The sequence below is a fragment of the Salmo trutta genome, chromosome 16, assembly GCF_901001165.1.
Source record: "Salmo trutta chromosome 16, fSalTru1.1, whole genome shotgun sequence".
Lineage (NCBI taxonomy): Eukaryota > Metazoa > Chordata > Actinopteri > Salmoniformes > Salmonidae > Salmo > Salmo trutta.
In genome coordinates this window covers 56725195-56869373 of record NC_042972.1, presented here as the reverse complement: position 1 = coordinate 56869373, position 144179 = coordinate 56725195, and the positions used below count along the sequence as shown (strand labels likewise).

The following is a 144179-nucleotide window of genomic DNA, read 5'->3' as shown; positions in this document are numbered from 1 at the left end:
AAAAGCAGAACAATTATTTTAAGAATTATACATACAGAACTCCTCTATGCACTCGATATGTCTGATTTTAAAATAGCTTTTCGGTGAAAGCACATTTTGCAATATTCTGAGTAGATAGCCCGGCATCACAGGGCTAGCTATTTAGACACCCAGCAAGTTTAGCACTCACCAAAGTCAGATTTACTATAAGAAAAATGTTATTACCTTTGGTGTTCTTCGTCAGAATGCACTCCCAGGACTTCTACTTCAATAACAAATGTTGGTTTGGTCCCAAATAATCCATAGTTATATCCAAATATCCTCTGTTTTGTTTGTGCGTTCAAGACACTATCCGAATGGTAAAGAAGGGTGACGAGCACGATGCATTTCGTGACAAAAAAATTCTAAATATTCCATTACCGTACTTCAAAGCATGTCAACCGCTGTTTAAAATCAATTTTTATGACATTTTTCTCGTAAAAAAGCGATAATATTCCGACCGGGAATCTGTGTTTAGGTTAAAAGACGAAAGAAAATAAAAGCATGGGTCGACTCGTGCACGCGCCTCAGCCCATTGTCCTCTGATAGAGCACTTGCCAAAAGCGCTAATGTGTTTCAGCCTGGGGCTGGAATTACATCATTCAGCTTTTTCCCGCCTTCTGAGATCCTATGGGAGCCGTAGGAAGTGTCACGTTACAGCAAAGATCCTCAGTCTTCAATAAACAGAGTCAAGAAGCTCAAGGAATGGTCAGACAGGCCACTTCCTGTAAGGAATCTTCTCAGGTTTTTGCCTGCCATATGAGTTCTGTTATACTCACAGACACCATTCAAACAGTTTTAGAAACTTTAGGGTGTTTTCTATCCAAAGCCAATAATTATATGCATATTCTAGTTACTGGGCAGGAGTAGTAACCAGATTAAATCGGGTACGTTTTTTATCCGGCCGTGCAAATACTGCCCCTTATCCCCAACATGTTAAAACCATTTGTCAATGCAGAAAGTAAACCAAATGCTCATTCCCAGAATCTTTTCACGTGTCTATTTTTAAAGGAAAAAGCTAAGAAAGTTAACAAATTCATAGTAACGTACATTATAATGATATGTAAGAAAAATTTTACGTATTTTACAAGAACCAATATCACTCTAGAAACACAAACTTATGGAACAATCCTTCGATAGCTTTTCAGAATTCATAGATAAATTGGCCCACACGGGAAACTAAAGGCATAGAATCAGGAAATCACTTGATAATAGGAAATACATTTTAACGGTCGTCGTATGAAGTGGACCAAGGCGCAGCGGGTTGAGTGCTCATTTGAACTTTTATTAGAACACTGAAAAAACAAAACAAGAAGACGAACGAACAGTAATGCAGTCTACACACAGCTATGCAAAAACAACTTCCCACAATTCCCATTACAAACACTCCCCTATACATAGGACCTTCAATCAGAGGCAACGAGGAACAGCTGCCTCCAATTGAAGGCCCATCCCAATTAACTAAAGATAGAACTAAACACCCTTGATCTAACATAGAAATACACTAACCTAGAACATAACCCAAAAACCCCGGAACACTCTAAACAAACACCCCTCTACATAACCCAACAAACCCCGAACCACATAAAACAAACACCCCCTGCCACATCCTGACCAAACTACAATAACAAATAACCCCTTTTCTGGTCAGGACGTGACATACATTTATTTCCTTGACAGCTTTAAAAAATGTTTTTTGTTGTTGACCAATGTAGATATTTTCAAATATATATACCCAACTTAAAAATGTTATATCACAAAATGTCGATTAGAAATATTTTGGGCATCAAAGCAAACTCGAGGGAATCCTATTTGAGTCAGAAAAGGATATTCATATGATAGATAATATATACAAAACTTTGCAGAGAGCCTATACAACTGACAATCTCTTAGAAAAAAATACAACTATTGGAACCAAGATTTTAAAAGAACTGATATTGGCACAAAATGGAGGGAATGTTGGAACATAACTAACGATGTTAGAGTTAACTAAAATGTATAAAGTAATGTACTGAGTTTAATGTACAAAAGACAAAAAATGGTGGAGTCATGTCTTAAGTGTAAAATGAATAATGACTCAATAATCCATGCTTTCTGGGAATGCTATAAAGTCCAGAATTTGTGGGCAGAGCTAGAAAGTAAGCTGTCAGAAGTATTACAATGTAAACCTACTTATAATCCGTCTGTCTGCATATTTCAAGACATGGGGGTGAGGTGAGAGAACCAATGGGCTGGACGATTATTTTCTCATCACTCATCTTAAAAAAACATATATTAAAAACTTGGAAATCAATTAATCCGCCATCATTAACACAATGGAAAAATTGAATGATGTATTATTTAAATAGCATGGGCGACACTGAAAAGCAAATTTGTACAATTTGCCATGTGGCAAACAATAATGCAGGCACTAGGGGTGGAGGTATGAGCATGCAGGTCTGGGCAGAGGAAATGTAGTTGTTTGTTTGCATCTGTAAGATGTGGTTCTTATGTGTATGTTTGGATTTGGTGTGGGGGGGAAATGAAAAAGAAAACATTATAAAAAAGATAAGTAAACCAAATTCCAATTCCACATTTCCCTCATTGAAAACCATAGAAGATCATTGGAATTGGAATTGCTGTGTACTTCCTGAATTGACAAAAATTGAAATGGAATTGACCCCAACCATGGGTAGAACAGCACATTCACAACTGCCCTAATGGCCCTAGTTAAAAGTAGGGCCCTATATAGGGAATAGGGTTCCATTTCAGACACAGCAACTGTGTAAGCCTCAGTGAACTATCAGCTCAGCATTAGGCTACCATCTAGTGGACCAGCAGTTCCAACCAAGCTAAAATTGGATATTAAAGATGACATTGGTGGTTCTTCCCCTCTGAGTCATGGAAGTTAGGAGTCATATAAATAAAGCATTTTGGGCTGTATGAGAAAGAAAGAGGGAGAGAAAGAGAGAATTATGGGCATCTATTGTTCCTGATTATTATTAAAGGATTATTAATCATGATTTTGGCATATTCTTGTCATCTTTTGACAGATGTAAAGAAGTGAAAGGTTCCCACCTAGTGGAGTGTGCATGTCATCGCGTCACTTCAATTAAATACATGCATTCTGTTATTCTACACACATTTTAGTCATTTAGCAGACATTATTATCCAGAGCGAATTAACATTGTTGCATTCATCTTAAAACCTGTTAGGGACAGACGTTCCGCTAGCGGAACGCCTCACCAATATCCAATGGTAGAGTGTGGCGCGAAATACAAATATCTCAAAAATGCTATAACTTCAATTTCTCAAACATATGATTATTTTACACCATTTTAAAGACAAGACTCTCCCTTATCTAACCACATTGTCCGATTTCAAAAAGGCTTTACAGCGAAAGCAAAACATTAGATTATGTCAGGAGAGTACCCTCCCAAAAATAATCACACAGCCATTTTCAAAGCAAGCAAATATGTCACAAAAACCAAAACCACAGCTAAATGCAGCACTAACCTTTGATGATCTTCATCAGATGACACTCCTAGGACATTGTGTTATACAATACATGCATGTTTTGTTCAATCAAGTTCATATTTAAATCAAAAACTAGCTTTTTACATTAGCATGTGATGTTCAGAACTAGCATACCCACCGCAAACTTCCGGTGAATTTACTAAATTACTCACGATAAACGTTGACAAAAAACATAACAATTATTTTAAGAATTATAGATACAGAACTCCTTTATGCAAACGCGGTGTCAGATTTTAAAACAGCTTTTTGGTGAAAGCACATTTTGCAATATTCTGAGTACATAGCCCGGCCATCATGGCTAGCTAATTTGACACCCACCAAGTTTGGCCCTCACCAAACTCAGATTTACTATAAGAAAAATTGGATTACCTTTGCTGTTCTTCGTCAGAATGCACTCCCAGGACTTCTACTTCAACAACAAATGTTGTTTTGGTTCGAAATAATCTATAGTTATATCCAAATAGCTCCGTTTTGTTCGTGCGTTCAGGTCAGTATCCGAAGGGTGACGCGCAGGCGCATTTTGTGACAAAAAATTTCAAAATATTCCATTACCGTACTTCGAAGCATGTCAAACGCTGTTTAAAATTAATTTTTGTGCTATTTTTCTCGTAAAATAGCGATAATATTCCAACCGGGCGACGTTATATTTATTCATAGACTGAAAGAAAAACATGGAGTCGTCTCGTGCACGCGCACTCCATTGTCATTGTTCCCTGCCTGACCACTCACAAAAACTCCTGCTTTTTTTCGCCCAGAGACTGCAGAGACGTCATTCCGCTTTCTGGTGCCTTCTGAGAGCCAATGGAAGCCTTAGAAAATGTCACGTTACAGCAGAGATGCTGTATTTTTGATAGAGATGCCCTAGAAGGAGAACAAATTGTCAGACAGGGCACTTCCTGTATGGAATTTTCTCAGGTTTTGGCCTGCCATATGAGTTTTGTTATACTCACAGACTCCAGTCAAACAGTATTAGAAACTTTAGAGTGTTTTCTATCCAAATTGACTAATTATATGCATATTCTAGTTTCTGGGCAGGAGTAGTAACCAGCTTAAATCGGGTACGTTTTTTATCCGGCCGTGAAAATACTGCCCCCTATCCCAAACAGGTTAAAACCTCTTGCATCTAGACGTTCCGCTTGCGGAACCCCTAGCCAACAGCCAATGGCATCACATGGCGCGAAATACAAAACCATCTGAAATACCATAATTCAATTTTCTCAAACAATCAAGTATTTTACACCATTTTAAAGATAAGACTCTTTTTAATCTAACCACATTGCCCGATTTCAAAAAGGCTTTACAGAGAAAGCAAAACATTAGATTATGTTAGGATACCACCACAGCAAAAAACAACAACACTGCCATTTTCAAAGCAAGGACAGCCATTTTCAAAGGAAGGCTAGCCGTCCAAAAGCACAAAACCCAGCTAAAATTATGCACTAACCTTTGACGATCTTCATCAGATGACACTCCTAGGACATTATGTTAGACAATACATGCATTTTTTTTCCATCAAGTTCATATTTATATCCAAAAAAACCTTTTTACATTGGCGCGTGATGTTCAGAAAATGTATTCACCCCAAAATGTCCGGTGAATTTACAAAAATACTCAACATAAACGTTGACAAAATACATAACAATTATTTTAAGAATTATAGATACAGTACTCTTTTATGGACTCACTATGTCAGATTTCAAAACAACTTTACGTAGAAAGCACATTGTTCAATATTCTGAGTACTATGCACCATGCTATTCAGTTAGCCGTCCAGCCACGGCATCCACAAATGCTGAAATATGTTAAAAATATTATCTTACCTTTGCTGATCTTCGGCTGAATACACTCGGAAGGTCTCCCACTTCCACAAGACATGTTCATTTGTTCGATTAAGTCCATAATTTATGTCAAAATAAATCCGTTTTGACGCGCATCCAGGTCCCCATTCCAAAATGTATCTATCCACCGTCGACGAAAAGTTATAAAGTTCCCTCAGCGTTTGTAGGACCATGTCAAACCATGTTCACAATCAATATTTAGGGTGTTATAATCGTAAAAGTGAGATAATATTCCAACCGGACAATAGCAGATTCATTACAGAAGAAAATTAAAGATGGCTAAATCCTTCGTGAGTGCGTGCGAGGAAAGCCAGTGAGACCACTTACTGTTCCGGGTATTATTCAATCAAATTGCATTCTAGAAGCCTCAAACAAGGTTCTAATTACTGTTGACATCTAGTGGAAGCCTTAGGAAGTGCAATATGACATCACAGACACTGTATTTTAGCTACAACTTCATTTGAAAGGACTGAAGCCATCTGAGGTCAAACTTCCTGGTTGGAATTTTCTCAGGTTTTTGCCTGCCATATGAGTTCTGTTATACTCACAGACACCATTCAAACAGTTTTAGAAACGTGTTTTCTATCCAAATATACTAATGATATGCATATTGTCGTCTCTGGGCAAGAGTAGTAACCAGTTTAAATTGGGTACGTTTTTTCGTCCGGCCGTGAAAATACTGCCCCTATCCCAAAGAAGTTTTAAGATAGCTAGGTGAGACAATGACATATCACAATCTTAGCAAGTACATTTTCCCTCAGCAAAGTAGCTATCAGCAAAGTCAGCCTAGGAGAAGGTACAGCTCCTCCCCAACTCTCTCATTCAGGTCCTCCTTGTTTATAGTGATAACATGGCTATTTCAGCCACACCCGTTGACAGGTGTATAACAATGAGCACACAGGCATGCGATCTCCATAGACAAATATTGGCAGTAGAATGGCCCATACTGAAGAGCTCAGTGACTTTTTTTGACAACAAGTCAGTTTGTCAAATTTCTGCCCGGTGTTATTGTGAAGTGGAAACGTCTAGGAACAACAACAGATTTTTTTCAACGGCAGGGACTCGGATCAAGGGAAAGATATAATAGGGATGTATAAATTGCTCTGTTCATCTTTCCCTTGATCCGAGTCCCTGCCGTTGAAAAAAATCTGTTGTTGTTCCTAGACGTTTCCACTTCACAATAACACCGGGCAGAAATTTGACAAACTGACTTGTTGTCAAAAAAAGTCACTGAGCTCTTCAGTATGGGCCATTCTACTGCCAATATTTGTCTTGTTTTCATCAAGAGAGAACCTTGATGAAAACCTGCTCCAGAGTGCTCAGGACCTCAGACTGGGACTGGGTTCACCTTCCAACAGGATAACAAACCCAAACCACACATCCAAGACAACACAGGAGTGACTTCTGGACAAGTCTCTGGATGTCCTTGAGTGGCTCAGCCAGAGCCCGGACTTGAACCCAATCAAACATCTCTGGAGAGACCTGAAAATAGCTGTGCAGCGAAGCTCCCCATCCAACCTGACAGAGCTTGAAAGGATCTGTAGAGAAGAATGGGAGAAACTCCCCAAAAACAGGTGAGCCAAGCTTGTAGCGTCATACCCATGAAGACTCGAGGCTGTAATCGCTACCAAAGGTGCTTCAACAAAGTACTGAGTAAAGGGTCTGAATACTGATATTTCAGTTCTATTTTGTAATACAAATGTCTAAAAACCTGTTGTTGCTTTGTCATTATAGGGGTATTTTATTTGAAGATTGATGACGTAACAAAATGTGGAAAAAGTTAAGGTGTCTGAATACTTTTTGAATGCACTGTATTTATAAACAGTGTGTGTAGAGTATGTATAAATGCATGTGCATATGGTGTGAGTGTTTGTGTGTGTGTGTGTTGGAGTGACAGTGTGTGTGGTTGTGAAGGGTCCTGTGAGTGTGCGTAGAGATTGAAATAAAAGGTCAATAAAGATACAAGGTAAACGGTTCATGTAGCTATTTTGTTAACTATTAAGTATCAGTCATATAGCCTGGGGATAAAAGCTGTTCAAGAGCCTGTCGGTGTCAGACTTGATGCACCGGTACCTCTTGCCGTGCGGCAGCAGAGAAAATAATCTTTGGCTTGGGTGGTTGGGGTCTTTGCCGATTTTCTGGGCCTTCTTTTCTCACCGCCTGATATAGAGTGATGTATAGTGTACTTTTCTCATAATGTTTTAATCTCTATGAAATGCTATGAAGCAGTTTTGACAAAATTTGTATTTAGACCTCAACTGGTGGTTAAAATGACAGTCAGTCAGTCAGTCACAGCAGCAAAAAAGTAGCCTAGCCTAGTTGCTTTGTGCTTATGTAGACCTACAGACGGATTGTTGAAATTCAATACTCTCGGTCTGCCACTGACATTTATTTTGTTGCATGATTGATTCATTAATAATTTGGTACTCAAATATAAATAACCAAAAATGTAATATTCCAATTTATTACTTGCATTTATTGCACCGGTTACTGAAGTGGTTGTTCCAGTTTAGATGTTTAAGGTAGTCACATCTTTTCTTCCCAACCCTGGCAGTTATTCTGAATACAAGTTGCGGGTGAATAAAAATTCTAAACATTGGAATTCTCCGCTCTGGCTGCATTGCAATACGGATTACACATCACTTTACAAGTGTCACGACTTCTACCGAAGTCGATGCCTCTCCTTGTTCGGGCGGTGTTCGGCGGTCAACGTCGCCGGTCTTCTAGCCATCGCTGATCCATTTTCCATTTGTGTTGTCTTGTTTTCCCACACACCTGGTTCTCATTTCCCTCATTATGTGTTGTGTATTTAACCCTCTGTTTCCCCCATGTCTTTGTGTGTGATTGTTTATTGTTAGGTATGTTTCCGGCTGGTTTTTCCCCGGGTGTTGTTTTACCTGTGTTTTGTGGCAACCGTTAGTTGTTCACACATTGGGATTGTTACTTTGTGCTATTGCCATTTTTAAAGTGCGTTGTTCACTCATCTTTGCTCTCCTGCGCCTGACTTCATGCACCAGCTACACCCACCGCCTGACAACAAGCCAGCATTATGTGACTTGCAGGCCAGATGTAACCTGCAGCTATGAGTTTCAGGCCATTGTACAACACTCAAACTAAGCCCTCAAAAAATGCATTGTACTGTCTTACAGAATTTAATTTTAATGACAACATATTCACACAAAATCTCACTTGGTGAAAATGAATGAATGCAACAACCATGTCTCTGTCACTAGCAAACACAGTCATGGGTGGTACTGGTAACTTCACTTGAAAGGCACCCTGGGAAATATGCTAATAAGTCTTAAACCCTACAGCAGGACTATTAAATTCCGGTCCTGGAGGGCCGAAACATTTCTGGTTTTGTTTTTTTGCATGTTTTCTTAATAGAACCATCCCATTTATGGTTCTTCAAAGACCCAAAATTGGTTCCCTTATGGCATCGCTATCAATAACCTTATTTGGTTTCAACTTGCATCTTTATTAAAAAAAAAAAATGTTCTCACGATATCCCCTTTCAAGCCCCATTGCATCGGCCGTCTATCATGGTCCTGGTTAAAAGTAGTGAACTATGTAGGAAATAGGGTGCATTTGGGACGTAGCCGTTATATTGGCAAGCAAAGACAAGACTAGGCCCTCCCCCTCTCAGCGTAATAAAATCAATATTTATTGATTGGGAGTTCCATTTTCTTGAGTGCTATGTGCTATAGGGTTTCACTCATTAGCCCTTTAAATACTTGAAACGCATCACCTGGCTTCCATCAGCCTGCCTTATCATATTCAATTTGACATCTTGGCTTTTGATAATGCCTTTTTTATGCACATAGCTAGAATATTGAATCACTTTGCCCTATACTTTACAACAAGTGACCGGTGTTGTTGTACTGAAGCACAGCGTTATTGTAAACAATGATCCATTTAGTTATTTATTTAGTTGTCCGACTCGACTTACATGGGAAACACTTTAGAAAACTTTAATGTTGTAGCTACATTTCAGGACCATGGATTGCACATGTTGTGTGTCCCAGCAGTAGACTGGACACTACAATAGGCCTACTTACTGCAGTGCATTTTATGATTACATTTACATTTAAGTCATTTAGCAGACGCTCTTATCCAGAGCGACTTACAAATTGGTGCATTCACCTTATGATATCCAGTGGAACAACCACTTTACAATAGTGCATCTAAATCTTTTAAGGGGGGGGGGGTTTAGAAGGATTACTTTATCCTATCCCAGGTATTCCTTAAAGAGGTGGGGTTTCAGGTGTCTCCGGAAGGTGGTGATTGACTCCGCTGTCCTGGCGTCGTGAGGGAGCTTGTTCCACCATTGGGGTGCCAGAGCAGCGAACAGTTTGGACTGGGCTGAGAGGGAACCGTGCTTCCTCAGAGGTAGGGGGGCCAGCAGGCCAGAGGTGGATGAACGCAGTGCCCTTGTTTGGGTGTAGGGCCTGATCAGAGCCTGAAGGTATGGAGGTGCCGTTCCCCTCACAGCTCCGTAGGCAAGCACCATGGTCTTGTAGCGGATGCAAGCTTCAACTGGAAGCCAGCGGAGAGAGCGGAGGAGCGGGGTGACGTGAGAGAACTTGGGAAGGTTGAACACCAGACGGGCTGCGGCGTTCTGGATGAGTTGTAGGGGTTTAATGGCACAGGCAGGGAGCCCAGCCAACAGCGAGTTGCAGTAATCCAGACGGGAGATGACAAGTGCCTGGATTAGGACCTGCGTCGCTTCCTGTGTGAGGCAGGGTCGTACTCTGCGAATGTTGTAGAGCATGAACCTACAGGATCGGGTCACCGCCTTGATGTTAGTGGAGAACGACAGGGTGTTGTCCAGGATCACGCCAAGGTTCTTAGCACTCTGGGAGGAGGACACAAGGGAGTTGTCAACCGTGATGGCGAGATCATGGAACGGGCAGTCCCTCCCCGGGAGGAAGAGCAGCTCCGTCTTGCCGAGGTTCAGCTTGAGGTGGTGATCCGTCATCCACACTGATATGATGTTCAACAATTGCAACAGGAATCATGTTGAAATGTCAGACGGAAAGTGTTGTGCTGCAGTGAGACTGTTCTATCACAGACCATATAAAAAATGAATTATCACATAAACCAACAACAAAACTAAACATTTGATAACATTATCAGAGTGAGCATGTAGATTGGTTATGAGTAATATTTTGATTTCAATAACGTGTTTTTTTTTTATGAATATTGACAAATATACATCTGAGCATTTTTAGATTTAGCAAATGTTCAAATATATTGTTAAACATAACATACTCTACGGGCATATCAAAGTTACAGAGTGGGATCTCTGCTAGTTTTAAAGTTATGGCCCATTTTATACAGAGAAATTGGTATAGTAGGCAATGCACCAATCACAATCGTCCTTTTACTTGTATCATCTAGAAGTAGCAGAGATACCGATCTGGAACTTTGATATGCCCGTAGAGAATTATGTTTGTTATATATGCAATAGTTATTGCTAAACTGGATTACTATGCCAGTACGCCGTGAAAATACTGCCCCCTATCCCAAACAGGTTAAAACCTCTTGCATCTAGACGTTCCGCTTGCGGAACCCCTAGCCAACAGCCAATGGCATCACATGGCGCGAAATACAAAACCATCTGAAATACCATAATTCAATTTTCTCAAACAATCAAGTATTTTACACCATTTTAAAGATAAGACTCTTTTTAATCTAACCACATTGCCCGATTTCAAAAAGGCTTTACAGAGAAAGCAAAACATTAGATTATGTTAGGATACCACCACAGCAAAAAACAACAACACAGCCATTTTCAAAGCAAGGACAGCCATTTTCAAAGGAAGGCTAGCCGTCCAAAAGCACAAAACCCAGCTAAAATTATGCACTAACCTTTGACGATCTTCATCAGATGACACTCCTAGGACATTATGTTAGACAATACATGCATTTTTTGTTCCATCAAGTTCATATTTATATCCAAAAAAACCTTTTTACATTGGCGCGTGATGTTCAGAAAATGTATTCACCCCAAAATGTCCGGTGAATTTACAAAAATATTCAACATAAACGTTGACAAAATACATAACAATTATTTTAAGAATTCTAGATACAGTACTCTTTTATGGACTCACTATGTCAGATTTCAAAACAACTTTACGTAGAAAGCACATTGTTCAATATTCTGAGTACTATGCACCATGCTATTCAGTTAGCCGTCCAGCCACGGCATCCACAAATGCCGTGGCTGAATACACTCGGAAGGTCTCCCACTTCCACAAGACATGTTCATTTGTTCGATAAAGTCCATAATTGATGTCAAAATAAATCCGTTTTGACGCGCATCCAGGTCCCCATTCCAAAATGTATCTATCCACCGTCGACGAAAAGTTATAAAGTTCCCTCAGCGTTTGTAGGACCATGTCAAACCATGTTCACAATCAATATTTAGGGTGTTATAATCGTAAAAGTGAGATAATATTCCAACCGGACAATAGCAGATTCATTACAGAAGAAAATTAAAGATGTTCCAATATATTGTTAAACATAACATACTCTACGGGCATATCAAAGTTACAGAGTGGGATCTCTGCTAGTTTTAAAGTTATGGCCCATTTTATACAGAGAAATTGGTATAGTAGGCAATGTACCAATCACAATCGTCCTTTTACTTGTAACATCTAAAAGTAGCAGAGATCCCGATCTGGAACTTTGATATGCCCGTAGAGAATTATGTTTGTTATGTATGCAATAGTTATTGCTAAACTGGATTACTATGCCAGTACGCCTGGTGGCTCTGAAATCCTTTTATTGTGTTACCCCAGATTCCCCACAGTAAAGATGGTGTCTACGTGTGGCAATGGCTCACATCTTACTACAATATAACTATGTTATTGAGACAAACATACCAATGTTCAACATTACATAGAACGTGTTCATGTTTATATTTTTCAATATCATTTTTTTATTATAATTTTTAAGTTATTGAAGTTGAAATACTGCTTATACAGTTGAAGTCGGAAGTTTACATACACTTAGGTTGGAGTCATTAAAACTTGTTTTTCAACCACTCCACAAATTTCTTGTTAACAAACTATAGTTTTGGCAAGTCAGTTAAAGAGCCGTTGTGTTGAACACTGTGCGATGTTTAACAGTGAGAATGGCAGAATGGTGAACTTACTAAATGACTGAGAGTTTGACTGTGTGATATTAGGTTGCTTCTTGTGTAAATATTTTCCGTCTGGATTTTAATGATTTGTATGTATACAAATCATTAAAATACACAGAGAGAGAGAGAGAGAGCGAGAGAGAGAGAGATATGACATCATGACATGGCACGAAACCCAGCCACAAAAAAATACCATGATTTGTCTCTGTCTCTACAGATAGACATAAATATCTTGAGAGAGATTCTGCTCTTACAGCCTTTAACCTCCAAGTACAATTATTCCCCAAAGCACTCCTATTTCTTTCCAAAACTCACGCCTCATAGTCATTGAATGCAGTAGGCAACAAAGTCAAGTGATGACGTAGTGCACACAAAATGTACTTTTTCGCTTAAGTATGCATGTACCAAATCTAAAGTTCAGTGAGTTTTCATAGCATGTTCAACTCTACCGATAGTTTTGTCACAGAAACGATTGTGGTAAATAGCAAATGTGCCTACTCTGGTCTTGGCATGTGCGTTCTAGGCAACAGCTCACAGAGACAGGGCGGGTAGGCTAGTCTACATGATGAGATTATTATGGATAAGAGCGAGAGTATTTGTCAAAAGGCAGTCAAGCATTATGTCACCAGAATAAGACACTCTATATTTATTGGAAAGGAGCATCAAACTCATCTCCATACACTTTCAACACCCTGTGAACGTCATCATAACTTATTTCATCTGTAGCCTAATAAACTGCATGGTTTCCCGAGTCATAGGGGAAGGACCACACACCATATCATAACGTGACTCCAAGTTTACTTTGATATGATGGTTACTACATCAACATTTGCGCATAAAGGCGTTTCAACCACCATTTTTCGCATAATGAATTTTACAAACACAAAAATATCCATCCATGTCCAACTTACAAATGTTTTTATTGGTATGACTTTACTTGCATAGAAACTGTAGATAATGGGTGTATTTTGCCAGTAAGTAGGGTGCTTGCACCACGACAGCTAACTTTACCATTACAAGCTTACATGCGCACATCTTTCTAAGCATCCAAGAGAATTGTACATCCTCTCTAAACCTTGTGCTGTTGCTCATTGTCCTCATTATAAGATGATAATAGTTAAGAAAAGTATCATTGATCATTCATAAAGGTTATTAATAGATCATTCACAAAGGAAATATGTTTTTCATATTGAGGCTTGAGATGCTGAAGCTTTTAAAGTGTAGCCTAGTTCTCAGCTTGTGGGGATGTCCCTTTTATAGTGTGAATTAACCATTAACAACTAAACAGACTATAGCTCACAGCACTCATTATTCAAACGACATGAGGGCCCTTCACACAACCCCCCCCTCCCCAATAGCCTTTCAAATCATTAACCCTTTACTCCACACCAGCTGTTGACAGAATGGGCTCAAGGGCGTTTGGGAGGAGGTGCAACCGAGGGCTTTAATCCATTATATAGAATATATTTTTAATGATCTCTACACCTGACTGTGTGTGTGTGTGTGTGTGTCACAGGCGGCTGGTGGTACCTTAACTGGGAAGGACTGGCTCATAGTAATGGCTGTGTGTGATGATTGTCCTTATGTCTTCCGTCACATAATCTAAAGCCTTTTATAAATGACCAGACATGGTTTATGAGAAGCACATTTATTTATTGATAATAAAGTGGGTTAGGAATGTGCTCTTGATCACCTATAAAAAAAGATGAGAAATGTGTAGCTTATTAGAATTTGAGTTTGGAGCGTCGACAAATGGTTTGGTGCCAAATCCTATTGTTGCTGAGCCGGTGATGGTTCCAGTGTTTCCGTCCTCTGAAGGAGGGGAGTGTTCAGAGATTTCTGTCTCTGTATCAGCCGTGCTGCAGGCTGGGGTGCCTGAGGCCCCAAAGGAGTAACCTCTACTGTGCAGTGTCAGTTCTGTCTGTTGCCACAAAGTTGGAAGCACAGAATAGTCTAGAATGTCACTGTTTGCTGTAGCGGTAAGATTTTCCTTCACTGGAACTAAGGGGCCTAGTCTGAACCATGAAAAACAGCCCCAAACTTTACAGTTGGCACTATACATTAGGGCAGGTAGCGTTCTCCTGGAATCCGCCAAACCCAGATTCGGACTTCGGACTTCCAGATGGTGAAGCATGATTCATCACTCCAGAGAATGCTTTCCACTGCTCCAGAGTCCAATGGTGGTGAGCTTTACACCACTCCAGCCAACGCTTGGCATTGTGCATGGTAATGTTAGGCTTGTGTGTGGCTGCTCAGCCATGGAAACCCATTTCATGAAGCTCCCGATGAACAGTTATTGTTCTGACGTTGATTCCAGAGACAGTTTGGAACTCAGTAGTGAGTGTTGCAACTTAGGACAGACAATTATTATGACCTGTCTGCTTCTCATTGGCTGTTGTATGATGGGTAAAGTATTTTAACCCCTCATGTTTTATTGTGGCCAGACAGGGAAGGTTGGACTATACTTGCTGCTGCCCATGTAAATTATATCAGACATATATGATGCCTCGGGAAGTAGGCACCTGTTATCCTCACATTTGCCAAAAAGGATCTTCATTTTCAGCCTCCTCACTGTGAAATCTACCGCTGGGTCAACTTCACAGGCTGGAATGGAATAAATGGAATTGTATCAAACATGTGGTTTACATGTGCTTGATACCATTCCATTTACTCCATTCCAGCCATTATTATGAGCCAACCTCCCCTCAGCAGCCTTGTGTGTGTGTGTGTGTGTGTGTGTGTGTACACGTGTGTGTGCACGTGTGTGTGTTTTGGTAAGCAATGTCAGCCTTTTCATGACTGGCAGGTTGAAAAACAGTCTAAAACAGTCACTCCGGTCCATCCATTTAACTGTATGGGAAATACACCACACAGCTACTATCTTCATAGGGATATGATATTATCTTCATCCATACTCACAGGACGATAGGCTACAGCCAGGCATGGGCCATTACTACACCACACACAAAGCCAGAGGCAGGGGCCCCTCTCCTCTGCAGCTCTCCTCTCCGTCATTAGACTGCAGGGGTCAAAGTATCACTGTGACTCACTCTCCTGCTCCTCCACAACCACAGCAGCAGCTAGCTCTACAGTCAGCATCTAATATTACGCTCTGACGTCACACAGCACAGCACTGGATTGCCAACTCACCCAGGATTATGTTGCCACAGCAACACGGTCCAAGACCACACCCCCTCTCCTCCCCATTACCCTCCTTTTTCCCCTCCCATCCTCCCCATTACACTCCCCTTCCCGCCAATGTGCCATGTGACTTTCAGAACGACGCATCGTATCTCTCCAGGCTCTTTTATAGTCATTAACCCTATCCTGCCAGAGCTCCTGTCTCACTGCCTGCCTGAGCTGGCTGTTTGATCATTGAGTTCACTGAGCTGTACATCCTACAACCCAGAGTCTGAAGTCTCTAGTTTCTAAGCACAATCACAGAGATTGTCAATCTCTACAACATCAAAGACCTGCGTGATCAAAATGTTGGATTAACATAATGAACATTAACGGTTAATGAGATTCATAAATGGAAATTGTCCTAAAAGAAATTACTAAACTAATGTAATCACAATGCAGTAGGCAATATTCCTTTTCCTGTAGCCTACTGGTGCTATATTACTACTCAACACTACACCAAAGTCAAAGCACAATGAGGAAGTACTAAGTTAGACCATTTATGAATGTCAATGAGCAGTGTAAATTGTTACCGGTTTGCATCCAAAATGGGACCCTATTCCCTACATAGTGAACTACTTTTGACCAGCACCCACTCAAAATTAGTGCACTGTATAGGGAATAGGGTGCATTTCGGGATGCACACATAAAATGGAAATATGAAATGTTCGGTAGTGAATATGTAGTCTGTCAGGTAATGATCTCACTTGGACTTTACACTCCTCTTTCTCCCAGGGGAAGCCATGTGTGTGTGTGTGTGGCATCAAGCCATCCTGAAGTGTAGACAGTGGGTGAGGTAATTTAGATGTGTGTGTGTGAGTGTACACCTGTGCATTTGTGTAGTGGGTGGGTATGTTTGTGTGTGTCATCAAGCGTGTGCATGTACCTGTGCGTCATGTAACTTTATGAATGAAACCTCTTCCTGAGTTCCTGACTTGTAGACAGTTGGTGAGGTCATGCATGAAAATGGAGAATCCCCTTCATTGGTTGGAGATTTCATTCATTCTAATGATCACCCCCACCACACACACCAGACAAACTGGATGAAATGGACAATGGACATCACATCAGCTTCCTCTCCAAGAGATCTCTAGGGTTTAAATGATTCCCTTTCATAAATTACATTAAATAATTACTTTTTATTGCCTCTGCTTTTTGAAAGGTCTCCTTTAACTTTTTAAAAGGGAAGCAGAATTGAAGTACAAATAAATTATGTAAATAATATTCTGTATTTTTTTCCATTGTACAATGGATTTCACTAACTAGAATACAGAATAAATGCACTTCATTCAAAGGTGTAAATAGATATGAACAATGGCATTAAGATCTCTTCTCTTCATTATCCAAGAGACATTTTCAATGTTTAACTCTCCAGGGGGGCTGTGGTACAGCCAGCCAGAATGAGCCCCTACCCTATACCCCTACCCCAATCACCCATCCAAACTAAGGGCAACCAATCACCCAATTTGGTGCTCTTTCACACCAACTCCGCCTTCCTCCCTCCTCCCCTTCCCTAAGCATCTGACGGCATGTCACTACCATCCACCATCCCTAAAATCACAAACATAAACATACTGTAATTCCCTTGTGCTGAATGTAATGTGAGGCATGTTGGTGTAACTGTTGGGATTTGAACCAAGGACCTCTCACACACCAAAGCCACTGTCTTACAAGTCTCAGACAGGGCTACCTCATCACAAAAGTGTGATTTCAAATCAACTCCGCTACATTGGCAAACAATACAAGTTATTTAGTGTACATCAGCCATTTGTTGGATGTCCTGCAGAAAAACGGGGACATAATCTACTGTACTGGAATCTCCTAGCTGTTAGAGAGGAGAAGAGCAGAGTCAGTTATGTAGAGAAGTAAGTGAATTTATGGACACCAAAAGCACTGCAGAGGCTGTGGATTGGGATTTCCTTGTACTCGATCTACCCTAGCTGGAACCAAGCAAGGTGCAATAAATAAATGATGCTGAAAGTCAGAGCCATCTGGAAATAGACCAGGTGAGGACTATGGCATTTAAAACCACTGTGAGAGTGAGTGAGCGAGTGAGTGAGCGAGTGAGTGAGTGAGCGAGTGAGCGAGCGAGCGAGTGAGTGACTTATCTGAGGAGGGGGTGATTGAAAGCAGTTCAAATTCGTTACCACAATATGATTTACTACTACGCCTTTCGTCTTGTTTAACTGTTTATCAGTCAGGTTCTCATCCTAATCAAATGTGCATTGAATACTGTTCTGAGACCTGGCTGTTCCTGTTTGAAATCTAGCTGGTTCTGAGAAATGATTACACTCTTCTCTTTAATTAAGCATCTTGATAATAACATCATTTTGTGAGCATTTCTCAGAGAAATATCATTTGTAAATATCATAATAAGCAAATTTGATACTCCGTTCAAGCACATCTTACTGCAGCAGTGGTGCAGTCCCATAGCTAGACTAAGCCTGTACACATACTTTCTGAACTTGCCTGCCCCTGGGTTCTCAGTCATGGGGTTTCCCCAATGCAGCTCTAGAGAATGATGTCATCACTGCAAAGGTTTAAACTGGTATGTGGGTTTAATCTGGGATTTGGGGTTTAGCCACTCAATAAGGGTCACAGACAGACAACAATTTACACAGACATTAGAGAGCTCACCCATGGGATTATTATAGTATAGTTATTATTGGGGTATTCCCTTTCAGTGTCACTGTCAAATTCAACTCAGCAGCTTCTGACGATCAAACTTTTGCAAGTGTTGAACTCTCTCATGAGTCATTTCAGGAACTCGCTAGGTAAACAATAGTGGAAATCACTTACCTTTCTCAAATTATCTTTATTGCGGATTTATGAGAGAATTGAATAACAGATCTCATGACTGATATGCAGGCAGCAGGCCTTTGAGCTGCATGGTAGGCCTATATAATTATTTTTGTTGTGGAAGGCCACTAGGCATGGGATTTAAGCCAATGGTCTGTACAAAATAAAAATGTTGGTGTAAAATTTGATGTTTTCTGATTTGAAGCGTCAGGTAAATTAGTCATTGTACCCGCTACACTCTGTTCTTGCCCAAGGAAAAATAAGTTGAAGACCATACCACTGCTATTCACTTCTCTATCACCAAAGAAGTGGGTCACAACAACAAAAACACCCCCCTCAGATACACTACTATTCAAAAGTTTGGGGTCACTTAGAAATGTCCATGTTTTTGAAAGAAAAACACATTTTATGTCCATTAAAATAACATAAAATTGATCAGAAATACAGTGTAGACATTGTTAATGTTGTAAATGACTATTGTAGCTGGAAACTGCTGATTTTTTATGAAATATCTACATAGGAGTACATAGGCCCATTTTCAGCAACCACCACTCCTGTGTTCCAATGGCACGTTGTGTTAGCTAATCCAAGTTGATCATTTTAAAAGGCTAATTGATCATTAGAAAACAGATAAACTGTTGTTCTGATTAAAGAAGCAATAAAACTGGCCTTCTTTAGACTAGTTGAGTATCTGGAGCATCAGCATTTGTGGGTTCGATTATAGGCTCAAAATGGCCAGAAACAAAGACCTTTCTTCTGAAACTCGTCAGTCTATTCTTGTTCTGAGACATTAAGGCTATCCCATGCGAGACATTGCCAAGAAACTGAACATCTCGTACAACGCTGTATACTACTCCCTTCACAGAACAGCGCAAACTGGCTCTAACCAGAATAGAAAGAGGAGTGGGAGCCCCTGGTGCACAATTGAGCAAGAGGACAAGTACATTAGAGTGTCTAGTTTGAGAAACAGACGCCTCACAAGTCTTCAACTGACAGCTTCATTAAATAGTACCCGCAAAACACCAGTCTCAACGTCAACAGTGAAGAGGCAACTCCGGGATGCTGGCCTTCTAGGCAGAGTTCCTCTGTCCAGTGTCTGTGTTATTTTGCCCATCTTAATATTTTATTTTTATTGGCCAGTCTGAGATATGGCTTTTTCTTTGCAACTCTGCCTAGAAGTCCAGCATCCCGGAGTCGCCTCTTCGTTGAGACTGGTGTTTTGAGGGTACTATTTAATGAAGCTGCCAGTTGAGGACTTGTGAGGCATCGGTTTTTACTTTTACTTCACTACATTCTTAAAGAAAATAATGTCCCTTTTACTCTATACACTAGTGCTCGTTACATATTGGATGCTCAGCAGAACAGGAAAATAGTCCAATTCACACACTTATCAAGAGAACATCCCTACTGCCTCTGATTTGGCTGACTCACTAAACACAAATACTTCATTTGTAAATTATGTCTTGGAGTGTGACCCTGACTATCCAAATTAAAAAAACAAGAACAGCTTGCCTTCTGGTTTGCCTGATAAGGAATTTGAAATTATTTATACTTTTATTTTTGATACTTAAGTATATTTCTTAAATTACATTTACTTTTGATACTTAAAACCTCATACGACACCGATCCCGTCAGCGGGACTGAGTTTGACAATAGCCAGTGAAAAATCAGAGCGCCGAATTCAAAACCACAAATCCAATAATTTCAATTTCTCAAACATAGGACTATTTTACACCATTTTATAGATACACCTCTCCTGAATCGTACCACGTTGTCCGATTTCAAAAAGGCTTTACAGCGAAAGCAAAACATTAGATTATGTTAGGAGTGTACATAGACACAAATAACCACACAGCCATTTTCCAAGCAACTAGATGCATCACAAATACCCCAAACACAGCTAAATGAAGCACTAACCTTTGACGATCTTCATCAGATGACACGCCTAGGACATTATGTTACACAATACATGCATTTTTTCTTCGATAACGTTGATATTTATATCCAAAAACAGCATTTTACATTGGCGCGTGACGTTCAGAAAATATTTTGCCTCCAATACTGCCGGTGAATCAGCACAACAATTTACAAAAATACTCGTCATAAACGTTGATAAAATATTACACTGTCATTCAAAGAATTATAGATGAACATCTCCTTTATGCTAACGCTGAGACAGATTTCAAAAAAGCTTCTAGGGGAAAGCACACTTTGCAATAATCTGAGTATTGCGCTCAGAAAAATACACTAGGCAATACATGTAAAATCAAAAATAGCATTAGAAATATTCACTTACCTTTGTTGATCTTCATCAGAAGGCACTTCCAGGAATCCCAGGTCCACAATAAATGTTGTTTTGTTCGATAAACTCCATAATTTATGTCCAAATAGCTCCTTGTTGTTAGCGCGTTCAGTTAGCTACTCCAAATGTAGGAAGCACGCAGAAAATGTCACGACGAAAAGTAAAAAAAAATGTTATATTTACGTTCGTTCAAACATGTCAAACGTTGTAAAGCATCAATCTTTAAGGCCTTTATAACTTGAAACTTCAGTAATATTCCAACCAGATGATTCCATTGTCTTGAAAAATGTTTTGGAACACAGCTACCTCTCGCGTGAATGCGCGCCAATGAACTGATGTCCTTCCCTGGGTCACCAACTTCCCCACCTTCTTGTTCGCTCTCTGTTCATCATAGAAGCCTCAAACAACTTTCTAAAGACTGTTGACATCTAGTGGAAGCCTTAGGAAGTGCAAAATGAATCCTTAGTCACTGTGTTCGATAGGCAATGAATTGGAAATATTTCACTCATCAGATTTCCACTTCCTGGTAGGATTTTTCTCAGGTTTTTGCCTGCCATATGAGTTCTGTTATACTCACAGACACCATTCAAACAGTTTTAGAAACGTCAGAGTGTTTTCTATCCAAATCTACTAATAATATGCATATTCTAGTTTCTGAGCCAGAGTAGTAACCAGTTTAATTTGGGCACGTTTTTCATCCGGCCGTGAAAATACTGCCCCCTATACCTTAAGAAGTTTAAGAAAAGCTATCTTACCTTTGAAGTTGCTACAGTTTTTATTGAGTGTACGAACAATACACCATCACCTATTTTGCCTTCCTCTTGTGATGATTTAGTTGATAACTTTAATGGAAAATGAAGGACAAACATTGATGCCACAGGTCCAGTAAGGTCAAAAAAGGCTGCATCCAAATAGAGAGCCTTTTGGATGAGTGAGGAAACAAATCAATTAAAGAGAAATTGCAGAAATGCAGACCGGAAGTAGAGAAAGTCAAAGTTGCAGGTCCATTATGATATTCTGAGAGTGCAACTTGACATATATAACAAGGCAATTAGAAATGCCAGACGGTCACTAATAATCAGAATAATTTTAGAGCGCTCTTATCGGCCATTGATGGCCTGATAAATCCTACCCCCGCAAACCTATGTGAACTTTCCTTCACATCTAATTGTTATGAGTTTGTAGCATATTTCAGAGATAAGATACCCAGCCTAATGTTGGCTATCAGTCAAACAAGACCTGATGAGAAGTTTGATGATATGTACAAAGGCACTACGGAGTTATTTTCCCTGGTTGACACAGACATGCTCAGGAAAGGGATATCTTAAGCCTTCTACCTGCCTTCTCAATCCGATCCCCACCATCACCTTCAGTACAGCTTCAAATGGCATACTGTGGCATATGTGAACCCTTTGGATATCTGCATAAATTGGTCGTAAAATTTGATCTGATCTTCAAAACTTTTTAAGTTATGGTTATTGTTTGATATGTTATATCATGACAAACAGTATGGCTAAGGTTAACGTTAACAAGAACCCTAGGAACTGTCATGTGTCAATAAGTCAATAATGCCTTCAGGGTTAACGTTAGGGACTTCAAGTTAGTTGACGGACGCTAACATTAGACTAGCTAACGTAACATTAGCTAAGTTGGCAGACAACTTTAGGTTTGGCCAACTAACGTTACATGGACAATAAAAGTGCCCTACAGTTGTCCGGTAACACGAACAATAAAGGGAGACAGACAGTTAACATTGTCAAGTTACAAACAGTAACCAGCTAAAAGTTAAAAAATAGTAAAGATAATTGCTTAGTTAGCTAGCTATGCTGGCTAGTCAACGGTCTTTCGGGGTTGCGAGATGTTCTTCAGAACAAACTAGCAAGCTGCAGGGGTCACGTGAGTGGCCGTTGGAACTGCCTTGTTGTAACGTTAGCTCGACTAAATTGTAAAGAGCAAACTTAAATCTAGGTTACTTAAAATGATTGCTACAATTAACTTACTAGCCCTGTTCGCTCACCAAATATACCTTAATTTATCTAACTTATCTATCTCTAAGCTAGCTGTAGCTCTCATCCAGCTGCACAGAGGTGTCCTCAACACATTGATACAAGTCTAGCATAGCTCTTCGGTGTCTTTAACTTAGAGCTTAGAGCTGAGACACGCATATTTAAAAATACTGAGTAAAAGGTAATGTGGTCAACAAAAATGAGCACCAATCATAATCACCATTTCACCGGTTTACGCACCAATAGAATTAACTGTAAATATTTTTAACGCTGTTCTGCGATTCCACGAAATCATCTGATGCATTTTAATTTGTTTACAATTGACAAGTTTGTACAAGAATAAAGTGAATATACTGACTAAAGCAATTATAATGTCATTTTTTGGGGAAATACTCAACCCTCGTTTCTTCAATTATATATTTAGTTATTCATTAGAACTACATCACTCTAGTATTGGTGCTATATATTCAGTGAAGTATTATCTGCATGCACAGAGTAGCAATTGTTCACCATTCTTAGAGACACACACAAAGAAAGATACCATAGAGATGGGTGTAAACTACATTCATTGACATTTAATTTTCCTGTTGTTGCCCTTCTTAGATAACCAGTGACCAATCTTGCATTGTTTTGTTGTTGACTTAAACTAATGTTGAACATTCCAGCGTTGATTGTATCATTTGATTTTCTTTGCAGATATCCAGTCTATATACTGAAAGTGTCCAGGTAAAATGTCCAGTTACAGGAGTGAACATAGAAAAATTCAGAGGGGAGTCAGGATCTGTGGAAAGGGAAGAGAGGCATGATTGTTATGGCATAAGCAATTTTGTGCAAGTGGCTCTTCCAACGCAGGAGTCAAATAGTAGGGTTGACACAGCTGATGTTTGCACACTAAGTGGTAGTGAGGGTGGGGTTAACGGGAGCTTCACTGAGAGCACAGAGGAGAGCATTGATGAAAGTACAGACCAGGAGGATGATATCAGAAAGCTCATTTCAGATTAGGCTCTTAGGATACAAATTCCACATTCGTCATTTAGTTGAACTACTCAAGATTCTATTCACGAAAATACCCAAATTAGGTCTACCAAAAGATTTACAGACTTTGTTGAAAACAAAACCAGTGGTGGAAACTAAATAAGTCTCTGGGGGAACTTATTTCCATGCTGGCATTAAACATGGTGTGCAGTCCCACCTTACAACATCTGTTCATACAAGGTTATCTGAGTCAGTGTCCCTCCAAATCAATATTGATGGCCTTCCTCTATACAAAAGCTCAATTCTGACCTATCTTAGGGCTAGTAGAAAACTACAAAAGGTGTGGTCCAGACAAACAAGTCACCATTTGTCATTGGGATGTCCTTTTTTGGAGAAGAAACCAAGCAGTCTTGATTTATTTACATGACTTTGTTCAGGAAATGCAGCAGCTGGAAACTGAAGGTGTTTCTTTTGGAGACAGAAATCTTAAAGTCCAAATCTCTGGCTTTATTTTTAAAACACCAGCAAGGGTCTTTGTCAGAAATGCAAAAAGTCACAATGGCTACTATGGCTGTGACAAATTCCATCAAAAGGGAGTCTATTACCTGAATCGTATGACCTTCCCAGAAACAACAGCCCCTCTGAGGTCCAACCACGACACTTGATGATTTGACTGATGACTCTCATTACAGTGGGGCAACACATTTAGGATCATTGTCAATTGGCTCCATTTCCTCTTGACTACATGCACCTGGTATGTTTGTGAGTTACATGGAAACTGATAACTCTATGGCAGAAAGGGCCACTGAAAACACGTTTAGGTCCAGCTGTTGTCAGAAATGTATCTTAACAGCTGACTGACCGAAGACCTCACACTCCATCAGAAATGAACAGAAGACCCAGATCACTGAATGAGTCTGACAGTTGGAAGGCAACTGAGTTCCGTACATTTTTCTTGTACACTGGGCCTGTCTAATATTCCAAGGGTGATGTATGAACACTTCATGTTGCTTTCTGTTGCCATGACCATCTTCCTAAGTGTATCGTTGTGTGCAGAACACAGACTATGCCTGAAACCTCCTGGTTGTCACACCCTGATCTCTTTCACCTGTCCTTGTGATTGTCTCCACCCCACACCAGGTGTCGCCCATCTTCCCAATTAGCCCCTGTGTATTTAAATGTTCTCTGTTTGTCCGTTGCCAGTTCGTCTTGTTTGTCAAGTCAACCAGCGTTTTTGTTATCAGCTCTAGCTTTTCGCAGTCTTTCTTTTTCCTCGCACTCCTGGTTTTAACCCTTGCCTGTACTGACTCTGAGCCCGCCTACCTGACCACTCTGCCTGCCCCTGAGCCTGTCTGCCGACCTGTACCTTTGCCCCACCTCTGGTTTACTGAGCAGTCCCAGCCAAACCCTGGGGGGCTGATAATCAGATGTTTGTGACTGACGCTGTCTGCTCTGTGGTCCTGGAGTGAGCCCATTCTTCCAGGCTTGCCTGCCACCCAGGCTCCCATCGGACCCTGGCCTTAGTGCGACACTGCTTTTGGTGGCCTACGATGGTTCCGGATGTCGCCGTGTTTGTCTCCGCCTGCACGGTCTGTGCTCAGAATAAGACCGTCGGCAAGCTCTGGCTGGTCTTCAGCAACCACTGTGTCATGACGTTGGCCTGTGGGTAAGGTTTATGACCCCCCCCCCATAAATACCTTTCTCCCTTCCCCTCTCTTACTGACCCTACTGAAGGACTGCTGTCCTGTTAAATATAGAGAGTCTGGGAACATCAAACAAATGGGGAAAGGAACCATCTTTTGATAATAAAACCAGTTGGAAATATGCTTGATAACGTAATGAGTATGTATGTCAGTTCATTGTTATCTGAGACATTATGATTGATGACAGGACGACATAAACTGTACCTGAGAAAGTATACACCCTCTAGTTATCAGAGTCACATGGAATTGTTATGCAATTGAAATGTTTGATATTGAAATTGTTTGTTAGGAGATTAAATGTAATTTTAGCTTCCAAATGAGAGAATTGGTTTTTCATAAGGAAAGTGCCCTGCTCGATCAGTGGCCAACCCTGTGAAGAGACAGGGGTTATAAATGATGAAACACCTCCTTCCCTCCTCTCCACTATATAAGCCTTTGACGAAAATACATTCACATGTTCCAATACGGGAGGTCTGCAGCCTCTACGTCAGAAGGACACGCATGTTAACTAAACCATATCAAGGACAGAACTAAGCCAACCTCGGCGTGAGCTTTGATGGCGAATGGTATGAACTTTGAGCTTATTCACTACAGAAGTGATACTTCCTAGCCGTTGAGTTAGCCGCTGCTAACGTGGGCTAGGAAAGGACGGACGACGGATCCAGTCTAACAACCAGACGAAGATACCACCACGTATCCAATTTGCCACCATTGACATTCTTCCACTACAGGAAGATCTGTTGGCCAACCCGGCCAGCATCTACGACCAACCTACCGAAGCGCAGCTCAGAGTAAATATTTATTGCATTTTCCTTTTCCAAATGGGCGGTAATTTAGAATGCATAAGATAATGTATTTACGATAGCATAGCTGCTGTTTCTTTGTTCCTAAGTCTTCCCGCTATTTCATTCAAGCCCAACCCCCTTTCCTTTGTGTAACCAGCTTTCATACAGGTTCCGTTCACCAGGGGTGAATTCTGTATGACATCATTGTATTCTGTGTATTTGTAATTCTGTGTGATTAGTTAGGTATTTAGTAAATAAATAATTAAACCCAATTTTGTATTGCTGATTCAACTTGTTAGCCAGGGTTCGTGAAGATAACCAAGAATTTACAACTTTCATTATGAGACTTAAAATAAGATGAGGGTTAATATTGACTGCTATTGATGTAAAATATTACTAAGTATTTTAAGAGTTTATTCGGAAGATAACGGCTCTATAAACGTTGTTCTGTGGTGCCCCGACTTTCTAGTTAATTACATTTACATGATTTGCTTAATCAGGTAATATTAATTACAGAGAAATCATTTTATAAGTTAGCATGTCATATCACTTAATCCGGCATGACCAAAGACACGACATATTGTGCCCCCTGTGAGGAATCTAAAATAGGATGAAGCTTTCATTTTGATTCAGTATATATAAAATTGGAAAGCAGATTACATAATATACCAAGTTGATTATATACATTATGGGAATTGTAGATCGGAATTATTGGTGCGTGTGTGCTCTGGAGAATCGCCTCCGTGTTGTGCTCTGATGTAGTCAGTGGCGAGCATAAGCTATACAGTTCTGTAGGAGGACTGATAAAGCTATCTGAGAAATAGCGCGTTTGGCCAAACGCTGGGCTATTTCTGCCTCGCGCGTTTCAGACGCGTGTTGGCTAGGTCATTATTAATTTCTTGAGCGAGGACAAAGACCCAGCCGATTGAAATTTAGGAGAGATTAGCTTGACCAGTTTATAAGTATCTCTCTGTCTGTCTCTCGCGTTTCGATGCGAGGAGACCACGGTGCATTTTGTTGTTTACCGCGAGTTCCGGTTAAAACATCGTCAAATATCGCCGAAAAGGGTTTGAACATAATACGTTATAAGTAAAACCTTTCCCTTGCCAAGGGAATCCTATGTGAGCATTTTTCAGGCATCAAGTAGCATTAGCTTGCTTGAGATGCTAAGCTAACAAAAGGGAAAACAGCCATTTTGTTTGTGCCACATTGTAATTCATCCGACTTGCGGAACGAAAGTCCTGCCCTGGGTACTTCTGTTTGATTTCAGTGTGTGCCAGCAGACTCCCCTATGAGAGTCACCAGTACTTTCCTTCAAATAATTAGTCAGGTGACACTCAAGTCATTACTCATGATATCCAGACGGATATCGATGTCTTATTCAATTGAACTAAGTGAAATTGCCAGATTTACATTCTCAAGTGGATCTTTTAAAAAAATATCCAAATTGATGAGGTTTCTAAATGAGACATTGTAATCTTTTTTTTCCACATTAACCTAGATGAATAAACCTCTCAGGTTAATTAAAGTTTAAATCCCAAATAGCCTATACAGGTTTGATTTATCATTAAAATTGATCAATCAGTAAAATTTGGTTTTTGCAAAACCCATTCAGTAATCCAGTACTGACAGAAGTCCCGCCCCAGCGGGAATCCCATGTGGCTTCGGCCCAAGGAAGAAGTGTACCATAGTGGGAAGTGTTCCCAACATTTAATCTACTGTTTACACTTATGATATCCAATCAATGGAGATTGTATGGATTATCATCTCATTCAATTTAATAAGTTCAATTGTTGAACAAACCTTAATGTTCTTGCAATCAAATGAGACACTTTTAAACTTCCCATAATAACCTGGATGAAGCAACCTCAGGTTAATTCAAGTTTAATACCCAGGTAGGATTAATCATTGGCATTGATTAATTAATTCAATTTGCTTTTGCAAATTCATTCACACCCAACTTCCACATTACTGGTACAGTACTGATGGTTTGTCAACATCTATAAATAGATTAAACTTGTCTTTGCAGCTTCCAATGAATTCCAACCCAAACATTGAATAAAATAGAAACATTTTTCCTCAATTTTTCTAATAATGTGCAAGCTACCAAAGGAGGTGGTCACCACTCCTCTGCTAATTAGTGAACCTCCGCCCATAAAAGGATTGATCTCTGACCTCAGCAGCGATACCAACCCTAATTATGCCATTAGTGAAAAATCAGCCGAAATTGCGAACGCTGTCCAAAATCAACCATCAAACACAGGCTTTGTGACGGTTCTCTCCACTTTAGCACTTATGTATCGCCATCAAAGGTTGGCATCGATCCAATGCCACAGTGCACAGCTGAAGCACGTGCAAGACATGGCTAACATGAGGGCACAGGTGGAGAGAACTGAGCAACTATTGACAAAAGCAGGAAATGAAAACATTCTGCTAGTCAAGGAACTGCGTTTGAATTCGGAACAATTAAAAGTAATTGCAAATACTTATGACGATGAACGAGCACAAGCTCTTCAACAAAATCATATGCTACAGGAACAACTCGATTTAGCCAAAACTAAATACGATGATGTCCACGCCAAACTAGATAAATCTGAAGAGTTATCTACAAACAGGAGCGCTCAACTTGACAACATGCATGCTGTTTTGTTGAATGTTACTCAAAATAACACGGTGCTCCTCAAAGCGCTGCAGACCAAAGACGATCAGTTAATGAACACAGTGACAAAGTTGGATGACAAATCAGCAGAACTTATTGAAGTCGCTGACCAAATGAATGATGAGAGAACTCAGGTGATGAGGATGGAAACATTAATTTCTAAGCAAGCAGAGGAAATCTCATCACTGAATCTCTCGCTCCGTACTCGAGACCTCTATCTGCAAACCATGACAGATAAGTTTGAGACCGAAAAGACGAGGTGTGGCACTCACATGTCCAAAATTGGTACTCTAAGCGCTCAAGTGGACTCTGCAATGCAGCAGAAGACCACCCTTAGGTACCATCTGGAGGAAGTCCAGAATGGTCACGCTCTACAGCATGACTACCCATCCAAGCAACCGGAGTCCGGTACTCAAAGGAGTGAAGATGATAGGTTTCAGACATTGCCTCCATCATGTGTCCCTCAGTCTTCTCCTCTTGGCCATTCGGCACTGAGTAACGTGGAGCCTCTTGGCCAACAAAGCCAAAGCTTGGCTTCTCCTCTTGGCCTGTCGGCCCCAATTTCTCCACAGGATGAAGCCAACCCTCTCCGCCCGCTTGGCGCGGAATACCTTGACAAACTCGTCAAGAATTTCCCCACCTTTGACCCCGTTCCAGGTCAGCCAAACGATACTGAGACATTCCTAGCTGACATAGAGGACGCGTTGGATGGCTACCCGAACGCTACGGGTTCTGACAGGGTTTACCTGTTGAAGCGAACGTCGAATAGACACGTGACGAGGTTCATTCGCCTACAACAGCAACACGTGCTAAATGACTACGCTAAACTTGCCACAGCTTTGAAATTAGAATTCAGTGGTTCTGCGACTCGCAAACACGATAGCTCACTGGCTAACACGGTCAAACAAGCTCGGAACGAACACCCACAAGCTTTCTATCATAGGCTTCGTTCAGCTTATTTTGGCCTACTCACGGAAACAGGAATGGAAGAGCTGTTACCATTCAAACAAATGTTTCTGTCGAACATGTATCCCACCTTCATTACCTACTTGGGCCCTGCAGCCCACGTTGGCTTGCCTATCTTACAACTCAGAGAGCTTGCAAGCACAGCTTTTGAGGCATCAAAAACTCGCAACTCTAAGAGCCCTGACCACTCGGTTTTGAAGTTTGACCAGGAGCACTCACTCCAGTTAGAGGGTGCATTATCAGGTATTGGAGCGTCGAGAGATGACGCACAACAACATTTTCTACCACGAAACCATGATTCCAATAACCGCCGCGGTCGAAATAACTGTAAAGTACGTCGCCTTCAAAACGACCACCGCTACAATCGACCTGTTCGCTACGTTCCTGCACCCAACCCACACAAAGTGTCAGAGCACAAGGGTAACAAAGGGTTGAAGGACGATCAAAACGTAGACCAATGTTCTCCAGAAGTCCCACTACGGGAAGAACTTAAGCGAGAACAATTTGAGAAAAGGGTAAAAGATAAGTCACAAGGACTAGACGGGGAATTACCGGACACCAGGTCCGCAGGAATTAACACCCATAGCATGGACGTTAAAGTTCAAATTTCTCCCGCTCTCATTCAAGACCCTATCCAGGGCCGGCTTGATCAAGAAACAAGCCCCCGGGCTCTGTCTATAGACTCTGATACAAAAGTTGCGAAGATAAAGGTCAAACGCTTCGTTAAAGCCAAGCCCACTCAAAATCGGAAAAGTCAATCTGCTTCCATCTTGAACAGGCATGGCACACCAGGTCGTTGCGAATGACCACTCCACTTTGTGGGGAATATGTCCACTAACCACGAATCTAAACGACCATACCTGGAAACAGTCCTGGAGGACTGCTTAGCTTGTCATGCGCTAATTGATTCGGGTGCGACAATATCACTCATCTCTCAAACATTGTTTGATGATCTCAAAAGGGCTTTGGTTAAAAGTGGAACGTTGGTTAAAAGTGGAACGATGCGACACTACACTTTGAGGGGTCACTCAGACTACCTCGCCTCTCACATTGAGAGTCATGCTGAAACTACACTTCCAGGACGTATCGCTCGTTCACCCTGTGTATGTTACCAGCCTCGAATCTGTAACCCTGCAACTTGGAGCAGACTTGATGGATCGGTTACTCCCATTGATGGATTGGAAAACCAACCAGGTATGGTCACAGGCCACAGTGCCTTCTCCACTGACCACACTGTCTTCCCCTAACGCTAGCTGCAATGCAGTCATTCACGAGGGGTATCTGTCAAAAGCACCCCTTGGGAAAAAGACGTTTAGAAACCTCTTGGTGCTGAATCCGATCCAAGGAGATATTACGATATCTCGACACATTCCATCAGCCAATCTGATTGTCCATTCTTTTCATGATTTCGAGCCAGCTGTCTCTGTGAATGAGCAACTTCCCTCCTTCTTGCAGTCGTGCAATACGGTAGTTGAGATGAACTTCTCTTGCCCTTCGGACACTTCCGCAAGCACTGCGGCCGTCTCAGCAAGAAAAACATTGATGCGCAGAGTACACTCTGCTTCCGATGATACACCTTCTGCTTTGTTGGGGACTGTCACCCCTTACAATGACACTAATGGCGTCAGTCCAGTAACTGACCCGATGACTTCCACTGGTGAAACACTTTGCGATATCACAGACCGATATCCTCGTCTCAGTTTGCAGGTACTGAAGAGGTTGCCACACGCGGACGCGGTGGTGACTGACAGACCGACAGCCACTGAGGGTGTTGGCGCACAAACACCAGGAGATTTGGTTGAAAGGTTACAGCCATTCTCATAATAACGCGGCCACTGACAACATTTACATTTACATTTAAGTCATTTAGCAGACGCTCTTATCCAGAGCGACTTACAAATTGGTGCATTCACCTTAAGATATCCAGTGGAACGACCACTTTACAATAGTGCATCTAAATCTTTTTTGGGGGGGGGGGGGTAGAAGGATTACTTTATCCTATCCCAGGTATTCAACTCGTACATAGGGTCCAACCTTTTCGTTTGCGCCTCGGACACCAACACCACCCGCTGGTGGGGGGGTCCCGAGACAAAGGGGGGGAATAGTAGCCCAGACCCATGATGAGCCTCATCGAGGCCGGTGGGGGGGGTCAAGACTACGGACAACACCGTACGAGGCCGCCAGAGCATAAATCAAATCTAGTTGTAAACTCCCCTATGAGAACAGTGAGGAGCAGACAGGCCCCTAGACGGGGATTATCTTAGAACACATCTAAGATAGTTCTGAGGTGTACCACACTGGTCGTAAAGGAAGTCCAGTGGACTTGTCCACCTCCAAAACAAATGGCAACAATAATCATTCCTTGCCATGTGTAGGTTCAACTACAATACAACTAGTAATATGCTCCAATCATGTGTTCCGGTAGATAATATTTCAGAATAAATCGGTAGGACAACTGGACCCCTTGAATACCAGTGCCAATACCACAGTCAGTCCAGCAACACTCAGTAAGAGGATTAGTAACCTCACAAGTTAAATTGCTATTGATAATAGTGTCATAGGAGTCACTCAGAGTGCAACACGGGGAAGGGAATCTTCAGTGCACTCTTCCAATGGTTAACACATGCCACTAATAAATAGAACCCTCCGTTCAGGAGAAAAGTTATTAGAAGTCATGAACCATGATCACACCACGTACGACTGGTCTAATACTTAGAGTACTTCCGTCGTGAGGTTAGCTCCTCCGTGGATAACATAGCTATGAAATAGACTTCATACCTACCGCCACTACAATAGTGGAAGACACAGTGACTTGTAGAAAAACTACTACAGACTCCCTTGACACCAATTCTGACTGACCTCCAGGCATTGACCTGAAAATTACCTGACTAAGTCAGACTCATTCTGAACAAGTTGTAATCTGCCAGGATACTTGGTTATCTTCCCTTGACATGCGCGATTGTGTAAGCATAAACGCACATGCACAACGGAACATCCATTTAGGATTTATGCTAGGATCAGTTAAGGGTCCAAGCAAAATATCAGCCTTAGTAAAGTTGAACATTTACTTCTAGGCCTTTGACTCTACAGCACTCACCAGTTTTCTAACCAGAAGTCCATAGGTCATCCTGTAGACTGCCCAAAACTAGTGCCTTACAGCTGTAGACTTATCATATAGTTGTCAACTTAGGATAGTACCCTAAGCGCCACCCCGCAAATTAGGAAAGCCCTAGATATGACATTAGACAATGCCATGATAGGGTCATTTTGCCAAGACCATGGACGTAGATAGAATACAGTCCAATTAGATGATTAAGGTGGCATAACTATTTTGTTTTGTTTATGCTTTCATTAATTTTGTTTCATTTTCTTTGGCACATAGAAAGTGAGAGCCATAAACAACTCCCCCATACAACCATCAGTTAGTGCCACAACACCGCTCATTTAGGAGGAAATGTAATGATATATTTCATGAGTGTGTGTGCGTTGTTAACCTCTGCCTAAGTTACTGCCCAGATATTCCAGTCTGGACGACCAGACGACGGGTCCGGAACGGCGATCCCAATCCGGACATCCGCTGCCGAGTCATGGAACGGACATCTTCATTTGCAGAGACCCTACCCGGGTCAACCACCAGAGGGGGGACTGCAATAGCAACCACCAACTGGACATCTGCTGCCCAGCCTTGGAGCGGACTTCGTCATTTGCAGACACCCTACCCGGGTCGACCGCCAGATGGGGAACACAACGATGATCCACAACCAGGACAACCCACGTTCATTTTTATGTTGGTTTACAACATGCAGTTTAATCGCAAGATTGAACCCAACATGGGGGGACTGTCATGACGTTGGCCTGTGGGTAAGGTTTATGACCCCCCCCCATAAATACCTTTCTCCCTTCCCCTCTCTTACTGACCCTACTGAAGGACTGCTGTCCTGTTAAATATAGAGAGTCTGGGAACATCAAACAAATGGGGAAAGGAACCATCTTTTGATAATAAAACCAGTTGGAAATATGCTTGATAATGTAATGAGTATGTATGTCAGTTCATTGTTATCTGAGACATTATGATTGATGACAGGACGACATAAACTGTACCTGAGAAAGTATACACCCTCTAGTTATCAGAGTCACATGGAATTGTTATGCAATTGAAATGTTTGATATTGAAATTGTTTGTTAGGAGATTAAATGTAATTTTAGCTTCCAAATGAGAGAATTGGGTTTTCATAAGGAAAGTGCCCTGCTCGATCAGTGGCCAACCCTGTGAAGAGACAGGGGTTATAAACGATGAAACACCTCCTTCCCTCCTCTCCACTATATAAGCCTTTGACGAAAAGACATTCACATGTTCCAGTACGGGAGGTCTGCCGCCTCTACGTCAGAAGGACACACATGTTAACTAAACCATATCAAGGACAGAACTAAGCCAACCTCGGCGTGAGCTTTGATGGCGAATGGTATGAACTTTGAGCTTATTCACTACAGAAGTGATACTTCCTAGCCGTTGAGTTAGCCGCTGCTAACGTGGGCTAGGAAAGGACGGACGACGGATCCAGTCTAACAACCAGACGAAGATACCATCACGTATCCAATTTGCCACCATTGACATTCTTCCACTACAGGAAGATCTGTTGGCCAACCCGGCCAGCATCTACGACCAACCTACCGAAGCGCAGCTCAGAGTAAATATTTATTGCATTTTCCTTTTCCAAATGGGCGGTAATTTATAATCTGTTGATGATCTGGTGATCTGTTTCACCTGTTCTTGTGATTTTTCTCCACCCCCCCTCCAGGTGTCACCCATCTTCCCCATTATCCCCCGTTGCCAGTTCGTCTTGTTTGTCAAGTCAACCAGCGTTGTTGTTATCAGCTCCTGCTTTTCCCAGTCTCCCTTTTTTTTCCCCCTCCTGGTTTTGACCCTTGCCTGTCCTGACTCTGAGCCCGCCTGCCTGACCACTCAGCCTGCCCCTGACCCTGCCTGCCGAACTGTACCTTTGCCCCAATTCTGGTTTACTGACCCCTGCCTGCCTTGACCTGTCTATTGCCTGCCCCTGTTGGAATATGAAACCATTGTCAATTCGACGTGTCTGCATCTGGGTCTTACCTTGATTCCTGATACTGGTTTTGTTTGTGGACCACTGTAGTTGCCTGTATGGGAAGGAAAACATAACATGCATTGCCTAACCCATCTCAGTCATGAAGCACAAGCATTTGGTGTTTTTGACAATATCTCTTGCTTCCCCTTAGAGTATTTTCTTGGCCAGTTAAAAAGGATAAGAAAACCAAACAAGCCTTTAGAGCAGGATGATACGGAGGCTATCAGAAAGAAAGGCCATGAGAGCAACACAGTCAGATGCAGAGAAAGCAGCATGACAATAGCCCAGTCCCAAATGGTCTAACAGTGAAAGAGCAGTATAAAAAAAATGCAGTTCACTCACTTCTCCGTGCAGATGTCCACTGGGAATAACTGTGTCCAGTTGAGGAACAAGGAGGTTGTCCTATTACAAAACCTGCTGATGGAGGAACATGGAAACACTGTACAAAATATATAACATTTTCACATATCCCCTGCCATCATCTCTGCTTGATATTTTCCATCTCTCTGGATTTTTTATTTTACCAGGTAAGTTGACTGAGAACACATTCTCATTTACAGCAACAACCTGGGGAATAGTTTCAGGAGATGAATGAGCCAATTGTAAGCTGGGGATGATTAGGTGGCAGTAATGGTATGAGGGCCAGATTGGGAATTTAGCCAGGAGACCAGGGTTAACACCCCTACTCTTACAATAAGTGCAATGGGATCTTTAATAACCTCAGAGTCAGGACACCTATTTAACATCCCATCTGAAAGACAGCACCCTACACAGGGCAGTGTCCCCAATCACTGCCCTGGGGAATTGGGATATTTTTTAGACCAGAGGAAAGAGTGCCTCCTACTGTCCCTTCAACACCACTTCCAGCAGCATCTGGTCTCCCATCCAGGGACTGACCAGGATCAACCCTGCTTAGCTTCAGAAGCAAGCCATCAGTGGGATGCAGGGTGGTATGCTGCTGAATTGAAGGATGAACTTCTTTCACTCGAGCCACAAATGTTCTACAGAAGTTCTTTGCTAGGATGCCGTTAGTCTATCTGTAGGATGCAAAGCAGCAATATTTTTTTCTGTTTCCATTACAGAAAATGTCATATTTACTTGAAGGGATTTTCTTAAACTCCTACAATTAGATGTTACTATTGTGAAATGTTTGTGTAAACTAATCTAATTGAGTGCCCTTATTTGCTTTTTTGTTCATAGCACCATGTTTGTTGTGGTTCATTTCCCAAATGAAGATGACAGTTTAGCTGTCATCTCAGAAACCTGGTGCATCAAGGACAAATGTTATTGGCCTCTATACAAGAGCCAAGAGGGGTTAAGGAAAGCAGTGATGTTGCACGAACAGCCGAACATTGACACTTGGGAGGCGTATTCAATTAAATTACTGAAGACAAAGAGTGAGTACTTTAAATGAATATAATTATACTAAATGTCTTGTTTGCAGACATTTACAGATGAATTGATAAGCTCCTGTTTCGTGATGTTTTCAGATTCATATGAGAAAGCCCATGAGTGCCTTGTTCGGGCAGAAAAAGGCTCAAGCCTGGGAACGGTGCCAGAGTCTCACCAGATTTAGTCTTTGAAATAAAATAAATCTACACTACTACTCTGAAGACGTCATGCCTGCTGTCATTCCCAGGCAAAATCCTACATTTGATCAGGCCGACTCTGAGGAGTCCGATGCTGATCATAACCAGCACCCATCAGCGCCAAAGACCCCCAAAAAGGGTTGATTCCACACAAAAAAGTATATGAAAGATTTCAGTTCCTGGCAATGAATTGTTCATACAAAGTATAAGTCTAATTTTCACAACCTGCATTTAATTTGCAACAGTATCTTCTAGCCCCTCTTTGTCACTCTCTGCTGGGGGTAAGTACCTCTTATGTACTGAATGTAATGAAGTATATCACATAACATCATGCTTAAGAACTAATAATGTTATGTGTTTTTTGAAGGAATGCTGAAATAGTTTGGCTGTGAACTCAGATGTATAGGACAAATAACTATGCTTAACATTGATCTGAACAGGTCCTCGGTCCTCTTCGTAGCAGGGGCCAGCTGCTCACCAGTCTGAAGGTACCTGATATTGCCCATCATTATCTGATGTGTAAAGGGAGAAATGATCTACAATGTTAATCTTTTCAAAAAAAAACAAACACACATATTCTGTCAGCAAGTTACTATGGGTGTGTTCCACTATAATTATTGCTTTCATGCAACGATTATCAACACAAACCTGTAACGGTCGTCGTATGAAAGGGACCAAGGCGCAGCTGGTTGAGTGCTCATCTTAACTTTAATAGAACACGTAACAAGAAAACGAATCGAACGAACAGTGTTACGTGAGCCCACAAAACACACCCCTCTATATAGGACCTTCAATCAGAGGTAACGAGGAACAGCTGCCTCTAATTGAAGGCCAAATCAATAAACTAAACATAGAACTAAAAAGACTAGAACATAGAAATATACTAACATAGAACATTGCCCAAAAACCCCCGGAACACTTAAAACAAACACCCCTCTACATAAACACATACCCCGAACCACATACAACAAATACCCCCCTGCCACGTCCTGACCAAACTACAATAACAAATGACCCCTTACTGGTCAGAATGTGACAAAACTATTTGGTAGATTTAATTTTAAAAAAATGTAAACTCAGCAAAAAAAGAAACTTCCCTTTTTCAGGACCCTGTCTTTCAAAGATAATTCGCAAAAATCTAAATAACTTCATAGATCTTCATTGTAAAGGGTTTAAACACTGTTTCCTATGATTGTTCAATGAACCATAAACAATTAATGAGCATGCACCTGTGGAAAGGTCGTTAAGACACTAACAGCTTACAGACGGTAGGCAATTAAGGTCACAGTTATGAAAACTTAGGACACTAAAGAGGCCTTCCTACTGACTCTGAAAAACACCAAAATAAAGATGCCCAGAGTGCCTGCTCATCTGCGTGAACGTGCCTTAGGCATGCTGCAAGGAGGCATGAGGACTGCAGATGTGGCCAAGGCAATAAATTGCAATGTCGGTACTGTGAGATGCCTAAGACAGTGCTACAGGGAGACAGGACTGACAGCTGATCGTCCTCACAGTGGCAGACCACGTGTAACAGCACCTGCACAGGATCGGTACATCCGAAGATCACACCTGCGGGACAGCTAGAGCTGCCCGAGTTACACCAGGAACGCACAATCCCCCCATCAGTGCTCAGACTGTCCTCAATAGGCTGAGAGAGGCTGGACTGAGGGCTTGTAGGCCTGTTGTAGGCAGGTGCTCACCAGACATCACCGGCAACAACGTCACCTATGGGCACAAACTCACCGTCGCTGGACCAGACAGGACTGGCAAAAAATGCTCTTCACTGACGAGTCGCGGTTTTGTCTCACCAAGGGTGATGGTCGGATTTGCGTTTATCATCGAAGGAATGAGGCTGCAAAAGGGTTTTCTAGTCTTTTAAAATGATAAACTTTGATAGGCTAACACAACGTGCCATTGGAACATAGGAGTGATGGTTGCTGATAATGGGCCTCTTTACGCCTATGTAGATATTCAATACAAATATCTGGTGATTTGCATAAAGTTGGGAAATGCTGAACTTTTTCACCGCCTCCCACGCCACGTTCGCGCTGGCCAATGGTCCCCTGCCCACTCCGCTTCTCACCGCTTTCCTTCCATTGAAAATGAATGGGAAGCGGTGTTTCACCGCGCGGTGCATCCAGTAATGTACACCGGCCGCTAGAGTACACGAGCAGTGACACACGCCCGTCTCCTCTCTCTCTTTTGCAGGTGAGAGAGACACTCCCGCAATATAAAACCTACAGCGGCTTGAAGAGGAGGACATGCAGCTCCTCCAAACATAACATCTCTTCACCTTACAGGCGAGAAGAAAGGGAAATCCTGTCTATGATCGCATCACCGGCGGGACCGGGATAGAGATTTTAGCTTTAAGTCTATATGGATCGGGTTGATCGCTTCCATCGCTCGAGAGCCCATTCTAGAATAGTCTGTGCAGTATTAGTGGATGCGAGTCGCGCGCGGAGACACTGATTATATAAACAAAACGAGGAAAGCAGAATGATTGCACTGTTTTAGACGACTGAGGCTAAAACAAATTAAATAAAAAGAAGCCTATATGAACGATACAATTAACAACAATGGAGTTTGAGACTTGAGCTTGCTGCATTTGCTAAAGGTAGGCCTTCGTTATGATAAACAAATGCATAAGATGATATTTGTAAATATGCCAGGCTATGCTCAATTGATGTAGTGTACAGATAGCAAATTACGCACTATTTAAGCACAAGACACGGTATGTCATTTGAACCAAGTTCGTGTAAATCACATTTGAATGTAAATAAATCAGTTGTAGCCTAATTTATATAGATAGGCACTTAGCGCATGTGTCCCGTAGATGTGAAGTGAATTGGTGCCATATAGGAGGCTGTAGGCTATGCACCGGTGCCATTAAGGAGGTCGATACAATGTACCGCCCAGCCTACACTGCATGGGGACTTTCTCCGCTTGTCTACTAGCAGTTGCTGTTACGGAGGGGAACAGGGTCTTTGAGAGAAAAATCAGTGGCATGAAATGATTTAGTGATTACTCTGAGATTTGACAGTTTACAGACAATGGACAGGTTTCTCCCTCCAATTCAGCCAATCTGAATTTGAGGCATCCAAAATTGTTCATTTGAATGTCTGGCTGAGACTGTTGTGGTGGGTCTCTTCTGTTGTGTATCTTCTGTTGTAAACAGAACACATAAAACAGGAACATGGTTAGACCTATACATAATATGCTGGACATGTTTATGCCTGAAATATTTTATTTTTGTGTTCCTGTCTTTTTGGTTTTGCATGCCGGCTAGAGGTCCCATGAATTATCAGTTCGTTTTACAAACATGGGATATACCAATAGAATGGGAAGCACTGCATGTAACTTTAGTCAACCGGTAAATAATGTTTGCAACAACGTGCGCTATCCATGGTCCTGAAGTTAACTTGGACAAAAGGTGTTTCCAGTTAGGTATGACGTCTGCTTCCATTTGAGCGCAGACGTCAATTCAACGTCTAGTTTTGACTTACATTTGGTTGAGTTATCAACATGAATTCAATGTGAAATCAACAAAACATTTCACAATTTCACAGTTGGGTGGGGGGAAAAAATACGAAATTCCCTTACCATGATTACTTTTTAAAATCCAATCAGTTTTCCACATCATTTCATTTTTGTTGTTGAAATGACTTGGAAACAACGTTGATTCAACCAGTTTTTGCCCAGTGAGTTGTGTCCAGGTAATGGAACGATCCAGGCCTACAGAAATGAGTGAATGAGTAGGCCTATTATTTGAGACACTGACCTTCAGATTCCAAGGCTCTCTCAGAACAGAGGGTAGGTAAAATGCCAGTGAAAAGGAGCTTCATTTACAAGATTCATCCAAATCATAGTTCTGTCATGTGATTCTCAAATAATTGTACAATTTTATTTGTTACATGCTTCGTAAACAAAAGGTGTAGACTGAGTAAAATGCGAATTTACTAGCTCTTCCCAACAATGCAGAACCCCCCCAAAAAACTAATAATAATACGATTTAAAAAAAATAAAAATACACAATGAGCAATGATAGCTTGGTTATGTAATGAGTACGATGGGAGACAGAGTGCTGGTTTCAAGCGCAGGGCGCAGCCGGTGTTCATTAGTAGAGGACCATAGGAGGAGGCAGGTAGCTGGGTCCAGGGGAAGGCAGAAGGTCACACACAGGGACTCCAAAAAGATAACAGTATAGGCAGGGAAAAGGCTAATAACGTAGTCCAGGAGACTACGGTTAATCAGGAAATGTGATAGGCAAAAAAAAGCGTCATTAGTGAAGCTGGACAAAAACTACGATACACGGGAGGACTAATATGGAAATAAACAGAGCTCTGAATAGAATGTGTATCAAAACAAACAATACCTCACGATTGGGTGCAAAGAACTGAACTAAATAGTGTGTGTAAATGACATACAGGTGATCAGAAATCAGGTGATTGGGATCTGGAGAGTGAGCTGCGTTCAGGGATCTATGTGTTTGAGAGTGTGAGTTGGAAGCAGTTGTTACAGTACCCCCCCCCCCCCCCCCACGGGTGGCTCTTGACGGCCTAGGAAGTTGAGCAAGGGGCCTCCCACGGGGACGTAGAGCTGGGCGGTCAGGGCGGTTACGTTGGAAAGCCAGGATCATGGCTGGGTCGAGAATGTCCTGGGACCGTTGTTCGGATCTGTACCTCTCCCAATCCACCAGGTAGTGGATGCGACCACCCAGGTGCTTGGAGTCAAGGAGGGCTGGGATGGAATACGCGGGTGCACCGCCGATGTCAAACAAAGGGGGTGCACCAAGGTGTGCAACTGGAGGATGGAGAGGGCTGTACCTCACAGGCTTGAGAAGGGACACATGGAAGGATGAGGAGATCCGGTAATGGCGGGGCAACTGGAGACGGTAGGTGACAGGATTGATGCGGTGTGTTATTTTGAAGGGACCAATGAACCAAGGACTGAACATTTTGCAGGGGTCACGATGCCGGATGTCCCGGGTAGAGAGCCACACATGCTGCCCAGGGTAGAAGAGTGGAGTAGGTTGGCGACGCCGGTCAGCGAACCGTTTCTGGGAGAGGGAAGCTTGATGTAGGTGCCGATGTGTGATCTCCCAAACCTGCTCACTCCGTTGAAACCACTAGTTGACGGCAGGCACAGTTCCTGGGCTCTGGCTCCCATGGGAACACGGGGGGTTGGTATCCCCACACTGAAAAGGAGTGAGAAATGCACGAGGTTGTTCTGTGCGTATTCGGCCCAGGCTAGATAGCAACTCCACTCGTGTGGTTGGTGGGTGCAGTGTTGGCAAAGGTACTTCCCTATTTCCTGATTCAGGCGTTCCGTCTGCCCGTTGGTTTGGGATGGTATCCGGAGGATAGGACGACCCCCAGTCGGTCGCAGAAGGCTCGCCACACCCTGGAGACGAACTGGGGTCTCCGATTAGAAACGATGTCTTCTGGGATTCTATACAGACGGAACACCTGTTGGAACATGCACTCGGCCATTTCAATGGCATTAGGTAGATGCGGAAGGGGGATGAGTCAGCACATATTGGAGAACTGGTCCACTACAACTAAAAAAGTAGTGAAGCCCGACGAGTCTGGCAGATCCATGAGGAAATCCATGGCAATTTGGGACCATGGTCTGTGTGGTGTAGGTAAATGCTTGAGTTTACCGGTAGGTAGTTGGCCAGGGCTCTTTGCCCATGCACAGACGGGACAGGAAAGAACGTAATCTTGTACGTCTGCTGTTAGGGATGACCACCAGAACTTGCGTCTCAGTAGCTCTGTGGTCCGGGTTATCCCGGGATGGCCAGAACTCAGTGAGGTATGGCACCACTGCATTAGTTGGGGTTTGACGGAGGCCAGAACGTGGGTCTTGCCTGCAGGGGTGTCGGGAGGTGCTGGGTCGGAGCATAGGGCCTTGTGGACGGCTGATTGGATTTTCCACTGTATGGGTCCCATGGTACAAGATGGAGGCAGGATGGGCTCAGGAGCTGGGTTAGAGGAAGGGGAGTCAAATAGACGGGATAAGGAATCAGCCTTCAAATTTTTCTTGAGCCTCATAGCACAATTACAGTGGTCAGTAAGGACCAGGAATGGGTGATGAGCTCCCTCTATCCAGTGGCGCCACTCTTCGATAGCCAGCTTAATGGCGAGGAGCTCCCGGTTCCCAACATCATAGTTCCTCTCAGAGGGTGACAGTTTCTTGGAAAAGAAGAAGGTGCACGGTTGTAATTTGCGAGGTGTCCCTACCCGCTGAGAGAGAACCGCTCCTACGCCGACCTCGGATGCATCAACCTCCAGAACAAAAGGAAGGGAAGGATCTGAAGAGGCATTTCAAGGTTTCAAAAGCTGTAAGGGCGGTGTCGGTCCATTGGAGGGCACGGGTTTTTTGACTGGTGAGAGTTGAGAGAAGCGGTTGTCCTGGTGCAGTTTTGGATGAACCGGTGGTAGTAAACTCAGCAAAAAAGAAACATCCTCTCACTGTCAACTGCGTTTATTTTCAGCAAACTTAACTTGTGTAAATATTTGTATGAACATAACAAGTTTTAACAACTGAGAAATAAACTGAACAAGTTCCACAGACATGTGACTAACAGAAATTGAATAATGTGTCCCCGAACAAAGGGGGGGGGGGTCAAAATCAAAAGTAACAGTCAGGTGTGGCCACCAGCTGTATTAAGTAGTGCGGTGCATCTCCTCCTCGTGGACTGCACCAGATTTGTCAGTTCTTGCTGTGAGATGTTACCCCACTCTTCCACCAAGGCACTTGCAAGTTCCTGGGGGGAATGGCCCTAGCCCTCACCCTCCGATCCAACAGGTACCAGACGTGTTCAATGCGATTGAGATCCGGGTAGGCCGTCATTGTAAATAAGAATTTGTTCTTAACTGACTTGCCTAGTTAAATAAAGGTTAAATAAAAAAAGAACAGTTATTTAGAATGAAAGGCACTCTTAGCCTTATTTGCTTTGGACTGATGAGTCCAAATTTGAGATTTTTGTTTCAACCGCCGTGTCTTTGTGAGGACACAGAGTAGGTGAACAGATGTTCTCTGCATGTATGGTTCCCACTGTGAAACATGGAGGAGGAGGTGTGATGGTGTGGGGGTGCTTTGCTGGTGAAACTGTCATTGATTTATTTAGAATTCAAGGCACTCTTAACCAGCATGGCTACCACAGCATTCTGCAGCGATACGTCATCCCATCTGGTTTGTGCTTAGTTTACATGTTTTTTTTTTTTTTTTTTTTACCTTTATTTAACTAGGCAAGTCAGTTAAGAACAAATTCTTATTTACAATGACGGCATAGGAACAGTGGGTTAATTGCCTTGTTCAGGGGCAGAACAACAGATTTTTACCTTGTCAGCTCGGGGATTCAATCTAGAAACCTTTCGGTTACTGGCCCAACACTCTAACCTCTAGGCTACCTGCCGCCCCAGTGGGACTATCATTTGTTTTTCAACAAGGACAATGACCCAACACACACATCCAGACTGTGTAAGGGTTATTTGACCAAGAAGGAGTGATGGAGTCAGATGACCTGGCCTCCACAATCACCCAACCTCAACCCAATTGAGATGGTTTGGGATGAGTTGGACCGCAGAGTGAAGGAAAAGCAGCCAACAAGTGCTCAGCATATGTGGGAACTCCTTCAAGACTGTTTGAAAAGCGTTCCAGGTGACTACCTCAAGAAGCTGGTTGAGAGAATGCAAAGCTGTCATCAAGGAAAATAGTGACTACTTTGAAGAAACTAAAATATATTTAGATTTGTTTAACACTTTTTTGGTTACTATATGATTACATATTTGTTATTGCATAGTTTTGATGTCTTCACTATTATTCTACAATGTAGAAAATAGTAAAATAAAGTAAAACCTTTGAATGAGAAGGTTTATACTGGTATTGTGTATATATATACACAATGTATTTGGAAAGTATTCAGACCCTTTGAGTTTTTCGTCATTTTATTATGTTAAAGCCTTATTCTAAAATGTATTAAATAAGCTATTTCCTCATCAATCTACACACAAACCCCATTAAGACAAAGCAAAAACAGGTTTTTAGAATTTTTTCCAAATGTATAAAAAAAAACTAAGATATCACATTTACATTAGTAGCAGACGTAAATGTAAATGTAATACCACCTTACTATTCACCTTTGGCAGCGATTACAGCCTTGAGTCTTCTTGGGTATGACGCTACAAGCTTGGCACACCTGTTTTTGGGGAGTTTCTCCCATTCTTCTCTGTAGATCCTCTCAAGATCTGTCAGGTTGGATGGGGAGCATGGCTGCACAGCTATTTTCAGGTTTCTCCAGAGATGTTCGATCGGGTTCAAGTCCTGGCTCTGGCTGGGCCACTCAAGGACATTAAGAGACTTGTCCTGAAGCCACTCCTGCGTTGTCTTGGCTGTGTGCTTAGGGTTGTTATACTGTTGTAAGGTGAACCTTCGCCCCAGAGGTCCTGGGCGCTCTGGAGAAGGTTTTCATCAAGGATCTCTCTGTACTTTGCTCTGTTCATCTTTCCCTTGATCCTGACTAGTCTCCCAGTCCCTGCCACTGAAAAACATCCCTACAGCATGATGCTGCCACCACCATGCTTCACCATAGGGATGGTGCCAGGTTTCCTCCAGACGTGGCTCTTGGCATTCAGGCCAAAGAGTACAATCTTGGTTTCATTAGACCAGAGAATCTTGTTTCTCATGGTCTGGGAGTCTTTATGTGCTTTTTTGGCAAACTCCAAGCGGGCTGTCATGTACCTTTTACTGAGTAGTGTCTTCCGGCTGGCCACTCTACCATTAAGTCCTGATTGGTGGAGTGCTGGAGGGATGGTTGTCCTTCTGGAGGGTTCTCCCATCTCCAGAGAGGAACTCTGGAGCTCTGTCAGAGTGACCATCGGGTTCTTGGTCACCTCTCTGACTAAGGCCCTTCTCCCTTGATTGCTCAGTTTGGCCAGGTGGCCAGTTCTAGGAAGAGTGTTAGTGTTCCAAACTTCTTCCATTTAAGAATGATGGTTGCCAGTGTGTTCCTGGGGACCTTCAATGCTGTTTTCACTTAGTCATTATGTGGCATTGTGTGTAGAGCAATGAGGAAAATGTTTTATTGAATACATTTTAGAACAAGGCTGTTACATAACAAAATGTGGAAAAAGTCAAGGGGTCTGAATACTTTCCGAATGTGCTATGTATATCTTTTTAAAATATATTTTCCTCTTGCCCTACCACCCCTCCCCTAATTGGAGTAAACTAATGGACAACACTTAAGCATTTCCTTGTTTGCTTAAGACTCTATACAGCTCGTTGAGTGCGGTCTTAGTGCCAGCATCGGTTTGTGGTGGTAAATAGACAGCTACCAATTTATTTAAGGAAAACTCTTGGTAAATAGTATGGTCTACAGCTTATCGTGAGGTATTCTAACTCAGGTGAACAGAACCTCGAGACTTCCTTAATATTAATATCCTCCTGGAATTATCTGTGCAAATCATTTTGTGATGAGAGGTGTGTTGTATTACTAGGCCTAGTTATCATAACTTTGCCTTGATATCCAGATTGGCTATCATTATTTTGTTGAACAGCTAATTTACCAAGGGAATGTTGTTATACAAATATGTCATTGCAGTATCGTCCTTATACTCTATCATCATTAGTAATAAAAATAGCCTAGAAGTCAGAGAGGAAAATCTATTCATATTCTCCGGGATCTGTTGTGGGGGATGTCTGTCCTTGGGGACCTGACAAGCTTTGTAGAGCAGCCACTCACTCTTTTCTGTCATTACTAACAGCAACACAAGAACTGCTATCATATTAAGATAGCACTGATCTCCCAGAGATGGACTAGGAGGATATGAGAGAAAACAGAAGGACTGTGCACAACGCCAAGACAAGGGAAATTCCCTCCAATTTGATTTGCAGTATGCCAGCCTACACACTGTTTGTATTTAAACAATGACTGAATACTCTTCTAAGAATATAACATATGAAAAGACACGCATCATGTTTATTCTTTGGTTAGTGGTGACTAGCCCGTATATGACTAGCCTCTGTTATTATTATCATCATAGGGTCTACTCCTCATTGGAGGCTAGTCATATCAGGATAAAAGGTTGACATGGTAACCTCAAAATCCTGATGCAGATTCTGACTTCAGTGTCCCCATTACAAGTATACAGTGTAATACATATGTCGTTCCAAGTTTGCTATTGATAGAAGGCAAAACTGTAGTTATCTATAATGATGACTATCCTTTCTCCTCCTACAGGCCAACCTTTCTCTCTGGCCCTGACCACCAGTTAGCCAGACACAAGTCCTGGGGTTCTTAAAGTTCCCATGACCACAGCTCCCCATGGCCTGTATCACCGAGACCCACGCCCCGTCCCCCTCCCTCTCAGAGTTCAACACCCCCCTCTCAGAACACACCCCTCCCTTCCGGAACCGGCTGGACGAGTCCCCCGCCTGCACCCCTGAGATGGATCTGACCCCCACCCAGTGTGTCCTGCGGAACGTACTATCCATCGATACCGGGGGTGCTCCGGAGCCTGAGGGCGGGGGAGGTGGAGGAGGCGGCCATAATGAAGAACACACCTGCGGGGGACACAGCCCCACGCCGAGCGAAGAACATCAGGAGCACTTTGCCAACAGCGTGCTGAAGCTCCACGAGAATGGGGAAGGAGGGGGGAGGGGGGGGGGGAGAGGGCCAGGACGCAGAGGAAGGTGCGATTCGGAGCAAGGCTGATGATGTGAGACTGCTGTCGGGAGGAAGTGGAGGGTTTCTGGAGGGACTGTTTGGGTGTCTGAAGCCAGTCTGGACCATGATCGGCAAGGCCTACTCCACCGAACACAAACACAACCTGGAAGGTAAGAAGAGAGATAGGGATTGTGTTTAGAGTCAGGAGCTTCTCCTGACAACATGACCTGACCAGGAAACAATGCAAATATTGACCCTTCCTGCACACTATTGTGTGTGATCACAATTTGAACAGATTTAATTATAGCTTTTTGGTATGCCTTTACAGAAAAAGAAATATATTTAAGTATGGATGAAAGCATTGATACACTACATAACCAAAAGTATGTGGACACCTGCTCGTCAAACATCTCATTCCAAAATCATGGCCATTAATATGGAGTTGGTCCCCCCATTGCTGCTATAACAGCCTCCACTCTTCTGGAAAGGCTTTCCACTAGATGTTGGAACATTGCTGCAGGGACTTGCTTCCATTCAGCCACAAGAGCATTAGTGAGGTCGGGCACCGATTTTGGACGATTAGGCCTGGCTCGCAGTCGGCGTTCCAATTCATCCCAAAGGTGTTCGATAGGGTTGAGGTCAGGGCTTTGTGCAGGCCTGTCAAGTTCTTCCACAACGATCTCGACAAACCATTTCTTTATGGACCTCGCTTTGTGCACAGGGGCATTGTCATGCTGATGTAGGAAAGGGCCTTCCCCAAACTGTTGCCACAAAGTTAGAAGCACAGAATCATCTAGAATGTCATTGTATGCTGTAGCTTTAAGATTTCCCTTCAATTGAGCTAAGGGGCCTAGCCCGAACAATGAAAAACATCCCCAGACCATTATTCCTACTCCACCAAACTTTACAGTTGGCACTTTGCATTGGGGAAGGTAGCATTCTCCTGGCATCCGCCAAACCCAGATTTGTCCGTCAGACTGCCAGATGGTGAAGCATGATTCATCACTCCAGAGAACGCATTTCCACTGCTCCAGAGTCCAATGGCGGTGAGCTTTACACCACTCCTGGCGAAGCTTGGCATTGTGCATGGTGATCTTAGGCTTGTGTACAGCTCCTCGGCCATGGGAACCCATTTCATGAAGCTCCCAATGAACAGTTCTTGTGCTGACGTTGCTTCAAGAGGCAGTAAGTGTTGTAGTAAGTGCTGCAACCAAGGACAGGAAATGTTTAGACGGTACTGTTCTGTGAGCTTGTGTGGTGTACCATTTCGCGGCTAAGCCATTGTTGCTCATAGACGCTTCCACTTCACAATAACAGCACTAACATATGACCGGGGCAGCTCTAGCAGGGCAGAAATTTGACTAACTGACTTGTTGGAAAGGAGGCATCCCATGACGGTGCCACGTTGAAAGTCCCTGAGCTCTTCAGTAAGGCCATTCTACTGTCAATGTTTGTCTATGTAGATTGCATGGCGGTATGCTGGATTTAATACACCTGTCAACAACTGGTGTGGCTGAAATAGCCAAATCCACTAATTTGAAGGGGTGTCCACATACTTTTGTAAATACAGTTGAAGTCGGAAGTTTACATACACTTAGGTTGGAGTCATTAAAACTAATTTTTCAATCACTCCACAAATTTCTTGTTAACAACCTATAGTTTTGGCAAGTCGGTTAGGACATCTACTTTTTGCATGACACAAGTAATTTCCCCAAAATTGTTACCAGATAGATTGTTTTACTTATAATTCACTGTATCACAATTCCAGTGGGTCAGAACTTTACATACACTAAGTTGTCTGTGCCTTCAAACAGCTTGGAAAATTCCAGAAAATGATGTCATGGCTTTAGAAGCTTCTGATACGCTAATTGACATCATTTTAGTCAATTGGAGGTGTACCTGTGGATGTATTTCAAGGCCTACCTTCAAACTCAGTGCCTCTTTGCTTGATATCATGGGAAAATCAAAAGAAATCAGCCAAGACCTCAGAAAACAATTGTAGACCTCCACAAGTCTGGTTCATCCTTGGGAGCAATTTCCAAACGCCTGAAGGTACCACGTTCATCTGTACAAACAATAGTACGCAAGTATAAACACCATGGGACCACCCAGCCGTCATAACTCAATTTGATGGGCTCATGTCTGTTAAATTGTCTGTCTGTAATGGTGTGCCCCAAGGCTCTGTACTTGGTCCTCTCTTATTCACTATTTATATAAATAATTTATACAAAAATGTCCAAAATGCGAAACTTCATTTTTATGCTGATGATACTGTTATTTACTGTTGTGCCTCGTCTCTTACAAAAGCTTTCCAGAACTTGCAGACTGCTTTTTATACTGTTCAACATACCTTGTGTCAATTGAAGCTTATCCTCAAAACTGACTAAACTAATGGTGTTTTCTAAATCAAGAAATAGACCTCTGAACCTTTCACCTGTTATTACCTGTCAGGGCATTGAGATTGAGACTGTAACCTCATATAAATATCTTCAAATTTTAATTGATGACGGCCTCTCTTTTAAATTGCATATTCAACAACTTACAAAAACATTGAGGCTGAAATTGGGATTTTATTTTAGGAATAAGGACTGTTTTTCTTTTGAAGCCAGAAGGAGGCTAGTATCAGCTACATTTATGCCTTTACTAGACTATGGTGATATTTTATATATGAATACTTCCGCTCAGTGTTTGAGATCAATTGACACCCTTTACCATGGCGCTTTGAGATTTATTTTAAACTGCAAAACCCTCACGCACCACTGCACTTTGTATACCAGGGTTGGCTGGCCTTCTCAAGTCAATCGTAGGCTCAGTCACTGGTATACTTTTATTTACAAAGCCATTCTGGGTTTACTACCTTTATATTTGGGCATTTTGTTGTTCAGAAATGTGGTGGGTACTCTCTTCGTTCGCTAGACTTTATCCTGCTAACTGTTCCAAATGTCCAAACTTAATTTGGTAAAAGGGCTTTCGTGTACTCTGCGCCATCGTCTTGGAACGCTTTACAAAATACTTTTAAACTGGAAGAACTTGTCACGATTGGTATTTTTAAATCACTGATGAATGATCTTGAGACTGATTCCCTGACCTGTCAATGTTTTTAATTTGCTGTTTTATGATTTTGTTATACTCTTGTGATTTCTATGGTTTTTATTAGATTACTTGTAGTTTTTCATGTTGTTTGTCTGTAATTTTGTAATGACTTGGTGCTGCCCATCTTGGCCAGGACGCTCTTGAAAAAGAGATTTCAAATCTCAGTGAGCCCTTCCTGGTTAAATAAAGGTTAAATAAAAAATAAAATAAAACAATAACGCTCAGGAAGGAGAAGCGTTCTGTCCCCTAGTGATGAATGTACTTTGGTGCAAAAAGTGCAAATCAATCCCAGAACAGCAGCAAAGGACCTTGTGAAGATGCTGGAGAAAACAGGTACAAAAGTATCTATATCCACAGTAAAACGAGAACACCATCCCAACCGTGAAGCATGGGGGTGGCAGCATCATGTTGTGGAGGTGCTGGCATCATGAGGATGGGAAATTATGTGAATATGTTGAAGCAACATCTCAAGACATCAGTCAGGAAGTTAAAGCTTGGTTGCAAATGGGTCTTCTAAATAGACAATGACCCCAAGCATTCTTCGAAAGTTGTGGCAAAATGGCTTAAGGACAACAAAGTCAAGGTATTGGAGTGGCCATCAAAAAGCCCTGACCTCAATCCCATAGAAAATTTGTGGGCAGAACTGAAAAAGTGTGTGCGAGCAAGGAGGCCTACAAACCTGACTCAGTTGCACCAGCTCTGTCAGGAGGAATGGCCCAAAATTCTCCCAACTTATTGTGGGAAGCTTGTGGAAGGCTACCTGAAACGTTTGACCCAAGTTAAACAATTTAAAGGCAATGCTACCAAATACTAATTGAGTGTATGTAAACTTCTGACCCACTGGGAATGTGATGAAAGAAATAAAAGCTGAAATAAATCATTCTCTCTATTGTTCTGACATTTCACATTCTTAAAATAAAGTAGTGATCCTAACTGACCTAAGGAATTTTTACTAGGATTAAATGTCAGGAATTCTGAAAAACTGAGTTTAAATGTATTTGGCTAAGGTGTACGTAAACTTCCGATGGTAAAATTACTCAAAAATTAAAACACACCAGCATATTGTAAGCAAACCCACTCTGACTGGAGAAAGAAGAAGAAAGAGAAAGAAAGAGAAAGAGAGAGAGAGGAGAGAGATGGAATAAAACATATGTGCACCTCTTTGCCAGATAGTTTGTGTGTGTGTGTGTGTGTGTGTACGCCTGTGTCTATGTAAGTGTGTTTGTGTGTGCGCATGCCTGTGTGTGTGAGAGATAGTGTTTGCTGCGGCTGTGTGTGTTAATAGAGATGAGAGGTGCAGGGTCAGTGTGTGGTGTTGAATAATGTATGAGTTAGATTTGGTGGAGGGGTCCCAGGGGAAAGGAGGGCTATTGTAGCAGCCAGGCTGCAGACATAAACAGGCCTGCCTCCCTGCCTGCGTCTCACACACACACACACCACCGGTGCAGGCATGCACACATGCGCACACACACACATACACACATGTATACATACACACACAGTCACTGCTAGGCAGATAGATAAAGCTTGGTGGGGGAGGAACAGCCAGGTAGAGCAGAGGGATGGGGAAATTAAAAGGAAAAATGTCCTCTGAAGCTTTTATGGAGTAGTCCTATGCTCTCTCAATCCCTCTCTCTCTTTTTCTCTCTCCCCCTCTCTCTCCCTCTCCCTTTCTGTCTCTCTCCTACATATCTCTCTCTCCCTCAAATCAAATCAAATCAAATGTATTTATCTCAAAGTGCTGTACAGAAACCCAGCCTAAAACCCCAAATAGCAAGCAATGCAGGTGTAGAAGCACGGTGGCTAGGAAAAACTCCCTAGAAAGGCCAAAACCTAGGAAGAAACCAGGCTATGTGGGGTGGCCAGTCCTCTTCTGGATGTGCCGGGTGGAGATTATAACAGAACATGGCCAAGATGTTCAAATGTTCATAAATGACCAGCATGGTCAAATAATAATAATCATAGTAGTTGTCGAGGATGCAACGAGTTGAGTCCCCCACTCTTTCTCTCTCTCCCCATCTCTTGCACTCATTTAATTCATTCTTATTATTCTCTAAACATCTTGAGCTTCCACCTCTCTGTACCTTGCCTGTACACTACATAATGTTCCCCTTTTGAATCCATAAAATAACAGGAAAGGAAAAGCAGATTGAACCATCATAAAGACCCTTTGTGCAAGGCAGCTCAGGCAGGCCTGTTTTGATAAGATGGAACATTGTAGCGTTACCTACAGACTGTAGTAGTAATATTGGACTGCTTCCATTGGGTATCAATTCCAAAGAACTGTTAAGGATCTGCAATAACAACACGAGGCTGTAGTCTAAATTGTTCCGTTTATCTAGTTCAAAGAAGACCGACGAGGGGTATTCTAACAGCCTAATCTCCTTTATCTCCGTTTTTTCAATAAGTAGCACACATGCATTTCACTGGTTTCAGATTCAAGATTCAAATAACATACCACATCCCCCCAGTTCACCCCTAGCTAGCTTTACACCCGGAGTGTGTGAATACACTTGAACCTCACCTCACCTCACCTCCACACACACACACACACACACACACACACACACACACACACACACACACACACACACACACACACACAGGGGAAGAGGAGAGGAAGGTAGGGATTTGGGAAGCTATTGTGGAAGGGTAGCAGAGGAGGGGGGAGAGCGAGGGAACATGAGAGGAGTGTTGAGAGGAGGGGAAGAGGGGGATTTGAGAGGCTAATATGGAAGGATAGCAGAGGAGGGGTGGGGGGGATTCCCAAGGGATGGGGGTGATGGGGGCTGGGGAAGGGGAGTGTGCCTGGTAAGGGGAGACAGACAGACGGTTAACACAGGATGCAGAATTTACTGCCGTTCTGCTGTTCCCTTCCATCACAGGGAGAATTTTCTGATCCATTTATCAAATTGGCCAGGATGCTACGAATGATTAATGATCTACCTTGGTGGATTCGTTTTTCAGAAGTCTATCAATTATTGCCATGAAGTATGATTGTTATATTCTGTTGTTGTTGCAGTTGTCTTTCGTTCACGCATGGTTTGCACTGCAACTCTATTATTTGTTTGTTTGGATCCCCATTAGCTTTTGCAGAAGCAGCAGTTACTCATCCTGGTGTCCACAAGAAACACAAAACATAACAAGCAACAAAACACTGATACACTGATAGACAAGGACAGTCACCAAAATGTTAAATACAATGATAGAAAAAGAATACAGCAACAAAAATTATGTTTGCGCGTGTTTGTGTGTGTCCCCTCACAGTCCCCACCGTTCCATGAGATGTTGTTTAATCAAGTTTTAAAGGTGATTTTGCTGTTTGCTTGAGTAATTGGATATGGAAGGGAGTTCCATGCGATCATGGCTCTGTATAATACTCTGTGTTGCCGTGAATTCGTTTTGGACTTGGGGACTTTGACGGCCCCTAGTGGCATGTCTTGTGGGGTATGTATGGGTGTCTGAGCTGAATGTTATTTGATATTCCAGACAACCTGGAATTTTTAATCACAGTAATATTTCTCATAAAAATTAGATGAGAATCAAATCAAATGTTATTAGTCACATGCTTACTTACAAGCCGCTAACCAACAAAGCAGTTAAAAAATATATATGGATAAGAATAAGAAATAAAAGTAACAAGTAATTAAAGAGCAGCAGTAAAATAACAATAGCGAGACTATATATAAGGGGGTACTGGTACAGAGTCAATGTGTGGGGGCACCGGTTAGTTGAGGTAATAAGTACATGTAGGTAGAGTTATTAAAGTTTCTATGCATAGATGATAACAACAGAGAGTAGCAGCGGTGTAATGGGGGGGGGGGGGGCAATGCAAATAGTCTGGGTAGCCATTTGATTAGGTGTTCAGGAGTCTTATAGCTTGGGGGTAGAAGCTGTTTAGAAGCCTCTTGGACCTAGACTTAGCGCTACCACTTGCCGTGCGGTAGCAGAGAGAACAATCTATGGCTAGGGTGGCTGGAGTCTTTGACAATTTTTAGGGCCTTCTTCTGACACCGCCTGGTATATAGGTCCTGGATGGCAGGAAGCTTGGCCCCAGTTATGTACTGGGCCGTTCGCACTACCCTCTGTAGTGCCTTGCGGTCGGAGGCCGAGCAGTTGCCATACCAGACAGTGATGCAACCAGTCAGGATGCTCTCGATGGTGCAGCTGTAGAACCTTTTGAGGATCTGAGGACCCATGCTAAATCTTTTCAGTCTCCTGAGGGGGAATATGTTTTGTCGTGCCCTCTTCACGACTGTCTTGGTGTGCTTGGACCATGTTAGTTTGTTGGTGATGTGGACACCAAGGAACTTGAAGCTCTCAACCTGCTCCACTGCAGCCCCGTCGATGAGAATGGGGGCATGCTCGGTCCTCCTTTTCCTCTTTTTCCTGTAGTCTACAATCATCTCCTTTGTCTTGATCATGTTGAGGGAGAGGTTGTTGTCCTGGCACCACACGGCCAGGTCTCTGACCTCCTCCCTATAGGCTGAATCGTTGTTGTCGGTGATCAAGCCTACCACCTTTGTGTCATCTGCAAACTTAATGATGGTGTTGGAGTCGTGCCTGGCCATGCAGTCATGAGTGAACAGGGAGTACAGGAGTGTACTACTGCGCATGCTCGCAGTACACGTCCTTGTAATCTGTGTTCCCCTGCATTAAAGTCCCCGGCTACTAGGAGCGCCGCCTCTGGGTGAGCGTTTTCTTGTTTGCTTATGGCGGAATACAGCTCATTCAATGCTGTCTTAGTGCCAGCCTCTGACTGTGGTGTTATGTAAATTGCTACGAAAAATACAGATGAAAATTCTCTAAGTAGGTATTGTGGTCTACAGTTTATCATGAGATACTCTACCTCAGGTGAGCAATAGCTCGACACTTCCTTAGATATCGTGCACCAGCTGTTATTTACAAAATTACAGTCTGCCGCCCCTTGTCTTACCAGACACCGCTGTTCTGTCCTGCTGGTGCAGTGTATAACCACTTAGCTGTATGTTGATAGTGTCGTCGTTCAGCCACGTCTCCGTGAAGCATATGATATTACAGTTTTGAATGTCCCGTTTAATCTTCCACGTAGGTCATTTATTTTATTGTCCAAAGATTGCACATTTGCTAGCAGAATGGAAGGACGTGGGGGTTTATTCGATTACCGAAGAATTCTCAGAAGGCAGCCGGCCCTCTGGCCCCTTTTTCTCCACCTCATCTTCACGCAAATTCCAGGGATCTGGGCCTGTTCCCGAGAAAGCAGTATATCGTTTGCGTCGGCCTTGTCAGACTCATTAAAGGAAAAAAAGGTAGCAGTTAATCTCTCGTCAACCCTCAACCAGGAAAGACTGGCATGCATGTTGATGATGTTAGTTCTGTAAGTGTAGTTAAGGGAAAGGCGTTCTGCTCTGTTTTGAGCCAGCTGCAGCTTTGCTAGGTCTTTCTTTGCTGCACTTGACCATATTAGCAGACAGTGTCAAAAATGCAGAAGATATTTATTATAACAAACATAGCCCTCCCCATGTCAACAACAATTTTATCAATATGACTTGACCATGATAATTGACCATCCAATGTTATACCTAGGAGTTTAGCTTCCTCAGCTTGCTCAACGGTCACACCCTTTATGGACAACTCCAGTTGAGGTTTAGGTCTTAGAGAATGTTTTGAACCAAATACAATGCTTTTTGTTTTAGATGTATTTAAAACCAGTTTATTATTAATCACCCATTCTGATACTGACCTTAACTCCTTATTTAGAATTTCAGTGAGCTCACTGGCTTTGGGTGCTGACATTTAGTGTGGATCATATTGATAATTTAAAGGTACAGTATGTACATGTACATAGTATATCAAGGAATGGTGTCCATCCTAGATGCAGTAATATTGGAAATATTGGTTTTCAGTTACCGTCATTCTCAAAGCAGTGACTCACTCACTCATTAACAGGATGTGTCTCACCCCGACCCCTTTTTTCTGCCGATACTGTATACTGACCTCTCTCTTTTCTCTCCGTCTCTCCGTGTTTTCTCCCCCTCCCTCCTATCCCCTCTCCTCTCCCCCCTCCAGAGTTGTGGGAGGTACCGTTTGAGGACATCTCAGAGCTGCAGTGGGTGGGCAGCGGGGCCCAGGGGGCTGTCTTCCTGGGGAAACTCCACGGACAGGAAGTAGCTGTGAAGAAGGTTCGAGACATCAAGGAGACAGACATCAGACACCTGAGGAAGCTCAAACACCCCAACATCATCACCTTCAAGTGAGAATACTAGTCGAAATATCAGGGGTTTTCTTGTTCATCTGCTCATGTCGTCCCCAGTTTCCTCTTATCCTCGCCATTAGTCCTCAGATATTTGTGTTCTGATCATGTATGCCTGTGTCTGGGTTGTCCATGTTTTTGTCTTATACTGGTGACAAACCAAATTTCCCCTTAGAGAATCAATACGTTTTATTAATTAATTCCTTCCGGTAGGTACAGTAGGTTGTAAATAGTGATTATATGTTCAGGGTCTTCCTGGCTCATTTCCTCAAGCCTTCTATAATCCCACTGTTCCCGCTCTTCCTTACAAAGACATATATAAGTTATAAAAATAGATTATATGTTGAGTCATGTCTTTACTCACCCTCTCCCCTCTGTTTCTTCCCTCCTCTCCTCCCTCCAGGGGTATCTGCACCCAGGCTCTGTGCTGCTGCATCATCATGGAGTACTGTGTCATGTCTTTACTCACCCCCTCTTCTCTTCTTCTCCTTCCTATCCTCCCTCTCTTCCTCTCTAGGGGTATCTGCACCCAGGCTCCGTGCTACTGTATCCTAATGGAGTACTGTGCACAGGGCCAGCTGTATGAGGTGCTAAGGGCGGGCAGGAAAATCACCCCCTCCCTACTCATCGACTGGGCCATGGGCATCGCTGGGGGCATGAACTACCTTCACCTCCACAAGATCATCCACAGGGACCTCAAGTCACCCAAGTAAGTTCTACCTACATTGATAACTATACTTTAGCTTCATTGCAGTCCTGTTTGTGCTTGAGCCAACACCTCTGTTGTGTTCATTGTCATGCAAACATATGGTCATACACAAAGTAAATATCAATTTATCTGACTTACTTCCATTGAGGGTGTTTTAGTGTTAGTGTATCACGGTACCAGACCTCAAAACCATATTCTCGTTAAGGTAATTTGAATAGTTCTAGGCCAGGGAAACCTAGAATGGCTGTAGCTGTGGCTACTGTACACTTTCCTGACTGTGCTTGTTCCCTCCAGCATGTTGATTACGTACGACGACGCAGTGAAGATCTCAGACTTTGGCACATCTAAGGAGATGAGTGATAAGAGCACCAAGATGTCGTTCGCCGGTACGGTGGCCTGGATGGCCCCGGAGGTCATCAGGAACGAACCCGTCTCAGAGAAGGTCGACATCTGGTAAGAGTAATCTCTGTGTCTCTCTGTGTGTCTCTCTCTCCCAAGGCACCAAGCACACTGGGCACACACTGGTTTAATCAATGTTGTTTTCACGTAATTTCAATGAAATGACGTTAAACCAACATTGGAATAGACGTTGAATTGATATCTGTGCCCAGTGGGGTGTATCTTGTCCCCACACAAAGTGAAGAAGATGGTTCTGGAGGCAAAGAAAAGTATAAAGCCACAGTTGGAGAATTAGAGAGCTCACAGAGTCTCTTAATTTACAATTAGATGCCACCCCCATGCCAATAGGCTCTTTGGAAGCGTTGCTAGAAAAAGCCTATATTGACAGTAACCAAGAAATGTAAATGCCTGGAGCTTGTTAAAAGGCATTGGCACTTGGATTGGAACCAGATGCTATGGTCTTTGGCCACGCACACCAGCGGTGGGTTTGTCGTCATAAGCAAGATGCATATGCAGAAAATAACCGCATACTTAGTATAAAATATGGTGGATGTTGATGTTATGGGGCTGTTTTGCTTCCACTGGTCCTGGAGTCAACATCATCATGAGCTCTACCAAGTACTAGGACATTTTTTTGCCAGGAATGTTGTCCTGTTGAAAGGTGAACCTTCACCCCAGGCTGAGATCCTGAGTGCTCTGGAGCAGGTTTTCATCAAGGATCTCTCTGTAATTTGCTCAATTCATCTTTCCCTCGAGCCTGACTAGTCTCCCAGTCCCTGCCGCTGAAAAAACTCCCCACTGCATGATGCTGCCACCAACATGCTTCACCGTAGGGATGTTGCCAGGTTTCCTCCAGATGTGACACTTGGCATTCAGGCCAAAGAGTTCAATCTTGGTTTCATCAGACCAGAGGATCTTGTTTCTCATGGTCTGAGAGTCTTTACGTGCCTTTTGGCAAACTCCAAGCGGGCTGTCATGTGCCTTTTACTGAGGAGTGTCTTCCATCTGGCCACGCTACCATAAAGGCCTGATTAGTGGAGTGCTGCAGAGATGGTTGTCCTTCTGGAAGGTTCTCCCATCCCCATGAGGAACTCTGGAGCTCTGTCACCTCCTCTGTCACCTCCCTGACCTCCCTGACAAGGCTCTTCTCCCCCGATTGCTCAGTTTGGCCAGGCGGACAGCTCTAGGAAGATTCTTGGTGGTTCCAAACTTCTTCCATTTAAGAATGATGGAGGCCACTGTGTTCTTGGGGACCTTCAATGCTGCAGACATTTTTTGGTACCTTTCCCCAGATCTATCCCTCAACACAATCCTGTCTCGGAGCTCTACGGACAATTGCTTTGACTTCATGGCTTGGTTCTTTCTCTGACATGCACTGTCAACTGTGGGACTTTTAATAGACAGATGTGTGCCTTACCAAATCATGTGCAATCAATTGAATTTACCACAGGTGGACTCGAGTCAAGTTGTAGAAACATCTCAAGGATGATCAATGGAAACAGGATGCACCTGAGCTTAATTTTGTGTCTCATAGCAAAGGGTCTGAATACTTATGTAAATAGTGTATTATTATAATTGTTAAATTATTTGGGCAAAAATGTCTAAAAACCTGTTTTCGCTTTGTCATTATGGGGTATTGTGTGTAGATTGATGAGGAAAACATTTAATTAAATACATTTTAGAATAAGGCTGTTAAGTAACAAAATTTGGGAAAGGTCAAGGGGTCTGAATACTTTCCGAATGCACTGTATATGATGGTGTTATAGACAGTATGGACAGCAGTGGAGGCTGGTGACCTGAAAAATTGAGGACGATGGTAGACCCATGGTATAGGCGTGGAACGTACAAAGTGTTTCAAAAATCGTCAAAGACTAATTATTTTATCCTGAAGCATTTAATAAAGACATTTACAGTACAATATTACGGGGAATGGGAATGAGAGGGCTACTTACACAGTGTATGAAAGGGATCACAGCAGTGATTGAATGAGGGAATGAGGCATGAGTTGAGGTGTTCAGAGGCTTGACCAGTGGAGGACAGCATTTGACTGGGAAGACAAAAAACAATAACACACTTTTATTTTTTTCTCCATTTTTTTTATTTCACCTTTATTTAACCAGGTAGGCCAGTTGAGAACAACTTCTCATTTACAACTGCGACCTGGCCAATATAAAGCAAAGCAGTGTGACAAAAACAACAACACAGAGTTACACATGGGATAAACAAACGTACAGTCAATAACACAATAGAAAAATCTATATACAGTGTGTGCAAATGTAGTAAGATTCGGGAGGTTAGGCAATAAATAGGCCATAGTGGTGAAATAATTACAATTTAGCATTAACACTGGAGTGATAGATGTGCAGATGATGAACGTGCAAGTGGAGATACTGGGGTGCAAAAGAGCAAAAACAATAACAATATGGTGATGAGGTAATTGGGCGGGCTATTTACAGATGGGCTGTGTACAGGTGCAGTGATCGGTAAGCTGCTCTGACAGCTGATGCTTAAAGTTAGTGAGGGAGATATAAGTCTCCAGCTTCAGTGATTTTTGCAATTCGTTCCAGTCATTGGCAACAGAGAACTGGAAGAAAAGGTGGCCAAAGTAGGTGTTGGCTTTGTGGATGACCAGTGAAATATACCTGCTGGAGCGCATGCTACGGGTGGGTGTTGCTATGGTTACCAGTGAGCTGAGATAAGGCGGGGCTTTACCAAGCAAAGACTTATTATAGTTGACCTGGAGCCAGTGGGTCTGGCGACGAATATGTAGGGAGGGCCAGCCTATGAGAGCATACAGGTCTCAGTGGTGGGTAGTATATGGGCTTTGGCAACAAAACAGATGGCACTGTGATAGACTACATCCCATTTGCTGAGTAGAGTGTTGGAGGCTATTTTGTAAATGACATCGCCGAAGTCAAGGATTGGTAAGATAGTCAGTTTTACGAGGGAGCATGAGTGAAGGAGGCTTTGTTGCGAAATTGGAAGCCGATTCTAGATTTAATTTTGGATTGGAGATGCTTAATGTGAGTCTGGAAGGAGAGTTTACAGTCTAACCAGACACCTAGGTATTTGTAGTTGTCCACATATTCTAAGTCAGAACCGTCCAGAGTAGTGATGCTAGTCGGGCGGGAGGGTGTGGGCAGCGATCGGTTGAAGAGCATGTATTTAGTTTTTCTAGCATTTAAGAGCAGTTGGAGGCCACCGAAGAAGTGTTGTATGGCAGTGAAGCTCGTTTGGAGGTTTATTAACACAGTGTCCAAAGAAGGGCCAGATGCATACAGAATGGTGTCGTCTGCGTAGAGGTAGATCAGAGAATCACCAGCAGCAACAGCGACATCATTGATATATACAGAGAAAAGAGTCGGCCCGAGAATTGAACCCTGTGGCACCCCCATAGAGACTGCCAGAGGTCCGGACAACAGGCCCTCCAATTTGACACACTGAACTCTATCTAAGAAGTAGTTGGTGAACCAAGCGAGACAGTCATTAGAGAAACCAAGGCTGTTGAGTCTGCCAATAAGAATGCGCTGATTGACAGAGTCGAAAGCCTTGGCCAGGTCAATGAAGACGGCTGCACAGTACTGTCTTTTATCGATGGCGGTTATGATATCGTTTAGGACTTTGAGTGTGGCTGAGGTGCACCCATGACCAGCTCGGAAACCAGATTGCATAGTGGAGAAGGTACGGTGAGATTCGAAATGGTCGGTGATCTGTTTGTTAACTTGGCTTTCAAAGACAGGGCAGGATGGATATAGGTCTGTAACAGTTTGGGTCTAGAGTGTCTCCCCCTTTGAAGAGGGGGATGACCGCGGCAGCTTTCCAATATTTAGGGATCTCAGACGATATGAGAGGTTGAACAGGCTACTAATAGGGGTTGCAACACTTCTGGCGGATAATTTTAGAAAGAGAGGGTCCAGATTGTCTAGCCCAGCTGATTTGTAGGGGTCCAGATTTTGCAGCTCTTTCAGGACATCAGCTATCTGGATTTGGGTGAAGGAGAAGCGGGGGGGGGCTTGGGCAAGTTGCTGCGGGGGGTGCAGAGCTGTTGGCCGGGGTAGGGGTAGCCAGGTGGAAGGCATGGCCAGCCGTAGAAAAATACTGACATTCTCAATTATCGTAGATTTATCGGTGGTGACAGTGTTTCCTAGCCTCAGTGCAGTGGGCAGCTGGGAGGAGGTGCTCTTATTCTCCATGGACTTTACAGTGTCCCAAAACTTTTTGGAATTAGTGCTACAAGATGCACATTTATGTTTGAAAAAGCTAGCCTTTGCTTTCCTAACTGACTGTGTATATTGGTTCCTGACTTCCCTGAAAAGTTGCATATCGAGGGGGCTATTCGATGCTAATGCAGTTAGCTACACAGTTAGACAAAAGAGCTAAGAATGAGTTAGTCCAAGCAAGGAGTAAAATCACTGATGTGTAATAATGTGATTGTTTTTGTGTTTGTGGTTGACTCTACATACAGTAAGGAGAGAAAATTGATAGGGGTACTCACAGTGCATGGAGGGGAAACCAGTGGATGAGCGGGCACATGAGAAGTGGCTTCAGTTCATGTCAGGAGAGAGTTGACAATGGTAGTGGAGTGGTCATCACCTCTTAAATCAGGGAACAGGAGGGGACTGTAAATACAAATAGCAGATACATTCCATTACAGCTGCACATTACAGCTGCACCATCGTCGGTTTGGACAATAAGTTTCTCTATGATGTTAAACTTAGACATTTCAAAATTCATAAAGTCAAACACAGACTGCGCATCTCGCCCACTTGACACATCAAAGTAGCCCAAGAAACGTTCCTGAATAAAGCCCTGATCATCCACATACCTGACGATAACTGACATCTGCAAGCAGAGTGGTGGCACCATAGGTCCCAGAGCAGTGGGGCAATTTCTACTCCCTGGGGCCTGGAGTTTTTCCTTATATGTTAACCTAAGTAGGAAAACTCTGGACCCTATAAGGTATGACAGTGATTAATCGGTTGTAAAAAAAGGTTTTATATGGGCTATGATGGGACCAAGGGCCGGATTCACAAAACATTACTTACAAAAAAACTTAAGAAGCTGCTTAAGACAAAAAATAAGAAGTTCATAAGATAGTTCGTAAATGCAATTCCTCAAAATGTTCTTCGGGAATTCGTAGTTTTCTTAGGAACTTTGTAAATATCTTCTTATGTGGCATTGACATTAGTGACGTGCTTGAAACTAATAAATAAGCCTATGTGACAGGGATGATAGGATTTGGCCCACCATAATAAAGTGTTGATATTTACATTTTATTACATTTATTTTTTTGCTTTGTCTCGAGAATAAAAATGTTTTAGTTGGCTCGCGAACCCTTTATGCACACACACACAAAACGTTATTTTTCACACATTATAGCCAGACTAATGTTAGCTACTGTACATCAAAATCAAAAATGGATAACCAAGGAAAGCGCAATAAAAACTTCAGCAAACAGGAGCTTGAAGTGATGGTGGAGGAAATAGCAGCCAGGAAAAGATTCCCGTTGGAGAGACTTGGTAACTGCGGGCTCACTGCATAGACCGTCAAGGGTATAGCAAGGGACAGTGACGCCGTAAAAATGTAGTGGTGCTGAGAGACCATTCATGTGGACCAGCTGGAGGAGAAGGTGTCGTCCATGATAGGAGAGACGGTGGTAGAGGGCCTGCGCGACCGGTAAATTAGGTACCTACGTTAACTAGCTAACGCGTAACGACTTTATAGCCAACATAGCTAGCGACGTTAACGTTAGCTATGTTCTGTCTTGTTTTGTACGCTTTGTACAAATAATAAAACGCAGAACTACAGGATGTTTCTTAACATAACTCTTTATTAACTAGCTACAACTGCATGTTCGCCTATCTCCAACCACGATCAACTAACGATGCCCTAACCGTCTGGGTGGTCTTAACCAATCACTGCACAGTAGGATACGGCGGTAAAATGCATCCAATTATAATTCAGTATGTATTCACATATGAATATTACATCCCCCTTCTTTTAAAACAAAATACAAATGTTTACATATTCTAAGCTTTTCTTTTGAATACATGCTCTGTAGTTTGAACTCAAGGTAAGTAACCATTTATATTGCATAACACACCAACTGAATCAACATAGACTCTGAAACAATGATCCAACATACTGTTACTTTTAGAACAAGGGATTCTCAGCAACTCAGCTTTCACTGTAGAAATGACATCTTAACATTTCAAACAAATACAATACCAAAGCATTTCAAGTGAACTTTCAATAACAAATTTACAGTCTGGAACTCTTTTAGGGCAGCGATCCGCCTACACCCTTTGACATTTCACAGGTCGAGGACAGCTCTGGGCTTGACCTCTCTTCCTGACCTTGTGCGATATGATGTTGAGCATGCTTCTGTGTCAGTCAACAGCTCTTGTGGTGTTGCAGGTAAGTATGGTGTATGTTGTGCTGTGTGTGTGTTTAGTCCATCACGTTCTCTTTCAGGGGAACAGTTCATCTCATCAGTGTGTTGTTCTTTTGTGTTCAGTAAGTGACGACGATTGCGGCGGTACACTGCTCCTTCTGCTGTGCGGACGTGATATGAACGTTCAGTGTCAGCTGGCTGGATGACGACTGCTGGTTTCCAGAGGCCATGCTCCTGGATTCTAACTGACTCTCCGTCGATCAGTGGTGGCAGTGGTCTAGCTGACCTGTCGTAGTATCGCTTTTGTTGTTGTTGTCTCTGTGCACGTTTTCCATGCATTTCATTGTAGCTGACGACCTCAGGTTGCAGCTGCTGGTTGGTGCTGGGAAGGGTTGAGCGAAGTCTGCGGCTCATCAACAGCTGGGCTGGTGATTTGAAGTTGTCAACTGGAGTGTTGCGGTATTCAAGGAGACTGAGATAGGGGTCTCTCTTGTCTGCTTTTGCTTTGTCCATGAGTGATTTAGCAATCTGCACAGATTTTTCAGCAAGGCCATTACTTTGAGGGTAATGTGGGCTTGTGGTGACATGTGTGAACTCCCATGCTTTTGTGAAGGATTCAAACTCAATTGATTTGTAACAGGGCCCATTGTCAGATATTAAAGTCTCTACAATGCCATGCCTGGCAAAGGCTGCTTTTAGCTTGTGTATCACAGCTGCAGATGTGGAGCTGTGAAGCTTGTCGAGTTCGAAGTATCTGCTGTAGTAGTCCACTGTTACGATGTAGTCCTCGTTGTTCCAGGTGAACAGATCGGTTGCCACGACCTGCCAGGGTCGGTCTGGGATACAGTGAGGTAACATTGGCTCTTTGGTGTTTGAGGGGCGTCTTTCAAGACAGATGGTGCATCTACCAACAATGTCCTCTATTTGTTTGCACATTCCAGGCCAAAACATAATGTCCCGTGCTCTCTGTTTGCACTTTTCCATGCCCATGTGTCCAGCATGGATCTTTGTCAAAATCTCTTCTCTGAGACTTGTAGGAATAATGATTTTCTCTCCTTTGAAAATGATTCCGTTGATCTGTGATAGTTCATCACGATGGTTCCAGAATTCTGAGACGCTCTGAGGGCATTTTCTCCTCTCCTCAGGCCATCCATCCTGTATGACTTCCCTCAGCTGTGTGAGTTGAGAGTCCTTTCCTGTTTCTGCTTGGATCTCCTTCAGTTTTGTGTCACTAACTGGTAAGTTGCTGTACACAGTGTGTACTTGCATGTCCATGCCTTCACTGAGGCTGCTGTCCTTGTAGGTAAGAAACTTCCTGGAGAGTGTGTCTGCGACAGGGATGTCTTTGCCTGGACGGTGAGTGATTGTGAAGTCGTATTTTTGTAGTTGAAGGATCATTCTCTGTAGCCTTGGCGGGGCTGCAGCTAGTGGTTTCCTCATGATTGACTCAAGGGCCTTGTGGTCGGATTCCACAATGACTTGTCGTCCATATACGTACTGATGGAAACGTTTACATCCGAACAGAATGGCATAGAGCTCCTTTTCAATTTGAGCGTAGTTGATTTCACAGTCTGTGAGAGATTTGGAAGCGTAGCCGATGGGCTTTCCTTCTTGCAGTAGCACTGCACCTAGTCCATACTTTGACGCGTCCACTTGGAGTCTGAGCTCTTTGTTGGGGTCGTAGTAGGCAAGGATTGGTCCTGGTTCTCTCGTGATCAAGTCTTTCACATTCTGGAAAGCAATGTCGTGTTGCTTGTCCCAAAGAAACTCACTGGACTGCTTTAGCAGTTGACGCAGGGGTGCATTAGCATTGGAGAGGCTGGGTGCGAACTTGGATAAGTAGTTGACCATGCCAAGCACTGTTTCCAGCTCTGCACGGTTTTCTGGTGGCTCCATTTCTTTTATGGCTGAGATCTTCTGTGGATCTGGCTTGATTCCATTCGCTGTGAGAAGATGTCCGAAGTAGCTGACCTCTGTAGCGCCGACTGTGCTCTTCTCTGGGTTGAGCCGGACTCCTCTCTCGCGGGATCTTTGCAGCATCGCGCGGAGGTTTCGGTCGTGCTCCTCTTTGGTTCGACCATAGACAAGGATGTCATCCACAATTGCCACAACTCCGTCGAGGCCTTCGTACACTTCGTCGATCTTTCGCTGAAACTCGTCTTTGGCTGAGATAATCCCAAAAGGCAGGCGACGGAACCTGTAGCGTCCAAACAGTGTGTTGAATGTTGTGAGCTTAGATGACTCTTCTGTGAGCTTGATAGCCCAGTAGCCTGATCTAGCGTCCATGACACTGAAGTAGTGTGCTCCCGCTAGCTTGTGTGTGATGCCATCTAGCGTCGGTAAAGGGTAATGGGGCCGTTTGATAGCCTTGTTCAAGTCTCTTGGGTCGAGGCATACTCGGAGCTTGCCTGTGCGTGGTTTCTCCACCACCACTAACGCGTTTACCCAGTCGGTCGGTTCTGTAACCTTGGTGACTATGTCAGATTGTTCCATGCTCTCCAACTCTTTCTTCAGACGGACACGGAGAGCAAGGGGAATCTTTCTCGGGGGGTAGACCACAGGGGTTGCGTCTGGGTCAAGGTGAATGGTACATTCTCCTGGGAATAATCCTATTCCTGTAAAGACATCAGCAAACTCCTCCAGTACATTTCCTGTCTCTACTGGTGCTGTTACTGATAAAACTAGCTTGATGAGGTCCATGTCTAAACATGCTTTAAGACCTAGCACGCAGGTGCTCTAGTGTCAACAACGTAAAAGTCCAACATCATGTCACTTTCCTTGTATTTGCATTTGAAAGTGCATGTGCCTTTTACTGGGAGCTGTTCACCACCATAACCAGTCAGTCTGCGCATGGTGGGCTGTAGCTCGCACTCAGATGTCAAGCTGCGGTACTTATTCAGAGGAATAATGTTTACTTGTGCACCAGTGTCTAGTTTGAACTTTAGCTTTGTGCCTTGTGTTCCTATCTCAATGTCAGCAAAGGCTTGCTCTGTCTCTGATATGTGACTTTTTTGTGTCACTGAATCAATAAACAGTTCATCATCATTTGACTCTTTGATTGACATTTCATCTTCACTCACTGTGTGTACTGTTTTTCCACGGTAAGCTCTGCACACTTTTGCAAAGTGATTCCATTTACCACATTTAGTACACTGTTTGCCTTTAGCTAGGCAATTTCCTTGTTCGCCATGCACTTTGTATCCACAATATCCACATGTTTTGGGGCGTTTTGAGTCTGTGTCGCTCTGTTTTGGAGTTATGTCTCTCTCCGTTCTGAAACGCGCTCTCTGGGCACCGGAGGTGTGCTTTGATGTCTGCCTGACTGCGTGCACTGCTTGTTCACGTGATGCGCTCGTGCTGCGGCGTGAAATGGTTTTCATCTGAGCCTGTGCTAGCTCGTGAGATCTGGCTATGTCGATAGCTTTGTCCAGCGTTAGCTCAGACCCAACATTCAAAAGTTTCTCTCTCACTCGCGGTGAGTGTATTCCAAATACAATACGGTCCCTGACCATCTCATCCTTGTTTGCATAATCACAGTCTTTCACAAGCAGACGCAGCTCAGTCACAAACGGTTCAAAAGACTCGCTAGCTCCCTGTACTTTCTCATGGAATTTGTACCTAGCGAAAATTGTATTAGTCTTCGGCACAACATATGCTTCAAAACGATCGTAGTATGTTTTCAGTACCTTTGATTCAGCCTCGGTAAGTGTCCATGTGTTGTAAATATCTCTCCCTTTTTCACCGATCCAGAGGAGCAGGTAGCTACATTTTTCCTCTTCTCCTCTTTCCTTCAGAGGACCCGTGAACATTAGCTCCACATGCTGTTTGTACTTACGCCATGCATCGGGTAAGTTTGTAGACTCCCAGTCCATTCGAGGTGAAGGAACTCCAGAAAAATCCATCTTTTAAGACCATTTACTCTGACACCATGTCTTGTTTTGTACGCTTTGTACAAATAATAAAACGCAGAACTACAGGATGTTTCTTAACATAACTCTTTATTAACTAGCTACAACTGCATGTTCGCCTATCTCCAACCACGATCAACTAACGATGCCCTAACCGTCTGGGTGGTCTTAACCAATCACTGCACAGTAGGATACGGCGGTAAAATGCATCCAATTATAATTCAGTATGTATTCACATATGAATATTACATGTTCTTTGCAAATTGTCGAGATAGCGCTAGCTATTTAACACTTCTAGAATATTGTAATATATTGTTAATTACTAGCTAGCTAGATAATGCACGTTTAATTTGTTTTCTTGCTGTATTTCTTCTTACCCCAGTTCCTCCCCTGGGGGGGATGAAAACCCTGTCAAACTGCAGCTACCTTAAATTTGTTCGTATAAATTATATTTAGACAATATTAGGAGGGGGATTTCCTCTACCCAGACACAGACAACAACTGGTAGACAATAGAACTCACAGGGCTGAGCTTGCTTTATGCATGTTTGCATCATGCAGGCCAATGCAACTGTAGGGCTTATAAAATATTTACTCACATCTGTCATCACTATTATGTTGACTGATTAATTCCACTTAATAATTTTGGAGAAAAAACGTATAGGCAGCCTAGCCAGCCCAATTTTTAATATAAACTAAATTTGATCACATTCACATTTTCTCCTGACACAAATGGACTATGAATACATAACGTTACCAATTAGCTTCCCTGTTGTTCAGTTGGTAGAGCATGGTGTTTGCAATGCCAGCATGGTGTGTGCAACGCCAGGGTTGTGGGTTCGATTCCCACGGGGGGCCAGTACAAAAAAAGAAATGCATGAAATGGTATGAAATGTATGCATTCACTACTGAAAGTCGCTCTGGATAAGAGCGTCTGCTAAATGCCTAAAGTGTAAAATGTAATATTGCCTGCTAACATGAATTTCTTTTAACTAGGGAAATTGTGTCACTTCTCTTGCGTTCTGTGCAACAGAGTCAGGGTATATGCAGCAGTTTGGGCCACCTGCCTCGTTGCGAACTGTGTGAAGTAGAGGTCTACCGATTAATTGGAATGGCCGATTAATAAGGGCCGATTTCAAGTTTTCATAACAATCAGAAATTGGTATTTTTGGCCGCCGATTTGGCCTAATTATTCTTATTATTTTTTTTTACACCTTTATTTAACTAGGCAAGTCAGTTAAGAACACATTCTTATTTTCAATGATGGCCTAGGAACGTTGGGTTAACTGCCTTGTTCAGGGGCAGAATTATGATTTTTACCTTGTCAGCTCAGGGATTCAATCTTGCAACCTTACGGTTAACTAGTCCAACGCTCTAACCACCTGCTTTACATTGCACTCCATGAGGTTACGCGAATGCAGTAAGAAGCCAAGGTAAGTTGCTAGCTAGCATTAAACTTATCTTATAAAACACAATCAATCAATCATAATCACTAGTTAACTACACATGGTTGATGATATTACTAGTTTATCGAGCCTGTCCTGCATTGCATATAATCGCTTAGGTACACGTTGCTCCAACCATAAACATCAATGTCTTTCTTAAAATCAATACACAAGTGTATATTTTTAAACCTGCATATTTAGTTAATATTGCCTGCTAACATGAATTTCTTTTAACTAGGGAAAATGTGTCACTTCTCTTGCAAACAGAGTCAGGGTATATGCAGCAGTTTGGGCCGCCTGGCTCGTTGCGAACTGTGAAGACTATTTCTTCCTAACAAAGACAGCCGACTTCGCCAAACGGGGGATGATTTAACAAAAGCGCATTTGCGAAAAAAGCAGAATCGTTGCACGACTGTACCTAACCATAAACATCAATGCCTTTCTTAAAATCAATACACAGAAGTATATATTTTTAAACCTGCATATTTAGCTAAAAGAAATCCAGGTTAGCAGGCAATATTAACCAGGTGAAATTGTGTCATTTTGCGTTCATTGCACGCAGTCAGGGTATATGCAACAGTTTGGGCCGCCTGGCTCGTTGAACTAATTTGCCAGAATTTTACGTAATTATGACATAACATTGAGAGTTGTGCAATGTAACAGGAATAACGTTTTGTTTTCGAGATGATAGTTTCCGGAATCGACCATATTAATGACCTAAGGCTCGTGTTTCTGTGTGTTATTATGTTATAATTAAGTCTATGATTTGATAGAGCAGTCTGACTGAGCAGTGGTAGGCGGCAGCAGCAGGCTCGTAAGCATTCATTCAAAATAGCACTTTCGTACGTTTTGCCAGCAGCCCTTCGCAATGCATTGCGCTGTTTATGACTTCAAGCCTGTCAACTCCCAAGACGAGGCTTGTGTAACCCATGTGAAATGGCTAGCTAGTTAGCCGGGTGCGCGCTAATAGCGTTTCAAACGTCACTCGCTCTGAGACTTGGAGTAGTTGTTTCCCCTTCCTCTACATGGGTAACGCTGCTTCGAGGGTGGCTTTTGTTGATGTGTTCCTGGTTCAAGCCCAGGTAGGAGCGAGGAGAGGGACGGAAGCTATACTGTTACACTGGCAATACTACAGTGCCTATAAGAACATCCAATAGTCAAAGGTATATGAAATACAAATGGTATAGAGAGAAATAGTCCTATAATTCCTATAATAACTACAACCTAAAACTTCTTACCTGGGAATATTGAAGACTCATGTTAAAAGGAAGCACCAGCTTTCATATGTTCTCATGTTCTGAGCAAGGAACTTAAACATTAGCTTTTTTACATGGCACATATTGCACTTTTACTTTCTTCTCCAACACTTTGTTTTTGCATTATTTAAACCAAATTGAACATGTTTCATTATTTATTTGAGGCTAAATTGATTTTATTGATGTATTATATTAACTTAAAATAAGTGTTCATTCAGTATTGTTGTAATTGTCATTATTACAAATAAATAAATAAAATAAATAATAAAAATCGGCGATTAATCGGTATCGGCTGTTTTTGGTCCTCCAATAGTCGGTATCGGTGTTGAAAAATCATAAGCGGTCGACCTCTACTCAGAACTGCTGGAAGCATGTCCCTCAGATTACGGCATGCCATGTATCTGCATTCCCACCTTACATCCGTAAGTCTCTGTAGTTCCCTGGGCTGCTGCTGTGGATACAGCTCTTTATGAACTGCAAGCCACTTGAGGTGAACTTACGAGCCAGATACAAAGTTATAAAGCTTCTGCAGGAGAGCAAAAAAGTTAACTGCCTCAGGCACTGATTTTACAGCATCGACAAGAACCAAATTCAATGTGCATTACAGTGCACATAAAATGCAAATCTTGCACTGTTTTTAAACCGTGCAGACACACCAGAATGCTTTCCGCTCATGACGGATGCACCATCATAGCCTTGCCCCACAAGATTATTTCTGTAGTCCAGACCATGTTTTTCAAGGCAATCAATTATCATTTTTGTGAGACTTGCTGCATCTAAGCTTTCAGCTGACTGAAAGTGCGAAAAGCTTTTGTGGATGGCCCCGTTGTAATAGTACCTCACAACTAAAGACATTTGTTCTTTTTTTCTTTAAATCTTTGGTTTCATCTGCAATTACACAAAAACGTAACTTTATTTTACTTCTCTTATTATTTCACTTTGTACCATCTCAGTTAAGCCCTCAAGAACTTCGTACTGGATTTGGTGGCTTGTGTACTTAGCATTGCCACATGCATTCATCCTTTTCTCTATGAGAGGGACATGCTTTGCTATTTCTTCTATGATTGTCAAAAAATTACCCTTGTTGTGAGAGTCATCAGACTCTCGATGACCTCTCTGCACTATATTTTGAGTGGCAGTTAATAGAAGCACATCTGCAATTGTTTTAATGTAAGTACAGTTGTCCTCCACTTTCTTTTTACGGTCCTCATTTATGACATCTAACATTGAGTTGCTGTCAATAGCCCTTTTATGCTAATTCCAAGCATACCTAGCATTGATATGATGCTCTGCCTTCGAATGGAGCTTAAACCCAGAATCTTTAAACAGCGCCTTTTTCCAGTTACAAAAACTTGACTGTGATGTGAAGGCAGATTCAGGTGTATTGGGCAGAGAAAACTGCCTACAGGTGAAGCAATAAGTCGAATCTTCAAGCCATGAATTGTCCTTATACCAGGAGCTGTTGAAAGCCCTCTTCCTAGTACCATGCTGAGTTCTGGGAAATGTTTTCAAACAGGGCTGTACAGGACCCTCTTCTCTGGATCTTGACATTTCTGAAATACACGTTAAATAATGTGTCATATCTCTATGGAAATGTATAATTAAGGGATCCACAAAATTAACAGCTGCTAACTAAAATGTGTAGTTTAAAGTATAGGCCTGGCCTACCATTGGGTCCTTTTGGAACAGAAGTATGATATCTCTCCCTTTCTTTTCATGTTTAATTGACCCTATGCAAAAATAAGACAGTCTATGGTTACATCTAAGCATCCAATTACCCACATATTAGTCCAATATCAATCTTAGTTATACATCCCCATTATCATAACTGTACCTTAAAATCAACTACCAGCCTAAGTTACTAGTTAGATCATGGCTAGCTCTACTCTGCAGTAAGTAACTTAGCTAGCTATAATTTCTTACACCTTTACGATAGAAAACAGGCTAACTGCAAATTATGGTAATCTTTTGAGTAAAGTTAACAGATTGACAATAACAATTGTTTGTTTTGAGTTCAAGTATGAAAATCTGAGTTAATGGATTTGAAATTGCTGAATGTTAACTTTCTGAACACTGACAGCTGCAGCCTACTAGTTACCCCACATTAGCTAAATATTTGTATACTGTAACTTACAACACTGCACTGTATATGCGTGTATTACTAGCACAGATGTAAACATAATGTTTGGCTAAATTGGGAACCGATCTCTATCTGATTAACAGTCTGTTACCGTTATGTAACCTTCTGGCCCTTCTTTGGACAATGTGTTAACTAACCTCCAGACGAGCTTCAATGCCATACAACACTCCTTCCGTGGCCTCCAACTGCTCTTAAATGCAAGTAAAACTAAATGCATGCTCTTCAACCGATCGCTGCCCGCACCCGCCCACCCGTCTAGCATCACTACTCTGGACGGTTCTGACTTAGAATATGTGGACAACTACAAATACCTAGGTGTCTGGTTAGACTATAAACTCTCCTTCAAGACACACATTAACCTGTCTGGGCTATGGGGCAGTATTTTCACAGCCGGATGAAAAATGTACCCAATTTAAACAGGTTACTACTCTGGCCCAGAAACTAGAATATGCATATTATTAGTAGATTTGTATAGGAAACACTCTGAAGTTTCTAAAACTGTTTGAATGGTGTCTGTGAGTATAACAGAACTCATATGGCAGGCAAAAACCTGAGAAAAAGTCAACCAGGAAGTGGAGGATCTGAGAATTGTAGTTATTCTTTCTAGTTCCTTTCGAAACTAAAGTATCTGTGGGGTTACGTTGCACTTCCTAAGGCTTCCATTGGCTGTCAAAAGCCTTCAGAAAGTGGTTTGAGCATTGTCCTGTCACTGGGCAGATAATAGGAGCTCAGTTACTGAGTGGACTGCCTGGCAACAAAGGGATTGGATATGCTCGATCCTGTGAGTGCGCTGTTCCTTCTTTTTCTCCTTGAATGAATACGCTATTGTCCGGTTGGAATATTATCGCAATTTTACGTTAAAAATACCATAAAGATGGATTTTAACCTTTTACATCTAGGCGTTCCGCTAACGGAACCCCTAGCTAACAGCCAATGGGATCGCATGGCGCGAAATACAAAAACCTCAAAAATCCAATAATTTCAATTTTTCAAACATTCAACTATTTTACACCATTTCAAAGATAAACCTCTCCTGAATCCAACCACGTTGTCCGATTTCAAAAAGGCTTTACAGCGAAAGCAAAACATTAGATTATGTTAGGAGAGTACATAGACAAAAATAATCACACAGCCATTTTCCAAGCAAGCATATATGTCAATAAAACCCAAAACACAGCTAAATGAAGCACTAACCTTTGATGATCTTCATCAGATGACACTCCTAGGACATTATGTTATACAATACATGTATGTTTTGTTCAATGAAGTTCATATTTATATCCAAAAACAGCTTTTTACATTGGTGCAGAATACATAACAATTATTCAGAAAATGTATTCCCACCAAAACCTCTGGTGAATTTACAAAAATACTCATCATAAACGTTGACAAAATACATAACAATTATTTTAAGAATTATAGATACAGAACTCCTTTATGCAATTGCTGTGTCAGATTTTAAAATAGCTTTTCGGCGAAAGCACATTTTTGAATATTCTGAGTACATAGCTCACCATCACGGCGAGCTATTCAGACACCCACCAAGTTCGGGGCAAACTAAACTCAGAATTAGTATTAGAAATATTGTATTACCTTTGCTGATCTTCGTCAGAATGCACTCCCAGGATTGCTACTTCCACAAGAAATGTTGTTTTTGTTTGAAATAATCCATAGTTATGTCCAAATACCTCAGTTTTGTTTGTGCGTTCAGGTCACTATCCAAAGGGTAACGTGCCACCCCAGACACCCCTCTGGCTCAGCCCCTGGGTAGAAGCTGTTAAGGAGCCTTTTAGTCCTAGTCCTAGACAGTCTATGACTTGGGTGACTGGAGTCTCTGACAATTTTTTGGGCTTTCCTCTGACACCGCCTATTATATACGTCCTGGATGGTAGGAAGCTTGGCCCCAGTGATGTACTTGGCCATACGCACTACCCTCTGTAGCACCTTACAGTCAGATGCCGAGCAGTTGCCATACCAGGCGGTGACGCAACCGGTCAGGATGCTCTCTATGGTGCAGCTGTAGAACTTTTTGAGGACCTGGGGACCCATGCCAAATCTTTTCAGTTTCCTGAGGGGGAAAAGGTGTGGTCGTGCCCTCTTCATGACTGTCTTGGTGTGCTTGGACCATGATAGTTCGTTGGTGATGTGGACACCAAGGAACTTGAAGCTCTCAACCTGCTCCACTACAGCCCCGTCGATGTTAATGGAGGCCTTTTCGGCCCACCTTTTCCTGTAGTCTATGATCAGCTCATTTGTCTTGCACACATTGAGGGAAAGGTTGTTGTCCGGGCACCACACGGCCAGGTCTTTGACCTCCTCCATTTGTTGGATCATCAAGAACTTCAAGGAGAGCGGTTCAATTGTTGTGAAGAAGGCTTCAGGGTGCCCAAGAAAGTCCAGCAAGCGCCAGGACCATCTCCTAAAGTTGATTCAGCTGCGGGATCGGGGCACCACCAGTACAGAGCTTGCTCAGGAATGGCAGCAGGCAGGTGTGAGTGCATCTGCACACACAGTGAGGCAAAGACTTTTGGAGGATGGCCTGGTGTCAAGAAGGGCCGCAAAGAAGCCACTTCTCTCCAGGAAAAACATCAGGGACAGACTGATATTCTGCAAAAGGTACATGGATTGGACTGCTGAGGACTGGGGTAAAGTCATTTTCTCTGATGAATCCCCTTTCCGATTGTTTGGGGCATCCGGAAAAAAGCTTGTCGGGAGAAGACAAGGTGAGCGCTGCCAACAGTAAAGCATCCTGAGACCATTCATGTGTGGGGTTGCTTCTCAGCCAAGGGCGTGGGCTCACTCACAATTTTGCCCAAGAACACAGCCATGAATAAAGAATGGTACCAACACATCCTCCGAGAGCAACTTCTCCCAACCATCCAGGAACAGTTTGGTGACGAACAATGCCTTTTCCAGCAAGATGGAGCACCTTGCCATTACGCAAAAGTGATAACTAAGTGGCTTGGGGAACAAAACATCGATATTTTGGGTCCATGGCCAGGAAACTCCCCAGACCTTAATCCCATTGAGAACTTGTGGTCAATCCTCAAGAGGTGGGTGGACAAACAAAAACCCACAAATTCGGACAAACTCCAAGCATTGATTATGCAAGAATGGGCTGCCATCAGTCAGGATGTGGCCCAGAAGTTAATTGACAGCATGCCAGGGCGGATTGCAGAGGTCTTGAAAAAGAAGGGTCAACACTGCAAATATTGACTCTTTGCATCAACTTCATGTAATTGTCAATAAAAGCCTTTGACACTTATGAAATGCTTGTAATTATACTTCAGTATTCCATAGTAACATCTGACAAAATATCTAAAGACACTGAAGCAGCAAACTTTGTGAAAATTAATATTTGTGTCATTCTCAAAACTTTTGGCCATGACTGTACACAGGGCTGCAGTCTCTAAGGTATAGGGTAGAGTACCGGGTGGTAGCCGGCTAGTAACAGTGACTAAGTTCAGGGCAGGGTACTGGGTGGAGGCCAGCTAGTGGTGACTATTTAAAAGTCTGATGGCCTGGAGATAGAAGCTGTTTTTCAGTCTCTCTGTCCCAGCTTTGATGCACCTCTACTGTCTCCGCCTTCTAGATGGTAGTGGGGGGAACAGGCCATGGCTCGTGTCGCTGAGGTCCTTGACGATCTTTATAAAGGCAATTCGTAATCCAATTCCAAACTTGCCTTTGAGGCCACAGGTACTGTATGTGATGCCGTAGTCAGACACGTTTCCAAAGCAACCACAGAACAGGGAATCCAAAGCCCCAATAGTGTAAAAACAAACATTTATTTTCCAAACAAAAGGTAATTTCATAGGCTATATTCCATCGATGAACAAAGTCAAAGCGATCAGATTTAAACTGTAAACATTTTCCTGTCACCACTCTGCCAAGGCCCTCACCTCCTACCTGTAGGCTGTCTCATCGTTGTTGGTAATCAGGTCTACCACTGTTGTGTCATCTGATGATTGAGTTGGCCACGCAGTCATGGGTGAACAGGGAGTGTAGGAGGAGGCCCAGCATGCATCCTTGTGAGGATCAGCGTAGCGGAGGTGTTGTTGCCTACTTTCACCACCTGGGGTCGGCCAGTCAGGAAGTCCAGGACCCAGTTACACAGGGTGGGTTCAGACCTAGGGCCTCGAGCTTAGTGATGATCTTGGAGGGCACTATGGTGTTGAGGGCTGAGCTGTAGTTGATAAACAGCATTCTTACATAGGTATTCCTCTTGTCCAGATGTGATTGAGCAGTGTGCAGTGTGATGGCGAATGCGTCATCCATGGATCTGTTGGGACGGTATGCAAATTAGAGTGGGTCTAGGGTGCCGGGTAAGGTGGAGGGGATATGATCCTTAACTAGCCTCTCAAAGCACTTCATGATGACAGAAGTGAGTGCTTCGGGGCGATAGTCATTTAGTTCAGTAACCTTCGCTTTCTTGGGTACAGGAACAATGGTGGACATCTTGAAGCAATTGGGACAGCAGACTGGGATAAGGAGAGATTGAACTGGTCTGCACATGCTCTGAGAACACGGCTTGGGATGCCGTCTGGGCCGGCAGCCTTGCGAGGGTTAACACGCTTACATTTCCTACTCACGTCGGCCATGGAGAACGAGAGCTCACAGTCCTCATGAGCGGTGGTGACATGCATCGGCGGCCAGGGGAGCACAGTACACACATAAGCACAGGCTGTCTGACTGACCCCTTTACTACTTTAACAAACATGTACACAGTGTTGTGTTCATTGTGTGTTAGTTCAGAGATGAAAACAACATTGGAAAAAGCATGGTGGCTACATAAAAGAGGCTGAAACACAAAAACAAACACAAGCGGGGTAGTGATTTGTTGTCTTATAAAACTTGTGTACTAGAGTGGTTTCAGTCTTTATTGTATAATCATCTATTGCATTTATATAGTGCCTTTCCTCCTTCAGTAGGTGCTAAAAGTGCATTACATAGTAAGGGGGCAAACTTACCTCTTCCACAACCAATGTGTAACACCCACTTAGGGGGATGCATGGAAACCATTTTGTTCAAGACACTCACCACACATCAGCTGTCATGGTGGAGAAGTGAGGTGTGATATATGCCAATTGAGAATCAGAGGGATGATTTGGTAGCCATGATTGAAAGGGGCCAGATTGGGAATTTGGCTAGGAAACCAAGGTTTAGAACCTTACTCTTACAATAAGTATCATGGGATTTTTTTTTACCACAGGACACCCTTATAATATCTCATCTGAAAGATGGCACCCTGGGCAGGGCAATATCCCCTTCACTATCCTGGGATCTCCTTAGACTAGAGGGAAGAGTGCCAGCAGCATCTGGTCTCCCATCCAGGGATTGACCAGGACCAACCCTACTTAGCTTTAGAGGCAGGCCAGCAGTAGGATGCAGGATGATATGGAAAGGTTAGTCTTAAAGATTAGTTGGAGCTCATGGATGTCTCTCTCTCTTTCACTCTAGGTCGTTTGGTGTGGTACTGTGGGAGATGCTAACAGGAGAGGTGCCGTATAAAGACGTGGATTCATCGGCCATCATCTGGGGAGTGGGCAACAACAGCTTGAACCTGCCCGTCCCAGAGAGCTGCCCAGATGGATTCAAAATACTGCTGCGACAGTGCTGGTGAGATGGAGGTAGAGAGGTGGGAAGGGAGGGGGAAAGGGGTTGGAGGTAGAGAAATGGAGAGATGGATGAAGGGAAGGGAGGGAGGCGTGGAGGCAAGGCCATAAACATGGCAGTAACTGAGGAGGAGATAACCAAGAGCTACAAGAGTAGCTTTCATGAAAAACCTTTTTTCTTCGAAAACAAAATGTTTTAGGCTTATATATAGTAAAACAAATCAATTCTGGTCTTCATTTTGACAGTTCGTTGCAAAAGTGATATACACTACATGGCCAAAAGTAGTTGGACACCATTTGAAATTAGTGTATTCGGCTATTTCAGCCACACCTGTTGCTGACAGGTGTATAAAATCGAGCACACAGCCATGCAATTTCCATAGACAAACACTAGCAGCAGAATGGCCCTTACTGAAGAGCTCAGTGACTTTCAACGTGGCATCGTCATCAGATGACACCTTTCCAACAAGTCCATCAAATTTCTGCCCAGCTAGAGCTGCCTCGGTCAACTATAAGTGCTGTTATTGTGAAATGGAAACGTCTAGGAGCAGCAACGGCTCAGCCTCGAAGTGGTAGGCCACACAAGCTCACAGAACCGGACCGCCGAGTGCTGAAACACGTAGCACGTAAAAATCAACTGTCCTCGGTTGCAACACTCACTACCGAGTTCCAAACTGCCTGTGGAAGCAACGTCAGCACAATACCTGTTCGTCGGGAGCTTCATGAAATGGGTTTACATGGCAGAGCAGCCGCACACATGCCTAAGATCACCATGCACAAGGCCAAGAGTTGGCTGGAGTGGTGTAAAGCTCGTAGCCATTGGACTCTGGAGCAGTGGAAACGTGTTCTATGGAGTGATGAAACACGCCATTTGGCAATCCGACGAATCTGGGTTTGGTGGTTTCCAGGAGAACGCTACCTTCCCCAATGCAAAGTGCCAACTGTAAAGTTTGGTGGAGGAGAAATAATGGTCTGGGGCTGTTTTTCATGGTTTGGGCTAGGCTCCTTAGTTCCAGTAATGGAAAATCTTAACGCTACAGTATACAATGACATTCTAGACGATTCTGAGCTTCCAACTTTTTGTCAACAGTTTTGGTAAGGCCCTTTCCTGTTTCAGCATGACAATGCCACTGTGCACAAAGCGAGGTCCATACAGAAATGGTTTGTCGAGATCGGTGTGGAAGAACTTGACTGGCCTGCACGGAGCCCTGACCTTTGGGATGAATTGGAACGCCAACTGCGAGCCAGGCCTAATCACCCAACATCAGTGCCCGACCTCAATAATGCTCTTGTGGCTGAATGGAAACAAGTCCCTGCAGCAATGTTGCAACATCTAGTGGAAATCCTTCCCAGAAGAGTGGAGGCTATTATAGCAGCAAAGGGGGACCAACTCCATATTAATGCCCATGATTTTGGAATGAGATGTTCGACGAGCAGGTGTCCGCATACTTTTTGTTGGTCTTTTAGTTGTCAATCTAGCTCTTTTTGCCCACAGCGGTTCAACTCTACCATTGAAATCCTGATGTAGAGGCACCTCTACGTCTGTGGTCTCCAACAGGTCGATCGCAAGCTACCTGCTTTTTAAATATTTAATTTAAAAATATTCCTCCGATGCCCACACACATCTAATTCTGAAAGTGAAAGCATACCTGTGAGATGGGTGGTAGTAGTTATAGGTTGTTATATAGTACCCAAGACCAATCTGGGAGTAATTTGACCATTGGAAAAAAAGCTACTGCGAAAATATAGCAATGCGGGTTGGATTGAATTGAGCCCCTAATCTTCATTTTCACAGTGACGATAGCACTTTTCTTCCCAAAACAATACCGCAATAAATGTGAGTCCACAATAAAAAATAATTAACTGCATGGGGTATTCAAACTGGCAAGTGGCAATTAATGTCCGGAACTTGGCATATTACCACTGTGAGCTAACTATCCAGAGCTATATTTGCTTGCGATGCACATAATTTTATTATCAGAGCATGCCAGTGGACTTCTGGTAAGTATGCTAGTGAGAAATTGTTGGGATCAGGTGTAACTACATTTACCCACCCCCAAAATTAGTATTTATGAGCAATTCTCCCCACCCACAACTTCTCACCTGAATGCATTTTGTTTTTTTGAAGGGGTTGGACAAAGGCTGAAATTGGAGTTGAGAGTTACCCTTTAAAGGTAGAAGTAGACATGTTCTAATGTTGTGTTTTTTCTGCTCCCAGGAGCTGTAAGCCCAGGAACAGACCTTCTTTCCGTCAGATCCTCCTACATCTGGATATCGCTTCAGCTGACCTGCTGTCTACCCCACAGGAGACATACTTCAAATCTCAGGTAAAGTAGAGCCCAGTAGAGTACAGTAGATTACTGCTCTCTAACCCTAACCCCACAAGAGATGTACTTAAAAAATCAGGTACATAAGTAAATTAAACACTAGAATGGACATTGGCATGCCGGCAACATTACAGGACGGCCATTTAAAAATTAAACTTTCATTGTACAGTTGAGTAATTTCGAATTTTGTCCACAAATGTACCCACATTTCTATTATATGTAAATAGTTTATGATTAGTTATTGGGAATTTGGCTAATTATTTTGTTAGATACTTCTCCCTATTAGCTGAAATTGTAGTTTTTCAAAGCCATTTGAGCTGTCGTGATAGCTGTTAGAAGCAAGTGCTGCTAGGCAACCCCCTGGACTTGCCCCGGGAGGCCCTGGCTAAAGCCAGTGTGAAAGACTTGCTAGCAAACCAAGATTGAACTTTTTGGGCTGAATGACAAATGTCTCGTCTGGAGGAAACCTGGCACCATCCCTATGGTGAATCATGGTGGTGGCAGCATCATGCTGTGGGGATGTTTTTCAGCGCCAGGGACTGGGAGACTAGTCAGGATCGAGGCAAAGATGAACGGAGCAAAGTGTAGAGATCCTTAATGAAAATCTGCTCCAGAGTGCTCAGAACCTCAGACTGGGGTGAAGTTTCACCTTCCAACAGGACAATGACTCTAAGCACACAGCCAAAACAACGCAGGAGTGGCTTCGGGACAAGTCTCTGAATGTCCTTGAGGGGCCCAGCCAGAGCCCAGACTTGAACTCGATCGAACATCTCTGGAGAGACCAGAAAATAGCTGTGCAGCAACACTCCCCGTCCAACCTGACAGAGCTTGAGAGGATCTGCAGAGAATAATGGGAATGTGCCAAGCTTGAGTGTCATACTCAGAAGACTCGAGGCTGTAATCACTGCCAAAGGTACTTCAACGAAGTACTGAGTGTAAATGTAAATGTGATTTAAGTTTTTCATTTCATTTCTAAAAGACTGTTTTTGCTTTGTCGTTATGGGTTATTGTGTGTAGATTGATAAATACAAACTATTTAATCAATTTTAGAATAAGGCTGCAACCTAACAAAATGTGGAAAAAGTCAATGGGTCTGAATACTTTCCGAAGGCACTGTACTAAATAAATACTGCACTCTGACCCACAAAACTTATTTTCTAGATTCATGTAGTTGTATTGGTAAGTAATTCAAGTTATGAAATAACTTATTCATTCTTTAAAACGCCAATGCGAGTAGAAATCCAATTTTTAGAGCTGAAAGACAATGGCCAGAGCTTACCCATGATGTTGCACGATTTAAATCAATAAGTCACCCTTTTAGTCAACGTATGAAAAATTTGGCTTGAAGTGACAAATCCGAACTGCCCACTTATTGCAAATCCAAGTCAATGTTGTGTTTTCCTATGAGATGAAGTACAAATAATTTTTTGCCTACATTTGTTTCAGGGCTGGATTTTATTTAAATGTTACCACCCACAATCATGGCCTGAATTTAAAAAAATATTAATTAGAAACACAAAGTTATTCCTCTTCACGACTGAGCCAAACATCCTTTTGACGTCCACTTGCTATTGCTGCTTTTTTGAACAGCTATTTTGCACTGTATATCTATAAATCAATCGGTCTATTTGTCTAAATCCATTTGTCTGTTTGTAGCTTTGTCCAAGTTTATCTGTCTCACTTCTGTATCTCTTTGTCTTTTTGTAGCTTTATACGTTTGTCTGTCTGTCTGTCCATTTGTGCAATGCCCCGCGGCTACAGTGCGTCCAGGGTTGCTGGTTGAAACATCAAAGACTGGAGTTTGTATGAGTTGCCCTCCCGATGTCTCCATCCTCATGTTTACTGCCAGTAGATGACTTTCCTCAGCTTTGAAGAGTCGTAAGAAACTGTATGTGTCAGTCTGCAATGTGCATATCACCCGGGAGTCCTTTTTTAATTACTTGCTGGTGGAGCTGGGCTTTCAAATGAGGCTTTGACTCAAAGAAGATGCTTTTCCAACCATCTACCTGGACGGCGAGACTGTAAGTAAAAGAGAGCTTCTCAGCTAGCTAGTTATCTGATCAAATTATAAACGTGCCCCTTCTACAATAGTTAGCTACATCATTACATGAAATGCTTATGCAATAAACTAGCTAGCTAACGACGTTTGAGAAACAGACGCCTCACAAGTCCTCAACTGGCAGCTTCATTAAATAGTACCTGCAAAACACCAGCGACTCCGGGATGCTGGCCTTCTAGGCAGAGTTCCTCTGTCCAGTGTCTGTGTTCTTTTGCCCATCTTAATTTTAATTTTTATTGGCCAGTCTGAGATATGGCTTTTTCTTAGCAACTCTGCTTAGAAGGCCAGCATCCCGGAGTCGCCTCTTCACTGTTGACGTTGAGACTGGTGTTTTGTGGGTACTATTTAATGAAGCTGCCAGTTGAGGACTTGTGAGGCGTCTGTTTCTCAAACTAGACACTCTAATGTACTTGTACTCTTGCTCAGTTTTGCACCAGGGCCTCCCACTCCTCTTTCTATTCTTGTTATAGCCAGGTTGCGCTGTTCTGTGAAGGGAGTAATACACAGCGTTGTACGAGATCTTCAGTTTCTTGGCAATTTATCACATGGAATAGCCTTCATTTCTCAGAACAAGAATAGACTGATGAGTTTCAGAAGAAAGGCTTTGTTTCTGGCCATTTTGAGCCTGTAATCGAACCCACAAATGCTGATGCTCCAGATACTCAACTAGTCTAAAGAAGGCCAGTTTTATTGCTTCTTTAACAATGTCTACAGTGTATTTCTGATCAATTTGATGTTATTTTAATGGACAAAAAATTTGCTTTTCTTTCAAAAACAAGGAGATTTTTAGGGGACCCAAAACTTTTGAACGGTAGTGTGTCTTCAAATTCTATCACTAGGTAAGGTTGATGTTTGATTTGGAGCTACTATTCAACTGTAATATACCTCTGTATTTCATGTCTGCGCCCAGAGTGCTGTCTACACACTCATTCAAGTATAGTGAAGGTAAGTCACGGAATCCTATCACTAAGATTTGTTGATGTTGGATTTGGAGCCATAACATAATGGGCTGAGTCATATCAACACATCATTTCTGCCATAAATCTTCTACTGACATCACGATTTGCACAAAAGTTAAATTACATAGATCTCAAGTTAGGATTCCACCTACAATAACTTCAATGAACTAACTCTACTTTTGTGTCATATGTTTTACAGGACTGCTGTGCTGCATGAGACCAGATGGACAGAGGCTGAGGCAGTGATTGTAATTGCAATAAATACAGTTTTTTAAAATAGTTATATCCTTCAAATAAAGTAAAGATGTTTACACAATTTGACTCACTAAATCATTCTAATGGGGTTAGTTTTAAGCCAGTGTACATGGGATCAGGGAACCTGGTCTGCACACGCTGGGATTACCAAGTGGACATTTGTTCTTAGGTACCCACGACACTAATGCACAACAACTTTCTGCCAACGATTTGCCTACCTTTCAGAACCTGTTATCACAATTGCAAACTAAGGGCTCGATTCAATCAGATCCGCTTTAGCCAACATCTGCAGAGAGTTGTTTTGACGGTGTCAGGGTGGAACTGCGTTAGAGCTGTCAAATCCTCAAGTGGCTCCCGGCATTATACCTAAAGTGGACATTGCCATTGGCTGCACCGAGTCGCATTAACAGAATCCCATGCAGCCTTGTGTACAAGTTAGAACACTGGAATATAAAATGTGCTCAACACCTCGATTAGGATAAGAGATCCTAATTTCCTTTAATGATTTTTCTATTTGAGCGAAATTATTTCTATATAGCCTACACTTTCTCATTCTGAACTTCTGACTGGAGTAGGGCGTGTGTGGCTTCGTGACAATGATCGCAAGAGCAGCTGCTCACCGATTTGACCAATGCAGTTCCACCTCTGACACCAACAAAGCATCCGCCAAAACATATGAGTGTCTGCTATCGCCAGTTAATGCTTGATCTGATTGAAGACTTTGAAATTGAATAAAAGTTATTCCAATCTACAGAAAGCCTACAGGTGTGTTCTAGTCCACTATTATTTTGCTCAGGCTTAGATTTCCCAATTGACTGGGGGTTAATTGATATTTCAGTTATTATAGGGATGTCCAATCTCCCTATAATTAGAAGCCTTCCTGTGCTCTAACATAGCATACTTTGCATTTACCTACCCACTTATTTCAGCATCCATGTTCTCATGTTCTTGCCTGTAAGCATTGCATACAGCCTGCAGGGCATATGGGTTGAGGCGTATAGGGCAAAACCTGGGTGGTCAGTAGCATGCCACCAACACGTTTTTGCACTTTGCCATCACCTGTACAGTGCATACATACACCACAGAGATCCTATTAAATTACTCATTCCTAATCCTATGGCATACACTTTCTGCTACAGGACAACCATTGCTAAAATAGGTTTCTTGTGTGAACAACAAAGGGCTCATAACCACTATATGTCATTTTGTGTCTTTCAGTCATTTTTCCTTGCATGATTGATGACTATGTACTGAGAATGAAATGCAATCAGCAACATAAGCTTCCTCCTCTACCTCTCTGCAGCACAGATTTTCACTGGCAGTGGACACAAGAACACCCATTTAGAGATAACATTAGATGGCAAAGTTTTCCCTAAATGCTTATGACAAACCATCTCCAGAACCAGCCATAGCCAGTGTTATGGCTAATCTTTTGAACACTAGCCTTAGCCTAAATATGGAATGTGTTTTTGTTTATTGTTGCCTAGGTCATCACTAGAGCATCATGAGTAGGTCACAGTCACTCGAAGGTATCTGGATGTACCAGTACCGCCACAGAGATTCTAAAGTTAGAGGTGCTTACACTTGCGAAACAGACCAAGCAGACAAGGCCGGGGTTTTGAGTTTGAGAAGTCAATGAGAGAAGTGAAAAATTCTTCCTTGGTTGTTAATTTTCTTGAAATCTAAAGGTACAACCTAGAGTTGAGCCAATGTCTAAAATAGTTGAACATGTTATTACTCCAACCTTGTGACAGTGACAAAAGCTCCTTTATATCAAAGGAGTGCCTTTGATTTGATGGTCTGCACATTCGCAGTTCGGTGCGAGATGAATGTTAGACCCGGAGGCATGTTTCTGTGTTGTAGCTTATATAGCCAACATTGCCTGACAATGCCTACAAGCGTGATCAGGGATTTCTATTGGAGAAGCAGTTTCTGCCTATCTTCATACTGTGCTGTTTTGGTACCACTGTATCACAGATAGAACAAGGAGCATATTTGGCTGTATGCTAGCTGTATGTGAATACACCAGACTTCGGCAAGTAAAGTTACGTGTTTTTGTCTTTATGCACATCTACATGGTGTCAAAAGCTAAAATCTACCAGCTAATACTTCTTGCTTCTGTCACAAGAAAAATATACTGAACAAAAATATAAACGCAACATGTAAAGGGTTGGTCCCATGTTTCATGAGTTGAAATAAAATATCCCAAAATTGTTCCATAAGCACAAAAAGCTTATTCCTCTCAAATTCTGTGCTGGGGACAAAATAGGCCACTCTAAAATATGACGTTTTGCCACACAACACAATGCCACAGAAGTGTCACAAGTCTGAGTGAGTGGGCAATTGGCATGCTGACGGCAGGAATGTCCACCAGATATAAGCAACGTCATTTTAGACATTTTGGCAGGAAGTGCAACCGGACTCACAACCGCAGACCACGTGTAACCACGCCAGCTCAGGACCTCCACATCCAGGTCCTTCACCTGTGGGATCTTCTGAGACCAGCTACCGGACAGCTGATGAAACTATGGGTTTGCACAACTGAAGAATTTCTGTACAAACTGTTAGAAACCGTCTCATGGAAGCTCATCTGCGTGCTTGTCGTCCTCACCAGGGTCTTGACCTGACTGCAGTTCGGCGTCGTAACCGACTTCAGTGGGCAAAAACGTTCTATTTGGTGTTAGTCGTTTAAGTTTACATTCCATTCCGAAAATGTGTGTGTATACAGTGCATTCGGAAAGTATTCAGACCCCTCAACTTTTTCGACATTTTGTTACGTTACAGCTTTATTCTAAAATGTATATTAAAAAAATCCTCATCAATCTACCCACAATACCCCATAAAGACAAAGCAAAAAACGTTTTTTAGAAATTCTGGCACATTTAGAAAAAATTAAAAACTAAAATATCTCTGTACTTTGTTGAAGTACTTTTGGCAGCGATTACGGCCTCAAGTCTTCTTGGGTATGCCGCTACAAGCTTGGCAGACCTGTATTTGGGAAGTTTCTCCCATTCTTCTCTGCAGATCCTCTTAAGCTCTGTCAGGTTGGATGGGGAGCTTCGCTGCACACCTATTTTCAGGTCTCTCCAAAGATGTTCGATCGGGTTCAAGTCCGGGCTCTGGCATGGCCACTGAAAGACATTCAGAGACTTGTCCCGAAGCCACTACTGCGCTGTCTTGGTTGTGTGCTTAGGGTCGTTGTCCTGTTGGAAGGTGTCTCAGGTCTCAGGTCCTAAGCACTCTGTAACAGGTTATCATCAAGAATCTCTCTGTACTTTGCTCCTTTCATCTTTCCCTTGATCCTGACTAGTCTCCCAATCCCTGCCACTGAAAGAAATCCCCACAGCATGATGCTGCCACCACCATGCTTCACCGTAGAGATGGTGCCATGTTTTCTCCAGACGTGACGCTTGGCATTCAGGCCAAAGAGTTCAATCTTGGTTTCATCAGATCAGAGAATCTTGTTTCTCATGGTCTGAGAGTCTTTAGGTGCCTTTTGGCAAACTCTAAGTGGGCTGTCATGTGCCTTTACTGAGGAGTTGCTTCTGTCTAGCCACTCTACCCTAAAGGCCTGATTGGTGGAGCGCTGCAGAGATGGTTGTCCTTCTGGAAGATTATCCCATCTCCACAGAGGAACTCTAGAGCTCTGTCAGAGTGACCATCGGGTTATTGGTTACCTCCCTGACCAAGGCCCTTCTCCCCCGATTGCTCAGTTTGGCCTGGCGGCCAGCTCTAGGAAGAATCTTGGTCATTACAAACTTCTTCCATTTAAGAATGATGGAGGTCACTGTGTTCTTGGGGTCCTTCAATGCTGCAGTCATTTTTCACTACCCTTCCCCAGATCTCTGCCTCAATGCAATCCTGTCTCGGAGCTCTACGGACAATTCCTTTGACCTCATGTCTTGGTTTTTGCTCTGACATTCACTATTAACTGTTAGAACTTATATAGACAGGTGTGTGCCTTTCCATATCTTGTCCAATCAATTGAATTTACCACAGGTGGACTCCAATCAAGCTGCAGAAACATCAAGGATGGTCAATGGAAACAGGATGCACCTGATCTCAATTATTCTCATAGCAAAGGGTCTGAATACTTATGTAAATAGGGTATTTATGCTTTTTATTTTTAATACATTTGCTAACATTTCTAAAAACCCGAGGAGTAGGGTGGATCCGAGCGTTCTGACCTAACAACAGCAGTCAAGCTGTTGGCTAACGTTGGCTAGCTTGCTAGGCTGTACTCGCTGCCAAAGCTGCTTAAACAAAGTACTGAGTAAAGGGTCTCAATACTTATGTAAATGTGATATTTCAGTTTTGTATTTGTAATCCATTTGCAAAAATGTATAAAAACCTGTTTTTGCTTTGTCATGAAGTATTGTGTGTAGATTGATGAGGGGGGAAACATCTATTGTGTTAGAATAAGGCTGTAACATAACAAAATATGGAAAAAGTCACCAACCCACAGTTTGGGAACCACAGAGATGCACTATTAAACTAGAGTGGCTTATGTCATAAACCTTAAACCAGAGGGTAATGTCACCCCTTTATCGATATAAATCCTGTCTAACAGCAGAAATGCTTAGTTTAGTTCTACCACCAAATGATGACAGGGGCTACTAATAGATATACCTGAATTGGGGGTGGGCACATATTGTTGTTGTGAATTTCACTTGGAGTGGAGAGAAACAACAACAAATAGGGAGGGGAGGGCACTGACACTGACAGCTAGCTGATAGGCAGTGCACCATAGAATTAGGACATTGAATACTATGTAGAATGGGCATGAACCTTCTTATGATGCGGCCATTTTGGTCAGGGAGTTGGTCAACCACGGTTAGCCAGTGCTGTGATAAGATATTGGGTAAAATAATGAATTTGAAGAATATATCTGCACTGTATGTTTGTTAGCTAGCTAGCCAGACAGGAATTATTCCATAGATTTTTCAAATTAACTGCCACTATGCCAACATTCCATTCAAACAATGCAGTCAATTCACAGCCATACAATGGCTGACACAAGTTGTTAATGCAACAAGTATTGATATTGTATCATATAATAGCACTCACAGCTTTCCAATAAAACACGTTTTTGACATTTATCATCCTACATTTTAGGGGCTATTTATACAGAAAATGTGTATAAAACCCGTAGAAACTGTGTTTATAATTATATGACAATATCTTAGCTTGACAATAATTATATTACACAATTTCTGATATCACATGCCTTACTTACATTTTCCTGCATAAGTAAAATCAGGATTATGCCTCTACTGACATTAATTCCAATTAGACTGGTTTGAATTTTCCCTTACCAATATGGCTACCATTTTCACCCCACTCTGTTACTTTGAGGGTTTATGACATAGCCCTTCTTGTAATTTAATAGGATCTATATGGAGGGCACTGACAGTTAGCTAGCTTTCTAGCTAGTCATGTTATCTCTTATTTTTGTCAAAGACGAGGAGATCAATGCGTCTGAATCCTTATGCCATAGCTAATTCCTGATTGTTTTAATGGGACGAGAGGCAGGGAGGCAGGTAGGAGAGGTGGAGAGGAGGGGCAGGGGAGAAGAGGCAGGGAGGAGGAGAGAGGAGGAAAGGCAGTGAGAAGAGGGGGAGGGGGAGAGGTAGGGAGGAGAGGATGGGAGGAAAAGCAAGGAGTAGGGGAGGAGAGGTGGGGAGTAGGGGAGAGGAGAGGCAGGAAGGAGGGGAGAGGAGGAGAGTCTGGGAGGGAGGGGACAGAAGCAGAGAGGATGGGAGGAGAAGCAGGCAAGAGGGGAGGAAATGCAGGGAGGAGAGGCAGAGAGAAGGGAGGGACATAGAGGAATGAGGGATGGCTGATTAGCTTAATAATAAGAGCCACACACACACACAGATGGACCGTGATAGACTGACATGCACGCGAGCATACACACACACACTTACTCTCTCTATTTCTCTCTCTTTAAAACCTTTCTGCCCTTGTAAAAGACAAGACAAACAGACAGCAGCTAGAGGGACAGGTCAGAATGATACCCAGTCAGGAAAATGTCCACGGTGTCCTTTCAGAATGTTTTCACTGTGTTTACTGAGCACGATTGAGATGCTCTGTGACATGGATTCGTTTTGACCGTTGTTTTGATTGACACATGGTATGTCTATGCTGCTGTCTGTCTGACTGTTATGACTGAGACACTATGGTCTGTGTTGCTGAGTTTTAACTAACACATGATCTGTTGCTGTGTCTGTGGTGCAGGCGGAGTGGCGAGTGGAGGTGAAGCAGCACTTTGAAAAGATCAAGTCTGAGGGGACATGTATACACAGATTGGATGAGGAGATGATCATACGACGCAAAGAGGAGCTCAGGTACAGGGAGAGTATTATGGACGGATAAATGAATATGTGAGTGAGTGAGTGAGTGAGTGAGTGAGTGAGTGAGTGAGGGAATGAACATACAGAAATAATGCTACAAAAGATACATACATACATAGCTACATGCATACATAGCTACATACATACATACAGTGGCAAGAAAAAGTATGTGGACATCCCGGGTGGCGCAGTGGTCTAAGGCACTGCATCGCAGTGCTAGCTGTGGCACCAGAGATTCTGGGTTCGAGCCCAGGCTCTGTCGCAGCCGGCCGTGACCGGGAGGTCCATGGGGCATTGCACAATTGGCCCAGCGTCGTCTGGGTTGGGGAGGGTTTGGCCGGCAGGGATATATCCTTGTCTCATCGTGCACTAGCGACTCCTGTGGCGGGCCGGGCGCAGTGCACACTGACCAGGTTGCCAGGTGTACGGTGTTTCCTCCGACACATTGGTGCAGCTGGCTTCCGGGTTGGATTTGCGTTGTGTCAAGAAGCAGTGCAGCTAAGTTGGGTTGTGTTTCGGAGGACGCATGGCTCTCGACCTTCGCCTCTCCCGAGTCCGTACAGGAGTTGCAGCGATGAGACAAGACTGTATAAACTACCAATTGGGGAGAAAAAGGGGTAAGAAAATATTTTAAAAAGTATGTGAACCCTTTGGAATTACCTGGATTTCTGCATAAATTGGTCATGAAATTTGATTTGAGCTTCATCCAAGTCACAACAATAGGAAAACACAGTGTGCTTAAACTAATAACACACAAATTATTGTATTTTTCTTGTCTATATTGAATACATAATTTAAACATTCACAGTGTAGGTTGGAAAAAGTATGTGAACCCTAGCCTAGGGCTAATGACTTCTCCAAAAGCTAATTGGAGTCAGGAGTCAGCTAACCTGGAGTCCAATCATTGAGACGAGATTGGAGATGTTGGTTAGAGCTGCCCTGCCCTATCAAAAACACTCACAAAATTTGAGTTTGCTATTCACAGGAAGCATTGCTCGATATGAACCATGCCTCGAACAAAAGAGATCTCAGAAGACCTAAGATTAAGAATTGTTGACTTCCACAAAGCTGGAAAGGGTTACAAAAGTATCTCTAAAAGCCTTGATGTTCATCAGTCCACGGTAAAACAAATTGTCTATAAATGGAAAAAGTTCAGCACTGTTGCTACTCTCTCTAGGAGTGGCCGTCCTGCAAAGATGACTGCAAGAGCACAATGCTGAATGCTCAATGAGGTTAAGAAGAATCCTAGATTGTCAGCTTAAGACTTACAGAAATATCTGGAACATGCTAACATCTCTGTTGACAAGTCTACTATATGTAAAACACTAAACAAGAATAATAGGTCACCATAGAACAAGCCGCTGCTGTCCAAAAAAAACATTGCTGCATGTCTGAAGTTCGCAAAAGAGCACCTGGATGTCTCACAGCGCTACTGGCAAAATATTCTGTGGACAGATGAAACTAAAGTTGAGTTGTTTGGAAGGAACACACAAAACTATGTGGGGAGAAAAAAAGACAACACACCAACATCAAAACCTTATCTCAACTGTAAAGTATGGAAGTACATACAATACATCAGTCAGGAAGTTAAAGCTTGATTGCAAATGGATCTTCCAAATGGACAATGACCCCAAGCATACTTCCAAAGTTGTGTCAAAATGGCTTAAGAACAACAAAGTCAAGGTATTGGAGTGGCCATCACAAAGCCCTGACCTCAATCCTATAGAAAATGTGTGGGCAGAACTGAAAAAGTGTGTGCGATCAAGGGGCCCTATGAACATGACTCAGATACACCAGCTCTGTCAGGAGGAATGGCCCAAAATTCACCCAACTTATTGTGGGAAGCTTGTGGAAGGCTACCCGAAACGTTTGACCCAAGTTAAACAATTTAAGGGCAATGCTACCAAATACTAATTGAGTGTATGTAAACTTCTGACCCAGTGGGATTGTGATGAAAGAAATAAAAGCTGAAAGAAATAATTCTCTCTAGTATTATTCTGACATTTCACATTCTTAAAATAAAGTGGTGATCCTAACTGACTTAAGTCAGGGAATTTTTACTAGGATTAAATGTCAGGAATTGTGAAACGGAGTTTAAATGTATTTGGCTAAGGTGTATGTAAACTTCCGACTTCACCTGTACATATCAACATACAGCAAAAGCTTTACTGTGTGTGTTGTTTATTGCTGTCCAATGATGTTGATGATGTTGCTCCCAATTGTGTTCATTGCGCCTTTGCATACATCAAATGAATGGCTAGCTGTACTGCGTGTTTTAACCCTGTCCGTCCCGTTCCATTCTCTCTCTCTCCATCTCAGGCATGCCCTGGACATCCGTGAGCACTACGAGAGGAAACTGGACAGAGCCAACAACCTCTACATGGAGCTCAATGCTGTCATGCTACAGCTGGAACTCAAGGAGAAAGAGCTACTCAAGTAATAATCATATTTATTGTTGCACACCTTACAATCAATATCGACCTGTGTATACAATATTCATGCTCATCTGTCAAAGACACATGCAGGGAGAGGGAATAGCAGACATAATGTAATACATAATACAGACGTTTGTGATATGTTTATTGTGGCCAAGTAATGAATTAATGAATGATGTTGTGTGTGTGTGTGCTTCCCAGGAGGGAGCAGTCCCTGGATAAGAAGTACCCAGTATGTGTCAAACACCACAGCTCCAGACAAGAACGTTCATCTAACTCCATGGAGAAACTCATCAAGAAACGCAACATACCTCAGAAACTGGCCTCTCACACCAAGAGGTGAGACTGAGGGGGAAACCATTGAACCATTCACACTCACTAATCCCATACATTCAATCCCTGTCTGTATACAAGTGTTTTGGATTAAATAGCATGTAACACTTACCGGGCATACAGTTATTATGTATTATTACTGGTTGTAAGCATGTATAGTTTGAGCCCTCACTGTATATTGTTTATTTGGATACAAGGAGAAAGGCTGTAGCTGCATCTATTTCTCTTGACTTGACTATTACTTTATTTATTCAGTGTACTGAAACTGTAGACTTTACTCACTGTGTGTTCCAGTAGGCCAGACCTGCTGAAGTCAGAGGTGATCCTCCCCAAACTGGACTCCTCCATGACCCAGGTGACCATTCCCTCTTGCCCCCAGAAGGGCTCCACGTCCCCGGGGAGGTCGCGTCGGGCCAAGCCCCGCTACAGGAAGGCAGGGAAGGGCAGCAGTGGAGACCTGGCTGGGCTGAAGGCAGCCCTGTCCTCTAACCTGGGCTTGGCTAATACTATGTCACTGACTACCACCAACACAACCTCCACACCCAGGTATTTACACTGAGTGTACAAAACATTAAGAACACCTTCCTAATATTGAGTTGCACCCCACCCCCCCAACCCCCTTTTTCCCTCAGAACAGCCACAATTTGTTGTGGCATGGACTTTACAAGGTGTCGATAGAGTTCCACAGGAATGTTGGCCCATGTTGATTCCAAAGCTTCCCACAGTTGTGTCTAGTTGGCTGGATGTCATTTGAGTGGTGGACCATTCTTGAAACACACAGGAAACAGTTGAGCGTGAAAAACCCAGTAGCGTTGCAGTTCTTAACACAAACTGGTGGTGCTGGCACCTACTACCATACCCGCTCAAAGGCATCTTTTGTCTTGTCCATTCACCCTCTGAATGGCACACATACACAATCCATGTCTCAATTGTCTCAAATCCTTATTTAACCGGTCTCATTCCCTTCATCTACACTGATTGAAGTGGATTTAACAAGTGACATCAATAAGGGATCTTAGCTTTCACCTGGATTCACCTGGTCAGTCTGTCATGGAAAGTTCATATTTTGTACACTCAGTGTACATTGAAAACTATCCTCAAATTGGCCTTCAGGGCCCACAATAAAGATGTATCCCTCCCAGCAGCAAGCAGCACCTGGACCCCAGCGCAGCCCTGAGAGGTCTCCAACATGACCTGCTGCTGAAGAAGATGTCCTCGTCCAGCCCAGACCTTATCTCCACCGATCTGGAGGCAGAGGGCCGCCGCAAGGGACAGGAGAAGCCCCGCCTGGAGAGAGGGGGCAGCCAGAGCGCCTCTGCTGGCCTGGGAGGAGGTGATGAATAGTTATAATACAACAACAAAAAATGCATGAAATGAAATGTATGAAAATGTATGCATTCACTACTGTAAGTCGCTCTGGATAAGAGCGTCTGCTAAATGAGTAAAATGTAAATGTAATAATAATGTCCCATAGGGAAATTTGCTGGTAATATACAGGGATACATGGCGTACATATAGGTTGCGTCCCAAATTGCAACCTATTCCCTACGTAGTGCACTACTTTTGACTAGAGACCTATGGTGGTGCACGATAAAGGGAATAGGGTGCTAATTTGGGATGCATACATAATATATCGCTACATCACTTCAGTCACAGGACATAAATCACAAGACATGATCAGACAGACATTCGTTAATAAATACACCATAACAACATCTACAGTGTATAGTCCTTCTGTGTTTAGGAAATAAGGAAACTGATGCTGGTTGGTATGAATGACTTGCAGGTGGAGGAGGAGGTCGAGATGGAGGAGGGACAGACGATCAGACAGAGACCCCAATGCGTAGTGACACCCCCAGCGAGGACGCAGCCTCCATCCCGTTCTCCAGTAGCCCAGATTCGCCCTGTGGGAGGGGGGCGACAGCAGGGAGGGGGTCGGTACTGGGAGGCCCAGGGAGAATACCCCAGGATGAGAAGGAGGAGACAGGAATCATAAGGTCACCCAGGTGCTACCTCACAGCTGCAGCACTGCTCTACCGGAAACAAGTCACACGCAAACAGGTAGATCTGCCACAGTTGTAAAAAATAAAGATGCTGGGCCAGAAAAAAAATATGTTTGTCTGTAGTGCATTGTCTGCTGGTTCTTTTCCTAAAAACATTCCGACAATGTGCCAAATCAATGGAGAAAAATAGTTGTAAGATGAAGCTGATCCCTTTCTAAGTCTCATCATATCTCTTCCATGTCTCCTCCAGAGATGTGGTGTGTCCTCAGAGGAAGAGGAAGGGGAGGTGGACAGTGAGGTGGAGTTACCGCGGAGACGGTGAGAATATACATTTTATACAGTATAGTGTATATAGTCAAGATTCTATAGTATATAGTCCAGCAGGAAGAACCTCTTGGTGTGATAAAAAGAGCTTGTGTCTGAGTTATTGAGAGCCCCATCATTTCATCTATTTCCTCTCTTCCCCATGCAGTCGGCCAGTGAGCATCAACAAGTGCCAGTCCCTGTCCACCTTCAGCTCTGAGAACCTGTCAGCAGTGTCCATGTCGGACGGAGAGGAGGGCAACACCAGCGACCACTCCCACAGTGGCACGCCCGACGTGGTCAGCACCAACACGGATGAGCGGCTGGACGACAAGAGCGACGACCTTCTGTCCCAGGGGTCGGAGATCTCTGCCGACCCTACCCTTGACCCAGCCGAAGGCCTATCAGAGGAGGCCACCATCCGCCAGGTCAAGACCCAGCTCAACACAGAGCAAAACTATGAGGTAGGCAGGGACAGAGTTACTCTGGGAACCGTAGAACTATGAGGTGGGGTACCGTAACAACTAGAACTATGACAAAGGGTTACCGTGACAACTAGAACTATGGTAAGGTTACCATGAGAACTGTTATGTTTAGCAATAATCGACGAGAAATGATGAGAGCCGAAATCCTGATTATAATGCATGCTCTGATCATTAAGGCTGCCATCCCTATAACAGAATATAGGTCTACATTTGGATTTTGCTCTTGTGTAGGGACCAGTGGCGGCCGCTGATTGGCTGGGTGTATGGGCGTGGGGGGTGGTCGTGGTTGAAGTTGTCAACAAAGCAGCATGACAGAAATATGCCAAGTTTTCAAACTACCGGTAGTTTCTTTGAAAAGATATTCAAAGTGATCTGTGCATTTGAACAACAGCATAAATACACTTATTTCACTTTTGCATGTCACATGCTGCCACTGTTTTGAACAGATTAGATTATACTATTTAGAATGAGCAGCCAGCTCACGAACAGATGCAGATGCAATAAGTGAAAACACATGATCTAACTGGGGATAGCTTATGTCACAAACCATGATTTGCTAGCCAGTTAACTTTCATTATGAAATAACTTCATATTTACGAGTATGTCAGATATTAGAAATTGGCATGGGAGATAACTAGCTAGCAAGCAACCAGCTAGCTATACCGATACCGATTATTGGAGGACCAAAAAAAGCCGATACCGATTAATCGGACAACAACACTGAATGAACACTTTTATTTTAACTTAATATAATACATAACTAAAATCAATTTAGCCTTAAATAAATAATGAAACATGTTCAATTTGGTTTAAATAATGCAAAAACAAAGTGTTGGAGAAGAAAGTAAAAGTGCAATATGTGCCATGTAAAAAAGATAACGTTTAAGTTCCTTGCTCAGAACATGAGAACATATGAAAGCTGGTGGTTCCTTTTAACATGAGTCTTCAATATTCCCAGGTAAGAAGTTTTAGGTTGTAGTTATTATAGGAATTATAGGACTATTTCTCTCTATACCATTTGTATTTCATATACCTTTCTTTGACTATTGGATGTTCATATAGGCACTTTGGTATTGCCAGTGTAACAGTATAGCTTCCGTCCCTCTCCTCGCCCCTACCTGGGCTCGAACCAGGAACACATCGACAACAGCCACCCTCGAAGCATTGTTGCCCATCGCTTCACAAAAGCCGCGGGGGAACAACTACTTCAAGGTCTCAGAGCGAGTGACGTCACCGATTGAAACGCTATTAGTGTGCACCCCGCTAACTAGCTAGCCATTTCACATCGGTTACACCAGCCTAATCTTGGGAGTTGATAGGCTTGAAGTCAAACAGCTCAATGCTTGAAGCACAGTGAAGAGCTGCTGGCAAACGCACGAAAGTGCTGTTTGAATGAATGCTTACGAGCCTGCTGGTGCCTACCACCACTCAGTCAGACTGCTCTATTAAATATCAAATCATAGACTTAATTATAACATAATAACACACAGAAATACGAGCCTTAGGTCATTAATATGGTCAAATCCGGAAACTATCATTTCGAAAACAAAACGTTGATTCTTTCAGTGAAATACTGAACCGTTCCGTATTTTATGTAACGGGTGGCATCCCTAAGTCTAAATATTCCTGTTACATTGCACAACCTTCAATGTTATGTCATAATTATGTAAAATTCTGGCAAATTATTTCGCAACGAGCCAGGCGGCCCAAACTGTTGCATATACCCTGACTCTGCGTGCAAGAGAAGTGACACAATTTCCCTAGTTTAATATTGCCTGCTAACCTGGATTTATTTTTACTAAATATGCAGGTTTAAAAAAATATACTTCTGTGTATTGATTTTAAGAAAGGCATTGATGTTTATGGTTAGGTACATTCGTGCAACGATTGTGATTTTTTTGCAAATGCGCTTTTGTTAAATCATCCCCTGTTTGGTGAAGTTGGCTGTCTTTGTTAGGAACAAATAGTCTTCACACAGTTCGCAACGAGCCAGGCGGCCCAAACTGCTGATAATACCCTGACTCTGTTGCACAGAACGCAAGAGAAGTGACACAATTTCCCTAGTTAAAACAAATTCATGTTAGCAGGCAATATTAACTAAATATGCAGGTTTAAACAACTTCTCTGGGCTAGGTGGGACGTGAGCGTCCCTCTCTATTCAACAGCCAGTGGTAGAGCGTGGCGCGAAATTCAAAACCTCAGAATTGCTATAATTTCAATATTTCAAACATACGACTATTTTACACCATTTGAAAGATAAGACTCTCGTTAATCTAACCACATTGTCCGATTTCAAAAAGGCTTTACAGCGAAAGCAAAACATTAGATTATGTTAGGAGAGTACATAGCCAGAAATAACCACACAGCCATTTTTCAAGCAAGCATGTATGTCACAAAAACCCAAAACACAGCTAAATGCAGCACTAACCTTTGATGATCTTCATCAGATGACACTCCTAGGACATTATGTTATACAATACATGCATGTTTTGTTCAATCAAGTTCATATTTATATAAAAAAACTGCTTTTTACATTAGCATGTGATGTTCAGAACTAGCATACCTACCGAAAACTTCTGGTGAATTTACTAAATGATAAACGTTGACAAAATACATAAGAAATATTTGAATAATTATAGATACAGAACTCCTTTATGCAATCGCGGTGTCAGATTTTAAAATAGCTTTTCGGCGAAAGCACATTTTGTAATATTCTGAGTACATAGCTCGGCCATCAAGGCTAGCTATTCAGACACCCGCCAACGTCGAGGCTCACTAAACTCAGAATTACTATTAGAAAAATTTGATTACCTTTGCTGTTCTTTGTCAGAATGCACTCCCAGGACTGCTACTTCCACAACAAATGTTGTTTTTGTTCCAAATAATCCATAGTTATGTGCAAATATCTCCGTTTTGTTTGTGCGTTCAGGTCACTATCCAAAGGGTAATGCGGGTAATATCGACACAAAAGATTTAAAAATGTTCCATTACCATACTTAGAAGCATGTCAAACGCTGTTTAAAATCAATTTTTATGCTATTTTTCTCGTAAAATAGCGATAATATTCCAACCGGACAATGTTGTATTTATTCAAAGAGAGGAAAGAAAAAATGCCGATGTCTCGGGACCGTGCATCTCCAGTCTCTGAGTCACCAGGCAGTCCACTAACAAACTGTGCTCCTATACTTTGCCCAGAGACAGGTGACGCCCCAATTCACTTTCTGGCGGCTTTAGAGAGCCAATGAAAGCCTTAGAAAGCGCAACAAAACCCCACGGATACTGTAGTTTCGATAGACAAGCAAAAGCAGAACTACAAAATCGCAGACAGGGCACTTCCTGCTTGAAATCTTCTCATTTCTGGGCAAGAGTAGTAACCAGTTTAAATCGGGTACGTTTTTTATCCGGCCGTGAAAATACTGCCCCCTAGCCCAGAAAGGTAAAAAATGTTAAGAAAGGCGTTGATGTTTATGGTTAGGTACACATTGGTTCAACGACAGTGCTTTTTTCACGAATGCGCTTGTTAAATCACCCGTTTGGCAAAGTAGGCTGTGATTCAATGATAAATTAACAGGCACCGCATCGATTATATGCAACGCAGGACAAGCTAGATAAACTAGTAATATCGTCAACCATGTGTAGTTAACTAGTGATTATGTTAAGATTGTTTTTTATAAGATAACTTTAATGCTAGCTAGCTAGCACCTTACCTTGGCTCCTTGCTGCACTAGCATAACAGGTAGTCAGCCTGCCACGCAGTCTCCTCGTGGAGTGCAATGAAATCGGCCATGATCGTGTCCAAAAATGCAGATTAACGATTGTTATGAAAACTTGAAATCGGCCCTAATTAATTGCCCATTCCGATTAATCGGTCAACCTCTACTCTCCAGAGATGTTCAATCGGGTTCAAGTCTGGGCTCTGGCTGTGCTACTCAAGGACATTCAGAGACTTGTCCCAAAGCTACTCTTGCGTTGTCTTGGCTGTGTGCTTAGGGTCGTTTTGCATTTGGAAGGTGAACCTTCATCCCAGTCTGAGGTCTCTAGGAAGAGTCTTGGTGGTTCCAAACTTCTTCCATTTGGAGGCTACTGTGTTCTTGGGGACCTTCAATGCTGCAGAAATTTCTTGGTACCCTTCCCCAAATCTGTGACTCGACACAATCCTGTCTCTGAGCTCTACGGACAATTCCTTCGACCTCATGGCTTGATTTTTGCTCTGACTTGCAATTTACCACAGGTTGACTCCAATCAAGTTGTAGAAACATCTCAAGGATGATCAATGGAAACAGGATGCGCCTGAGCTCAATTTTGAGTCTCATAGCAAAGGGTCTGAATACTTATGTAAAAAAGTATAATTTGCTAAAAAAATTTAAAAAGCCTGTAATCGCTTTGTCATTATGGGGTATTGTGTGTAGATTGATGAGGGAAAAATGTATTTAATCAATGGCTAGGAAAAACTGTATTAATAACCAGTCACAATGCAGTAATGCCCATTGCCATCCTCTAACTCTGCCTCTCCACCTCACCCCAGGGCCTGTATGATGACTCTGAGTGTGACAGTGCTGAGCTGGACTACTCAGGCTGCACAGAGCCCCAGCCCCATAGGCCCCCCAGCACCAACTGGTGAGGAGGCCAGGCCACAGCCTCAGACTGAGCTCCAGGCCCACTCTCCCCCAGACCTCAGCCCCAGCCTCCTGGACAGGCCTATGTACAGCCAACCAACCCCCCCCCCCCACCCTCACCTCAACCTCCCTTCTCTCATTTCCCAGTCCCAGCCTTGCAAAAACACTTAAACAAGCCAACTCACCTCACCTACAGGGACCTCTGCAACACCATACTACAGATGTAACTTCTACATGTTATAGTGATTCTTTCACTATCCGTTCTTTCACTATCCGTTGTTTCTTACTTCTATATTTTGTCCAAAAATGGTCATACTTTTATTATCTATTCTATGTAAAGTCTCCCATTCAGATTATATGTCAACATTGTCAGAGAGGCATCTGCACTTTGTTTACTTGATTGGTACTGATTATTTCATGTCCAAAATCTTTTGTTTCCTCACAAGGATTGTGCACTGAGTGTCGTTTATTTATTTATTTATTGGGTATTAGAGAAAAAAATCAATGTTTACATTGTTCTTTACATTTCCACATGTATTTATAAATGTTTTTCCATCAGGGATTTTGTTGTCTAAATGTTTTTATACAATCTGTATTTTATTTAATGTAACATCAACTGTATGTAAATATTTGGACCTCTTGAGACACTATTCAATTAACAAACATTTGTAAGAGTTGAAATGTGAGACTGTATCATCTAATGGTGCTGACTAATGTTTTCCACTAGAGGGCGCTATTGAATTGTACCAGACAGAACTCAGGTGCATTCAGCAGGGCACAACATTGTGGATATTTCAGATAGAAATAGATTATGTAGAACATACATACCTCTCTGACATGTATAACAAATGAATCATGTCAGCTCTATTCATGACATTTCTATCTGAACCATTCAACGTTTGCCTACTGAACCTGGCCCTGAACAGATATTCTATTGGTCTGATACCGGATGCTGTTCATGACGATGATGACAAGGCATTAATAAGCATAGAAATCTAATAATAATATTTCTATGGCATTAAAGACAGGTTGAAGAGAACAGAACAATAATAGATAAAGAACAACACCAAGCAATATGTCCACTAACTCTGAATCATTCCCCTGGCTGCACCATGGAGTAAACTAAAACTACAGCCCCTTTCTTTCAGGGTCTGACTGCACTTGTTTTTCTAGATTAACTATTGTATTTATTTGGTATTGCAGTCTTTATACTGTATTAAAATGCAATACTACGTACTAGGATAACATTGAGAACAAAACCTCAGGTCAAATCTCAAATGGCACCCTAATCCCCACAGCTCTGGGTCAAAAGTAGTGCACTTCATAGGAAATAGAGTGCCATTCGAGACGAAGCCTCAGTCACCGACCATGTGCATTTCCATCTACAAGTGTAAAGATACTAGATCAGATCACTAAAGCATGGTTGTAATATAGTATGTATGGGTTGTACTTGTATTTTTGTCCAAATGCAGATGTTAGTCAGAGCATGAGGCTCAGATCAAAGGGACTTAATCACCCATAGAAACAGAATCTATAGAAAAAAGGGCATCTACCACTAATTAACAATCCAACTCATGAGCAGCAGACTAGTTTGTTCCAGTTGTCTGGAACAAACTAAGGTTGCATCCCGATTCTAAATCCTTATCACTTAAATGCGCACTTGTTCACTTCCCTTCTTGGATTGAAAAGGAAAGGACTGCTGTAAGAAATATGGTGGAACCACCCTCTACCAATCCAAATAGGTTTTATTTTCCATGGGGAGGAGTGAGCAAGTGTGAACTTGGGCAGCATCGGGATGCAATAGAGGCCTATGTTTAAACAGCCTCCGTTCCAACCTCTCCTATCAAATGACTCAGCAGGTTCCATTTGATAAGCTATAAAATGGCAGCTCCTGTGTTCTTTAATCTGTAAGGTTTTATAGATCCACTAGTATTTTCTGTAAAAGCATAGATTTGTAAACAACGTTAAAATCTCAGAATTTATTCTGTCCTCTTAATTAGTTTTATAAGCTTTTTTGCTCATCTTTCTCAAGGGTGCCAATAATTTTGGACCTGACTGTAGATGAGACAAATAATGAATTGTTTTGTTGCCAATACAGCAAAAGACCACTGCCCTATGGTGACTGGAGAAAGATGCTCTTGTATGCTTCTGATTAGCCTGATATGTTGATTTGTCTTACCAAGTCCCTATGGTAAATGTCACGTTAAATGTTTGTTCAGAAGAACACTAACAGATTTGGCTCCAAGCTAGTTTCCAATATGCTGAATCAAAAACAGACTCCTTGTTCCTTTGAAAGTACATATTTGTTTTTATATCGCATCTGTGTACAATAAATATATTTAAGAAACAAATTAAGACAAATAAAAATCACTGTTCAAAAACTGGAAATGTGGGTATCAGATTTGAATGCTGGGTAAGTGTTATAGGTTTTCATAAAATCATAGCAGTGACCATTCCAATAAACCTCAGTGCCCAGTAGAATGAATAACTTATTGACCATTATGAAAAGGAATATATTTTATGAAAGTTACACACACACGCGACAGGCAGCAACACAGAACGAGAATTTGTAGTTTGAGCATTTCACATCTTTATTTCTGTAGTTTTTTAACAATGTTGTGGCACCCAATGTCTACATTTCTTTCCAAAACGTGCACAAAAGTTACTTTATTTCCTGCAAATAATAAAAAATTAAATATGACTTGAGCAAAGAAAGCAAAGAGCAGGAAATTCATTTATTTTTATCACCCTGTCTTAGTTTCAGCGATTCATATCTTAGTTTCTCTCCTCACACTCACATACAGACACACCAGTCATAGTTCAGGAGTTTCTCTCCTTTGGTAGTTAAAACAAATATTTCCTCCATTGAAGAAACATATGATCACACGGGGGGTGGGGGGGGCAAAGTGAAGTTGGAAAAATAGGAATGACACAGAAACAAAAAAGTTAAGGTGACATGAATACATAGTTTGAAATTGTTTTCAACAAATGCAATATCCACGTCTTCTAGTAGTGTTAGAGCTGTTTGTCATACCAAAAATACCAGCAGTGACAGATTCCCCCTTTTATTTTGCGAGCATAGTGACATAACAGGAAGTGACATCACCAAATCAAGGTGAGTTTTTGAATTTCTGCAATGGATAGAATTACTAGGGGATGCAGGATGGTGGTGGGTTGGGGGGGCTAAAAATGCAGAGAAAAAAAAAAGTATATTTTGTTTGGACATTTATTTGTTCTTTGTATAAAACAAAAACTTTTAGAGAACTAAACCTATTCAGATTTCTCTACCTATACTCTTGTGATGGTGTCAAGAAAGATAAAAACTTTCTCCCTTCAACAAAAAAGAACAAATCATTAAAAACATCCAAATGGGACTCAAAGGGCCTTAAAAAAATTAATAAAATGTACAAACAGAAAAATGAACGCAGATCAAAATAAAAATCAGGTGGGTGGCGTGATTTTCAAAAAATAATAAAAATAAACTAAGTTCGATAGTTGCATTGACCACTTTAAAGGAGAGAACTGACTGATGGATCAATTGGTGGCAGAAGGTAAAATGTGGGGGGGATTAGTGCAGATCACATCTATGCAGAGTGTTCTATCAGTTGGCCGCCAGTCCTGTCGCTTCAGAGGAGAGCCTGGAGAGAGACACATTGAGAGATCGAAGGGGGAGAGAATAAGCCATGCTGTGTGTTTCAAATTAGAACGGTAAAACAGGACAAACTCACCTTTTCACAATTTAACCTTCTACAAACCTCCACAACACTTTTTTCAGTTCATAAAATGTCTACCCAATAGATAAGCCTCTGGAGGAGTATTAACTATCAATGGATAAGAGGATGTGGTTTCCTTGACATCAAATCAACCTCTTCAAAGAGTGTATTCCATATGTCCTTCCATTTCACCTTAGTCACTGACCTCTGATCAGTGCTAATAAATTGTAGTGCATCAGTGATTGCCAGCGAAAGGATAAAGGAAGCAGTTATGGCTCGATTCAAGAGTCCTAATCTAGGCATTACGAGGACATCAATTTCCTGAAATTGTAAAGGTCCAACAACCCATGATTAGCAGGGCTATATGATACCTGAGGGCAAACTATTATAGTGATTAAGCCCAACTTCACCCCATGTGGCACATAGATACATAAACAAGATTTTAGCACTATAATGAACACTTTACATATAACTAGCTACCCCACATACAGTTGAAGTCGGATGTTTACATACACTTAGGTTGGAGTCATTAAAACTTGTTTTTAAACCACTCCACAAATTTCTTGTTAACAAACTATAGCTTTGGCAAGTCGGTTAGGACATCTACTTTGTGCATGACAAGTCATTTTTCCAACAATTGTTTACAGACAGATTATTTCACTGTATCACAATTCCAGTGGGTAAGAAGTTTACATACACTAAGTTGACTGTGCCTTTAAACAGCCTGGAAAATTCCAGAAAATGATGTCATGGCTTTAGAAGCTTCTGATAGGCTAATTGACATAATTTGAGTCAATTGGAGGTGTACCTGTGGATGTAATTCAAGGCCTACCTTCAAACTCAGTGCCTCCATGGGAAAATCAAAAGAAATCAGCCAAGACCTCAAACAAATTGTAGACCTCCACAGGTCTGGTTCATCCTTGGGAGCAAGTTCCAAATGCCTGAAGGTACCATGTTCAACTGTACAAACAATAGTCCGCAAGTATAAACACCATGGGACCACGCAGCAGTCATACTGCTCAGGAAGGAGACGTGTTCTGTCTCCTAGAGATGAAAAAAGTGCAAATCAACCCAGAACAACAGCAAAGGACCTTGTGAAGATGCTGGAGAAAACAGGTATAAAAGTATCTATATCCACTGTAAAATGAGTCCTATATCGACATAACCTGAAAGGCCACTCCGCAAAGAAAAAGCCACTGCTCCGAAACCGCCATAAAAAAGCCAAACTACGGTTTGCAACTGCACATGGGGACAAAGATCGTACATTTTGGAGAAATGTCTTCTGGTCTGATGAAACAAAAATAGAACTGTTTGGTCATAATGACCATCGTTATGTTTGGAGGAAAAAGGGGGAGAATTGCAAGCCGAAAAACACCATCCCAAATGTGAAGCATGGAGGACACAGCATCATGTTGTGGGGGTGCTTTGCTGCAGGAGGGACTGGTGCACTTCACAAAATAGATGGGCATCACGAGAAAGGACAATTATGTGGATATATTGAAGCAACATCTCACGACATCAGTCAGGAAGTTAAAGCTTGGTCGCAAATGGGTCTTCCAAATGGACAATGACCCCAAGCATACTTCCAAAGTTGTGTCAAAATGGCTTAAGGACAACAAAGTCAAGGTATTGGAGTGGCCATCACAAAGCCCTGACATCAATCCCATAGAACATTTGTGGGCATAACTGAAACAGTGTGTGCGAGCAAGGGGGCCAACAAACCTGACTCAGTTACACCAGCTCTGTCAGGAGGAATGGGCCAAAATTCACATAACTTATTGTGGGAAGCTTGTGGAAGGCTACCTGAAACATTTGACCCAAGTTTACATTGTTTAAGGCAATGCTACCAAATACTAATTGACTGTATGTAAACTTCTGACCCACTGGGAATGTGATTAAAGAAATAAAAGCTGTAATAAATCATTCTCTATTATTCTGACATTTCACATTCTTAAAATAAAGTGGTGATGTTAACTGACCTAAGACAGGACATTTTTACTAGGATTAAATGTCAGGAATTGTGAAAAACTGAGTTTAAATGTATTTGGCTAAGGTGTTTGTAAATTTCCGACTTCAACTGTATTATCCAGGACAAAGTTAATATTCAAATAAATGAAATACAGCATGAGATCTTAACATAAAGATGGCATGAGAGGTGCTACCTGAGCTTACAGTAAGAGAGAAAATCCAACCAAAAGCTTTAATTAGTAACGTTGAAGTCAGTCTGAGACGAGCGTGCCCATGCTGATGCAGTCTTTAGATAGAATGATCAGGGACCTTCAAGAGGGTGAGTGAGACATAAACCAAGCAGTGGACCCAAAGAACATGGAGGAGAGAAGCCATATCTGGGAGTGCAACTTTTTTTGTGGCATTTTTTTGATTAATTGTATAGTTAAGAAGCATGTGGCATAGGGCACAGCCAGGTTTAAAGCAGTGAGGACCAAGTACAGACAACGCTAAGCTTGGCAACATCCCAAATGGCCCCTTATTCCCTATAAAGTGTATCACTTTTGACCAGAGCCCACTTTTGACGAGGGCCCTGGTGAAAAGTAGTGCACTATATAAGGAAGTGCCATTTCGGACACACTTCACGTCTGTACTGTAGTTTCTATTATGGCCGTAGCTTTAGTACGGAGAAAGCCTTCGCCTCTTAGACTTGGAGCCCAGCTCTGAGGAAAGCTTTGGCTCGGGATTGGCTGAGTGGGTAGGGTTACTGGAGGAGGTGGGGCCAGTGGAAACAACATGGAGGGCCAGGAGGGGGAGGGGCTTAAGACTGAGCAGACTGGAGACACAGGGGACAGCAGGGGAGTTGGGTGGGAGTGGTGAGTCAGCGGAAGAAGGTCCTTGAGGAGTCAACAAGGACAGAGAGATGGAGGCGGAGGGGGGCGCCAAACAGGAGGAAGAAGAGAAGGAGGAAGCAGTAGAGGAGGTAGCGGCAGGAGAGGTGGTAGTAGTGGAGAGAGGAGGGCAGAGGAGGCTGGTGCTGTGGGTCTGTTCAGGGTTCGAGGAGGAGAATTTAGAGGACTCTACGCTGTAGAAACAAGAGAGACAAGAAGGAAAAAGAGGGACACACAGTCGGGATGGGTTCCAGGATAGGCTGGTGAGTATGGAAGGAGTGAGGGGTAGACTTCAGGGTTGGGAGGGTACATGAGGGGGAATCATAAGCACAGACTGACAGTCAGGGAGGGGTGTGAGAGAGTGACAGGCATAGAAAAACTGACAATAGTGGCCATCAATGAGTAAACATCATTAGAAGACTGACTCATGTTTCAATAGACAATGTGCGTGTTTGAGATCTACTACGTTCCAGCCGGACTGCACAGGATCACTGATCTACAAATCATCTTCCATCCCTGAATAACTACTCATTATGTGATAAAGATCAGCGATTCTGTGCCGCGTCTTGCTCAAACTGATCCCCTCAAACATGCCATGGATAGAGGTGGGGGTTAAGCAGTCATCTAACACAAACACATTGTACTGTAGGCAGACTAACTGGGAGGCACCCAAATGTCAAAAGGAAGTACCATGGTGTGGGGTAGATAAAATTGGGTGGATTCTCAGTTCTACAAAAAAGAAAAAAAGGGGGGCTTGGTTGAATACTGGTCTACCTTAGTTCTGGAGATCCACCGGCTTTTGTTCCAACCCAGCTCTGTTTTAGTTTGCGTTGGGCTGGATCAAATGCCTACTGCACCATGCAACTGTGGTGCTCCAGGACCAGGAGCAAAATTCCAGAAAGTTCCCAGAACCCAAACTTCTCAGGTTTTTCAGAAAACATGGTTAGAGGATTTCCAGAATCAGGAGGGAACATGCAGGGATTTAATCCTCCAACTGGGAATCTATCCCAGGAATCTAGGGGAAGTTTCTTGAATTTTGCAACCCAAAGTCAATTTATCCCTGACTCTAAAAGGACAAAAGATGGTAGTTGGTTAAAAAGCGTGTAACTAATGTGTCTGACCTGGCGTTGATGAGGTACTCTGCCAGGCTGATGGAAGCGGTGGAACCGGTGATGGTGACCTGTCTGTCTGCGGAGCCCTCCACAGGGTTAGCTATCTTTATCTGGGCACCCGACATCTGGCGGATCTCATTGATCTTAGCACCCTGGCGACCAATGATGCAGCCAATCAACTAGGAGGAAGAAAAACAGGAAGTCAGTTAAGCCAATCAATTACAGAGGAGAGAAACAGGAAGTCAGTTAAGCCAATCAACAAGAGCGGAGACAGAACCAGGAACTCAGTTATGCCAATCAATTAGAGTGGAGTCAATTGACAAGGTGACATGTCTAATCACTGGAGGGAAATGGAAGGGAAGGGTCAGAGTCATCACGGTGGAAATACTTACATCATTTGGAATGGTCATCTCATGGGAACTAGTTTGGGCAGACGCATCCATCCCTCCTAAATCAACAAGCCAAAAATATATAAACAAAACAAGGATCAAGAGGAACTTGGCACTCTTCATGATATGTAAATGCCATTGTGGTGGCATGTTCAATGTAACAAAATCTTAACTGACATTTCAGTAGGTAAAGCCTTCGTCGAGGAGTTCTTTTTTCTATCCATGTGACACACCAACGATGGCCTGACAGCCAGAACATTTGCATTTTGCCATTTGCCTCAACGAATAAAAAAAAAAAAGCATAAAATAACTGAGTGCGGTCCGCACTCCTGCTGATGTTTTAATTTGGTCAACACACCAGTTCTGAGCGCAGTAGTTTCAAGAACCTTATCTTTTTATTCAATTTTTTATACAAACTATTGTATTGTTAAGTCCTTAGTACCTTGGAACCCTTGGTTGCTTGGGGCCATTGGGAAGGGGCTCTGCTGCATGGCCAGCTGGTGTAATTTGGTGAGCTGTGGAGAGATAGAGGAAGACTGTGAGGGCAAGAGACGGGGCAGGGAGGGAGGAGAGGAATGGAAAGGAAAGAGACGGGACAAGAAGCATGGTCAGTAAAGTACCGAAACCATTTCATTCACCACAACGGTCATTCATTATAGTAGTTGGAGTTGTGTTCATTACATACCAAACTGACTGGAACAGTTAAACTCTGTTGCATGCACTAACGAACACACAACCCAGCCATCTTATTTTCTTTATCTAAAATGGACAAGTGTTGGGTGGGTTGTGGAATCATTCTTAATAAATTTGTACCCCATGGTCTTTCCACCATAGCTCTGGAGAACTCGGACTCAGTTTGGAATGTTTGCTTATAGTCTTCTGGCAGATGGATGTGACACTACATGTTCTCAGTATGAAGGAATAGATATTTCCTGGCCCGTACCAAACAAAACCAACCAGGCCCACATAACTACAGGCCATGGTATAATCAACACAGTAATAGTTAAGACAATAATACTAGATCAATAGTGAACATAAACATAATTTCTTAAACCATAACCCAGTGCTATGTTAAATAAAAATGTTGAGAATGACGTTATTGGTTAATACACTACCAAATACACTAACTCCTCTAAATTATTTGTCTATTAATGTCATCTCTTCACCACGAGGCTCGTTTCTGATCAAATCCTTCCTCTTATATCATTACAACCAGGCTGGGTTTGGAGCCTCGGCCCTACAGTCTACCTAACACCTTTCCCTAGTGCACTGGTTGGAGGGAGGGTAGGTTAGGAATGGTAGATAAAAGAAATGGCAGGGCAGGGAGGTACAGAGGATAGGGAACTGGGGGGCATAAATTGAGAGGTGAAGGGTAGGGATGATAGCATAAGGTAGAAAAGGTACGGAAAGGTAGGGCAGGGACAGGTAAGGATTTTGGGGGAAGGACAGAGGGTAGAGAGGATACGGACACCAGGAGGGAGAAATTGTGACAACAGCACTTACATCTGGCTGGGGTATCGCATGTTGTCCTTGAACGGCGTACGCCTGAAAAAATAACGTGTTCATAGGTATCCTGTCAACAAAACACGATTTGCAGCCACAAGAGTACACAGGACAAACGTATGTTAGAATGTTAAAAGTATAAAATGTTATTCCTAAAAACACAAGTTGATACTGTTACTGCTTCCTGTTGTCATGGATTTACAATCCAGTGTCAAAACAATACATTTACTGAAATAGGTTGTGTATTTTGAAGACCAATGCCTTCTACACATGTCACACTTGCGTTCAGATTACTTTTATTTTGCTAAATTAGTACCTTAAAGTGCACACGCGTCAACATTTTGCCAAGCATCCACTCTAAACTGGAATTGATTAGCCTGTTCTACTGTAATAGCACGTGCAAATGAATCACTCTAATCGATATTGCAATCAATGAAACTGGGACAATAACCGCAGCAACATGTACCATTTGCGTTCTTCTTACAGACAAACCACAACAAACCTGGGAATACAACATATAACTGTTGACAGATAAGAACCTGTAGTAGCCATTTATAAACCCATCTCCTTGTGCCAAAGTTTACGGTAGATGGCGAATACAAAATAAAAATAAAAAAATAAAAAACTGGACTGGATCATTTTAATAAATCACCACCTCACAGGTAGTTCTACATAGTGATAGGGGTTGGCTTTCACTTGAGTGATAGCTTAACTGTCAAATCCGTGTATTTGTTTATACAGAAAGCGACCCTGAATTATCTGTGCTCCTGAACATACACTGCTCAAAAAAATAAAGGGAACACTTAAACAACACAATGTAACTCCAAGTCAATCACACCTCTGTGAAATCAAACTGTCCACTTAGGAAGCAACACTGATTGACAAGTGTTGCAAATGGAATAGACAACAGATGGAAATTATAGGCAATTAGCAAGACACCCCCAATAAAGGAGTGGTTCTACAGGTGGGGACCACAGACAACTTCTCAGATCCAATGCTGCCTGGCTGATGTTTTGGTCACTTTTGAATGCTGGCAGTGCTTTCACTCTAGTGGTAGAATGAGACGGAGTCTACAACCCACACAAGTGGCTCAGGTAGTGCAGCTCATCCAGGATGGCACATCAATGCGAGCTGTGGCAAGAAGGTTTGCTGTGTCTGTCAGCGTAGTGTCCAGAGCATGGAGGCGCTACCAGGGGACAGGCCAGTACATCAGGAGACGTGGAGGAGGCCGTAGGAGGGCAACAACCCAGCAGCAGAACCGCTACCTCCGCTTTGTGCAAGGAGGAGCAGGAGAAGCACTGCCAGAGCCTTGCAAAATGACCTCCAGCAGGCCACAAATGTGCATGTGTCTGCTCAAACGGTCAGAAACAGGCTCCATGAGGGTGGTATGAGGGCCCGACATCCACAGGCCCAACAGCCCAACACCGTGCAGGACGTTTGGCGTTTGGCATTTGCCAGAGAACACCAAGATTGGCAAATTCGCCACTGGCGTCCTGTGCTCTTCACAGATGAAAGCAGGTTCACACTGAGCACGTGACAGAGTCTGGAGACGCCGTGGAGAACGTTCTGCTGCCTGCAACATCCTCCAGCATGACCGGTTTGGCGGTGGGTCAGTCATGGTGTGCGGTGGCATTTCTTTGGGGGGCCGCACAGCCCTCCATGTGCTCGCCAGAGGTAGCCTGACTGCCATTAGGTACCGAGATGAGATCCTCAGACCCCTTGTGAGACCATATGCTGGTGCGGTTGGCCCTGGGTTCCTCCTAATGCAAGACAATGCAAGACCTCATGTGGCTGGAGTGTGTCAGCAGTTCCTGCAAGAGGAAGGCATTGATGCTATGGACTGGCCCGCCCGTTCCCCAGACCTGAATCCAATTGAGCACATCTGGGACATCATGTCTCACTCCATCCACCAACGCCACGTTGCACCACAGACTGTCCAGGAGTTGGCGGATGCTTTAGTCAAGGTCTGGAAGGAGATCCCTCAGGAGACCATCCGCCACCTCGTCAGGAGCATGCCCAGGCATTGTAGGGAGGTCATACAGGCACGTGGAGGCCACACACACTACTGAGCCTCATTTTGACTTGTTTTAAGGACATTACATCAAAGTTGGATCAGCCTGTAGTGTGGTTTTCCACTTTAATTTTGAGTGTGACTCCTAATCCAGACCTCCATGGGTTGATAAATTGGATTTCCATTGATTATTTTTGTGTGATTTTGATGTCAGCACATTCAACTATGTAAAGAAAAAAGTATTTAATAAGATTATTTCTTTCATTCAGATCTAGGATGTGTTGTTTAAGTGTTCCCTTTATTTTTTTGAGCAGTATATTTAGATGTGCCACAGAAAGGGGTGTGAAGACCTTTGCAATCAAGACGTCTGTTTTTCCCCCCGAACATTTCTATAATTTCTCTTTCACTTTGAAAATGTGGAGTATATTGTGTAGATCAGTAGGGGAAAATCTCAATTTAATCTTTTTAATTTAAGGCAACAAAATGTAAAAACATTGCAAGGGTGTGTAAACTTTCACTAGGCATTGTACATCCATCTCAAACAACAATTTAGAGTTTAAAAATGGTTTGAAACAATTTAACTCTGCGCTCAGGACTAGAGCTTCCATAGTGTCCGTGCAGTGCCTGAACGTTTTATGTCCCCAAACAAGAGTATATTTTTCTTCAACACACACAGATCCTATAGGTCTGTCTCTAAATGCTCTCAATACATTTTAAAGTAGCCAAATCTTGAACAAAGTATCCATATTATCGAGAAAGATAACATTTCTAAAGGGATGTTAAAGCGATTGAAAACAGAAAAAACAAAGCACGTTTTTCCATTCTGCCTAGCGGAGCATGAACTGGGCTTTTCAGGGATTTTATTCATTCATTCTCCCAGTAACAGTAACAATGGTGGGTGGAGGGAGGTCTACTTCAGTTTAGGGATGGGGCTTTGAAATAAGTTCACTATTCGAATAATAGCATGCATTTGTGTGGGATTTATGGATATTTTTTACTTAAGTTTTTAACCTTAGCACTGCGGCGCAAGGGAGAGAGGCTGGCGCGATATTGCTGAAGCTGCAGAGGGGCAAGTGAAATGGGAGCAAGCAGACTCTGCTATGACGTTTAGGAGTGCGTCATAGCTACACTGAAAAGGTTTTTATTAAATTAATAATTTGAAATGTCATGGTATATCCTTGTATGTAACATGGATATTTTAACTTGGGGAAAAAAAGCCTTTTTCTCTGTTAAAATAGGCCCCTACACTCTTGCCCACAAAAATGAATACTCCCACAAGTATTTGAATACTAACATCTGTTCAGATATTCAAATAACCGTGCACATCCCTATTTCTGTTAGTAACCACCAGATGTCATAACAGTAACATAAAACCAAAGGCTGGGCAAAAGTATCATACAGAGTTTATTATTGCTAAATTCCCTATAAAAATACAGCAGGACAGATAACAGATCAACTACAGGTTAGTTCTCAGAGGAACCCCCCCATCCCCCTTCCCAGCCAGCAGTAAGTTGATTAAATGATCTAAATAAAAACATGTATATAAATTTAAAAAATATATCAAACATACCTGTCCTCCAGCAAAGATGACAGGGGATCCTGAAGGTTTTGGTCGGTATGGGATGGTGACCCCCTTAGGGGGAGACTGGAGGAAAGAGGGAAGGGAAAGAGAAAAGGAGAGACAGGAGGGTTGGGCGAGAAGGAGGGACAGGAAAATGGGTTTAATTCAGACGTGTTTTCAAAACACTTTTGTATAAGTAAGCAAGAGATGCCAAAATGGGTACCAGAGGTTGCAAGGGAAATTTGACAAATGAAGAAAATGATTAACATTTAAACTGAATAAAAATAGATCAACGATTTGAGGATATTACTTACACTTACCTCGAGCATAACCACGCAGATTTGCTTGACACACTCAATTATGGACTGGGAGGTCCCTGCGATGGTGATGGCCCGTTCTGTTGAGTTAGGAAGCATGTCCCCTGCCACCTGTACCTGAGCACCTGTCGACTAGAGAGAGGAGAGATTGACTGGTCTGGACTTACATATTACACTAACACTTTTGTAATTTAGCAGACGCTCATATCCAGACAAAACTTACAATCAGTGCTCTGAACTAAGGTAGGTAAAACGACCACCGATCACAGTCACTGCAAGTAAAACCTTTCAAAATAGACACTTTCTGCTAAATCTGTGCAAGTCGGGGATGCAAACTGGTGAGGGCCCAAGAAGGTGACACTTTTTTTACACTGAAATATCCCGAAAATCCCTGCTAGGGGGAATGCAAGTTAACTAATTAAACAAAGAATCTACATGATCAGTCTCTGTGTGTAAGATAGTGGTTAATGTGAACCTAACTCACAGCTAACAAAATTTAAGAAAGCAATCCAATGTTATTTGTTGCCTAGACTTTACTGCAAACGACACTCAAGTCTTGACAAAAAACAATACACTAAAATGGCAGTTAGCCATGAGAGCCTTTATAATAGAAAGTTTGTGACCATACACAATCTAAATATTGCACTTCGGAAAATAACATTTAAAGTAGAAATAGAACGAAACAGGGATTCTATTTTTTCTCTATTATAGTGGCCACTATAGTAGACATCAATCAAGTGCACAAGGCTACATGTGTGCAAAAATAACGTTCAGAGTAAAAAAATGTAATTATCCCCCCTCACTCACACAAGTGTTATAGGAAAGTTCAACAAAACCAATATCTTTGGACTACACTGCACATTATTACATTGTAGAACAGATGTCCACAGGCAGAAAGTGTACAATGTGCCAGCTGAGCATGATACCCTTTGTTGGCATAATTGAAAAAGTGTATTGAAAAAGTGAGAAGGGGGAAAGTGTGTGGTGTTCCTTTCACCTCTATAGTGGCATCCAGCTTAAGCCAGGCCCAGCTCCAGCTACACTTGATCCCTGAATCCACTTGTTTAACAAGCAACGCCTCATTTTCACCTAATTCTCTCATTCTGAAAATTAATCACATACTGTAGAGGGAAAACATTAGCTCACAGATAGCAGTTAGTTCATTAGCTAGTTTATTAGCTAGTTAACATTTCACACAGATTGCCAGGGTCCAGTAAGCAAGTAACACGTTATAACTTGAGGAACGGCAAGGAGTCGCACTACTGTAAGTCGCTCTGGATAAGAGCGTCTGCTAAATGACTAAAATGTAAATGTAAATGCATACCAGTTAATACTATAGCGAATTGGTTAGATTACTAAAGTTAGCTCATCTGATGTTGTAACGTTAGCTAGCTAGCTGTCTGACTTTATTAGTCAGCTAATTTTCACACCATAAACTCTATTTGATCAGTTAAGTTGGCTAATGTTGCCCAACATTTCTCTGGCTAGCTAACAGAGAATTCGGTCCAGCTAGCAAGATACTTAACAATGCTAACAATACTTGTCAACCACACTTTCTCCCTCACATAAGGGCTGGGTGATATGGCCAAAATATCATATGGCATTTTTCACATTTGACGGTATTTTATGTTTTTGATTAATAAAAGTTCTACATTTGCTTTATGAGTAGTGCGTGACCCTAGGGTAACAACACATATATTCTAAATTATTTCAATGGGTCTTTCTCCATTCAGATTGTTTTATGCTGTTCAATTCAACCTAAAATCATTTTCTGCATTTCCATCAATTTCCACACTGCCACGATATGGGCAAAATACAAAATGTATTTTTAACCAAATGTTGCAATTGCGATTTAGATCAAAACACTTGGGGGATCTTTTGGAATCATGGAAATAGAATGTTTATTATAATTATATAATTGGAATATAACTAATAGTGGCCACTTTGAATAGTGTTGTTTGACATGACAACGAATGAAAATGCGATGGACGAGTTGTGACAGGGTAGGAACCAAAGTGAAGTTCAGTGTTTCCTAGGGGACCTTAAAGTCTTGGGCTACATTAGATCTTTATTCATGTAGCCAACATTCATGCTTCGCCTATTCCTCTTTGATTTAGAAGATACTGTTGCACAAACATGCTGATTTAGGCCTCCACCAGTACTGGTATCAGGCTGTATTAGCTAGCTACATTTGCTCTGACTCAGTACTTTTATTAGCTAGTTAGCTAGCCAGCTAACTAGCGATTAGCATTAGTGGCTAACACGATTTAGCTTAACTTACTAAGAAAATACAAACTAGCTGTTTGCAGATGTAAGAAACACAAACTAATATTGTAATTATAGAACGCTTGTGGATTTATATTAAGATCAAAGTGGAAACATCGTTGTCATCAACATTGTTGCATGTGCTGCATTGACCACGCTGAGTGAATGAAACGGTCTCGTGGTCAAGCAACAACAAATGCGCTCCTTGAGTGACGGGGGTGGGACTAGGTCTGTGTGGAAAGCGGCATGGAAAGAGCGTAGATGGATGACTCAAGTAGCGGAGTAAACTATAAAAATGGACGTTACACATGGCGTATCACATTTAACAAACCAAATGTTAAAATACCATTATAGAAGGTAAAGTAAAAACCCAAACAGGTCCGTGCATCAATACCGGTACGGTACAGCTCATGAAATACGTGTCATCACCTTCTCACCCCCATCTCCGTGGTCAGGTTTCTCACCTAGCTCTTCGTTATCGTTCAGGGGACGCGCTGCTGTAACTGGCAAACTGCCTTTCCACTCTCCACTGTCTTTCCAGAGCGTGCCCTGATGCTGTAACAAGCAAATTGGTTGTCTCTTCTAACTTCAGTCGTGTGTTGCATTCTGTTAATGTGAACGATTGGCTGAGCCTTGGATACAGCCAGTATTGCTCCAAATGCGCATCACTTGTTCGCTTGCAGCCAGTAGTGATCCAAAGCCAACTCCCCCTTCCTTCCCCCCCAAACTTTTGTCATCGGATCTACACGAATCATGTAGGTCACCTATTGGATTCAAAAATTCTAATTTTGCCAAAAGGTGACTAGTTTGCATTGCTGGCTAGTAAGAAAAATCAAGTGCAAATGTGAGTACATATGTTACCGCACCCACCTCTCTGATTTCTTTGATCTTGCAGCCTCCCTTGCCAATGAGGGACCCACACTGGCTGGCTGGCACCACGATGCGGAGGGTGACAGGGGGCTTGCTGGTGGCCGTACTGTTCGTCATGGAGCTGCTGATGTCCTGGGAGAAAAGAGAGGAGATTGATCAATTAACTTACTCCAGAACTTCCACTTGACAACATCATTGATGGATATGTGAGAGGTGTTCAGCCACTGTTGGAGGACAACTGTAAACAGATGTATTGTTAATAAAGAACTTTTTTTCAAACCAACTTCTAATAGTCCTCTAGGATTAGTTGAACACCTCACACATCCAGTTAGTTCCTCTATTCATGCACCTGAACTGAGAGGTAGTGTTAATCGGTTCCGTAAAAGTAGCCACATCACATTCCCTATAGATGCCAAAGTGACAAATAAACAGTTGGGCCTGGACAAGACAGGGTAATTAAGTTACCTCTTCCAGCTTTTCGATGATCATGGAGAATGCTTTGAAGATGGCGGTGGTAGGGCCTGCCAAAGTGATGATCCTCTCAGGACAGTTGCCCTCTGAGATGTTGATGCGAGCTCCACTCTGGACGCAAGGGGATGGGAAATTCACCATTAGTTTTAAGACTTCTATAAAAGAGGTGCAATTAACAGAACAAACAGCTTTAGTGTCATTTAGAAACAGACGGTATCTGTCACCTCTTCTCTCATCTTCTTCACAGATTCACCTTTCTTGCCAATGATGCTTCCAACTTCCTAAAAGAAAAACAAATGCATTTAGAAATGTAATTCCTAAACTTTAGTCACCTGCTGTGGGAGGTCACTCCTTGCATCAGCAATCTAATGGTCAGCATGACATTACCTAGCCTTTAGCTCCGTGGGTTAACAGTCATCTGCTGTGGGATCTTGCTCACCTTGCCGTGCATGAGCAATCTAATGGTCAGGGTGACATTGAGTCCTCCTTCAATCACACCGGAGTCCATAACTACCACTGGATGGGAGAGTAGCTGCTGCAGATGGGTCAAAACTGGGGTATGGTCACAAAGATTGGATCTGGAGGTCAGACAAGAAAACAGTGAGAAAAGTAGGAAAAGTTAGATTAGTGCATAGGAAGAAGTATTAAGAGGCTGAGGGAAGAGCAGGAGAATAGCCCTTATGCACATTCCATGATCGAATGTTCTAAACACACTTCCTATTGGTGTGGCAATTTCGGGTCAGTCTAGTTATTGACGATATAACGTTACTACCACTATGTCGCAGTTTTTTACTAGGTGTCTTCAGGACTTGCCTCAAATTAATATTAGTGATGTACATCGAATTGTTAAATCAGCCTCAGAGACTCCAGCTTGCAAGAATGAAAAGGGGTTCAAGATGTATATAGGAAGCTACATAGACAACTATGAAGGTGAGTACCAAGTCAGTGACAGATATAACATTAACTAGCTACAATCATTAGCTAGCTAATTTAACTATTAACTGTAGCTAGCTAGTTACTTTGTAAAATGATGTAACGTTGACAGAATCTACCTGAGAATGTGTGTATTTTCGTTAGCTTGGTTAAGTTATGCTTGCTAGCTATATTTGCTAGCTAAAAATAATTGTTATTCATGTCTTCTACACAGTATCTAACAAAGACACATTGACAGGGGAGATCACCATGAGGGCTGCCTGTCACCGGTCCATGAGGAAGAGTGAAAAGCCACACAGCATGAGAGTAGGGAAAGGTTATAGATAGCTACTAGGGACCTTGTTAAACATCTTCTGTGAGACACTGTCATTATGGTCAAAATGTGTTGGAGACAGTGTCGACGTTTAATCTTATCAGTAGATAGATATTAATGATGGGTCCCAATCCCAATTTAGAATTGCCCACTTTACCAAATAACCTGTTAAAATCTGTTGATGCAGTGTTTGGTAATTGTGTTACTGAGACACAATCTATTCATGTATAGTTAAATGAGCCCCTAGTTAATAAGACCAGACACTACTGTTTATTGTTATTTATGGGCCGCATCATTCTTGTTTCTCACTTCACTTATCTTCACAGATGGTGTTAAAGCACTCCGAACCAGTGATAGTGGTCCAAAGCCACTGCTCCTGTGTTGCAGGAAGTGCTCTGTGCAATCATCTGGTGGCCCTTCTTTACCAGACAGCCCACTACTCTCAACTAAACATTCCTGCTGCACCACCAGTTCACAGCTGCACAGACACAGAACAGTGTTGGCACAAGCCAAGAACAATTGTGAGTCTATCAATATCCATAAAAAAATGCACCTGAAAAGTATTCAGCCTATGTAACAGTAAATCCTTGTTAATTAGGGTGTGAAACCAGGTCCGGTTGATGGGATAGAGTTCCATAAACCTACTAACTCATGTGCTGATGGAATAAGGTAAGTTGGAGGTTCCTAGAATGGAAACATTTTAGAAAACATTTTCTTGTGATTGTATACAGATGATAATGACAAATGTTTGGGAAAAAGCCTGGGGGTAAATATATAATCTATAAATCTGTATATTTTAATTAATTTTATTTGAACTTTCGGGCTTGTGCTGTTTCTGGAAAAGTTCCATGAGTCTTTGTCATAGTAATCTCTCCAACCTGATGTTAAGGATTTAAAATGTTTTGCAGAAGTTTTCTCTACAAAGCAACTCAATGGATACATGCCTGACATGGACCTTCTCTGCGTCTCAGAAACGTATGCCAACTTTTCTCCACTTACTGCCCCTCGTGACAACAATGGAAATGTCAGCTGACATGCCCCTGGTTGAGTCCGCCTTTGGGCCAGTGCAAGCCGGCAGTGTTCTGTCCTATCAGCTTCCACAGCCAAAGACCCGTGAAATTGTGAAGATTACCGATGCCACTTCTCCACCAATACTTCCATTAGATGGCTACAGGCTTCAGGCTTCCCAGTGTGCTTACGTCCTTAGCCATCAGGAGCAGTTCCACCTCAAGGCATTAGAGACAACCTACGATATGTCACACAAAGTCGAGGTTGCTACAAGGGAGCAGAGCAGCAGCCCGGAATGGCATCATTTCCGAGAGGTTTGCCATGTCCGGGGAGAGACTTCAGCTGACCGCCTAGCTGAGCGGATGTTCAAGGGATCTGGTATGCAGACCATGGAGATGAAGAGGGGGCTAGCCATGGAGCCAGTGGCTGTACAGGAGTACTGCACATTGAAGAATGTTAACTTCTTTCCGTGTGGCTTCGTAGTGCACCCTGATGCTCCGTGGTTAGGATCCTCTCCAGATGGAATCATATTTGATCCCAGTGTGAGACCACACTTTGGACTCTTAGAGGTCAAGTGCCCAAATGTACCAAGTTATGTTGACTGCCCTTACCGGAAGATACAGAATGGAGAGCTGAAGTTGAAGAGATCTCATGCTTACTACTGGCAGGTGCAAGGTCAAATCCTTCTCACAGGTTGTAGGTGGTGTGACTGTCATCTGTGCACAGGAGGACATCCTAGTTGAAAGGATATATACAGATCAAAAGGTTTCAAATACTATAAGAGAGAAGGTTGACCACTTAATTTTACCACTACTTGCAGAAGTGTCTCTCGCACCTGAATGGATGCCTTGCATGGGTGCCAAGTTCAGTGGTTTTATGAAAAATAAGTATTGATGTTCTTGTGAAGAAATCTATAGTAGAATAGATTTGTTTAAAAAAAAATGTATTTCAGCAAATGTTCAACAGTTCAGTTAATCAATTACGCATCTCTAACATTGTATTCAATCTCGCATTCTGGCTATTCTGTGTTTACTTGATTTCTTTCCCCCACCCGTTACTCATTGCCTAATTAAAGCCAATACAAGCTCCACACAAACTGATATTCACTACAACACAAATGATTGATACATGTCGTAGATAAATTATTATTTTGCTGCTAGCAAATAAACACATTTACACTGGCTTGGCCCATGCTCTGCACCGGATCAGAGACGGCACAGTCCACGGGAAGCGCACCTTGTTCTTCATCCCCCTCAGTCGGAGCAGGAGGTTTCAGTCATCTTCCCAAAACACCAGGTCTCTTTTGAATGTGCCAGTTCCACGCGAAGACAGTAGGAACAACACCTCTTTTTAGGCATTGTCGCCGCCCAATTCTTCCCTCAACAAAGTCACTTTCGACGAAATGTGTACTACACACCTTTTCTGTAATGAAACAGAAAAGGTGTTTGGTGACAGCAAAGTTGTCTCGACGTACTGCCACCAACCACCTTTTTCTGAGCTCTACATCGACCGGGAAACGATAGAAGCTCCCAATACCATTACATTTGAAAGAAACTGAACACAGAGGCACTGAGCAATGTTCATTAGCACCTCCTTCGCGGGGCTGTATTTAAACGTAGTCATTGCGAACTATTTCAGTCAGAAATGCATCGACGATAGCTAGTAAGCTAATGATAAAAAGAATAGCAGAACACGCTCCGGAAGTCATCAACCCGATCGGAAGTAAATTGGAACGCTGGAGGCGGTATAATGCATTGAGCCTATTGAATATAGAATGTGAGCTCAGTGAACAGAATGCCACCGGTGGTTTTGGTTTTTAATTCGGCCTATGACTTTCTACAATAATACTAAATAGCTAGCGAACTATTGAACTCATAAAACTTGATAGGAAGGTATCAAGTAAACGATACAAGCTGCTGAAACTATCCGTATAATGCCATGTTTCTTACAGCAGCAGCTGCTTTTAGTTCAATGGATGAGATTATCTGTAGGCACTGATGTTCTTACAAACTAATCAAATATATGCATAACACCTGATCTAAACTGATTTCCATTATTATAAGAGTGAAACATCAATTTGCAGCTCGTCACCTTGCTGCATAAACTCAACTCTGTACCTCTACAGAGTAGAGTTGCGATAAGTGTTGGCTGAGAATACCACCAACTACATCGAGTCGCTATCAGGGATGTAAAAATGTACATGATTTTATTTCACCTTGTACCCATGTAACTGTGGGCTTTTCTTTGGGTGCTGAAATCCGTAGTTTTTGATGAAGAAGTCATTTTGAGTGAGGTCTGTCATATTGCACCCTTTAATCCACAGCTTTTCAATGGAGTGCGAAGTTACGACTTCAAACGTGCTCTACTACTCGATACTTTAATACATATAAAACATTTAACGCTTACTGTGTACCCGTGCTTGGAATCCAAAGTTTGATAAATCTATAATGCATTTGTGTCCCTTGCCAAAACTACTGTAAAAATCTGCCGTGAAATGACGATCTGCTCCTTCTCAACGGCTAAAGTTACCTATGCAGAGGACGCGTAAAATGCTACTTTTTATTTAATTATTTATTAAACTACGGACTTCAGCACCCAAAGAAAACCTAGTACAAGGTAAGCATTGAACAATATATATTTCTACGATTATGGACTGATAGTGGTACACTCCGCCAACACTCAATTCCGTAGAGATGTAGCTAACGTTATATAGACAAGAGTTGAGTTCTCAGCTAGCTAACGTTAACTTCTGACCCCCAAAAAGAATGGGGCCTTCTAGTATGATGTTGCGTGCATGATTATCATTAGAACCGTATCATAATTCACGCAAAGTAACCTACCATTAGACTAAAAGGAACACGTTTAGTTGGCGTGGTCATCGTAGCAATGGTTGACGTGCATATTTTAGCTTGCTAGTAGCACACTGCTGGCATGTTAAGACTAATGGTCCCAAGACTGAATCCCGAACGAAAGCAACTTACGGCTCAGTTCGTAAATGAATGGACAATGTGTCCGATTACTTGACTGCAATGTATTTAACTTCACTCATAACTAAAGCAGGCAGTTTAGCCTCACCAGCCGGCTCTAGTTTAGCATTTAGCTAGATTTACGACCTAGCATAGCGCGCAAACTAGCAAGTTAACGGAGTGGCTAGCATTCATATGTGGAGCATGTGTACATTGTATGAATGGCTGTGCAGTTGTCATTCACGCTAGCACCGCTTCAAGAATATCGGCTACAAACACCAACACTGGTCATTTGCAAACGGACAAGCGTAAATAGCAGCCATTTGACTGATAAATTGTGCTGGCTTTGTGAGCTGCGTGCAAGTCGTGCGGCCTGGCAAATTCACGCGGTGTGGGTTTAATTGTGATTGTATTGCGCACACATATAAAATGTTCTTACCTGATCCGTGTTTTGGGATGCGTTGTCGGGGAGGGGGGTGGGGTTGTGAGGGTAGAAAGGGAGAGGTTCGGGAGGGTAGAAACCCGGGGAAGAGTTTTAAAAGGATTCGGGGAAGAGGGAAGTGTGAGATGATGATCGGGCTCCACTCGCTGAGCTACTTCTTCTTCCATGATGGCGGTCCGCAAACAAACGTTAAAGGTGCATGCCGCCACCTACTGTTTAGGAGTGTGGTCAATCACGGCTTACAACATAAGCTCCACATTTCTAAATCCTCCTACCTAATTCAGTACTTCTGAGAAAATAAAACTAATACTAATAGACCTTCCCGCATGCCCCAAATTCCTTCCAACCCCGACTTCAATCTTTCTGTCTCTTCAACATACATACTACCATTTCACCGACCATACACTCCAGACACAAACCATTCACATGCTTGCCAACCAGATGTAATGACAAGTTCAATGTACAATGTCCTAGGCGTAATCGAGCAAACACCTCTTCCTTCCTAATCTGACCTTTGAATCTTGGTCCACCGACCTTTCTTTGGAGGGCATATGAATGCCGACCCTTGGGCTCAGAGTCCCATCTCTTCTGCCACACATCTATCAAAATGACTCTGATCTTACATTTGGCCTCACCTCTACCCAGTGGAACATTAATATATTTATCTCATTTTAAAGCTATTTTGGCTATCTGGTCTACAATTGTATTCCCTTCCACACCCGAATGGGCTGGGACCCAGCAGAATCTCACTACTACAATTCAATTGTCCATAATAACATTAATGCCTCCAATAGTAGGTCACTCCTACTAGATTTGCCAGATGATAAACTATTCAATACAGACAGGGAATCTGAGCATACTATAATTCTGACAGGTTGAACATCCTCCACCCACTGGAGGAGGATACTATCGCCAACAGTTCAATTGCATATACCAACAGTTCATCTGTTAATCTTCTACATATCAAATTTATAAACATAAAAGCCTGCTCCTGTGCGCTCACTATCTTGGTCCTTGTATCATCTGCGAAAAGCAGTAACAATGAATAAAAACTTATACTAATGTAATTGTCAACCAGTTTCCCTATATCACTGACATCTGGCCAATCTTTTCTTTTCTCTACCAAGGTTGGATCAACAACAGAATCTGGGAGTAACCAAGGAGAAACATTCCCTATCACTACAGAAGTGACAACCTCCAACTAGGGCTGTTAAGGTGACCATATTACCACCACATCAGCGGTCACGAGTCATAACGGCAGTCAAATTCCACGTGACCATTTAGTCACGGTAATTAGGCTTCTCCAAGCTCTGATGCTGCTGATGGTAATTAGTTGCCTACGAAATGTGCTAACTGCCTGATACTCAGCACTCTATTGTTCCTCTAATCACACTGACATCAATCCAAATGTTTCAAAAATCGAATCAAACACTACACGAGTGCCCATGAGTTCATGTTGCTCATAGGCTATGCAATTGCATGAGAAAACAGAGTTTTGATGGCCTCTATTAAAAAGAGGAGGGTACCATCAGCATTCTATAGGACAGGCCAACTATATTTATTTTTCAACTTTCCTAATATTAAGCACATTGCTTTGCAACAGGAGTATAGCCTATCTGACTGGCATGAACCATGGGACAAGCGTCCCCCGTTCGTTATTTAAGTGCATAGATGACATGTATTTTTTTCCCATGCCCCTGTTCTGAGACAGGTGCATGATAATGGTCATTTCTAAATCATAACTAATATCACACATAAAAAACAAAAAAAAGAGAACTATTGTAAAATACATTGTGTCAGTAAAATGTGTAGAGTATGTACAGTGCATTTGGAAAGTATTGACCCCTTCCGTTTTTCCACATTTTGTTACGTTACAGCCTTATTCTAAAATGGATAAAACTAAATAAAATCCTCATCAATCTACACACAATACCCCACATTGACAAGGCGAAAACAAGTTTTTAGAAATGTTTGCAAAGATAAAAAACTGAAATACTTATTTACATAAGTATTCATACCATTTCTATGAGACTCAAAATTGAGCTCAGGTGCATCCTGTTTCCATTGATCATCCTTGATGTTTCTAAAACTTGATTGGAGTTCATCTGTGGTAAATTCAATCAAATAGACATGATTTGGAAAGGCACACACCTGTCTATATAAAGGTCCCACAGTTGACAGTGCATGTAAGAGCAAAAACCAAGCCATGAGACTGAAGGAATTGTCCGTAAAGCTCGGAGACAGGATTGTGTCGATGCACAAATCTGTGGAAGGGTACCAAAACATTTCTGCAGCATTGAAGGTCCCAAGAACACAGTGGCCATCATTCTTAAATGGAAGAAGTTTGGAACCACCAAGACTCATCCTAGAGCTGGCCGACCGGCCAAACTGAGCAATCGGGGGAGAAGTGCCTTGGTCAGGGAGGTGACCAAGAATCCAATGGTCACTCTGACTGAGCTCCAGAGTTCCTCTGTGGAGATGGGAGAGCCTTCCAGAAGGACCACCATCTGTGCAGAACTCCATCAATCAGGCCTTTATGGTAGTGGCCAGAAGGAAGCCACTTCTCAGTAAAAGGCACCTGACAGCCCACTTGGAGTTTCCCCAAAAGGCACCTAAAGGACTCTCGGACCATGAGAAACAAGATCAAGTGAAAGATGAACGGAGCAAAGTACAGAGAGATCCTTGATTAAAACCTGTTCCAGAGCACTCAAGACCTCAGACTGGGGGCGAAGGTTCACCTTTCAACAGGACAACGACCCTAAGCACACAACCAAGACAACGCAGGAGTCTCTTCGGGACTGAATGTCCTTGAGTGGCTCAGCCAGAGCCTGGACTTGAACCCGATCGAACATCTCTGGAGAGACCTGAAAATAGCTGTGCAACTACGCTCCCCATCCAACCTGACAAAGCTTGAGAGGATCTGCAGAGAAAATGGGAGAAACTCCTCAAATACAGGTGTGCCAAGCATGTAGCGTCATACCCAAGAAGACTCAAGGCTATAGTCGCTGCCAAAGTACTGAGTCTGAATTTCAGTTTATTTTATTTTATAAATTTGCACACATTTCTAAAAACCTGTTTTTGATTTGTCATTATGGGGTATTGTGTGTAGATTGAAGGCAAAAAAACTATTTAAACAATTTCAGAATAAGGCTAACGTAACAAAATGTGGAAAAAGTCAAGGGGTCTGAATACTTTCTGAATGCACTGTGTACAGTACCAGTCAAAAGTTTGGACACACTTACTCATTTCTTTATTTTTACTATTTCTACATTATAGAATTATAGTGAAGACATCAAAACTATGAAATAACACACATGGAATCATGTAGTAACCCCCAAAAAGTGTTAAACAAATCCAAATATATTTGAGATTCTTCAAAGTAGCCACCCTTTGCCTTGATGACAGCTTTGCACTCTCTTGGCATTCTTCAAAGTACATACAGTACCAGTCAAAAGTTTGGACACACCTTACATGATTCCATATGTGTTATTTCATAGTTTGATGTCGTCACCATTATTGTACAATATAGTAAAAATAAAGAGAAACCCTGGAATGCCAAGCCACACTGCTTCTTGACACACTTCTCGCTTAACCCGGAAGCCAGCCCCACCAATGTGTCGGGGGAAACACCGTCCAACTGGCGACTGTGTCAGCGTGCATGCGCCCGGTCCGCCACAGGAGTTGCTAGATCACGATGGGACAAGGACATGCCGGCCAAACCCACCCCTAACCCGGGCAATGCTGGGCCAATTGTGTGCCGCTTCATGATTCTCCCGGTCACGGTCGGCTGCAACACAGCCCGTTCTCGAATCCGGATCTGTAGTGACCCCACTAGCACTGCGATGCAGTGTGTTAGACCACTTTGCCACTCGGGAGGCCCCATCGTCTGCAAACTTGATGATTCATTGGAGGCGTGCATTGCCATGCAGTCACGGGTGAACAGGGAGTACAGGACGGGGCTGAGCACACACCCTTGTGGGGCCCTTGTGTTTAGGATCAGCATAGTGGAGGTGTTGTTTCCTACCTTCACTACCGGACCATCAGGAAGTCCAGAGAACGCGTTTCCACTGCTCCAGTGTCCAATGGTGACGAGCTTTAAACCACTCCAGCCGACGCTTGGCATTCTGCATGGTGATATTAGGCTTGTGTGCCGCTGCTCTGCTATGGAAACCCATTTCATGAAGCTCCAGACGAACAGTTATTGTGCTGAAGTTGCTTCCAGAGGCAGTTTCAAATTCTGTAGATGCGCTTCAGCACTCGGTGGTCCCGTTCTATGAGCTTGTGTGGCCTACCACTTTGTGGCTGAGCCGTTGTTGCTCCTAGACGTTTCACAATAACAGCACTTACAGTTGACAGGGGCAGCTCTAGCAGGGGTTGTGTGGCTGAAATCTACCAATATAAAGGTGTGTCCACATACATACGTGTGTGTGTGTGTGTGTGTGTGTGTGTGCATATATAGTGTACCTATGCATGCGCTGTAAGATCTGGCATGTGTCAGCAACACCTGGTAGAGGAACGCACAATATACATACAAAGTACATAGAAAGTTATCAAAAAAGTGTTTTGCTATGATAGTAAACTTATCAAAGCATGATGGCTTGAATGTATACCTATAATTAATCATAAATGGCAACAACAACAAAAATATATCAAATTAGGATTTCAGATTGGTGTCCAAAATGGCACCCTATTCCCTACATAGTGCACTACTTCTGGTCAAAGTAGTGCATTATGTAGGGAATAGGCTACCAGAGAGTTCTTCCATCCCCTGATGATTAGTGCTCCAGGGGCTGCAGCTTATTCAGCAAGTTGAAACGCTCCAAACTTTGCAAATAGAAATAGAAATAATATAGAGCTGATTCCCTATTCTATGACAAACAATCATATCTGTTCTACACAATACATTTCTGTCTGCTGCACTGAACGAACAGTTGAAAAACGTGAAGGGGTTGGATTGTGGAATGCTGGCCACTGCCCTTTAATAAGTCACTCATTGCTTCAAGCCACACCTTGCCACACCTTGCCACACCCACAAAACGTAACTAGAACGTTTTGGGGAAACGTATTATTCAGTACCAACTGTTCCGCAATGTAGCAAACGTTCAAGTGAACTGAACGCACCCCAAAAGTCACCTTGTGACCTAATAATAAGCCCCTCCCCCCTTTAAACTGGACTCCAATGAGAAGGAACAATTGGTCAAACTGGGTGGGGTCAGAGCAGACGTGGCAAGGCCCAACCCACTCACAACCCGCTAGTGCAGTGGAGTATAGAAGGAAGCCCTGGTATACACGGGCACCCTCATAGATATCATCCTAACCAACTCGCCCTCTAAATACACCTCTGCTGTTTTCAACCAAGATCTCAGCGATCACTGCATCCGTAATGTGTCAGCGGTCAAACGACCTCCACTCATCACTGTCAAACGCTCCCTGAAACATTTCAGCAAGCTAGCCTTTCTAATCGACCTGGCCCGTGTATCCTGGAAGGATATTGACCTCATCCCGTCAGTAGAGGATGCCTGGTTATTTTTTTTAAATGCCTTCCTCTCCATCTTAAATAAACATGCCCCATTCAAGAAATGTAGAACCAGGAACAGATATAGCCCTTGGTTCTATCCAGACCTGACTGCCCTTAACCAACACAAAAACATCCTGTGGTATTCTGCATTAGCATCGAACAGCCCCCGTGATATGCAACTTTTCAGGGAAGTTAGAAACCAATATACACAGGCAGTTAGAAAAGCCAAGGCTAGCGTTTTCAAGCAGAAATTTGCTTCCTGCAACACAAACTCAAAAAAGTTCTGGGACACTGTAAAGTCCATGGAGAATAAGAACACCTCCTCCCAGCTGCCCACTGCACTGAGGATAGGAAACACTATCACCACCGATAAACCCACTATAATTGAGAATTTCAATAAGCATTTTTCTACGGCTGGCCATGCTTTCCACCTGGCTACCTCTACCGCAGTCAACCGCACTGCACCCCCCATAGCTACTCGCCCAAGCCTTCCCCATTTCTCCTTCTCCCAAATCCATTCAGCTGATGTTCTGAAAGAGCTGCAAAATCTGGACCCCTACAAATCAGCCGGGCTAGACAATCTGGACCCTTTCTTTCTAAAATTATCTGCTGAAATTGTTGCAACCCCTATTACTAGCCTGTTTAACCTCTCTTTCGTGTCGTCTGAGATTCCCAAAGATTGGAAAGCAGCTGCTGTCATCCCCCTCTGCAAAGGAGGGGACACTCTTGACCCAAACTGCTACAGACCTATATCTATCCTACCCTGCCTTTGAAAGCCAAGTCAACAAACAGATTACAGACCATTTCAAATCCCACCGTACCTTCTCCGCTATGCAATCTGGTTTCAGAGCTGGTCATGGGTGCACCTCAGCCACTGTGCTGCCGTATTCATTGACCTGGCCAAAGCTTTCAACTCTGTCAATCACCACATCCTCATCGGCAGACTCAATAGCCTTGGTTTCTCAAATGATTGCCTCGCCTAGTTCACCAACTACACTGCTCAAAAAAATATAGGGAACACTTAAACAACACAATGTAACTCCAAGTCAATCACACTTCTGTCAAATCAAACTGTCCACTTATGAAGCAACACTGATTGACAATAAATTGCACATGCTGTTGTGCAAATGGAATAGACAACAGGTGGAAATTATAGGCAATTAGCAAGACACCCCCAATAAAGGAGTGGTTCTGCAGGTGGGGACCACAGACCACTTCTCAGTTCCTATGCTTCCTGGCTGATGTTTTGGTCACTTTTGAATGCTGGCGGTGCTTTCACTCTAGTGGTAGCATGAGACGGAGTCTACAACCCACACAAGTGGCTCAGGTAGTGCAGCTCATCCAGGATGGCACATCAATGCGAGCTGTGGCAAGAAGGTTTGCTGTGTCTGTCAGCGTAGTGTCCAGAGCATGGAGGCGCTACCAGGAGACAGGACAGTACATCAGGAGACGTGGAGGAGGCCGTAGGAGGGCAACAACCCAGCAGCAGGACCTCTGCCTTTGTGCAAGGAGGAGCAGGAGAAGCACTGCCAGAGCCCTGCAAAATGACCTCCAGCAGGCCACAAATGTGCATGTGTCTGCTCAAACGGTCAGAAACAGACTCCATGAAGGTGGTATGAGGGCCCGACGTCCACAGGTGGGGGTTGTGCTTACAGCCCAACACCGTGCATGACGTTTGGCATTTGCCAGAGAACATCAAGATTGGCAAATTCGCCACTGGCGCCCTGTGCTCTTCACAGATGAAAGCAGGTTCACACTGAGCACGTGACAGACATGACAGAGTCTGGAGATGCCGTGAAGAACGTTCTGCTGCCTGCAACATCCTCCAGCATGACCAGTTTGGCGTTGGGTCAGTCATGGTGTGGGGTGGCATTTCTTTGGGGGGCCGCACAGCCCTCCATGTGCTCGCAAGAGGTAGCCTGACTGCCATTAGGTACCGAGATGAGATCCTCAGACCCCTTGTGAGACCATATGCTGGTGCGGTTGGCCCTGGGTTCCTCCTAATGCAAGACAATGCTAGACCTCATGTGGCTGGAGTGTGTCAGCAGTTCCTGCAAGAGGAAGGCATTGATGCTATGGACTGGCCCGCCCATTCCCCAGACCTGAATCCAATTGAGCACATCTGGGACATCATGTCTCGCTCCATCCACCAACGCCACGTTGCACCACAGACTGTCCAGGAGTTGGCGGATGCTTTAGTCCAGGTCTGGGAGGAGATCCCTCAGGAAACCATCCGCCACCTCATCAGGAGTTTGCGCAGGCGTTGTAGCGAGGTCATACAGGCACTTGGAGGCCACACACACTACTGAGCCTCATTTTGACTTGTTTTAAGGACATTACATCAAAGTTGGATCAGCCTATAGTGTGGTTTTCCACTTTAATTTTAAGTGTGACTCCAAATCCAGACCTCCATTTGTTGATAAATTGGATTTCCATTGATTATTTTTTGGTGATTTTATTGTCAGCACATTCAACTATGTAAAGAAAAAAGTATTTAATAAGATTATTTATTTCATGGTAGTCTCTATGGGGGTGCCAGACTCTGGTAGTCTCTATGGGGGTGCCACAGGGTTCAATTCTTGGGCCAACTCTTTTCTCTGTATACATCAATGATGTCGCTCTTGCTGCTAGTGAGTCTCTGATCCACCTCTACGCAGACGACATCATTCTGTATACTTCTGGCCCTTCTTTGGACACTGTGTTAACAACCCTCCAGATGAGCTTCAATGCCATACAACTCTCCTTCCGTGGCCTCCAACTGCTCTTAAATACAAGTAAAACTTAATGCATGCTCTTCAACTGATCGCTGCCTGCACCTGCCCAGCATCACCACTCTGGATGGCTCTGACTTAGAATATGTGGACAACTACAAATACCTAGGTGTCTGGTTAGACTGTAAACTCTCCTTCCAGACTCACATCAAACATCTCCAATCCAAAGGTAAATCTAGAATTGGCTTCCTATTTCGCAACAAAGCATCCTTCACTCATGCTGCCAAACATACCCTCGTAAAACTGACCATCCTACCGATCCTCGACTTCGGCGATGTCATTTACAAGATAGCCTCCAATACCCTACTCAACAAACTGGATGCAGTCTATCACAGTGCCATCCGTTGTGTCACCAAAGCCCCATATACTACCCACCACTGCGACCTGTACGCTCTCGTTGGCTGGCCCTCGCTTCATACTCATTGCCAAACCCACTGGCTCCAGGTCATCTGCAAGACCCTGCTAGGTAAAGTCCCCCCTTATCTCCGCTCACTGGTCAAAATAGCAGCACCCACCTGTAGCACGCGCTCCAGCAGGTATATCTCTCTGGTCCCCCCCAAAGCCAATCCCTCCTTTGGCCGTCTCTCCTTCCAGTTCTCTGCTGCAAATGACTGGAATGAACTACAAAAATCTCTGAAACTGGAAACACTTATCTCCCTCACTAGCTTTAAGCACCAGTTGTCAGAGCAGCTCACAGATCACTGCACCTGTACATAGCCCATCTGTAATTTAGCCCAAACAACTACCTCTTCCCATACTGTATTTATTTATTTTGCTCCTTTGCACCCCATTATTTCTACTTTGCACTTTTTTCTACTACAAATCTACCATTCCGGTGTTTTACTTGCTATATTGTATTTACTTTGCCACCATGGCCTTTTTGCCTTTACCTCCCTTATCTCACCTCATTTGCTCACATTGTATATAGACTTATTTTTCTACTGTATTATTGACTGTATGTTTGTTTTACTCCATGTGTAACTCTGTTGTTGTATGTTGTCGAACTGCTTTACTTTATCTTGGCCAGGTCGCAATTGTAAATGAGAACTTGTTCTCAACTTGCCTACCTGGTTAAATAAAGGTGAAATAAAAATAAATACATTGTACTATACCCAGGCAGGGAGAGAGGGTTGGAAAAGAAGAGACCCAAGAGAGAACTGTGTCCTTTAGGTGTCTTTTGGCAAACTGCAAGCAGGCTGTCATGTGCTTTTTACTGAGGAGTGGCTTCCATCTGGCCACTACCATAAAGGCCTGATTGGTGGAGTGCTGCAGAGATAGTTGTCCTTCTGGAAGGTTCTCGCATCTCCACAGAGGAACTCTAGAGCTCTGTCAGAGTGATCATCAGGTTTTTGGTCACCTCCCTGACCAAGGCACTTCTCCCTCGATTGCTCAGTTTTTTAAGAATGATGGAGGCCACTGTGTTCTTGGGGACCTTCAACACTGCACACATTTTTTGGTACCCTTCTCCAGATTTGTGCCTTGACACAATCCTGTCTCGGAGCTCTACGGACAATTCCTTTGACCTTATGATCGCTTATGACTTGGTTTTTGCTCTGACATGCACAGTTAACTATGGGACCTTATATAGACAGGTGTGTGCCTTTCCAAATCATGTCTAATCAATTGAATTTACCATAGGTGGACTCCAATCAGGTTGTTGAAACATCAAGGATGATCAATGGAAACAGGATGCACCTGAGTTCAATTTGGAGTCTCATAGCAAAGGGTCTGAATACTTATTTATATAAAGTATGTTTTTTTGTTTAGATTTTATCATAACCTTATAGGGTATTGTGTGTAGATGGATGAGGAAAAAAATAAATGTAATCCATTTTAGTATAAGGCTGTAATGGTAACAAAATGTGGGAAAAAGTCAAGGGGTCTGAATACTTTCCGTATGGTTAATTTGAGGCGTTTTGAAATGCAAATAGCCAAGGGTCGTGCAAGAGCACTGAGGCTGAGAACAATTGGTATTTATCGAGGGTTATTTCTTATCAGTGTGTGTATGAAGCTGAAAAAAAATCACTTTCTATGCATCCAAACATTTGAAATGCCATTTTTAAGCTGGATTTTTAAATAATTTCTACACAATATTGATAAATGAAGCCCCAGGAGAGTACGTCTGTTGTTCCTGGTTAAAATCATCATAAATCTACAAAAAGGCTTCCAATAAGTAATAAATACAACAGTTGGTCCAGCTCCTGAGGTTTACCCAGACAGACCAGATCAAAGAGACACATTATAATAAAAATGTTATTTAATTCTGTGGACCAGACTTACTGTGCTTCTCTGAAAAATGACTGGTTGCGGATAATTTTATCCCCCAGCATCAGTGTTTTCTTTCATCACAAATATTCAGAATATCATAAACTCCGAAAAAAACGTCCTCTCAATGTCAGCTGCAAACTTAACATGTGTAAATATTTGTATGAACATAACAAGATTCAACAACTGAGACATAATCTGAACAAGTTCCACAGATGTGACTAACAGAAATTGAATAATGTGTCCCTGAACAAAGGGGGGAGTCAAAATCAAAAGTAACAGTCAGTATCTGGTGTGGCCACCAGCTGCATTAAGTGCTGCAGTGCATCTCTACCTCATGGACTGCACCAGATTTTCCAGTTCTTGCTGTGAGATGTTACCCCATTCTTCCACCCAGGAACATGCAAGATCCCGGACATTTCTGGGGTGAATGGCCCAAGCCCTCACCCTCCGATCCAACAGGTCCCAGACGTGCTCAATGGGATTGAGATCCGGGCTCTTTGCTGGCCATCGCAGAACACGGACATTCCTGTCTTGCAGGAAATCACGCACAGAACAAGCAGTATGGCTGGTGGCATTGTCATGCTGGAGGGTCATGTCAGGATGAGCCTGCAGGAAGGGTACCACATGAGGGAGGAGGATGTCTTCCCTGTAACGCACAGCGTTGAGATTGCCTGCAATGACAACAAGCTCAGTCCGATGATGCTGTGACACACCGCCCCAGACCATGACGGACCCTCCACCTCCAAATTGATCCCACTCCAGAGTACAGGCCTCGGTGTAACGCTCATTCCTTCGACGATAAACGCGAATCCGACAATCACCCCTGGTGAGACAAAACCGCAACTCGTCAGTGAAGAGCACTTTTTGCCAGTCCTGTCTGGTCCAGCGGCGGTGGGTTTGTGCCCATAGGCGACATTGTTGCCGGTGATGTCTGGTGAGGACCTGCCTTACAACAAGCCTACAAGCCCTCAGTCCAGCCTCTCTCAGCCTATTGCGAACAGTCTGAGCACTGATGGAGGGATTGTGCGTTCCTGGTGTAACTCGTGCAGTTGTTGTTGCCATCTTGTACCTGTCCTGCAGGTATGATGTTCGGATGTACCAATCTTGTGCAGGTGTTGTTACACATGGTCTGCCACTGCGAGGACGATCAGCTGTCCGTCCCGTCTCCCGTAGCGCTGTCTTCGTCGCACACGCGATGCGAGCGGTGTGGTCAGCCTGTTAGGCGTCTCACAGTACGGACATTGCAATTTATTGCCCTGGCCACATCTGCAGTCCTCATGCCTCCTTGCAGCATGCCTAAGGCACGTTCACGCAGATGAGCAGGTACCCTGGGCATCTTTTGATTTGTTGTTTTTCAGAGTCAGTAGAAAGGCCTCTTTTAGTGTCCTTAGTTTTCATAACTGTGACCCTAATTGCCATTCCAAAGGTGCATGTTCATTAATTGTTTATGGTTCATTAAACAAGCATGGGAAACAGTGTTTAAACACTTTACAATGATGATCTGTGAAGTTATTTGTATTTTCATGAATTATCTTTGAAAGACAGGGTCCTGAAAAAGGTTTGCTGAGTTTACATCATTTACACAAAGGTCATTGTTACGTTTGGCCATAGGAGAAAAAAAGGAGTGTTTGCTAAATGACTGGAATTTGAATAGTAAGCAATAGGGCCAGGGGTTATTCCTGAGACCTAGTGGTGATAACTAGGGTTGCACGATGCTCGATGCTAGGTACAAGGACCGCTATTGCGATGCAGACAAGAAACAGGGTTTATGTGAAATGTTACATACACAGCTGGACAAGATGGAAACGGACACAGTGACAGTGCGCACCGAGGAAGAGATGCCACGGACAGACAGAGCTGAAACTTCACTGCTTTACATGTATGATGAAATCCTGGTTGAGAATGAAACAACTGAACAATGAAACAGCACAGCAAGTAGGTGAAATAAAGTTTTGATTATGTTTTACTGGTAATGAGGACATACGTAAATACCAACAAAATACGTTTTTGGTCAGGGTGTGTGTGTGTGTGTGTAACCTTTATTTAACTAGGCAAGTCAGTTAAGAACAAATTCTTATTTACAATGACGGCCTACCTCGGCCAAACCCGGACGACGCTGGCCAATTGTGCACCGCCCTATGGGACTCCCAATCATGGCCGGATGTGATACAGCCTGGATTCGAAACAGGGACTGTAGTGACGCCTCTTACACTGAGATGGAGATGGTGGAGACCCCTGCATGATGGGTGGGGTCAAGTTACACCCCTTTGCCCTCCTTTATCCCTACTGACACCCAGACCTAACCCTTTACTTAGCTGACTGTCACTGACCCACAGGCCACAACAGAGACAATGTTTTGTAAACGCAAACCAGCTGTCTTTCTCTGAACACAAACAGGTCATGCAGATACTTGCGCACACACACTTTTATAGTCACCGCCATGTAGTGTAAAACTAGATAAGCCAGCATAGTATGTACATTGCACACAAAGTGTCAGCTTACTTTAAAACACTACCATACTTTGCATTTCAGACATGCTTGTTGGTTGAAAAATCATTTAAACAAACCAATTGAATGAAAACCACAAATTCCTAAGCTGTGTTCGAATACCCATACTAACATACTGTATACTACATACTATTGTAGGAGAGTTAAAAAGGTTATTCCATCAAACTTCAAATTATTAGAATAGTACACAACGCAGAACAGAACAACCAGGTTGAGGGTCAGTGGCCAAAGCACGCGAACAGGAATATTCCAAGTTCAGACAGAAGGGGGGGAGTCAGATCGCTATGATCGCCAGGAACTTTACTTTTGGTATCAATTTTTAATTGGTGCGCTACTGGTGCTGCCTGTTGATGCTAGGTAGGCAGCTACAGTAGCTGAATGATGTTAACATCTTCGGGTTTTGTTTCAATAAATGTATTTTATTTCATCTGGGTGTTGCGTCACCTACTAATACCCTGATACTACCCGTAGCTCCTGTTCTTCTCAGTCCGAGAAAACACTGAGAGAGAAAGGTATGTTGCCGATTACTCTTTTGTAGAAGTCCATAACATCAAATAAATAAAACATCCCAAGGTTAATGCTGTAGATATTGTTATAAGGGAGTGTGAGACTATTGAAACATGTAACTTTCTGAGTTTTATTGTTGTTATTAATATAGTTTACAGAGTGCTGAAAGTGCTGCTGTTGCTAGCTAGCATGCCTTTCTGTGATGCAGACGGTTAGCTGAGCTGCCGACTGGTGCTGGCGTTGCATTATGGGAAGGTCTGAATGGGATAGAGGCGATTTCACGTTGTAACTTGTTTGTGTTGCAGTGTTTTTGTACATGAGTTGTTGTATTTTAGTACTGTCAACACTGAAAGCACCTAGCAATGCATTGGGGATGTGAGACAGGATATGTGTTTTACCTTTCTTCATGCTTCTGTATAGAACAACTTGTCAGATGGTGCATTGGAGACTGATGTGTTCCTGTCCTGTCTTTTCACAATACTATTGCAGGTATGGTTCTATTGTCTAAGAATTAAGAGTATACATTCGTTGTATTAAGGACTGATTTTTATTTTATACTATTCATTATGGCTTTATGTATGAAGGTGATTTGTGTGAGTCTGAAAAAACAGAGAGAAAGAACAACTTGTCAAATGGTGCATTGGAGACGTAATGTGTTCCTGTCCTGTTTTTTCACAACACTATTGCAGATCAACATAAAAGCCAAAAAGACATCTGTGGTGTCGCTCTTTATTTCTTGGTTCTCCTGTGGTACATATAAAGACCATTACACTATTAGTTCATTTTAGTATACTGTAAATGAACAGCATCCTTTCAGTTGAGCGTACTAGCTCTTCGCCTGTCTACGGGAAGTTGATGCTGTTGCTATGCAACCTCTTGCTAGCTAGTTAGCATAACAAATTACTAGTTAGACATTTTACGACTTCGGGTGTGTTCTTAAATTCAATCTGGAGTGCAAGAGTGCACTCGTAAATTCAGAGCATTTCACTCTCGTAGTGCACACGACGTTCGGGCCGAGGAGTAGGGTTGATTTGGAGCGTTCTGACCTTACAACAGCAGTCAAGCACCAAAGCTAACATTGGCTAGCTTGCTAGCTACTTCCGGACACAAATGAGACCACTCTGACCATTTTACTCACCGTAGCAGAGCTGGTTAGGCAGTTTTCATGTTATCCAGCACGTTGGTGACTGTGCTGGAGGCAACAATTTAATTATGCTTTTTTGCAGACATTTACTGACACCGGCCATATTCAACGGGTGTTGAACGATCGTAAATTCATTATTCTGCGCTCTAGTGCTCTGAAATCGGAGCAGGTAGCTAGAGCGAATTTACGAAAGCACCCGAATGTCCATTGAAAACGCACAACAACTATACCATTTAGCTAAGCTAAGAATGATGGGAATAATCAAGTCAATAAACGTTGGGTAGTTAGCCTATAGTACTGGCAAGTTTGATGTATAAGTAGCCAACTAATGTTAGGTAGGTAGCTAACATAGGATATCATTACAGCAGTATATGGCTCGTAAGGACAGCGTAGCTAAACATTTGTCAGCCAACATTACGTGTAAGGTAACGTCTTTGAAAAGTAATTACTTCATTACTTCAATTTCTATTTTGCCCTGTTTCTGGTTTCCGCTCAGTATATGGATGTGTCGCTGCAACCTTAAAATGGTTGTAAATGTCACCATTGCCCTTGATTCTAAGCAATGTTGTAGACCATTCCGTTCTTGTGGGCCGGCTAAGGAGTATTGGAGTCTCTGAGGGGTCTTTGGCCTGGTTTGCTAACTACCTCTCTCAAAGACGGCAGTGTATAAAGTCAGAACATTGGCTATCTCGGCCACTGCCTGTCACCAAGGGAGTACCCCAAGGCTCGATCCTAGGCCCGACGCTCTTCTCAATTTACATCAACAACATAGCTCAGGCAGTAGGAAGCTCTCTCATCCATTTATATGCAGATGATACTGTCTTATACTCAGCTGTCCCCTCCCTGGATTTTGTGTTAAATGCTTTACAACAATGCTTTCTTAGTGTCCAACAAGCTTTCTCTGCCCTTAACATTGTTCTTAACACCTCCAAAACAAAAGTCGTGGTTCGGTAAGAAGAATGCCACCCCCCACCGGTGTGATTACTACCTCTGAGGGTTTAGAGCTTTAAGTACTCACCTCATACAAGTACTTGAGAGAAGGACAGTATACCATCTAGCCATACTCCGAGCACATATCCAAGCTGCAGGCTAAGGTTGGTCATCTCACCTGTCGCAAGGCCCACTGGTTGATGCTTATTTATAAAACCCTAACTCCCCCCATCTGAGATATAACTACTGCAGCCCTCATCCTCCACATACAACACCCGTTCTGCCAGTCACATTCTGTTAAATGTCCCCAAAGCACACACCTGGGTCGCTCCCTTTTTCAGTTCGATGCAGCTAGAAATTGGAACGATCTGCAAAAAAAAAAAAAAAAAAACTGGACAGTTCTCTCTTCATTCAAAGAGTCAATCATGGACACTTACTGTGCTGTTGTCTGTACCCAATAATCTTTGTACCATGTTTTGTTCTGCTGCCAAGTTGTGCTGCTACCATGCTGTGTTGTCTTAGGTCTCTCTTTATGCAGGGTGTTGTCATGTGTGTTTTGTCCTACATTTTTTATCACAGCCCCTGTAGGAGGCTTTTTGCCTTTTGGTAGGCCGTCATTGTAAATAAGAATTTATTCTTAAAAAGGGATCCGCCCATTTTGTTCAATTTTTGCCTAAAATGACTAAATCTAACTGCCTTTTGCTCAGGCCCTGAAGCAAGGAAATGCATATTCTTGGTACCATTTGAAAGGAAAAACTTTGAAGTTTGTGTAAATGTGAAAGGAATGTAGGAGAATAACACACATTAGATCTGGTAAAAGATAATACAAAGAAAAAATCATGTATTATTCCAGCCCAGGTGCAATATACATTTTGGCCACTAGATGACAGCAGTGTATGTGTAAAGTTTAGACTGATCCAATGAACCATTGCATTTATGTTCAACATTTTGTATCAAGACTGCCCAAATATGCCTAATTTGTTTATTAATAACTTTTTATATTCAAAATGTTGCACTCTCCTCAAACAATAGCATGGTATTCTTTCACTGTAACAGCCACTGTAAATTGGACAGTGCAGTTAAGATTAACAAGAATTGAAGCTTTCTGCCAATATCAGATGTGTCCATGTCCTGGGAAATGTTCTTGTTACTTACAACCTCATGCTAATCACATTAGCCTACGTTAGCTCAACCATCCCATGGAAGGGACACCGATCCCGAAGAAGTTTAACTCACTTGGTTAGTTAAATAACATTTAAATACAATTTAAAAAAGACTGAGAACAAGCTACAGGATGAACAACACCAGAGTTTGACGCTGTAACGGCCCCAAAAAGATGGTCTTCAGTTATTTCTGGCACTAAACAGTCTCCATATATACTTCCATTCATTTTTTTCAACTGGTACCAGGGGACCTTTAGACGCGTCTTGTGAGGCCTGTGAGTGTCCTAGAGCAAAACAACATGTACGTGTTGGTGAGAGTCATACACAGAGAGGGTCATATTAGTGTGTAGCCCAAAATGTTTGGACGCTCCAGACCGAAGTTGGCAGATCGGCTGTACTGAATTCAGACGAGTCCCAAGACGCTTGTGGGGGTCATAGAGCAAAACAGAGAAAACCTTTGTGTTCGTGTGAGTAATCTTTCCATAGAGGGGTCATAATAGTTTGTAGGCAAAACCGGTCAGACGTTCCAGCGCTGTCACCTTTCACCGCAGAAGTGCGATATCGGCGGATGTGATGGATTGAGATGCATCCAATGCAAAAAAAAGCCATCTTAAACTGACATTTTTTATTTTTTTTTTGTATTATGCTAATAAGATTTCCACGGAGGCTCAGCATACCACCCTGCATCCCACTGCTGGCTTGCTTCTGAAGCTAAGCGGGGTTGGTCCCTGGATGGGAGACCAGATGCTGCTGGAAGTGGTGTTGAAGGGCCAGTAGAGGCACCCTTTCCTCTGGTCTAAAAAAATTATCCCAATGCCGCAGGGCAGTGATTGGGGACGTTGCTCTGTGTAGGGTGCCGTCTTTAGATTGGGACGTTAAACGGGTGTCCTAACTCTGTGGTCACTAAAGATCCCATGGCACTTATCGTAAGAGTAGGGGTGTGAACCCCGGTGTCCTGGCTAAATTCCCAATCTGGCTCTGGAATGAGTAGGTGTCCAAACTTTTGACTGGTACTGTATATTTAAACACGCGCACACACGCACACACACAGTGCATTTGGAAAGTATTCAGACCCCTTCCCTTTTCCACATTTTGTTAAATTACAGGCTTATTCAAAAATTTCATTTTTTATTAACTGCATTTGTGACAACGCCACCAGTCCTAATTTGTATATTTGAGTTTAACCATATTTGTTATAATATTTGTTCTGTTTCTGGTGGATTAAACTGAAATTGCAACAATGGCTTGTTTTAAAAATGTGTGATATTTTGTAGATTATTTCATTTTCAAATAACCAAAAAGTGGGAGGTTGTAATCTGAATGAAGGGGGAAAAGGCCATTCTTGAACACTGGGTGAACCATTCTTATTAAGCTGTTGGAAAACCAGTTCAGATTTAAGTATTGTTTTTGTATGACTGTAGTGAGAGTCCCAATGCTTAAATATTTTATAGTTTTCTGCCCTCTGAATTCATATTCATTATACAAGTAGGCCCGTTTAATTGTCTGGCTTGCCGTTACAAATAAATATATATATATATATATATATATATATATATATATATATATATATATATATATAATTACACTTGAAGTCGGGAGTTTACATACACTTAGGATGGAGTCATTAAAACTAATTTTTCAACCACTCCACAAATTTCTTGTTAACAAACTATAGTTTTGGCAAGTTGGTTAGGACATCTACTTTGTGCATGACACAAGTCCTTTTTCCAACAAGTTCATATAAGAAAATCTGAAATACATTCATTTATGGCCCTACTATGTCATTCTCAAAACTTTTGGCCACAACTTTATATCAAGGCCTACCTTCAAACTCATTGCCTCTTTGCTTGACATCGTGGGAAAATCAAAAGAAATCAGCCAAGACCTCAGAAAAAACATTGTAGACCTCCACAAGTCTGGTTCATCCTTGGGAGCAATTTCCAAACGCCTGAAGGTACCACGTTCATCTGAACAAACAATAGTACGCAAATATAAACACCATTAGATGACCTGTCAGGAAGGAGACGCGTTCTGTCTCCTAGAGATGAACGTACTTTGGTGCAAAAAGTGCAAATCAATCCCAGATCAACAGCAAAGGACCTTGTGAAGATGCTGGGGGAAACGGGTACAAAAGTATCTATATCCACAGTAAAACAAGTCCTATATCGACATAACCTGAAAGGCCTCTCAGCAAGGAAGAAGCCACTGCTCCAAAATTGCCATAAAAAAGCCAAACTACGGTTTGCAACTGCAATTGGGGACAAAAATCGTACTTAATGGAGAAATGTCCTCTGGTCTGACGAAACAAAAATAGAACTGTTTGGCCATAATGACCATCGTTGTGTTTGGAGGAAAAAGGGGGAGGCTTGCAAGCCGAAGAGCATCATCCCAAACGTGAAGCACGGGGGTGGCGGCAGCATGTTGTGGAGGTGCTTTGCAGCAGGAGGGACTGGTGCACTTCACAAAATAGATGTCTTCATGAGGAAGGAAAATGATGTGGATATATTGAAGCAGCATCTCAAGACTAGAGGTCGACCGATTATGATTTTTTTTTCAACGCCGATACCGATTATTGGAGGACCAAAAAAGGCCGATACCAATTAATCGGCCAATTTTTTTGTTTGTTTGTTTGTAATAATGACCATTTCAACAATACTGAATGAACACTTATTTTAACTTAATATGATACATCAATAAAATCAATTTAGCCTCAAATAAATAATGAAACATGTTCAATTTGGTAGAAATAATGCAAAAACAAAGTGTTGGAGAAGAAAGTAAAAGTGCAATATGTGCCATGTAAAAAAGCTAACATTTAAGTTCCTTGCTCAGAACATGAGAACATATGAAAGCTGGTGGTTCCTTTTAACATGAGTCTTCAATATTCCCAGGTAAGAAGTTTTAGGTTGTAGTTATAATAGGAATTATAGGACTATTTCTCTCTATACGATTTGTATTTCATATACCTTTGACTATTGGATGTTCTTATAGGCACTTTAGTATTGCCAGTGTAACAGTATAGCTTCCGTCCCTCTCCTCGCTCCTACCTGGGCTCGAACCAGGAACACATCGACAACAGCCACCCTCGAAGCAGCGTTACCCATGTAGGGGAAGGGGAAAAACTACTCCAAGTCTCAGAGCGAGGGACATTTGAAACACTATTAGTGCGCACCCGGCTAACTAGCTAGCCATTTCACATCGGTAACACCAGCCTAATCTTGGGAGTTGACAGGCTTAAAGTCATCAACAGCGCAATGCATTGCGAAGGGCTGCTGGGAAACGCACGAAAGTGCTGTTTGAATGAACGCTTACGAGCCTGCTGCTGCCTACCATCGCTCAGTCAGACTGCTCTATCAAATCATAGACTTAATTATAACATAATAACACACAGAAATACGAGCCTTAGGTCATTAATATGGTCGAATCCGGAAACTATCATCTCGAAAACAAAACGTTTTTCCTGTCAGTGAAATACGGAACTGTTCCGTATTTTATCTAACGGGTGGCATCCCTAAGTCTAAATATTCCTGTTACATTGCACAACCTTTAATGATATGTCATAATTACGTAGAATTCTGGCAAATTAGTTCGCAACGAGCCAGGCGGCCCAAACTGTTGCATATACCCTGACTCTGCGTGCAATAAACGCAAAATGACACAATTTGACCTGGTTAATATTGCCTGCTAACCTGGATTTCTTTTAGCTAAATATGCAGGTTTAAAAATATATACTTCTGTGTATTGATTTTAAGAAAGGCATTGATGTTTATGGTTAGGTACAGTCGTGCAACGATTGTGCTTTTTTCGCATATGCGCTTTTGTTAAATCATCCCCCGTTTGGCGACGTCGGCTATCTTTGTTAGGAAGAAATAGTCTTCACAGTTCGCAATGTGCCAGACGGCCCAAATTGCTGCATATACCCTGACTCTGTTTGCAAGAGAAGTGACACATTTTCCCTAGTTAAAAGAAATTCATGTTAGCAGGCAATATTAACTAAATATGCAGGTTTAAAAATATATACTTGTGTATTGATTTTAAGAAAGGCATTGATGTTTATGGTTGGAGCAACGTGTACCTAAGCGATTATATGCAA

The 144179-nt window shown here is 42.6% G+C and overlaps 1 protein-coding gene, 2 long non-coding RNA genes and 1 pseudogene across 14 annotated transcripts; 2 read left to right on the top strand and 2 right to left on the bottom strand.

Annotated features, from left to right (window-relative positions):
• Nucleotides 1–23361: 23361 nt before the first annotated feature.
• Nucleotides 23362–35035, bottom strand: LOC115149890 (uncharacterized). The gene is made up of 2 exons (XR_003866994.1): nucleotides 35005–35035; nucleotides 23362–23587 (listed from the first exon to the last, which is right to left on the bottom strand). It is a non-coding gene; the product is annotated as an uncharacterized LOC115149890 (long non-coding RNA).
• A 3682-nt stretch (nucleotides 35036–38717) lies between these two features.
• LOC115151082 (mitogen-activated protein kinase kinase kinase 12-like) lies at nucleotides 38718–100711 on the top strand (annotated as a pseudogene).
• Nucleotides 100712–103132: 2421 nt separating this feature from the next.
• Nucleotides 103133–123455, bottom strand: LOC115151083 (poly(rC)-binding protein 2). Of its 12 annotated transcripts, none has more exons than XR_003867204.1 (13): nucleotides 123275–123455; nucleotides 118055–118193; nucleotides 117840–117896; nucleotides 117610–117726; nucleotides 117145–117276; nucleotides 114007–114141; nucleotides 113702–113776; nucleotides 110121–110162; nucleotides 109060–109153; nucleotides 108795–108894; nucleotides 108621–108676; nucleotides 108238–108407; nucleotides 103133–104204 (listed from the first exon to the last, which is right to left on the bottom strand). XR_003867204.1 is itself a non-coding variant. In XM_029695046.1 (12 exons), the coding sequence occupies exons 1-12, from the start codon at nucleotides 123442–123444 to the stop codon at nucleotides 104168–104170; spliced, it is 1230 nt and encodes a 409-aa protein (XP_029550906.1). In that variant the 5' UTR covers nucleotides 123445–123454; the 3' UTR covers nucleotides 103133–104167. The 12 variants fall into 12 exon arrangements, 10 of the variants coding, with proteins under 10 accessions (XP_029550906.1, XP_029550907.1, XP_029550909.1 ...); XR_003867205.1 differs by having other exon boundaries at nucleotides 109060–109132; XM_029695046.1 differs by lacking the exon at nucleotides 108795–108894 and having other exon boundaries at nucleotides 108621–108682; nucleotides 123275–123454.
• Nucleotides 118484–119534, top strand: LOC115151085 (uncharacterized). Its single transcript, XR_003867206.1, has 3 exons — nucleotides 118484–118545; nucleotides 119188–119382; nucleotides 119460–119534. It is a non-coding gene; the product is annotated as an uncharacterized LOC115151085 (long non-coding RNA).
• Nucleotides 123456–144179: the final 20724 nt, after the last annotated feature.

Excerpts from the sequence above, each read along its gene's own strand:
- LOC115151083 (XM_029695046.1), bottom strand. The coding sequence starts at position 123,444 with ATGGAAGAAGAAGTAGCTCAGCGAGTGGAGCCCGATCATCATCTCACA. Across the intron at positions 117,897-118,054 it reads GATTGCTCATGCACGGCAAG|GAAGTTGGAAGCATCATTGG; the intron begins GTGAGCAAGATC and ends TTTTTCTTTTAG. Across the intron at positions 108,408-108,620 it reads AGATGACCATTCCAAATGAT|TTGATTGGCTGCATCATTGG; the intron begins GTAAGTATTTCC and ends TCTTCCTCCTAG.